The 144179-nt window shown below is 45.1% G+C and overlaps 2 protein-coding genes and 1 long non-coding RNA gene across 3 annotated transcripts; 2 read left to right on the forward strand and 1 right to left on the reverse strand.

Annotated features, from left to right (window-relative positions):
• Positions 1-7287: 7287 nt before the first annotated feature.
• On the forward strand, positions 7288-85281 carry RFX8 (regulatory factor X8). Its single transcript, XM_063788965.1, is given in 16 exon segments — positions 7288-7886; positions 15515-15638; positions 29960-30021; positions 31724-31810; positions 53338-53401; positions 59888-59924; positions 59927-59997; positions 60580-60657; positions 63436-63549; positions 64716-64866; positions 67493-67551; positions 69342-69498; positions 71702-71796; positions 76347-76461; positions 79823-80139; positions 84833-85281. Coding segments are annotated over 16 exon segments (2151 nt in total). The 5' UTR covers positions 7288-7443; the 3' UTR covers positions 85010-85281.
• On the reverse strand, positions 61295-67186 carry LOC129143174 (uncharacterized). Its single transcript, XR_008546320.2, has 4 exons — positions 67047-67186; positions 65054-65171; positions 63431-63822; positions 61295-62995 (listed from the first exon to the last, which is right to left on the reverse strand). It is a non-coding gene; the product is annotated as an uncharacterized LOC129143174 (long non-coding RNA).
• Positions 85282-94903: 9622 nt separating the features above from the next.
• CREG2 (cellular repressor of E1A stimulated genes 2) lies at positions 94904-136593 on the forward strand. The gene is made up of 4 exons (XM_515663.8): positions 94904-95415; positions 98728-98897; positions 126786-126899; positions 131079-136593. Exons 1-4 carry the CDS (start codon positions 94975-94977, stop codon positions 131224-131226), a joined length of 873 nt encoding a protein of 290 aa, XP_515663.4. The 5' UTR covers positions 94904-94974; the 3' UTR covers positions 131227-136593.
• Positions 136594-144179: the final 7586 nt, after the last annotated feature.

Below are 144179 nucleotides of genomic sequence, written 5' to 3' on the forward strand. Positions count from 1 at the left end.
TAACAATGCCGTACTGATTTTAAAAAACAAAACAAAACCTAGTGCTAATTATACTGTTAATCACATACTGTGTTTGAGTGCTCTGCATGTTGAAAAAGGCTTTTAGGCAAGTCTGAAACTACGGTGTGTGAGTATAAATGTCTTATGTGCATCCTCCCCCAGGACACAGCTTAAAATGTACACATAAAAACTTTTTCTTATGGACTATTTCAAACACACACAAAAGTGGAGAGCAGAGTGCGATGAGCTCCGTGTCTCGGCAGACGTTGGACCTGCCAACTTTGGCTCACCTGCTCCCCCAATCCCCCACTCCTGCCAGCTGTGTTATTTTGAAGAAAATCTCAGACATCATTTTATTTCATCTATAAATATTTGAAGGTGTATCTCTAAAAGGGATACAAATTCTCTTTAAATATATAACCATAATACTATTACTACACCAACAATTTTGAAATAACTGAAATCATTTTAAGTATTTCTCTGCAAGGGAAACTGTCAAATAGGCAACAGTCAAAAGTTTATTGAGCACTTACGACGTGCCAGGATAAAAGCTTTATCAGCATGCTTTCTTTTATTTACTTATTATTTATTTATTTATTTATTTATTTGAGACGGAGTTTCGCTCTTGTTACCCAGGCTGGAGTGCAATGGCGCAATCTCGGCTAACTGCAACCTCCACCTCCCGGGTTCAAGTGATTCTCCTGCCTCAGCCTCCCTAGTAGCTGGGATTACAGGTGCCCGCCACCACGCCCAGCTAATTTTTTGTGTTTTTAGTAGAGATGGGGCTTCACTATGTTGGCCAGGCTAGTCTCGAGCTCCTGACCTCAGGCGGTCCACCCGCCTCAGCCTCCCAAAGTGCTGGGATTACAGGCGTGAACCGCCATGCCCAGCTCAGCTTGCTTTCTTTTAGTTCTCACAGCTACACTCTGCAGGAGGCACTTTACAATCCAGGAAATGGCCCCTCAGAGGTCCCCCAGGCGGAGCGGTTAAATCCGTGGCCCTATGTGCTCTGTCACTCATTGGCTACACAACCTTGTGCAAACTCACTTCAAGTGTCTTCAATTCCCTGCAAGTCTCCTTTTCCTCCCTGTGAAATGAGTCCACTCTACTGGATTCACGAACTCACGCATAAGATCTTAAGCAGGTACTGATTGGTTCTTCTGCATATGCTGGGTACTAGGGCTGGGGGGGTGTAAGTTTTGGTCCGATCTTAGACTTAGCCCACTGTCACGGACTCAGTCAGGCCTCTGAGATCATGCCTAGTCTCCTCAGGTAAACATGACTTATCTCTCAGTTTATTTTCTTCTCTGGCTTTCTCCAAGATGGCCCCAGGGCCTATGGGGAAGAGGGGTGGCTCACCTGGTGGGAGGATGCTGTAACTCATGGCTCAAGCCAGAGCATTCTTCACAGTGGGAAAGAGAGCTAGCAGCAGCAGCTAAAAGTGGCAGGCAGGCCCCACCCATACGGGTCCCTCCTCATCGCAGGACCATGGACTCTAAGGCAGTGCCCTTGTCCTCTGGGTGCTAGTCACACTGACGGCAGCCACGGCCAATGTGTGGCTGCACCTGAGTCACTCTCCCTGAGGGACTTGTTTCTGCTTCCTCCCGTGGGCTCTGTGGGCCCCGTGGTCTGGCTGTGACTCCTGTGATCCCTGCCAAGGGGCCCATGCGGTGGTCCTCAGCTGCATGACCGTGTTAACAAGGTCCCCAGCCAGACCTCCAACTACTGTCTAATGGGTTCTGCTGGATAGAAGTTTTGGGGGTAGCCCTACTTTCACTCTTGTGTCTTTGTTAGAGATGGTGATTACCGTGGATACCCCGAGGGCAGGGACCACTGCAACGTATCCTTCCTGAGGTCTCCCCAGCCCCTAGCACACAAGAGGCTCATGTGGGTTCTCCCTAAATATCTGTCCAGTGAATGACTCAACTCCAACTCCCCCTTAGCTTAGCCATGGGGCACCAAGTGTCCTTCAAAATGGTCACCTCCGGAAGGGTGTGGGAACCACCTCCTTCTCCCAGATCCTTACCGAGAAGACAAATGACAGGTATTAGAAACTCATGAACTTGGTGGGGCACAGTGGCTCACACCTGTAATGCCAGCATTTTGAGAGGCTGAGGCAAGTGGGTCATCTGAGGTCCGGAGTTCAAGACCAGCCTGGCCAACAGGGTGAAACCGTGTCTCTACTAAAAATGCAAAATTAGCCAGGCAGGGTGTCAGGCGCCTGTAATCCCAGCTACTTGGGAGGCTGAGGCAGGAAAATTGCTCGAACCCAGGAAGCAGAGGTTGCAGTGAGCCAAGATTGTGCCACTGCACTCCAGCCTGAGTGACAGAATGAGACTCCGTCCCAAAAAAACAAAACACAAACAAAAAAACCCTCATGAACTTGTGATAAGAAAAAGAAACCTGCTCTAAATGGCTCAAGGGAAAAGGTAATTTGTCGGAGGACAGAGAGGAGCTCCTGGACCACATGAGAGGCAGGAAATTCTCATGGGTCTGCCCCCTCCAGCTCTTCCGACTCGGGTGCCTGTGGCCTCTCTCTTCAGCGTCTCTCGCCTTGCCTGCTTCCTGCGCAAGGTTCTAAGACATTATTAAATGGAGTGGCCTGGTTGAGGAACAAGCAGAGGCAGGTGGGAGAGGTCCCTGCCTCTCAGATGCGCTGAGAGGCACTGGGTAAGTGTTTACGGTTCCGGCACAGCGATAACGTGAAAATAATATTTGAAAAAGACCATCTTGACAACTATTTGCATCTTAGACTGGCTTTGCAGGGTCTTAAGATTAGTGGTTTTTAAAGCCAAGCTTTGTTTCATAAAGTGAGCTTTAACAATCTTTACACATCTATTGGGATGTGTTTACCTTTGTTCTCCAGCAAAGCTCACAGGCAGATGCTCTTTGTAAAGCATCTTTCCTGCTTCTCTCTGCTGGGGAATTCCAATGGGTAATTAGCAGAAGGAGGGTCACATGACCAATTGAAAGGCAGTCTGCTGTCCTTTAGAAAGATGTGTCAAACACGTACTTTGTCTGGAGATGCTGTAGTGAAATTCATTTCACGGTGGGGATAGTACCAGGAAATAATTCCATGCAGAACAGCAGGGAGCAGGCAGCTGTTCCAGTACATTTCTACCAAAGAATAATATGAACCATGAGGACAGATGAAGGTTTATCACACCCAAAATCAGCTAATGCTATCATTTAAAACTGCTTTTCAAAAATAATTATTTCATGCTTGTAAAAAGCTTTAAAATAGTATTTACACAAATCCAAAGTAATTGACTTAGTGTGCCTTTTCTCATTCTTTTGGAAAATTATTTAATAAATTGGGGTAAGATTTATGATTTTGCTCATAATTATGATTTGGAAAAGTGTCTGCCTTGCTTCCATGATGGCTTTAATAAGATGACTTATTAAATTCCTACTAATCATCTGCAGAAAAGGAAACCACTTTTCATTTTGTTTTTGCTTGGTTTTCTATGAGACTTCCAGAAAAGTCCCACTTTTAATGTAACAAAAGAATTCAAATGCATTACTTTGCAAATTACAATTTACAAGCACTCTGTGACGAATGAAGGCTGTTTCTTTTCATTCCACACATTCTCAGAGTTCCTCTGCAGATATTGTTATTTGTTATACCTTATGTGGCCAGCACCTCTCTGCAAAAAGGGAAACAGGAACACTGCATTGGGGAAAAAACATCTATAGCAATGGGATATCGTCATGGTCCTCTGAATCATGGATTTTAGATAAAGAAATGGCAGAGAAGTGTTTTATATTTGGAGTTAGGTTTTCTCATGCATTCTCCTGAATGCAATGTTCCCATTGATTTCAACTGGGGTAAAAGCCAGATATTCAAAAGGTGAGTGTAGACCAAGGAAAATTGCAACATATGATAGTGATTTGGAATCTCTCCAATGAGACCGTTTTGCTCTAGTATAGTTTGAAAGTCTCCATAGCTTGCTGGTTTAGAGCCCGGGGATCTTAAGGAGTCTCTTCCAGGCTAAATGGAACATGCAGTTGTCTGTTCTCTGTAATGCTCTGTCTGTGCAGATGCAGCTACATTGTGCATTCTGGACCAAATCCACTATGCTCATTAGCTTTATTTAAAAATACATCTATTGCCTGAAGACACCTGGGTACATCCACAGAAAGTGAATAATTGCAAGAACTGAATGAAATTAAGCACCCTAGATCAGAGATGGTTTTGTGCAAGGAGAAGACACAGCTGGTGCCCTTTTAGAAGGTGAAATGAGACTAATTAGATAAGCTAGAAACCAATTAGATGGAAGTAGGTAAAATAAGTTACTGTTTAGATAGAAGAGATGTGGTTCTCCAGCTTTGTGTACATAAAATGTGACATAAGAAACTGGAATTCTACTTGATATAAACCTTAGAATTTATTTTCCTTGTCACGGTTTAGATATTAGAGCAAAGATACTCAACCTGGAGTTAGAGAGAGACTAGATTTTCAGGTACAAGACAGCACATGCATGGGTCTAGCAGTCTCCTCAGTGAACGCCACAGAATGAAGTTTTTTGTGATGTCACTTCCAGTTAAACATTCTTTGAAAAGAAAATGGATTTTATACCTAATTTCTACTGAGCAAATTATGTGGCTATGTGGTCAACTCAACTGAAAGCCTTAATTATGCTGCTAGTAATGGAGTTGTGTGCAGAGGTAAATGTCCTTTGCATATTTAGCACATTAGAAAGGCATACACTGGGAATAAATCTTCGGAGAGTGTCGCTGTATTAGCACAAAACTACTCAGAGTCTGATCTATAAGATGGCTGGTCAAACTAGGGACACCAGCTGTCACCTGTAATAGATGAAATTAATAGGCCCTCTGGGTGGAGGGTGTAAAATTGATCACATGGCCTCATTTCTAGAGTCTTCTGATCAACAAGCCTCAAGAGCTCTGAGCCAAGATAAGATGATGTTTACTTTTCATAGCATCTAACATTCAATGCAATAGCTAGCAAAGAGACCACTGGTCAACCAGATGGTCATGGTGTTACCATCTTATTTCCAAGGTCTGTTCCAGTGCCTGGTACTGGTTGACGCTCAGTAAATGTGCAAATATTATGGCACCAGCAGTGACATAATAAGGCCCTAAATAACAGCAGGCTCTTCCCTTGGTTATTTCCAGTCTCTGTGGACATAAGCAGGCATCTTGGGAAGTTTCCTGGGTGGAAGGAGCTGCTGTAGGACCAGTATGAGAAGGGGAAGGAACCATGTTTCCCCCAGCCATTGACAAGGACCTGCCTGTCCCACTGCAGGAGTACAGGACTTAGCACTCAGGGCAAAGCAAATCAGATGAAGGAACCTCACGGGGCTCCCCCTCCGAGTCCAAAGGGATGTGTTACCTCTCCTAGAGACAGGCTGACCTGCAGAGTGAGGCCTTGGAGAGCTCTGCCATATCGCCTCACCTCATTGCTTCATCTTCTTTTTTCCTGTGGGTTCTTCATCGTGGTTGCCATTCAGCAGTCTCCTGACTCTGTTTGTTACTCATATACTTGGCCTCCCATCCTGATATGGATGCTCTTAAGACATGAGGTGAGGTTGAGAGAGGATGATGTGGAGTGAACTGTCCTCTACTGGGTGGCGTTTTACCGCAGCCGGCCCTGAGCAAGGAAACTCAGCTGAGAAGATAAATAGGACTAACAGTGGCCCCATTCACTTATTGATTACGTCATTCCCACTCCCTTGCCTATCCTACCCCTACACTCCAAATGCCCCAGGCTTCAGGACCAGGCTGATTCATGGGGCAGTGCCCCAAAGGAGAGTCAGATGCCATCCCGGGTCAGCTCCAGTGACCTGGTTGAACTTCAGGGTCCAGGTTCTGAATGTCTTGCTATCTCTCTGGAACTGACCTTGGAGCTTCACCCTGGTGATGGTGTCCCTGTGGAAGGGAGGATGCTGGCCATGGAGATCTCTGGTGGGCCCCAGCAACTACCTTCCAGGGCTGGCACGTGGGAGGCAGTCGGCAGTTGTTTCCTTTGTTGAATCGATCTCTTTCCTGCTTCCAGAAGTGATTCTCAAATGTGTGTGTGTGTGTGCACATGTTTTGGGGGCAGACTTTTTTTAAAACTGTGTTAAAATATATATAACATAAAATTTACCATTTTAACAATTTATAAGTACACAATTCAGTGGTGTGGTATTAAGTACATTGGTATTGTTTTGCAACCATCAGCATCTATTTCCAGAACTTTTCATCTTCCCCAACTGAAACTCAGTCCCTATTAAAACACTAATCCCCCAACCCCCAGCCCCTGGCAACCCCCATTCTACTTTCTGTCGCTATGAATTTGACTTCTCTAGGGACCTCATGTAAGTGGAATCATGCTTTTCTGTGTGCTAATGTTTTCAGTGTATCTGTGTTGTAGCATGTATCAGAATTTCATTCCTTTTTAAGGGTAAATAATGTTCTAGTGTATGTATATGTACCACATTTTGTTTATCCATTCATCTGTCCACAGACACTTGGGTTACTTCTACCTTCTGGCTATTGTGAATAATGCTGCTATGAACATTGCTGTACATATTTGTTTTTGTTCCTGCTTTCAATTCTTTTTGGATACACACTCAGAAGTGGGACTGCCGGATCATAAGGTAATTCTATGTTTAATTTTTGAGGAACGGCTGTACTGTTTTCCATAGCAGCTGCACCACTTTAATATTATACATATTTTTTGAGACAGAGTCTCACCCTGTCACCCAGACTGGAGTGCAGTGGCATGATCTTGGCTCACTGCAACCTCCACCTCCCAGGTTCAAGCGATTCTTGTGCCTCAGCCTCCCGAGTAGCTGGGATTACAGGCGCCTGCCACCACGTCCGGCTAATTTTTGTATTTTTAGTAGAGACGAGGGTTTCACCATGTTGGCCAGGCTGGTCTCGAACTCCAGACCTCAGGTTATCTGCCCGTCTCGACCTCCCAAAGTGCTGGGATTACAGGCGTGGGCCGCCGCCCCCGGCCAGCTGCACCACTTTAAATTCCCACCCTCAGTGAACAAGAGTTCCAATTCCTCACCAACACTCGTTAGTTTCTGTGTTTTAAATAATAGCCATCCTCTTGGGTATGGTTTTTATTTGCGTTTCCTAATGGTTAATGATGTCGAGCCTCTTTTCATGTGCTTAGTAGGCATTTATGTATCTTCTTTGGATAAATGTCTATTCAAGTCCTTTGCCCATTTTTAAACTGGGCGGTTTGGTTTTTGTTGTTGTTAAGTCGGCAAATGTGTTTTTGATGTAGATTGAGAAATCCTTACCCGGAGACTCTGAAGCAGTAAGCAGCCACAGTAACGGCTGCATGACTGAGCTCTGACTACAACACAGCCTTGCAAGTGAATGTCGCTTAATACTCACAACAACCCACACAGTTCCCCACAAAGGAAGTGAATTTGGAGATGGCCAGCAGCTCCACGTCACACAGCAATGACACTGACATAAATGGCTCTTGAGGGCAAGGACTGGCAGGGCCTGGCTACAGATATGGGGACTCACGTTGAGGTGGCACTGCTCACCTGGAGCAGCACACTGGAGTCACCTGGGACCAGCCTCCTAGAAGTCCAGATGCGCCCGCCTGCCAGAGAGCTCCGAGATTTTTCAAAACTCCTAGGTCCAGTGGTTTTCAGCAACGGCGGGCACATTAACATCACCCGGGACCCTGAAAAGGCCGGTTGGCCCAGGCTGCCCTCGCCCAGACCAATTCATCAGAACCTCTTGGGGTGGGGCGGGGCTGGGATGGGGAGCGGCAGCCGGGGTATCAATATGTTTGAAAACTGCCTGAATAACTCCAACGCTCAAGCAAGTCAAGGACCCCCACGGACTCAACACCGCGACCAGATTGGAAAAGGTGTAAGTTGGTGCTTGTTCGCGTCCCTGTTTGATTGGTTGGTACGCAGGTGGGAAGGGCGCTGGGTGCGAGCGGGAGGCGGCTCCAGCCCACACCGCAGGATGCAGGGCGGGGTCCGCGCATCCTCGGCGGGGCGCGGGGGTTGGGGAGCTGTGGCCTCCCGTACTCGCCGCGCGCCTTCCGCGCCCCCGGGCTCGGGCCTGGAGGACTGGGCTCCCGCCCCGCGCCCCGCGCGCCCCCCGCGCGCTCCTTTCTAAAGTAAACACCGAGGAGCGGCGGTGGCAGGACCGGTGCAACCCAGCGCCGCCCACGGCCGCCGCTCGCTGCCTGCCTCGGTGCTGCAGGCCCGGGGCCGAGCCATGGCCGAGGGGTTGCCGGCCTCGCCGTCGAGCGGCGAGGGTAGCCGGGGCCCGCACAGCGGCGTCATCCAGTGGTGAGCCGCCAGGCGCCTGGGACGCTGGGATGGAGGAGGTGGGGCCGGGGAGGGGAAGCGTGGTTCCCGCTACGGCTGCCCTGGGGACGCCGGGTCAAAGCCGGGTGTGAGGAGCGGGCCCAGGCCCAGCGCTTTCTGATGCTCGCCCGCCGCAGCGCGGAGGGACCTGCCATGCACGCACACGCGTAAAAGCCCCGGGCCCGAATCGGCCATGGGGCCGGGCTTCCCATCTGTGGCTTCCCCGTTGTCACCCTTCCCGCGGAAAGCCATCCGGTCTGCCCCGCGGGGACCCGTTGGTTGGACCCTGCTTCCATGTACATCCAAAAGCTCCTGGGCCTTGCCAGGGGAGGAAAAGCTTTCTCTCCCTAGATCCAGGATGGGATGTTTCCTAATTTAAAGCTTAGGAGTTTTTAGCTTTAGCAATGCATTCCGCATTGTGAAATTCACTACCAGCTATTTAAGTCGAAGCAGGAAAAAAGGGAAAGAAAAATATCCTCAGCCCTTGGGACTGAAACTCATGGGGTTGCAGATCTTCTTAAATAGAAAAAGAATTGAAACCAGTTCTAGGACCTTTAGTTTTACAAGGTGAATAACTGTTATATAACAGAGTACATTTTTCTCTTTTTAAGTTTCAAAGCATATTTCTCAGGGAAGACTTTTGAAAAAGTCATGTGAGTGAAACAAAAATGAAGGGCGTGTTTGTGATTATAACCCTGGCAGGCCTAAACAGTTACCACTTTCCTCCAAAAGAACATTTTTGACATGTCTTATCTTCAATGAGAGAAAAAAAAAATCAAATGAATAAATACTGAAGCACACAGCGTTTTTCAGTGTTACACAGCCGGGCTAGGTTTCTGCTACACTCACCGACCCAGGCCCCTCGTGCATCGTTCTTAGAAGAAAGGACTCAGGATGCCTTTCAATGACTTCAGTTTGCCATTTAGTAAATTAGAGTTTCCGGGGTTTAAATTATGCTCCAGAGACTTGAAAGAATGATGAGACTGATTAAAAGATACCTGAACATCCTCCTAAGACCGTTTGTGAACTCACTTCAAATGGTAACCAGGGGGCCTATGATGGTCTAGACCAAGCTTGTCCAACCCTTGGCCTAAGGGCTGCATGAGGCTCAGGACAGCTTTGCATGAGGCCCAATACAGATTTGTAAACTTTCTTTTCCTTTCTTTCTTTTTTTTTTTTTTTTTTTGTGACAGAGTCTTGTTCTGTTGCCCAGTCTGGAGTGCAGTGGCACGATCTTGGTTCACTGTGACCTCCGCCTCCTGAGTTCAAGTGATTCTCCTGCCTTATCCTTCCGTAGTAGCTGGGATTACAAGCCTGCACCACCATGCCCTGCTAATTTTTGTATTTTTATTAGAGACAAGGTTTCACCATGTTAGCCAGGCTGGTCTGGAAGTCCTGACCTCAAGTGATCCACCTCCCTCGGCCTCCCAAAGTGCTGGGATTACAGGTGTGAGCCACCACGCTGGGCCTTCATAAACTTTGTTAAAACATTATGAGATTTTTTTTGTTTGTTTTGGCTCATCAGCTATCATTAGTGTTAGTGTATTTTATATGTGACCCAAGACAATTCTTCTTACAGTGTAGCCCAGGGAAGAAAAGATTGGACACCCCTGGTGTAGACCATTTTAGCAGACAGTCTGACTTATTCGAGTCCCATATTACAAGTTCCTATCCCTATAGGCCACTCTTCAAGGTTGGGGGGTGGAGGCAATGGAAATAAGGGAGGGGTCACCGTTTCATTGGGGAGGACTTTTCTTTAGAAATCATCCAGTTGATGAGGTGGTATGTTTAACAGATCGTTGAGGCCGGGTGCGGTGGCTCAGGCCTGTAATCCCAGCACTTTGGGAGGCCGAGGCAGGTGGATCACTTGAGCTCAGGAGTTTGAGACCAGCCTGGCTAACATGGTGAAACCCCATCTCTACTAAAAATACAAAAATTAGCTGGGTGTGGTGGCGGGCGCCTGTAAATCCCAGCTACTCTGAAGGCTGAGGCAGGAGAATCGCTTGAAACTGGGAGGTGGAGGTTGTAGTGAACCAAGATTGCGCCACTCTGCTTCAGCGTGGGCGACAAGAGTGAAACTCCCTCTCAAAACAAAATAACCCAAAACAGATCGTTGGTACTAGTGGTTTTAACATCAACATCAAGAACAGCCTCTGGTATTCCAAAGCCTGGAAGGTGTTACCAATGCTGGAGGAGCAGTGGTGGGTAGTGCAGGGCGAGGGGTCTGAACGCCTGGAGACATCTCCATTAGCCAGTGTCTGAGTGAAAGACCAGGGAGGGGTCCAACTGTTGTCCTGTGGAGGAAACCTGCCATTTTCCACATTACTTCATTGTTCTGTCTTCTAATCAGTCGCTTGTTAGGACCCCAACATGTCTTAACATGGAGACATCAGTGCCACTGTCATCCATATTGGATAAATTCTCCCAGGAGAAAGGCCCCAAGAGAGCTTGGCCAAGTCTCAGGGACCAGAGATAATAGAAGGTTTCTGTCTCATGGACAGGAAAGACTGCAGAAACGGGGAGAGGTGGGGTTAAAGCTCTGGGGAGCACAAAGGAATGAAGAACAGTGATCTGACTTCATTGCTGGGATGCAGACCTAGCAGGTCTGACCCCTGGTTTCAGACCAGGCAAAACCTAAGCATTATCTAATCCCAATGCATGCTGAGCCCTGGCTGTAGACTACATAACTATCTCCCACATAGACTTTTACAAATTTCTGCAGACTCTGTTGAAATTTTTAAAATACAAATTTATTTGGAAAGGTGCAGAATTCATGGTAGCTTTTGATCAGCCATATCGAAAAGGTACTATAGTTCCTAGTGTGGGGGGCTCATGACATTTTTCTTTGTTTTTTTGTTTGTTTGTTTGTTTGTTCTGAAATGGAGTCTCGCTTTGTCTCCCAGGCTGCAGTGCAGTGGCACAATCTCGGCTCACTGCAACCTCTGCCTCCCAGGTTCAAGTGATTCTCCTACCTCAGCCTCCTGAGTAGCTGGGATTACAGGCACGCACCACTGCGCCCAGCTAATTTTTGTATTTTTCGTAGAGACGGGTTTTCGCCGTGTTAGCCAGGCTGGCCTTGAACTCCTGACCTCAGGTGATCTGCCCATCTCAGCCTCCCAAGGTGCTGGGATTACAGGCGTGAGCCACCGCGCCCAGTTGCTCATGACATTTTTCTTTAAAGAGTACTCAGAGGCCGGGCGCGGTGGCTCACGCCTATAATCCCAGCACTTTGGGAGGCCAAGGCAGGTGGGTCACGAGGTCAGGAGATCGAGACCATCCTGGCTAACACGGTGAAACCCCGTCTCTACTAAATATACAAAAAATTAGCCGGGCGAGGTGGCAGGCGCCTGTAGTCCCAGCTACTTGGGAGGCTGAGGCAGGAGAATGACATGAACCTGGGAGGCGGAGCTTGCAGTGGGCCGAGATCGCGCCACTGCACTCCAGCCTGGGTGACAGAGTGAGACTCCATCTCAAAAAAAAGAAAAAAAAAAAAAAGAGTACTCAGAAAACGTGTGAAGCACTGGCTAAGTATTTGTGCTCTGAGGTCAGTAATCATCAGATTGTTCATCACTCAAAGCGAGGAGAACATCATGAACGGTCTCAAGATCTTAATAATCCACCTTGTCTGATGGCAAGACCAGGAAAATAGTGTTATTACGAAGCTAAGCAAGGAATCTAGTGATCTGATTCACTTCAAATGTAGACAGGCTTTATTCCCAGGTGTATCACCAAAGGACATTTTGGTGGCAGAGTATAAAACCCTTAACCAATGTCACCTGCCAGCAGTTCTGCCAGCCCCCAATCGGTCTCTCCTTGGAGCCCCAGGTGGTTGGAAGTCAGGCTCACCTACAGCAGGTGCTCTGTGTAGCCACTCTGCCAACATCAGCATCTTTCTTGCTTCCATTCCAGATTTTGATGGTAGACATAAAAATGATAATAAGAGCTTCTGTGTGCAAGCCACGGTAGTAGGCAGGTCATGTGCTTGTTTTCTGATCACAAAAATTCTCAGGTGTCTCAGAGTCAGAATGGAAACTTAGGTCTTTGAGGTTCAAAGCCCGGGGTATGTGTGTGGACACTGAAGGCTGAGGCAACTACTGGGTGACACTGAAGGCTGAGGCAACTACTGGGTGACAAAGTCCACTTTCAAACCTTCTGCTTGTCCGGTTACTGTATGCTGACTGGCTGCCACTGGTCAGTCTCTGCGATTTGGCTTAGAATGTTGGGCAAATGACCACAGACACATGGTCAGAAACAGAATGAATCTCTTGGAACTGCCAGGATCAAGGCAGCCACACAGGGCTCACATTCCAAAGGCAGCCCTTTCTTTACATGTGTGGCATAGAAAGGACTCTTGGCCACAGACCTTTACGATTATTCTTATTAAGAGTATTATTTGGCCTTCCTATTCCACTTAGGTAACAGGCAGGCTCGGTAGTATCATTTTGAAATTGGGAGGACAGCAATTCATAGAGACTGAGAACAAATGAGCGTCTGTCACAGGAAAGAACAATCAGCAAACATGGAAAACTAGAGTTCATTTTAAGGAGTTTGTATTTTTTACACTTCTTTTTTAAGGAGATAATTCCCTAACTAAATCTGGAGTAACTATGAATAAACAGAAGTGAGTTTGAATTGAATGCACATCACATTTTGCCACAGTTTCCCGGATTTAGCCAACATTTTTCTGTGATAACTTCCAATAGTGAGTTTTTCATATATCAACAAGCAGTGTCTTAACAAAAGAAATATAAGCCAGGTGCAGTGGTTTGTGCCTGTAATCCCAGCACTTTGGAAGGCCAAGGTGGGAGGATTGCTCGACAACAGGAGGTCAGCACTAGCTTGGGCAACATAGTGAGACCCTGTCTCTACAAAAATTTTTTTTTAAGTATCTGGACATGGTCACACGCCTGTAGTCGCAGCTATTCAGGAGGCTAAGGCAGGAGGATCCCTTGAGCCCAGGAGTTTGAGGATGCAATGAGCTATGATTGCACCACTGCATTCCAGAGGGAGTCTCTCTCTCTCTCTCTACATATATATATGTGTGTGTGTGTGTGTGTGTGTGTGTGTATATATACACATATATATACTTATATATATACATATATATACTTCTATATATATACATATATATACTTCTATATATATACTTACATATATATATATGCTGACTATATATATGAATCTCCCACTCCCCCATCCCACCATCCCATCGATAGGTATCACCCTGTGCTCAGCCTTGAGCCAAATAATTGATGCAGTAGCAGCTGCATTTAAGCCATTGTGAAGTATCTGAAGTGTCAGGCTCCCACAATGATTTTGGGAAGCATCCCAGAAAAATCTACTTCCTTGATGCCTGTACTGGGTTGAATAGCATCCCCCCAAAAAAAACTCATGTCCACCCAGAACCTCAGAATGTAACCTTATTTGGAAATAGGATCTTTGTAGATGTAATTAGTTAAATTGAAGTCATCCTGAATTAGGATGGGCTCTAAATCCAGTCACTGGTATGTTGATAAGAAAATTCACAGAGATACTAGCCATGCACGGTGACTCATGCCTGTAATCCCAGCACTTTGGGAGGCTGAGGTGGGTGGAGCGCTCAAGCCCAGGAGTTCAAGACCAGCCTGGCCAACATGGCAAAACCCCGTCTCTACTAAAAAAATACAAAAAAGAAAAACAATAAAATTCTCAGAGATACGGACACACAGGGAGAAGGCTGTGTAAGACACAGGCAGGGACTGGAGTGAAGCCGAGGAACACCGAGGATTTCCAGCAATCACCAGAAACAAGGAGAAAAGTATCGAGCAGGGTCTCCCTCAGAGCCTCTGGAAGGAACCGACCTTGCTGGCACTTGGATTTTTAAGCTACCAGCTTCCAGAACTGTGAGAATACATTTCTGTTGTTTGAGGCCACTGGGCCTGTGGTAATTTGTTACCCCAAGGAAGCATTGCAGGGCCAGAGATTCCCCTATTCCTTATGTCCATGTGTCTTTTTTTCTGGGAAGCCAGTGGGGTTAACAATTGTGACTATGTCCTTTAGTTCCCAAGGAAAGTAAATTTGGGCCTCAGTGTGCCTCATTCCAGAAGATAAGCTGTATACTACCCATATACCCATCTAGAGCAAAATACCCATATTTTTCTCTAGAAAAACAAATGCCAAGGAGACGTATTGTCTGTAAAGTCTCTGCTAAATAAATATTCCTCTTTGTTTAAGAATTATACTGGCTTGCTTTGTATTTTTTTTTTAAAGAACGATGGTCTATCCCACCGGGAAAGGAAGGTGGTGGCTGGATGTCACTACGGACACTTTCTGACCCAGGCCACCTTCACCACTCACCTCCACGCTCACATACTGCTGCTGGAATAGGCGCCTGGCTGTCCCCAGGGGCCGGGGGTGGTCTGTGAACCTCAGCCAGAGCCCCTCATTGGTAAGGAATACACTCTGCCCCCAGACCAGGAGCATTTGAGTAGTTGAAGGTCCCACTCTGAGCAGAGGTCACAGGCACTGCAGGTGCGTTCACAGGCACTGCTGCATTCGCTCTGTGCTGCTCTGGCTCTGTACCAATAGGGAAGAAAGCAGAGCAAAAGCACTCTGCCTCTCTTGGTGTCTCTTGATGTCTTGCATTTTACACCTCATTGCAATTCAAAGAATCCAAACATAATGGCCTGCCCTAAACCACAGGGGTTTAAGAACCATGCAAGCAACTGCTTCAGAGGAACAGGGATCAGAGAGGGAAGGATGTGAAAACGGGCCCTGGGAAGCCAGGCTGGCCCCTGCAGTCACCTGCAGGGGTGATAGGACTTACCTGGGTATTGTTTTGTGTCTTATTCATAAAGTGGAATAAATAATTCTCCACTTTGTAGTTATGTAGCTCTTGGCTGTAACCTTTGTAAAGGTCTATGAAACAGCGTCTGCTGAAGTCCTAATTTGAACTTCTTTTTAGCATGCCAACCTGCCAGGAAACAAACAAAAACAGAAACACGTTATGGGCTTCTGATCTTCTAAAAGCCACAGTCAATATACTTAACACTGGCCTAAGGACAAACGGGTACATAGTGATGCCAGTTGTGAGCCTTCGCAGGGATTCATCCAATCAATTAGACATGTTTCATTTATTGGAACCTCATACACATCTTGACCATTGATTTTGTCAAAATATTTTGCTCTAGAAAAACAAATGCCAATTTCCTCCTCCTTGTCCTCCTCTCCTCCAGGTTGGTCGACAACTTCTGCATTTGCGAAGAGTGCGGCGTCCCTCGCTGTCTCATGTATGAGATTTACGTGGAGACCTGTGGGCAAAACACTGAGAACCAAGTCAACCCGGCCACCTTTGGGAAGGTAAGTTGTTGAAGATTAAGAACGCTCTATTCACTGAGTGCAAAAAAGGGAAGCAAGTTATTGGAGGAAATGTTGCAATGTATTTGAGTCTAATGGATTTTCAGTGGGTATCTTTGGCTTCCTTCCCACCAGCTGGTCAACATCCTTCAGCTAATTGAAGAGCCGTCCTGTTAGCCACTTCCCTTTGTCCACACTTCATAGTGAGGGGCCAGGAAGGATGAGGAATGGGTAGCACCTAAGGGAATGTAATTATGGCAGCTCCAAGCACTCCTCAGGGAGCCAGGTTTGCTGGCATGGTATTCCCTGCATAGAAGTGCCAAGCTCTGAGAGCCGCTTTGGCACCACACAAGCTGAGAGCCACTTTGTGATGTCAGACAACTGATGTTTCTCACAATTTGGTTGTGCTGAGAGAACTCATTGGCTCTTAAAAGATCTCCTCTGGAGGTTAAGATCTTTTTTTTTTTTTTTTTCCGAGATCGAATTTCCCTCTTGTTGCCCAGGCTGCAGCAATGGCGTGATCTTGGCTCACTGCAACCTCCACCTCCCAGGTTCAAATGAGCCTCCTGCCTCTTGCATCTGTATGTCCAGGAGTGAACTTGCAGTGTCAGGGGGTGCATGGCTGAGTGACATCAAGGGATGAGGCCAAACCATTACCCTCCCCACAGCAATCGTGCGGATTTCAATTTTACTTACAAAACATTGAAATGATTAGATCCGTTCTTCCAAACACAGTCTTCATCTTTGAAACTTCTGTTCATTTGTGGAAGTTCTACACTTTTGATAATCACAGAATCTTCTAATATGGAGGCTGCTCACATATTTGAAACAACTGTTCACCTCTCCCTGTCTTCCCTTTGCCTCCCTGCCCACCTGTTTTGTTATGACTTCAATTATTGACGTTTCTCTTAAAGGTGGCCCCAAGGGTGCAACCCAGTCCCTCAGATGTGCTCAAAGGTCAAGAGCGCTTACCTTTTTTTGGCTACTGTTGGCTTTTATTTTTCTGTATCTGTTCAGTTTAAGCTTGTAGTCAACAGAAACAACCTTAAGTATTTTTTTCTAAAGAGTTGAAATTAAGGTAAGCCTCCCAAAACAGTCTTGTAAACTGTAAAATATTAATACTCTATATAAATACAAAATGTTGTTGTTATCATACTGTTATCATCATGTAATTAACTATTTGAACCCAAGAGTAGTTATTCTCTTATTCCTATTGTATTTTACCTCAGTTTTGTGTGTTTTTTTGTTTGTTTTTGTTTTTTGTTTTTTTGAGACAGAGTCTTGCTCTGTCGCCAGGCTGAAGTGCAGTGGCACGATCTTGGCTCACTGCAACCTCCGCCTCCCGAGTTCAAGCGATTCCCGTGCCTCAGTCTCCCAAGTATGTGGGACTACAGGCGTGCACCACCACGCCCAGCTAATTTTTTGTATTTTATTTTAGTAGAGACTGGGTTTCACTATGTTGGCCAGGATGGTCTCGATCTCCCGACCTCGTGATCTGCCCGCCTCCCTAAGTGCTGGGATTATAGGGGTAAACCAGTGTGCCCGGCCACCTATTCAGTTTTGACCTGCAGTTCTATTTCTCACCATATTCTTGAATCACAGGTGGTTCATCCAGTCTTCCCAACCTGCTGAAGTGGCTATGTTTGAAAAGTATGTCTTTTATCAAGTCATCTTGCTAGGTGACTCTAAGCTTTTCCCAGTAGCTGGGAATTCCCCCAGCTGCTATCATCCAGGTCATATTTTGCCATTTCATCACTCCAAATATTGGCAAACATCATCCAAGGCTGAGCTGAGTGCTGGGTATCCTGGCCCTGCAGCCTTTTCCCATCCAGCCATCTACCACCCTTATCAGAGGGAAGTGGGTGACTTTGGCTTGACATGTTTTAGCTCCATGGGATGCCTACCTCCTTTTCTAACATAGCAAAAACTCTTTTCCACGAACTTTTAAAGATCTTTTTATAAGGCTGTTTCACCTTCATGGTAATTCTACTGCAAAGCATTAGAAAATAAAGTTAAAGAGACTCCAGTGTGTGACTACATGCAGCTAGGAGGCATTTTTTATCTCAATACTCTCGGATTCCATTAGAATTCCTCAAGGTGCCAAGGTACTAACTTTCAGCTCTCATTGGAAATTTGCCTGAAAAATGGGCCACATCAGTTGAGCTGGTATTGGGAAAGGTCTCTGTGCTGCTGAATTTGTGACTAAATGGAGAAGGGAGGGGAAGGGAAAAGGATATGATCCCAACGTATGTTTACAAGAGAAACAACAAAATCCGCAATTCTCACTTCCTCCCTCCTCCCCTGGGAATAGAGTTGGTTTCTCACCAAGTTCCTGTGCAGATGTTGGAATGTTTCTTGCTCTTTGTGGCGGTACTGGGCATGTGATGGGTAAGACTCATTCCTGGTACAAGTGATATTTTACATGGATTAGGGAATTTCCGGAAGGCTGACTTCCTCTTTTGAAATAACATTTGCTGATGTTTTTCTGATTATAAAAGGACTACATCCCCTTTGTAGGAAATGTGGAAATTAGAGGAGAATGTGTAAAAAGAAGAAAATGAATGCCGGCTATCACTTCCCTGTCCAGAGATATAGGCCCGTGTGTGTAGTTCATTTGCAGACGCGCACACTCACTCATGCACACATATGGGACCGGCAGGAGCTGGAGAAGTAACCACATGGCGACTTCATCTTCCTGTTATGTGTCTGAAGGTGTCCAGTGGCTGGTTCTTCCTCAGCTCCTGAGTGAGCATTTGAGCAATCAGCATGACCTTGCTGGAAACTCTTGGATGACACCAAGTCTTGTTGTCACTGTAACTACCCAACATTGTCATCAGTCTGATGCTTAGAGTATCCAGTCCCAGATAATATCAACACTCTGAACTTGATTTAAAGTAGAGCTGTTTCCCCATCCCCTCCAGCTTGGTATCTTGCCACAGAGAACTAGGCCTGGGCTTCTTCCCTCCCTCTGCCTCCTCCCACAGCTCACCAGGTGTGGCCTGACCCCTCTGGGAGGGAGAGAAGGAGGTAAGTGGCTGTATAGTTCTTATTTCATGGCTGCAGGCTCTGGGGGCAGGTGGACCCTGTCTCCCGGTGGTGGTGTTCAGGGCCCCCTTGGGACTGTCCCAGTGTGCATCCTCAGGCTTGGTGAAACACCCTTTTCAGCGGTCACGTGCTGCCTGCCCGGCAGGTTATCTCTCAGGGCTGCTGTGGCTGACCGCCTGTCCCAGGGGCCTCGCAAGGCAGAGTCTGGGCTCTCCCACATGCCAGCTCTTTCATGGAGAGGACGCAGCCATTCTCAGCCTGCACAGAGGGTGGATGAGCCGGCTGAACCCACAGCTGCACCCATCTCTTCCACTCTCCTGCCAGAGCCCTGCCCTCACTGCCCACCAGGAGTCTGAGGCCTCTCTTTGAGTGACTCAGGCCTGAGGGGGCCCTCACCTCTCCCACACCAGGGAAGAGGGTGGTCTTGAAGCCGGAAAGCCCCTTATGTGTCCTCTCCTCTCTACCTCGTTGTGGGGGATTAGTGTTAAGGGCTTCTGTAGCATTCTATAACCACATTTCAGCTAAATGCCTGAAGACACAAGTCCCCTAGGGTATATATCTCACAATTCACTTTATAGCATGTTATCTGCTGTCTTTTTGCCTCATCCTGTCATACAGAGGCTGCAAGGCTGGATGGATTGAAAGATCGATGTGTGGATGGGTGATGGACGGACAGATAATAATTAGACAAGAGGACCCTTCAGAAGACTTTCTTCTTCCTGATTTGATTTTTGTCTCCTCTTTGGGCCTTGAGTACTGCATGGCCTCTTATTGCTTCCTTACCTCCTGGCCACATCTATTATAAAGAATCCTTTTGAGAAACTCTTCTTCGGTTATTTTCACTTGAGTGTGCTGTTTCCTATTGGGACCCTAACTGATAAAGATAAATAGGTAGATAGACAGACCCACAGGCAGACAGACAGATAGCCATCAGGTAACATGGTAAAATTTTTAACAGCATCAAGCCTGGAATGGAACTTCTTAGATTGTAACCCTGGGTAAGATAACCATCTTGTTTCCACTTCATCATATATAAAGTGAGGATATTAATAATAGTAATATTAATAATAGTACCTATTTCATGAGGTTCTTTTAAGAAATGAATGAGAAAACACATGTAAAGAGAATAAAACGGTCCTGGGATGTGGAAAGCACCCAAGAAATACTAACTTTTATCATTCTTTTTGCCTCAAATATCATACACATTTTTACATTAAGATATTTTCAAGTGCATCTTGTATAATAGCTGTGAAATATTTTGGGAGTTGTACCATAATTTATTTAACCATATCCCCCCTTTTTTTGAGGCAGAGTGTTGCTCTGTCACTTAGGCTGGAATACAGCGACATGATCTCGACTCACTGCAACCTCTGCCTCCTGGGCTCCAGCAAGCCTCCCACTTCAGTCTCCCAAGTAGCTGGGACTACACGTGTGCCACCACACCTGGCTAATTTTGTTTTGTTTTGTTTGCAGAGACAGGGTTTTGCCAAGTTGCCCAGGCTGGTCTTGGACCCCTGGGCTTAAGCAATGCACCTGCGTCTCGGCCTCCCAAAGTGCTGGGATTACAGGTGTGAGCCACCATGCCCAGCCTAACCATATCCCTTATTGGAAATGTAGGTTGTTTGTAATTTTCCTTCATTTTAAACACCATAAGTCCCCATCCATATCTGGTCATTTTTTTAGGATAGATCCCCATATGTGGCCTGCCGAATTGCTTTTTGCAACCAACTGTAAACAATTGCAGTCAGTTCCCATCCCTGATGATAATTCATGGTATTCTTAGACAAATTCATAACATTCCTACCCCAGAAAACTTGCTGGGTAAAAATTAGAATGAGCTGTTTCTACTTGCATTTATTGGATTATAAGGTGAGGACTTTTGCGTGCGCTTTGGTCATGTGTATGTTGTGTGTGTACATATTACCACCAGACCATTTTCTATTGTGGCATATTTCGTATTGATTTGTTTCAGTTCTCTCTATATTCAGGGTATAATTTTTAACTTAATTATATTTTCTGCAAGTTATCCCAGTTGATTTTTTCATTTTAACTGTGTTGTATTTGCTCTCTATATTAAAATGAAATCACAGGATAGTCTGGGGTTGGGGTGACTCAGTATTATCAAATGTACAGAGTATTATGTTGCCGGACAATCAGGCACTTTACTTCTGCTTTTCTTTCCCAAACACCAGATTATTTCTCAGGGCTAGAATCTGAGCCTGCTGCATACTTTCTCATAATTTCTATAGGTACTTAAGACGTGCATCTGGATTTTGCTTTGCAACTAAACACATAGGAAGGCTTTTCAATGATTTTCTTAAGTTAGAGGAGATGAAGTTGTCAGAATCTCTTGTTGACAATAGGAATTTCTAGCCTCTAATACTGCATTTAGATTTGGCTGACTTTTCCTTTTGTCTCCTGTCATTTTTCTTTTCTTTTTCTTTTTTCTTTTTTTTTTTTGAGATGGAGTCTCACTCTGTCGCCCAGGCTGGGGTGCAGTGGCGTGATCTCGGCTCACTGCAACCTCCACCTCCTGGGTTCTCGCCATTCTCCAGCCTCCGGAGTAGCTGGGACTACAGGTGCCCGCTACCATGCCCGGCAATTTTTTTTTTGTATTTTAGTAGAGATGGGGTTTCACCATGTTAGCCAGGATGGTCTCGATCTCCTGACCTCGTGATCTGCCCACCTCAGCCTCCCAAAGTGCTGGGATTACAGGCGTGAGCCACCGTGCCTGTCGTCTCCTGTCATTTTTCTCCCGTACATTTTGATTCTCCTTCCCTGAAAGACCCTCTGCATTTGGAGGCATGATCAAGGTGTTAATTGTGTCAAACTTGCCCTGCTCTTTTGTCTTGCCTCCCCCTCATCCCAGCTTGTGTGGACTTCCTGCAGGAAGAGGTAGAACCTGGAGCCAGAAAAGAGGAAAAATGGTTCACATTTCCATCAAATTCCACTGCTTGGGAGCTAATTTAAAAAAAAAAGAAAGAAAGAGGGACGCAACATGAAACCAAGCAGAAGCGAGGACTGAATGATTATGGACAGGGTGTAGAAAAACAACAGAAGTAATTACTTGACAGCTCCAAATATCGTGGCTTCCCTGCTCTGTGTTTTGTAACTTCATGATGATCCAGGATTTCCACTCTCAACACGCATGTCATGGATGCCACGCTTGTCATGAACCTCGCTGATTCGGAAACTAGACCAGACTTCTATTGGTCATAAGTGTAATGTCATGGCTCTCTAACAAAGTGCTGATAAACAAGATAGCATTTCACTAACAAACCCAGAAAGTGAAAACAAATTAGGCAAACAAATGGATAATAAAAAGTGAAAATGGGGTCTGGCTTCCAAGATGGCCAAATAGGAACAGCTCCTATCTGCAGTTCTCAGTGAGATCAACGCAGAAGACAGGTGATTTCTGCATATCCAACTGAGGTTCCTGGTTCATCTTGTTGGGACTGGTTGGACAGTGGGTGCAGCCCACAGAGGGCAAGCTGAAGCAGGGTGGGGTGTCGCCTCACCCAGGAAGCTCAAGATGTCAGGGGATATCCCTTTCCTAGCCAAGGGAAGCCATGACAGACTGTACCTGGAAAAACAGTTCACTCCTGCCCAAATACTGCACTTCTCCCAAGGTCTTAGCAACTGGCAGACCAGGAGATTCCCTCCTGTGCCTGGCTCAGTGGGTCCCATGCCCATGGAGCCTTGCTCCCTGCTAGTGCAGCAGCAGTCTGAGATCGACCTGCGAGGATGCAGCCAGGTGGGGGGTGGGGCAGGGCATCGGCCATTGCTGAGGCTTGAGTACGTAAACAAAGCAGCTGGGAAGCTCGAACTGGATGGAGCCCACTGCAGCGCAACAAGCCCTACTGCCTCTATGGACTCCACCTCTGTGGGCAGGGCATAGCTGAACAAAAGGCAGCAGACAACTTCTGCAGACTTAAACGTCCCTGTCTGACAGCTCTGAAGAAAGCCGTGGTTCTCCCAGCACAGCATTCAAGCTCTGAGAACGGACAGACTGCCTCCTTAAGTGGGTCCCTGACCCCCATGTAGCCTGACTGGGAGACACCTCCCAGTTGCATCCAACAGACACCTCATATGGTGGGTGCCCCTCTGGGACAAAGCTTTCAGAGGAAGGATCAGGCAGCAATATTTGCTATTCTGCAATATTTGCTGTTCTGCAGCCTCTGCTGGTGATACCCTGGCAAACAGGGTCTGGAGTGGACCTCCAGCAAACTCCAACAGACCTGCAGCTGAGGGGCCTGACTGTTAGAAGGAAAACTAACAAACAGAAAGGAATAACATGAACATCAACAAAAAGGACACCCACACCAAAACCCCATCTGTAGGTCACCAACATCAAAGACCAAAGGTAGATTAAAACCACAAAGATGGGGAGAAACCAGAGCAGAAAAGCTGAAAATTCTGAAAACCAGAGTGCCTCTTCTCCTCCAAAGGATCGCAGCTCCTCACCAGCAACGGAACAAAACTGGACGGAGAACGACTTTGACAATTTGACAGAAATAGGCTTCAGAAGGTCGGTAATAACAAACTTCTCCAAGCTAAAGAAGGATGTTTGAACCCATTGCTAGGAAGCTAAAAACCTTGAAAAAAAGTTAGACGAAAGGCTAACTAGAATAAACAGTGTAGAGAAGGCCATAAGGGACCTGATGGAGCTGAAAACCGTGGCACAAGAACTTTGTGATGCATACACAAGCTTCAATAGCCAATTCGATCAAGTGGAAGAAAGGATATCAATGATTGAAGATCAAATTAATGAAATAAAGTGAAAAGACAAGATTAGAGAAAAAAGAGTAACAAGAAATGAACAAAGCCTCCAAGAAATATGGGACTATGTGAAAAGACAAAATCTGTGTTGATTGATGTACCTGAAAGTGATGGAGAGAATGGGGAACCAAGTTAGAAAACACTCTTCAGGATATTATCCAGGAGAACTTCTCCAACCCAGCAAGGCAGGCCAACATTCAAATTCAGGAAATACAGAGAACACCACAAAGATACTTCTCAAAAAGAGCAACCCAAGACACTTAATTGTCAGATTCACCAAGATTGAAATGAAGGAAAAAGTGTTAAGGGCAGCCAGAGAGAAAGGTCGGGTTACCCACAAAGGGAAGCCCATCAGACTAACAGCGGATCTCTCGGCAGAAACCCTACAAGCCAGAAGAGAGCAGGGCCAATATTCAACATTCTTAAAGGAAAGAATTTTCAACCCAGAATTTCATATCCAGCCAAACTCAGCTTCATAAGTGAAGGAGAAATAAAATCCTTTACAGACAAGCAAATGCTGAGAGATTTTGTCACCACGAGGCCTGTCTTACAAGAGCTCCTGAAGGAAGCACTAAACTTGGAAACAAACAGCCGGTACCAGTCACTGCAAAAACTTGCCAAATTGTAAAGACCATCAATGCTATGTAGAAACTGCATCAATTAATGGGCAAAATAACCAGCTAACGTCATAATGACAGGATCAAATTCATACATAACAATATTAACCTTAAATGTAAATGGACTAAATGCCCCCATTAAAAGACACAGACTGGCAAATTGGATAAAGAATCATGGCCCATCAGTGTGCTATATTCAGGAGACCCATCTCATGTGCAGAGACACAGGTAGGCTCAAAATAAGGGGATGGAGGAAGATCTACCAAGCAAATGCAAAGCGAAAAAAAAGCAGGGGTTGCAATCCTTGTCTCTGAGAAAACAGACTTTAAACCAACAAAGATCAAAAGAGACAAAGAAGGCCATTACATAATGGTAAAGGGATCAATTCAACAAGAAGAGCTAACTGTCTTAAACATATATGCACCCAATACAGGAGCACCCAGATTCATAAAGCAAGTCCTCAGAGACCTACAAAGAGACTTAGACTCCCACACACTAATAATGGGAGACTTTTAACACCCCACTGTCAACTTTAGACAGATCAATGAGCTAGAAGGTTAACAAGGATATCTGGGACCTAAACTCAGCTCTGCACCAAGCAGACCTAATAGACATCTACAGAACTCTCCAGCCCAAATCAACAGAATATACATTCTTCTCAGCACCACATCACACTTATTCTAAAATTGACCACATAATTGGAAGTAAAGCACTCCTCAGCAAATGTAAAAGAACAGAAATCATAACAAACTGTCTCTCAGACCACAGTGCAATCAAATTAGAACTCAGGAATAAGAAACTCACTCAAAATTGCACAGCTACATGGAAACTGAACAACCTGCTCCCGAATGACTACTGGGTAAATAATGAAATGAAGGCAGAAATAGAGATGTTCTTTTTGAAACCAATGAGAACAAAGACACAATGTACCAGAATCTCTGGGACACATTTAAAGTGTGTGTAGAGGGAAATTTATAGCACTAAATGCCCACAAGAGAAAGCAGGAAAGATCTAAAATCGACCCCCTAACATCACAATTAAAAGAACTAGAGAAGCAAGAGTAAACACATTCAAAAGCTAGCAAAAGGCAAGAAATATCTAAGATCAGAGCAGAACTGAAGGAGATAGAGACACAAAAAACCCTTCAAAAAAATCAATGAATCCAAGAACTGGTTTTTTGAAAAGATCAACAAAATTGATAGACCGCTAGCAAGACTAATAAAGAAGAAAAGAGAGAAGAATCAAATAGATGCAATAAATAATGATAAAGGGGATATCATCACCAATCCCACAGAAATACAGACTACCGTCAGAGAATAGTATAAACACCTCTATGCAAATAAACTAGAAAATCTAGAAGAAATGGATAAATTCCTGGACACATACCCCCTCCCAAGACTAAACCAGGAAGAAGTTGAATCTCTGAATAATAGGTTCTGAAATTGAGGCAATAATTATTGGCCTACCAACCAAAAAATGTCCAGAACCAGATGGATTCTACAGCCAAATTCTACCAGAGGTATAAAAAGGAGCTGGTACCATTCCTTCTGAAACTATTCCAATCAATAGAAAAAGGGAATCTTCCCTAACTCATTTTATGAGGCCATCACCATCCTGATACCAAAGCCTGGCAGAGACATAACCAAAAAAAAGAGAATTTTAGACCAATATCCCTGATGAACATCGATACGAAAATCCTCAATAAAATACTGGCAAACCGAATCCAGTAGCACATCAAAAAGCTTATCCACTGTGATCAAGTCGGCTTCATCCCTGGGCTGCAAGGCTGGTTCAACATATGCAAATCAATAAATGTAACCCATCACATAAACAGAACCAACGACAAAACCACATGATTATCTCAATAGATGCAGAAAAGGCCTTTGGCAAAATTCAACAGCCATTCATGCTAAAAACTCTCAATAAACTAGGTATTGATGGAACGTATCTCAAAATAAGAAGAGCTATTTATGACAAATCCACAGCCAATATCATACTGAATGGGCAAAAAGTGGAAGCATTCCCTTTGAAAAGCAGCACAAGACAAGGATGCCCTCTCTCACCACTCCTATTCAACATAGTGTTGGAAGTTCTGGCTAGGACAATCAGGCAAGAGAAAGAAATAAAGGGTATTCAATTAGGAAAAGAGGAAGTCAAATTATCCCTGTTTGCAGATGACATGATTGTATATTTAGAAAACCCCATCTTCTCAGCCCAAAATCTCCTTAAGCTGATAAGCAACTTCAGCAAAGTCTCAGGATACAAAATCAATGTGCAAAAATTACAAGCATTCCTATACACCAATTACAGACAGAGAGCCAAATCATGAGTGAACTCCCATTCACAATTGCTACAAAGAGAATAAAATACCTAGGAATACAACTTATAAGGGATGTGAAGGACCTCTTCAAAGAGAACTACAAACCACTGCTCTAGGAAATAAAAGAGGACACAAACAAATGGAAGAACGTTGTATGCTCATAGATAGGAAGAATCAATATCGTGAAAATGGCCATACTGCCCAAGGTAATTTATAGATTCAATGCCATCCCCATCAAGCTACCAAAGACTTTCTTCACAGAATTGGAAAAAACTACTTTAAAGTTCATATGGAACCATAAAGGAGCCTGCATAGCCAAGATAATCCTAGGCCGAAAGAACAAAGCTGGAGGCATCACACTACCTGACTTCAAACTATACTACAAGGCTACAGTAACCAAAACAGCATGGTACTGGTACCAAAACAGAGATATAGACCAATGGACCAGAACAGAGGCCTCAGAAATAACACCACACATCTACAACCATCTGATCTTTGACAAACCTGACAAAAACAAGCAATGGGGAAAGCATTCCCTATTTAATAAATGTTGCTATGAAAACTGGCTAACCATATGTAGAAAGCTGAAGCTGGATCCCTTCCTTACACCTTATACAAAAATTAACTCAAGATGGATTAAAGACTTATATGTAAGACCTAAAACGATAAAAACTGTAGAAGAAAACCTAGGCAAGCCAGGCATGGTGGCTCACACCTGTAATCCCAGCACTTTAGGAGGCTGAGGTGGGTGGATCATCTGAGGTCAGGAGTTCGAGAACAGCCTGGCCAACATAGTGAAACCCCATCTCTACTAAAAAATACAAAAAATTAGCTGAGTGTGGTGGTGGGTGCCTATAATCCCAGCTACTCAGGAAGCTGAGGCAGCAGAATCGCTTGAACCTGGGAGGCGGAGGTAGCAATGAGCTGAGATTGCGCCATTGCACTCCACGGCAACAAGAGTGAAACTCTGTCTCAAAAAAAAAAAAAAAAAAGAAAAAAGAAAAAGAAAACCTAGGCAATACCACTCAGGACATAGGCATGGGCAAAGACTTCATGACTAAAGCACCAAAAGCAATGGCAACAAAAGCCAAAATTGACAAATGGGATCTAATTAAACTAAAGAGCTTCTACACAGCAAAAGAAACTATCATCAGAGTGAACAAGCAATCTACAGAATGGGAGAAAATTTTTACAATCTACACATCTGACAAAGGGCTAATATCCAGAATCTACAAATAACTTAAACAAATTTACAAGAAAAAAACAAACAACCCCATCAAAAAGTGGGTAAAGGGTATGAACAGACTCTTCTCAAAAGAAGACATTTATGCAGCCAACAGACATATGAAAAAATGCTCATCATCACTGGTTATCAGAGAAATGCAAATCAAAACCACAATGAGATATCATCTTACGCTGGTTAGAATAACGATCATTAAAAAGTCAGGAAACAACAGATGCTGGAGAGGATGTGGAGAAATAGGAATGCTTTTACACTGTTGGTGGGAGTGTCTTCAACCATTGTGGAAGACAGTGTGGTGCTTCCTCAAGGGTCTAGAACTAGAAATACCCTTTGACCCAGCGATCCCATTACTGGGTATATACCCAAAGGATTATAAATCATTCTACTATAAAGACACATGCACACATATGTTTATTATAGCACTATTCACAATAGCAAAGACTTGAAACCAACCCATATGACCATCAATGATAGACTGGATTAGGAAAATGTGGCACATATACACCATGGAATACTATGCAGCCATAAAAAAGATGAGTTCATGTCCTTTGCAGGGACATGGATGACGCTGGAAACCATCCTTCTCAGCAAACTATCACAAGGACAGAAAACCAAACACTGCATGTTCTCACTCATAGGTGGGAATTGAACAATGAGAGCACATGAACACAGGGAGGGGAACATCACACACAGGGGCCTGTCGGGGGTGGGGGGCTGGGGCAGTGATAGCATTAGGAGAAATACCTAATGTAAATGACAAGTTGATGGGTGCAGCAAACCAACATGGCACATGTATACATATGTAACAAACCTGCACGTTGTGCACATGTACCCTAGAACTTAAAGTACAATAATAATTAAAAAAGTGAAAATGACTATCACATTAGAAAAAGAGGAAAATGGTAAAATTATAGCATTCTCACAGGTTGGACTATGATGCCAACCTGTGAGCCCAATTATAACTATGGTTCATAATTCCCTGCTTCCAGAGAATTTTTTATGACAAGGGGAAATATCCATGGCATAATGTTGAGGGAAGAAAGTAGAATGCAAAACTGTAGACATGCTAATTGTGTGATGCCAGGTATTAAATATGAAACACAGAGAACACTTACACATATTGGGGCTTTGAAAAAAAGACTGGAAGAAATTACATTGAGGGTTTTTTGTTTTGTTTTGTTTTGTTTTTGAGACCGAGTTTCACCCTTGTCACCTAGGCTAGAGTGCGATGCACTCTCAGCTCACTGCATCCTCTGCCTCCTGGGTTCATGCCCGGCTAATTTTTGTATTTTTAGTAGAGACCGGTTTTCACCATGTTGACCACACTGATCTCAAACTCCTGACCTCAGGTGATCTGTCCATCGTGGCCTCCCAAAGTGCTGGGATTACAGGCATGAGTCACCATGCCTGGCCAACATCGAGATTTAAATGGCATTTTCTCCAAGTGATATGTTTTCTTTTTTTCTCTCTTTTTTTTTTTTTTATTTTTTGAGACAGAGTCTTGCTCTGTCACCCAGGCTGGAGTGCAGTGGCATGATCTTGGCTCACTGCAAACTCCGCCTCCTTGGTTCCAGTGATTCTCCTGCCTCAGCCTCCAGAGTAGCTGGGACTACAGGTGTGTGCCACCACGCCTGGCTAAGTTTGTTTGTTTGTTTTGAGATGGAGTCTCGCTCTGTCACCAGGATGGAGTGCAGTGGTGCAATCTCGGCTCACTGCAACCTCCACCTCCCAGGTTCAGCCTCCCTAGTAGCTCCCTGCCTCAGCCTCCTGAGTAGCTGGGACTACAGGCACATGTTACCACGCCCAGCTAATTTTTGTATTTTTAGCAGAGACGGGGTTTCACCATGTTGGCCAGGATGGTCTCAATCTCTTGACCTCATGATTCGCCTGCCTCAGCCTCCCAAAGTGCTGGGATTACAGGCGTGAGCCACCATGCCCAGCCTTTGTATTTGTAGTAGAGACCAGGTTGTAGAGACAGGGTTCCACCATGTTGGCCAGGCTAGTTTTGAACTCCTGACCTCAAGTGATTGGCCTGCCTCAGCCTCCCAAAGTGTTGGCATTACAGGCAGGAGCCACCGTGCCTGGCCTCCAAGTGGTATGTTTTCTTTTTGACACTTGTCTAATTTTTTTCCCCCAAAATTTCATTTACATTTATTTTCTTTATTGTTACCTTATTACTTTATTATTATATTTATTTTCTTTGTTGTTTGCTTATTAGAAAAGAGGAAAAGGAATATCATTTAAATATTGTGAGATAAAAAATTGGAAGTTTGTTTCTAAGTTTTCAAGTTGCAACTTTAAATCTGGCTTATTCTTTTAGCTTGTGAGATTGGTTTTTCCGGACCTTGGCACCTGGAGGCTGGGCACTAGAGGAAGTGCCAGGTAGGTTTAGAATTCTTGTTTTATTTCAAATGTTAAAAACAAGGATTTGGAAAATCACAAAATGAATGATAAAAAATGCAAAACAAAACAAACTATAAATAACAACTCTTACCAAAGAGTGTCCACAATTCACATTAATTCCCAGTGCCTGAAATCATTGAGTTGGTGCTAGAACCAAACACTGGCCTCTATTTTCTTCGGAATTTTGTTAAAATATGAAGGTTACAATATATTTTTATTGTTCTACAGTTAGGTAAATGTCTCATTCTTGAAATATTTAAATAATTAACACACATCAAATAATGCAACTGTCGCCCAGGCTGGAGTGCAATGCTGCAATTGTTGCTCACTGCAGCCTCAAGCCCCTGGGCTCAAGCAGTCCTTCCACTTCAGCCTCCTGAGTAGCTAGGACTGCAGGTGTGTCCCACCAGGCCTGGCTAGTTTTTAATGTTTTTTAGAGACGAGGTTTTCCTAAATTGCCCAGGTGGGTCTCAAACTCCTGGGCTCAAATGATCCTCCCACTTTGGCCTCCCAAAGCACTGGGATTACAGGTGTGAGCCACCATGTCTGGCCTTGGAACTGTTTTAATTACCCTTTGAACTAAAGTTTCTGTGTTCACCAAATTAGCATATTTGAATTATATTCCGGAGGTGCGGTCCCGAGGCTATATTACTTTTCTTTTTTTTTTTTTTTGAGACGGAGTTTCACCCTTGTTGCCCAGGCTGGAGTGCAATGGCATGATCATGGCTCACTGCAACCTCCGCCTCCCAGATTCAAGCGATTCTCCTGCCTCAGCCTCCCGAGTAGCTGGGATTACAGGCACCTGCCACCACGCCCAGCTTATTTTTTGTATTTTTAGTAGATACAGGATTTTATCATGTTGGCCAGGCTGGTCTCAAACTCCTGACCTCAGGTGATCCACCCATCTCAGCCTCCCAAAGTGCTGAGATTACAGGCGTGAGCCACCGCGCCCAGCCCCAAGGTTGTATTTCTAACGTGAAAAGAAATTCCAGTATTATCGAGTGCCTTGTGTCATAATTGTCACTCAATTATTATTGCTATTTGTTGCTTGTTTTAAATTGCGAGGGGAAATCAGTGAGAAGACATTGAAGCCAAATTAGGAAAGGGGGCTGCCACTCACCAAGAAATTGAAGACCGTGGAAGTGTTTGCCAAACCTAATATTGGGCAATAATTAACTAGAAAAAATTTTGTCTGAAGCCGGGACAAGCTGCTATAGTCCCCTGGGCTTAGCGGAGGAAGATCTGGGCTGCAGAGAAGGCTCTTGGCTTCCCTCCCGGGTTTCTGACAACTTCAGTGGAGGGAACCTTGGTGTCATTTTCCCTTCACCTGAAAAAGGTTAATGGGTGCTGGGGGGTCGGGGGGCAGTGGTTGAGGGGACAGGGCAGGGAACAGGAGGCTTTCCCTATCACATCTCTCTAAGATTAGCGTGTCCTGCATCAGGCAAGCAGAGGAGAGCCTCCACAAGCCTATTTCAAGGCTGATGTGTGTGAAAGTGTATGAAGTTGCCTGTCTACATAACAGAGCTTGGTCAGACTGAAGGATTAGCTTTTCCAGAGAAATGCAGCCAATGCTAAAACCTGGAGAAGAACTCCAAGTCTTCATTAGTTCGCCTATTCTCTGCCTTCCATAAAGCATGTCAGTAGTTAGACATAAATTTAAAGACAACCTTTATTTTTCCAGGTATCATTATGATGGAATCTGTATCAAGAAAAGCTCTTTCTTCTATGCCCAGTATTGCTACCTGATAGGTGAAAAAAGGTATCACAGGTTAGTAGCTATCATTTTGGTACTTTGGTCTTGGGTCACAAGCCTGGTGAATGTTAGAACCGTTCAGGCCAAGTGTGGTGGCTCATGCCTGTAATCCCAACACTTTGGGAGGCTGGGGCACAAGAACCGCTTGAGTTGAGTTCAGTAGTTCAAGACCAGCCTGGGCAATGTGGCAAAACTCCATCTCTACTAAAAAATACAAAAGTTAGCCAGGCATGGTGTTGTGCACCGGTAGTGTCAGCTACTCGAGAGGCTGAGGTGGGAGGATCACCTGAGCCTGACAAGGTCCAGGCTGCAGTGAGCCGTGATTGCGTCACTGCATTCCAGCCTGGGTGACAGAGTGAGACCCTGTCTCAAAATAGTAATAATAATAATAAATTAATAAATAAAAGAACCATTCATATTTTAGTTGTATCTAACTGACTTTTTGGTTGTTCTGTCTTTAAGTCCTCCTTAAGGAAACACACATATCACATCAACATTTAACCAATGTCCCTTTGTCAGCCTCTGGCAATGTCATTGGCCAGAGAAATCCATTTCTGGTTCATTTCCTTAGACATTTCTCATTTTGAGTGTCATCCAGTTGCCAAAGCCATTTTTCGCTGAGTCTATCCTTCTCAACCTTTCTGCAAAATTTGACACAATTGGGCACCTCTCTCAAAGCTTCCTTTAGCCCTCAGGACTGTGTCATCCAACCCCCACCAGCCCTGAATCCTTGGTCTCCTGCTCTTTCCCTTCTCCATTAAGCTTAGGCTCTCCCCGAGATCTCATCTTGATAATCGCCATTACTCTTCCTACTGTTTGGCCCCAGACATCTCATCCTCTTTTGTCTTTCACCTATGGCCTCCTGCAGGTGGATGACTCCTGAATCCTTCTCACTGGTCCTGACCTTGCCCACCTCCTAGGCATTCCTCCCTGGCTCTCTACTGGACATTTCCACTTCGATGACCCACTGGTACCTCACACTCAACATATGGAAATCTAAATTTAGCCTCTTCCTCCAAATTGTCTCTGCCCCTTGATTTTCTTAGTTCAATCTTGATACCAACAGATAGAACCTATACAAAGTGTCACCCCAAAGCCACCCCGACCCCCGTGGGTCACAAAGCCTTGTTAACTTTTCTCTTTAAGTTCTCCTGAACTCACTCTTTTTGGTAACCCATATCTCCTTTAATCCTTTGTCATCTTACACTGAAATTATTTCCAGTGATCCCATATGGCCTCCCCCTCCTCAGCCTCTCCCTGCTCTAAACACAGCTACCAGATGAATCCTCCTAAAATTCTACATTTGCTTTGTCTCTTTCCTGCTCAGAAACACGTGAGTGCTTGTTCTTACCTCCTGGATAAAGGCCAACCCTAGGCTGGTGTTAGCCAAGTTTCTTCTGACTCCACTTTCCAACCGTGTTGCCTATTTCTCCCCAATATCAACCATAATTTAAGCCACACTCACTTTTCCCTGAACATATCAAATGCAGTCCACCTTTGCTCCCACCATCCAACCTTCCATAGTGCCATTTCTTCTTGTCTCTGTCTAATGGGACCTTCCTGAATCCCATCCATACCTTCTGGACATACCTCAGAGACCACCTGCCCCATGGGACCATCCCCAACAATGCCAGCTACAGGAAAGTTCTTTCTTCCACTTCTTCATGCTGACCACTGTCCATCCATACAACCAGCATTCCTGCTCTTTGAGCCTTCTTTGGCATAAAAAGATGACCATATGTCCAAGTAGCCAAGGACAATATCAATTTCACTTGGAGTCCTGCATAATTATTAATTGTGCTCCTTTCACTCTCAAAGGTGTTCTAGTTTGAACAATAAATTAAAATGAATCATATGGTCACCTCTGATATAAAGCATCCTATGTATGAGGCAGCTGCTGTGGTAGAGAGATGAGGAGCCTCCAGTATGGGTAAGACAGGGACCCTTTTCTCTGATAGCTGAAGAGGGAGGCTAAGATGACCATTTACTTTGATCCTCAAATATAACACGACGAGTGTCAGAAGTGTACAAAAGGCACCATAAGAACTCAAAGATGTGGAGCACACATTTTGGGTAGGGGATCATGAAGGGCCTACAAGGGCGTTGGGCTTTGAGTGAAGCAATGAAGAACAGATTAGAATTTTGACAGGTGGTGTCGGAGAAGGAGGCAGGAGTGCAGAGGACATCCAGGCTTAGAGGAGCAAAGATAAAGGTACATGAAGGCATGGGCTTCGTCCTGTACAGGCATGCATGGAGCTCTAGTAGAAGAAGATGAATGTGGAGGGAAAGTTCAGGGGGCCTAGATTACCAGGCTGGGCAGTGGGGGGTGTCCACAAGTCCTTTGGAGGCTTCCTTTGAGAAATAAGGTGGAATATCCACAAGGGCAGAAACCATGGAGCTTTGTTTGTTTCTGTCCTGCCATAGTTTGAATGTTTGTGTCCTTCCAAAATTCACATTGAACCTGATCCCCAATGCAACAATCTTAAGAGGTGGGGCCTTTCCAAGATGATTAGGCCATGAAGGCTCCACCCTCATGAATGGGATTAATAACCTTGTAAAAGAAGCTTCAGAGAGCTAGCTGGCCCTTTCGTCTCTTCTGCCATGTGAGGGCACAGTGTTCATCTCTGTCATCCTTCTGCCTTCTGCCATGTGACGATGTAGCAACAAGGTACCATCTTAGAAGCCAAGAGCAAGAACTGGAGGTTGTTATGTTAAGTTAAATAAGCCAGACACGAAAGACAAATATTGCATGTTCTCACTTATAGGAGAGAGCTAAAATAAGTTTATCTTGTGGAGGCAAAGAGTAGAATAATGGTTACCAGAGGCTGGAGAGAATAGGGAGGAATGAAAGATGGGTTAATGATTAATGGATATCAACATATGGTTAGACAGAAGGAATAAGTTCTAGTATTTGATAGCCCAGTAGGGTGACTATAGTTAATGATATATTATGTATTTCAAAATATCTAGAAGATTTGAAATGTTCCCAACACAAAGAAATAATAAGTGTTTAAGGTAATGGATATGCTAAACACCCTGATGCATGTATCACAATATCACATGTACCCCATAAATGTATACAATTAGTATGTTAAAAAAGAAGAAGAAGAAGCAAAGAGCAAACTTTTACCAGACACCAAATCTGCCCGCACCATGATCTTGGACTTCCCAGCCTCCAGAACTGTGAGAAATAAACTTCTTTTGTTTATAAAGTACCCAGTCTAAGGTATTTTGTTACAGCTGCAGGAACAAGGACATATTCCCAGAGTGGGCACTGAAATAGCTATTGGAGAACTGAAAATTCAGCATTGCGGTTTAAGAAGAATAGTTGGGAAAGGAGAGGGTGACGAGCCTGGAGATGGCCCCAGGGCTGCTGCTGTTGTTCGGATTTGCACTGGAATCAGACAGGAGGCAGGTCTGAGAGACCTCTTAGAGGCAGGGTCTTCAGGATCTGGCAGTTGGTTGAGTCAGTGTAGTAGAAGGGAGCAGAGATGATTCAGTCAAGCCTGTCCCACCTAAACCTCAAACTCAACCTCAAATAAAGTCACTGTGCTCTGCGCCAAACCAGCTCTTCCTCTTACATCTCTTATTCATCTCTTAGTCACGGGGATGGAAAAGTTACATTGGCAAAAATAGAGAAGCTAGGAAAAGGAATAGCTATAATGAGAGATTTATTTTAGTGACTGTTAGAATGTCCCTGGTGAGAATTTGTTCTCTCACTTGCTGATCTGTAGGCTCCTGAAAGGCTGCGTGTAGATCTTGCATTCCATTGTGTGCCCCCCCACCCCCACCCCCTGGCACCTAGCAGTCAGTTAACTAACAGACAATTTGGAGAGCCCTGCATGCTCCAGGAAAACAAGTAACTAGGCAGGCACTCGGCACTCAGAGGGGAGAGACCATTAGCGTCCCGGGGACTCTGTTTGTTTCCAATGTCGCAGAGAGAGGGCCTAGGAGTGGCCTTTGTAGGGGAAGGAAGATAGGCTTCATCATCGGTGAGGAAGAGGAGGACTGCTAGAGGACAAAGATAAAGGCAAGAGTGACATCGGCTGGTCATGAGATAAGGCCAGCAACAGGTGCTTTTCATGTACTCTATGCTCAGCATATACTTAATAATTGATCAACTTGGCTGGGAGCGGTGGCTCAGGCCTGTAATCCCAGCACTTTGGGAGACTAAGGCGAGTGGATCACGAGGTCAGGAGATCGAGACCAGCCTGGCCAACATACTGAAGCCCCGTCTCTACCACAAATACAAAAATTAGCCAGGTGTGGTGGCATGTGCCTGTAGTCCCAGCTACTTGGGAGGCTGAGGCAGCAGAATCGCTTGAACCTGGGAGGTGGAGGCTGCAATGAGCCGAGATCGCGCCACTGCACTCCAGCCTGGGTGACAGAGTGAGACACCATCTCAAAAAGAATAACAAAAAACAAAAACAAACAAAAGTAATAGATCAACTTTAAAGTCTTGGCCAACTAAGAGATTTTTTTTTTTAAAGCATTAAGATTTAAGGATAACTTCACTGCCAATGCCACATTCAGAACATACTAAAAGTGTATTTTAGAAAGCACAAGTGTAAGAAATGGTACACTGTTGTTAATGAGCTGTACTGATGAAAAGTGTCTATTTTATTATATAAGGACCTGTGTGAAAAATTCCTCTTAAAAATTAGGTCTCAAAATAAATAAGTTTATCTCTCTGGTTTTCAGGTAATGAAAACTCTATAACTCATCTGCCATTTGAGTTCCTACAATAAGTCAGGCCTGTTCTAGCTACTGGTGATATAGCAGTGAATAAGATAAACAAGGTCTCTCGTTTTATTAGCTTAGGAAAAAAGAATAAAAAAGGACAATAGACCAGGCATAGTGGCTCCTGCCTGTAATCCCAGCACTTTGGGAGGCCAACATGGGCAGATTGTTTGAGTTCAGGAGTTCGAGACCAGCCTGGGCAATAAAGCAAGACCCTCATCTCTTCAAAAAATATATAATTAAAAATTTTATATTTAATATTTATTTATATATAACTATTAGCTGGGCATGGTGGTGCACTTGTGGTCCCAGCTATTCAGGAAGCTGAGGTGGGAGAGTAACCTGAGCCCGGGAGGTCAAGACTGCAGTGAGCTATGATCACGCCACTGCACTCCAGCCTGGGCTACAGAGCAAGACCCTGTCTCAAAAAAAAAAAGGAACAATCGCGAGATGTGGCCTGAAGACAATACAATGGAGTCATGGAGAGGCCTCCCCGAGACAACACCATTTGAACAGAGTGCCAGTCAAGGAGCCAAGTGAAGATCTGAAACAAGCATTCCAGGCAGAGGAAAGAAAGGGCTGTGCAAAAGGCCTGAGGCAGAGATTAGTTCAAGGAGCAAGAAAGTCTGAGGGTGGACTTCAGTGGGTGAGCAGGAGGGTGGGAGGAGAGGAACCTGAACACAGAGGTGAGGTAGAGGTTAGAGAGACTAGGGAGAGGCTTTTGTGGCAGCCCTGGAAGAAACAGCCCATTGAGATGAATGACTTAAATAATTTTAATTCTCCCAAGAAGCAGCAGCACACTATGCAATACTACATGTGGATAAGAGCAGATACTGGAACAGACTGCCTGGCTCTACCACTAGTAAGCTGTGTGATCTTAGGCAGGTCACTCAATCTCTCTGTGTCTCAGTTTCCTCATCCATTAATTAAGGATAACAGTATCTACTTCATGGGACTGTTGTGAGATTACATTAATTAATACAGGGAAAATGCTTAGTGCAGCATCTGGCACAGAGTAAACATTCAGTAGGGCTCCTAAGCATATTGATCTGCACTTTGATGTATTTATTTTATCAAGTCTGCATGATTTTTTCATGGTATTCATATATTATTTTTACTCTAGTTATTGTATTTTTCAGTTGCATAATTTCCACTTGATTCTTTTGTATGACTTATATGACTTTGCTGAGGTTTTCAATTTTTTCATTTGTTTCAAGAGAATTCACAATTATTTGTTGGAGCATTTTTATAATGACTGCTTGAAAATCCTTGTCAGATAATTCAACATTTGATTTGCCTCAGTCTTGGCATCAGTTGATTGTCTTTTCTCATTCAAATGGTGACTTACCTGGTCTTTGGGATTATGGGTGAGTTTCCATTGTATCCTGGGAATTTTTGGTTATGTTAGGAGACTCTTGATCCTATTTAAATCTTCTGTTTTAGACAGAAGGCAGTTGCCCTGTTTAGGTTTAGTGTGTAGGTTCTGGCCTACTTTTATGGGCTGTGGGTCCAATGCCAGCTCAGTTTCCTGAGCCTTTGCATGCTATTCTTGTCTGCTTCATTCTTCTGGCACTGCTGAGACTTCTGATTAATCCCTACTGGTGCCACCTGCAGGGGCTCAACCCACTTCCATGGACCACTTTCTGTGGAGAGTGGGGAGAGCCAGAGTGTCTGGGCCTGGGTCTCCTTATGCCCCTTGGTGTAAGGAGGGAGGCATCAGGCTCTGCCAATGTTGTCATGTGGGGAGCATGACCTGCCATTTCAGTGCTCCACACGTGGAATGGGCATTGAATTGACCCACGGCTTCACTACTGTGCATGCAGGTGGACAGTAGTGACGCTACATACACATACCCAGAGCACTGGCAGGCAGGCTGATCCTGATCCGGACTGCCAGTGCTCTGGGTGTGGGTGTATGGAGCGTGGAGGTCAGTCTACCAGAACTCTGAAGCTGCTACTGTGGGCAGATGGGTCACCAGTGCATGCCCTGGTTGTGGAAAGAGTGTTGCAGCCCCCTACTAGGTCTCCACTGGACTTCCCTTCCCTTTCCTAGTCCTTTGGCCAGAGTGCAGGCTTTTCTTTGGATTTTATGCCTACGCCTATTGACGTAACAGACTGTGTTGCACATTTCTCCAGTGCTCAGTCCAGGGGTGTGTGGAAGACAAAAAGAAAACCCAGGGAACCCACCACATTGTCATTTCTCTACTCCTGTCGTCTCTACCCAGTCTACCTTCTTCTTTCCCGCTTTCAGAGCTCTTCTATCCTTGTCTGTAGAATAATTTCCAAATATGCAGTTGTATTAGAGGCAGGAAAGGAAGGTGAATCTACACCACCTTGTTCCCTGTACATGATTTGTAATACAAGCTACCACAGATACTTTTTGAAAACAAACCATATATACATTAGGAACCAATATTACTAGTGAGTGGAATGCCTGATTATATGATTGTGCCTGATACTTCAAAATATGATCAGTCAAAATACGATGGTGGAGACTTCTGGTTGGGACAAGAGGAACCTATTTCTCCATGCCCCTCCACACTAAGCACAACTGTAAGCCCTGGAAGTAATGCAAGAGGCAACCAAAGGAAAACTCCGAAAGGTGGTGACAAGAGAGTGAGCTGGTTTGGGACCCAGGACTGTACAATCAGCACCGCAGCAGAGCATCTTGCATCCCCCGCCCTGCACCCTGAAACCCAGACTCAATGTTTCCCAAGCCTGACGTAGGAAGAGAAGGCAACCCAGGTAGATTCATTCTTCCTTCCTTGAGTTGCTCTAATAATATCAGGCAAAATAATTTTGGGGGTGGTTAATAGAGAAAATACTCTCCTTCCTTCCTGGGTCTGAGACGCCCCTTTTCTACCAAGAGATACTGAGGGTGTGAGCCGATCTGCCTAGAGACACCCAGCTTCAACAAGCCTCTTGGTCCAGGAAGCCTCTTTGTTCTGCAGCCTGACTGACACTCTTCCGCTCCCCAGAGGCCGCCAGGAGCATCAGTAGCAGGAGCACCTCCCTCATGGAGAGAAGTCCCAAGGTCTAGCCTGGGGGAACCCTTCTCCCTCCTCAGGTAGCACCAGCAGGAACCAGTGGGAGGCCCAGAGGCACCAGAAAAACCAAGCAGGCTGAAACAACACCACAAAGGCTCTGAAAATTAAGCTTTTGAAAACAAAAAACAAAGGAAAAATAAAACCCTGGAAGCAGGCAGAAAAATAACACATTACCTATAACAGTGATTTGAATGGCAACACATTTATCATTGAAACCACCAAGAAAGCCAGAAGGAAGTGGCACAAAAGGTTTCAAGGGCTGAGATAAGAACTGTCAACCACAATTTCTACATCCAGCAAATTTACTTTCAGGAATGAAAGGGAAATAAAAATATTCCCAGGCAAAGAAAAACCAAAAAAATTTGCCACTAGCTGACTCACCCTTAGAGATCAGCTAAAGAAAGTTTTTCAAAGAGAAAGGAAATGATAATAGAAGGAATGTTGGAGTATCAGAAGAGAAAAAACAATGGGAAGAGCAGAAATATGGGATACATACAATACACTGTCCTTTGCATCACAAGTTCTATGAATCATGTTTGATGAAACAAAAATCAGGCCTCCATCTGGTACTTGAGACAATGATATTTAAAAGTGGGGAAGGTAAAGAGGCCTAAATGGAAAAAAGATTTCCACACCTCACTCAAAGTGGTGAAACATCACCACCAACAGACTGTGGTAAGTCACGTGTGTCTATTGTAATACTCATGTGACCACTATGAGAACTATACCAAGAGATGTACTCAAAAATACTACAATTAAATGAAGATAGAGTCCTCAACGCTGTTTAATCCTCAGAATGGCAAGAAAAGAGAAATAGAAGAATAAGAACCAAAGGAAACAAATAGAAAACAAGTAATAAAATGGCAGACTTAAGTGCTAACATACCAAGAATTCCCTTAAATGTAAATTATCTTACATAATCAGCCAAAAGACAAGACTGGCAGAGTGAATTTAAAAAGAAGAAAATGACTCAAGTATGTACTGTTGCCAAGAAACTCACTTCAAATTCAGTGACATAGGCAGGTTGAAAGTAAATGGATGGAAAAGATGTAACATGCAAACATTAATCCACAGATAGCAGGAGTGGCTATGTTCATATCTAATAAAGCAGACTTCAGAGCAAAGAAAATTACTAGGGACAAAAAGGGACTGACTTAGTCCATTTTCTGTTGCTTATAACAGGATACCTGAAACTAGGTAATTTATGAGGAAAATGAATTTATTTCTTACAGTTATGAAGGCTGAGAAGTCTAAGTTCAAGGGGCCACATCCGGTGAGGGCCTTCTTGCTGACAGGGACCCTCTACAGAGTCCCGAGGTGGCCCAGGACATCACATGGCAAGGGGGCTGAGTGTGCTGGCTCAGGTCTCTTCCTCTTTTACAAAGCCACCAGTCTCATTCCCATGATAACCCATTAATCCATGAATCCATGAATTCTTAAGGGCAGGGCCCTCAAGACCAAATCACCTACCTCTTAAAGGCCTCACCTCTCAATACTGCCACATTGAGGATTAAATTTCAACACAAGGGCTGGGCGCGGTGGTTCACGCCTGTAATCCCAGCACTTTGGGAGGCCGAGGCAGGCGGATCATGAGGTCAGAAGATCAAGACCATCCTGGCTAACACGGTGAAACCCCGTCTGTACTAAAAATACAAAAACAAAATTAGCCGGCCGTGGTGGCGGGCGCCTGTAGTCCCAGCTACTTGGAAGGCTGAGGCAGGAGAATGGCATGAACCTGGGAGGCAGAGCTTGCAGTGAGCCAAGATCATGCCACTGCACTCCAGCCTGGGCGACAGAGCAAGACTCTGTCTCAAAAAAAAAAAAAAAAAAAAAAAAAAAAATTTCAACATGGGTTTCAGAGGGGACAAATATTCAAACCATAACAAGGACCTTATATAAGGATAAAAGGATCAATCCCCCAGGAAGACATAACCATCCTAAATGTGTGCACACTGAACAATCAAACTGCCCTTTCTTTTTCTCGAGTAACGCTGGAGCCATACTTCAGTGAATTCAGGTTATTCTAGCAAATCTCACCACTGCGCTAGGGATCTCCAAGACCACCTCCACTTGCAGAGATCCAGTAGAAAGACTCACAGGACTTAGCATTTAATTGTACATATGGCTAAGATTTATGACAGTGACACAGTAAAGATACCCAGGATCATGATGGAAAAAGAGGCAGAGTCTGGTGGAACCCTTGTGAGGCTTCCTGTGTGCTCTCCCCTCCCCCATGAGGGATCATACAAAGTTCACTCCTCCCCCAGCAATGAAATGCAGCAACATGTGTTTGAGGTTTCTTCCCAGGGAAGCCCGTTAGCGACTCGGCACCTAAAGTTTTTATTGAAAGCTGGTCACATAAGCACCCTATGTCTAGCACATGCCAACATTATAGACTCCTAAAAGGAAAGCAGGTGTTCAGCATAAACCATATTGTTTGTACAGTCTAGGCACAGGGAGCCACTCTTATCAGCTAACGGTTGACTGGGAACACTCCAAGAGCCAAGTTCCCAGACCCTAGCCGAGCGCCAAACTTGGCAGCAGAGCTTTCTACGAGAGCAGTCTCAGGCCTGCAGTGTTATCTCTTTTCTGCACAGCTGCATAACCCTGTGGATATGCTTTAAAAAAAACATTCACTTGGACTCTTTAAACGGGTGAATTGTATGGTATATGAATTATCTCTCAATGAGTTTTTTTTTTTAAATCCCAGCAAGATTTTCTTGTAGACATAGACAAGCGTCTTCTAAAAAGTTATATGGAAAAGCAAATTGCTCAAACAAACTTGATGAAAAGGAATAAAATGGGAGGAGAACACTCTCCCTTATATTAAGGCTCACCGTGTAGCCACAGCAATCAGGATGGTGTGGTACTGGTGACGGCATGGACACACCGATCACTGGAACTGAGTGGAGGATACAGAAATAGATCCGCTCGGCTATGCGCGGTGGCTCACACCTGTCATTCTAGCATGTCGGGAGGCCGACAGGAGAATCGCTTGAACCCGGGAGGTGGAGGTTGCAGTAAGCCAAGATTGTGCCATTGAACTCCAGCCTGGGTGACAAAAGTGAAACTCCATCTCAAAAAAAAAAAAAATCTACTCAAATATGTTCCACTGATTTTTGACAAAGGTACAAAATTAATTCCATGAAAGGGGCTGCTTTTCAACAAATGGTGCTGGAACAATTAGAAACCCACAGGCAAAAAAAAAAAAAAAAATGAACCTCAATCTAATCTTCATAATGTATATGAAAATTAACTCAAAATGGATCGTAGACTTAAATTTAAAACATAATATTAAACTTTAAAAACCTTGGACAAAATCACTGGGACTTGCACACAAAAGGTCTCAGACCAGACACCAGAAGTATGATCCATAAAAAGAAAATGTAAAGTCGGACCACATCAAAATCAAAACTTTTGCTCTTAGAAAGCCCATGTGAAGAGGAGGGAAAGACAAGCTACAAATGGGAAGAAAACATTTGCAAACCACGTAACTGACCAAGGACTAGTATCTAGAATATAGAAAGAAGGCTCAAAAGTCAACAGTAAAAGAAACAAACAATCCAATTAGAAAATGGGCAAAAGACATAAACATACGATAAAGCAATTGTAAATAAGCACATGAAGGGACACTCAGTCCATTAGTCACTGTGGAAATACAAATTAAAACCACAATGAGGCCGGGCGTGGTGGCTCACACCTGTAATCCCAGCACTTTGGGAGACTGAGGCAGGCGGATCACCTGAGGTCAGGAGTTCAAGACCAGCCTGACCAACATAGTGAAACCCTGTCTCTACTAAAAATATGAAAAATTAGCCTGGCATGGTGGCGGGCGCCTGTAATCCCAGCTACTCTGGAGGCTGAGCCAGGAGAATTGCTTGAACCCAGGAGGCGGAAGTTGCAGTGAGCCAAGATTACGCCATTGCACTCCAGCCTGGGCAACAAGAGTGAAACTCCGTCTCAAAAAGAAAGAAAGAAATAAAACATAAAACCACAATGAGATGTCACTACACACTTACCAGATTGACTAAAATAAAAAGTAGTGACAGCACCCAATGCCAGCAAGGATGTAGAGAAGCTAGGTCACTCACACAATGGGAAGGTAAAATGGTCTAGCCACTCTGAAATACAGTTTTGCAGTTTCTTATTAAACCAAACATACAATTTACCACCCAAACCAGCAACTGCACCTTGGGCATTTATTCCAGAGGCATGAGAACTTATATCCACACAGAAACTTGCATACAAACATTCATAGCAAGTTTATGTGTAATAGCCCAAAACTGGAATCAGCCTAGATGTCCTTCATTAGGTGACTGTAAATAAACTATGATCCATCCATACTGTGGAACACTACTCAACAATAAAGAGGTATAAACTATTATTTGGAAGCAATCTAAGTGTCCATCAGCTGATGAATGGATAAAGAAAATGTGGTACATATACACAGTGGAGTACTATTCAGCTGTAAAATAGAATGAGATCCTGTCATTTGCAACAACATACATAATGAATAAGATCTAATATTCACTAGCACAACGGCTGATGATAGTCAATAATAATTTAATTGTGTATTAAAAAAATAAAAGTATAATGGTATTGTTTGTAACACAAATGATAAATGCTTGAAGTGACCGATACCCCATTTATCCCAATGTGATTATTACCCATTGCCTATATCAAAATATCTTATGAACTCCATAAATATATACACCTACTATGTACCCACAAAAATTAAAATTAAAAAAAAAGAGGAACAAACTATTGACACACAACTTGAATGAATCTCCAGGGAATTTTGCTGAGTGGAAAAAACTCCAATCCCAAAAAGTTATATAGCATATGAGTCCATTTATAAAATATTTTGAAATGACGTAGGGGTGGGGGAAGCAAGAGATGAATGTGGTTGTTTGTGGTGGTGGATACATGAACCTGCACAGGTGATATGATTGTGTAGAAATAAATATACACACAAATGAATTTAAGTAAAACTTGGGGAATTTAAGTAAAACTTGGGAAATTTAAGATCAGCAGAGTGTATCAACGTCAGTATCTGGGTTGTGATATTATACCACAGTTTTTGTAAAATGTAACCATCGGGGGAAACTAAACAGGGTGTAAAAGAGATCTCTCTGAATTATTTCTTTCCTTCCTTCCTTCTTTCTTTTCTTTTCTCTTCCTTTCTTTTTCCTTTTTTTCTTTTCTTTTTTTTGAAACACCTGTTGCCCAGGCTGGAGTGTGGTCACGTGGCATGATCATGGCTCACTGCAGCCTTGACCGCCTAGGCTCAAATGATCCTCCCACCTCAGCCTCCTGAGTAGCTGAGATCACAGGCAGGCACCATCATACCTGGCTATTTTTTTGTTTTTTTTTTTTTTTGTAGAGACAGGGTCTTGTTGTGTTATCCACACTGGTCTTGAACTCCTGGCCTCAAGGGATCCTCCTGCCTCAGTCTCCCAAGTAGCTGGCGACAGTTGGGAGTCACTGCACTTGGCTAATTATTTTTATTTTTTTTTGTAAGAGACAGGTCTTATTGTGTTGCCCAGGCTGGGCAACTCCTGGGCTTAAGTGATGCTCCTGCCTCAACCTCCCAAAGTGCTGAGATTACAGGCGTGAGCCACTGCACCCAGCCTGAATTATTTCTTACAACTGCATGTAAATCTACAATTATCTTCATAAGAATTTCAATTAAAAATAATAAATCAAGGAGAATCCTGTAATTCAGGAAAAGACATCATGACAGGCCCCATGAAGTATCCCACAGCCCTTTCCTGCCCATTTCTTGGAGGGTCCGAGGTCTCAGGGTTTCTTCCGCTGACACCCATTCTCTCTTCTCATGGTTGGAGTGCGACTCCTTCCTTTCTTTCAAAGCACTCTCCTGGCATTTTCATCTGTGCACACAGTTGCTTTTCCTCTGGAAGCACAGGCATCGTTGCCTTTAACACAACCAGAGCAGGGCTCCTTAGCAGAAGGAGGTCAGCGGCCAACAGAGGACCAGAGCGCTGCCCCCCTGGAGGTGGTCAGTCCCCATGGTGTGCAGCTGTGTGTGCTCAGGGTGCGTTCTCACACACGACTTTTATGAATGCGATCTCTATTGTGTTTAAAACCCAGAAGCGAGCTCTCTAGCAAACCTACGATGAGTATGTTGGTCTTTCCCCAATGTTTTATGCCTGGGTGAAGCAGCCATTTCTCTATGTGTGCAGCAATTGAGGAGTGATTTACAAAAACTCTCCTACTAGTATTTGCCTAAGGGAGGAACTGGAATTTCATTTTGGTTGGGGGTGAGGGTGGTTAAAAAGAGCACGCCTTGCTAGGACCATCTTAGAGTAGAACATACAAGCTCTCCCAAATCAGTTCTCAGAGTCACTGAGCTGTGCACAGGCTGTTCAAGGTCATCTCAATTGTCTTTATCTCTTCTTTCTGGACCTCGTGTTAAGGAAAGGAATGGAAACACCAATAAGAGCATTGTCGCAGAGAGATTTGGCCATGAACCAGGACTGTAGCAAAGGGGCGACATCTCTCACTACCACCAAGTACTCCAAAGAAGCATAGAATCTAATTAAAATAAATGTAGTCTCAAGATAAGCCCTTATCTCCTCCCTATTGCTTCTATATTGCCCCCTAAGCCCTGTAAATTTAGAAATTCTGATTCCCAGGTCCCTGAACCTGCACATCCCGCTCCTCCCTCCACACCCGTCTGCTGGGGAGGGGAGAAGAGGGTGCCCACAGATGCAGCAGGGGAGTCGTGACAGAGCCGGGAGCCAGGGCGCTGGTGGTCCACTTAACTGGACACCTGGAGAGATGGCTGAGCAGCGGGTGGGGGCGTTCGTTTTCACTGGGGTGGGATGGGAATTGTGGTGAATCGTACTGAAAAATGCAGAGGCAGCATCCGTCCTCACCAAGGAGAGACCAAGGTTTGATTTTTAAAACAAATGAACAGCTTGAGGCTATTTTTTTAAATGAAAATGACCATAAATGTGCAATGTGTGCCATATGAACAAGACCACCTCACAAAGTCCAGCACATTCCCCCTCCCTTCCTGCTCCCCTATCAGGGCAGAATGGCCTCCCCAGATTCCAATCCCGTTTAGTTGGCAACCAGATTGAGGCTTGGACCTGGGTATAATTGCTGACTCAGAAATTCATGGAAGAATCCAAGCCAAAGTATAAAATATTTTATTATTGTCTAGGGGAACAGGGGAGTGGAGAATGTGTGTGTGTATGTGTAAGTACGTGTGTATATGTGCGTGCATTATATCACATCTGGAGAAACAGCTCTTTGTAGTTAACCTTTATTCTCTACCTCTTAGGCAAAATCCCTGGGTTTTGTTTCAAGGATAAATTTGTTGTCATTTTCCAAACATGAATCCCCATTCTATGTCATGTAAAGTCTGTAATCAGCCATTGGGAGGCTCAGGTTTCCCTTGGGGATATGTGGAAACTAAGCCTCGCCCTCATCCCTCCCGAAACACACACACTTTCCTCTCTCACCGTGTCAGCTTTTTCAACTCGGCTTATTAAAGGCCTTTAAAACGCCTCTAAAACTGTGCCTTCAACACGCCGTGCCTTTGTTCTTCCACGCCTTTGTTCTTTTGCCAGCCATGAGCTCAGGGGGCTGCCTGGCGGGCCTGAGCCTGGGGAATGCAGGGCCTCGGGTCCACAGCGGCTGTGCAGACGGCGGAGCAGAAGAGGGAGAGGTTCGTCTTCCAGGCTGCACCGCGCTGGCGGCGAGCGGGTTCACAGGGAGCCGGCGGCGATGGTACCACAGCCTGGTGATGTCAGACACCAGGGGTTCTTTCAGAGGGGTCTCTCCAGCCCCAAGCAGGAAGCTGTTTTCCTTCTGTGTGTGCAGCCAAGGCCCCTGGAGGGGCTGAGAGTCGGGGCTGAGTCTTCCTGGGGCCAGGGCCCCCCACAAGGCCTCCGAGGAGCCCCAGAGGACCTCCCTCTCAGGTACTAATAAGGTGTCCAAGTTGCAACCCGCTTTTTGGCCTTGTCCACCCTATGGTTTTCAAGGCTGGTTAGAACTTGCTAATGCTAAAAAATATGTATTACCTGGTTGCTGTCTGGCAGCTCAAAATACATGTGTGGAGAATAACAGCCTGGACTGCACCCTTCCTTGCTTGGGAAAGGTTTTAAAAGGAGGTACCTCTCAGAATACCTCTCACATCGGGAACTGTTATCATTTTATCGCTCACTTGCCCATCTCCAACAGACAGACGCCCGTGCAATGCAACGTGCTATTTGCTGTCTGCCAGTGAAGCTTGACCCCCAGTGGCTGAGTTTTGCCTCAAGAAGGTGATCGTGGATGTCTTATACTTCCCACACTTCCACAGGTCTCCCCCTCGGTCATCATTTTGCAGTTAAACTGTTCATAAAATCGAATGGGTCAGGATACAGTTAAGTAATATGACAGTAATGGCCCCAATGCAGAAAACAACTAAACCACAACACACAGAAGACCAGATTTTAAAGAAAGATTGTTCTTGTTAATTTTCAGTTTCAAAAAATTGATATCTTACTTTTTGCTTCTTGTGTACATTTTTTTTTGTCACACACGTGATTCCATCTTAAAAGACAGAATCATAGAATAGGTAATATTCTACTCTGAAGTCAGAGCGAGGTCTCCAGCTCTGTGAATTCTGTTTGTCCTTCTTCATCTGCAAGTTGGGGATAATTCTTATCTACCTTACTAACAGGTGTTCATGAGAACTAGGGTAAAACAAGTAACACATTTAGGATGAGTAAGTGCTGAGTGTATTTTAATGATTAATATTATTAGTATAATCAAAATTATATTAGTTTTTCAAAATTATAATGACATATGTCTCAATGTGAATATATATATTTACTATTTTAACATATGTAAAAATATTCATCAAGTCAAAGATATCTTCTCTTAATCAAAACCAAAATAATTACTTCATGTGCTTTGAGGAAGAGTTACGATGAGAACCTTTAATGATTGGAAGATGAAGTGCCTTTGCTCTGAAATCTGACACGGAACAAGTATGGTACATGAATTAGGTTTTATTACATTTTTATCCTCTTACCTTTGTAATTGCTTCAAGTTGTTTCACCACTGGTTAGAGTGATTTGCGAGGGCAATTTATGATGCCAAAATGATGTCAATGAAAGTCTGGAGTAATGACAAATGATGTCAAAACCTGAGAATGTAAATGCAAATTGTAGTTAGACTAAAAAAAGTTAATGCCAAAAAGCATATTAAGCTAACACTACATTTGAAAGATTTTATGGGAAAAATTAAAGAAACAAGATGAGTTATGTGCTATATAATTGTGTCTCAGTCCTCTCTATGCCTGACTTTTTTTAGACAAATTGATCATAAAAATTAAAGTAAATCATGGTTCTCAGTCTGTGTCTTCACTGTACTGAGTGAAGTGGGCAATTTGCCAGTGCCCAGAAGAAACCAGGCCCTCCTCCATTGTCCCTGCATGAAGCCCAGAAGGAACCCTCAGACCATTGTGTAAGACCTGGGGGACCTCTGAGTCCCCGTGTTCCAGTGAGAGCTGGAAAAGGTCTTGGGGGGCGGTCACCAAATCCCAATCCTTCCCTTTACAGGGTGCAAAATTGAGGCCCTGTCGCTTCATGTGACTTGCTTAAAGCAATATAGCCAGCTAGCTGCAGAGCTGAACAAGGAGGCCCGTTCCATTGTGCTGCAGGAATTCTCAGCCCTCCTCCCTCCCCGGTCTTCCCCATCTGGGCTCTTCTCCCTCCATCCCCAGCTGACCCCGCCCTTCCCTCCAGTGGTTATTAAATCCTAACATCCTAGGTGAGGGTTGGCTTGGGCCCTGAGGAGCAGTCACTAAAGGGGGCAGCTCCCAAGGAATGCAAATGACCTGAGGATGGACTCGCCTGGGAGTCACTCCTGTGTCACAATCTGCCTTGTGCTCTGTTGTTTTTCTCTAACTCGGTGATTTGGCATTGCTAAAGCATCACAGGCCTCGGAGAGCAAGTGGAGAAGATGCCTTTTGGACTGGAAGCCCTTCCTTCACAACAAGGCCAGCTCTGGATGTTGTGTGTGGTTTCCTTGGCGCTGTATTTTAGCAATGACTGTGCTTTTGATCACAGCCTGATAAATGTCCCAAAGGCCTGACTCAGAGCCACACTCTGGAAATGACGCAGGGGGCAGTGAGCCCAAAGACACAAAGCTGTCCCGGTGGGCACTCAGGGCTTCTGTCTGAAACGGCCACCTCCAGGCCTGCTCCGGCCTCACGCTCCCTGCACCTGCTCTTGGGTGGTGGCCCCATATTGGGAACTGCACCCTGGTGGAGCGCTGGTCTACCACAACCTTCCTCTCTAGCCTAGTCCAGCCTTGCCTGCCCGATGAAAGCCCGGCAATGCCTGCGGTGTTCACTCCTCTGAATCTGCCAGACCCTCAGGGTGCTGGTGACCTGAACGTGGACCCTCATGAATCCCCACTTGCTGGTCTCCAGCAACTCTGCTCACCTGCCTTGTAGCCCAACTATGTTATTGCCTCCTAATCCCCTGTCGCTTGAATATTTTTGTGGTTCTTTGTTTGCAGAGGCCTCAGAAACTAGGTGATTTTAGAAAATAAATATGATGTCATTAAACCTACATGTTGACCCGTGTTGTAAGCCAGTCTCTTAAATTAGGGCATTCCAGAGGTGGAAAGAGACAGCCTTGCCATTCATTTGAACAGATGAATGTCTTTGTCCGGCCAGGTAGAGATGGGGACTTTTTCATAGATGACCCCATCTCTCCATAAGGTTGAAATATTTTCTCTTTCTCGCCATTAGGTTAATACATAAAGTCTCCCAATTAAATGCTAAAAGGTAACATAGCTCTCCCAGTGAGGATTCCTGCTATACACGGGCCCCTACACGGCAGGCACGTCCCTTCAGGCTTCCCTATAAAGATGAGGAGGGTGATGGCAGGCACGTCCCTTCAGGCTTCCCTATAAAGATGAGGAGGGTGATGCCACCTTCTTTTCGATTGCTGTTGAATTAAGCCCATATTCTGCATTGAACAGAGGCAGAAACTTGGGAGTATCATTTAGGAACTCAAAATGATTGAGAACATTACTCAGTCGTAATGAGCATTACTCATTAGTCCAAAGCTCCCAGAGTCAGGGTGGAGGGAGAGGGATGAGTGATAAAGTTGAGAGTTTTCCTTGTCATTCCTTTAAGTCTGAAACCAGACATTCTAGCTTTGAAATATCTGTTTCTGAGTATCTATAGGAATGCCCCATGAGGATCAATGTCACCATTCAAAATTGTTTAATAAGTTATCCTTATATGGTGATGTGATGAACACCAACCAGATCAGGCTAACTGATCACAAATGCAGCTCTCCTGAGCTCATCAAGCTGCCAGTTGACAGAGATGTGCACTGTTGGACTAACAAGAGAATAGGATGGCCCCCTGATGTACGTTTTCCTAGCACCCAACACTTCAGCTGTCATAACCCTCACTCAACATCTTTGTGATTAGTGATTATTTGTGTGACATTTTTCCTCCCCAGTAGGCTATAACCTCTGTGAAAACAGACCTTGTCTCCCTGGATCACAGCTATATCCACCAAGGCCTGGCACAATGCCTGACATTCAGTAGGCACTGATGAATGAATGAGAGATGGATCGATGATGGATGGATGGATGGATGGTTGGTTGGATGGATGGATGGATGAATGAATGGATGGATGGAGCTCAGTGTATTCATATTGTGGTCTTGCATTCATTTTCCAAAGAAAACGTATTAGCAGTAGCATGCTGACACAATGTGGAATTGGGGAGAAATTGCCCTTCCTCCAATTTAGTTGAAGAAAGTCTCACAACTAATTTTTAGACATCTCTAAAGAGTGATGACCATATTTTGCTGATTAAATTTCTTTTCTATGAGCCCTTTATTTAGTGAAATTTCACTTCTGATATTTTCTTCTGTCTTATTTCATTCTAGTCTTTATTCTAAGTTTGATTTATTATTTGTTGTTTTTGTTGCTGTAATGTCCCAGAATCTGTGGCAATGGGCTGTTTATAAATTTTACCTGAAGAAACTGCATAATTGTCACATCTACCCAAGATATCATTGAGATATGATGCATTCTCTTGGGCTGTCATAACAAAATACCACCGACTGGGTGGCTTAAGCAACAGAAATTTATTTTCTCACAGTTCTGGAAGCTGGAAGTCCAAGATCAAGGTACCCCAAAATTTGGTTTCTGGTGAGGGCTGTCTTCCTGGCTTGCAGTCAGCCGCCTTCTCGCTGTGTCTTCACATGTTCTTTTCTTTGTTCACATGGAGAGAGAGAGAAAGAGAGCAAGTTCTCTGGTCTTCTTATAAGGACACCAGTCCTGGATTGGATTAAGGCCCTATTCTTATGACCTCATTTAACCTTAATTATCTCCTTAAGGATCTTATTTACAAATACAGTCACATAGAGGGCTAGGGCTTCAACGTAGGAATTTGAGGAGAAGGCAACTCAGTCCATAACACATGACAAATGGAATTCCTAAGACACTCCAAATTATTTGCCTTTGGCTCCTCTAGCATTGCCCATCACCCTATGTGCATGTGCAGGGCTTATCCATATACCCTTTCAGGTTGAACAGATGCTGTGTCCTGCAGCCACTGGAAAGTCTGAGGTAAAATTTCTATTTTGATAACGACTCTTATTAAAAGATGAAGAGTGCCTTTCTAGTGGGTTCGTGTCCAGACCCTGAATCTATGTGCCCTGTTTTGAAATAGAACATTATGTGGAAACATTTATCAGATGGGTATCAAGCATTCTGCCCAGTTTTCTATGACTTGGTTTGGAGAATGGACTGACCCAAACCTTCAGAAGAGAGCCCCTGGGGCTTTCAAGAGGCTGGGGAGGACGTAGAACCATCCTATTTGGAAGGAAAGCCATTTTCCTCTACCTCCCCTCTGACTCCCACCTCCTCCCAGGTCCTCCTTACCTGGACGACAATTGCCCGGTGTCCAGAAGCACAGCAAGAGGCTGCTGGCTTCCTCTTCTCTTTTTTATGTTCAGGTAGAGCTGAAACCATCAGGCATGAGGATGTGTGCTGACTTGGAGTGGACGGACCCATCAAAGTCATGTCTGCCCTTGGCTCAGCCATAACTCTGGAGCTGAGTGACGGGGAAGTGGGAGGAGACACCACCACCTCTGGCATCTTGAGAATGGACATTCCCTGGTGCAAGTGAACTGGGCTCACAGCTTCTCGAATGCCCATGATTAAAGAAAAAATGCACCGTACTGCATAGATAGGACCCAGTCTGTTCTCCATTATGTATAAACTTCTCCATTATCTTATATGAATCCAAGAGGCATGGTGAAATGAAATTTACATCTCTATTAGTAATTACCAGTTTCTTTGCTCTGTAAAGGTGTTCTTCTACATCCATCAATTCAGAGGATATTATCATTTCTGTATCGATCATTTAAAATGCACCAAAATAAAAAAGTAATAAGAATTCACGTTCATGATGATTTTTCTTTTCCCACAGGAGCGAATTCTACCCATGACGATATCATATTCTTGCTTCTGAAAGAAAGAAACCTTTAAAAATAAATGCGTGGTTGTCCCAGTTACAGAGATGAATTTTTTAAAGCCCAAGCTTGTGATAATTACCATTCGTGGATAGAAACATGGCAGAGGGTTTTTCAATAAAAGTTATACCCCTAAACAAATAACCTTGCTGCAAAAGAAACTTCGTGCTTCTGCTCAGAGACAGGTGTCTTGCTAAAATTACTTCTGTGTTTTCTGTTCCTTCACAGTGGAGATGCCATTGCCTTTGAAAAATCTACTAATTATAACAGCATTATCCAACAAGAAGCAACAGTGAGTGTTAATCAAATAGATTTACTATAATAGACCCAGACCTAGCAATACCAGTGATTGCTTAATTCGATCCAGCTGTTTTTCTGTGTGTACTGTTCTTACTCTAGGTAGCCCCTAACCATTCACCCATCTGACCATGAATGTTCAGTGCCACCACTTTCCACATGCTGTGCCAAGACAGACATAGTCTCTGTCCTTAAGGAACCTACTGTTTGGCTGCACATTCCCTGCTTAACTGTGTTTCTTCAGCTAAAATTAAAAAGGATATATAGGCTGTTGGCAATAAATGTGTCTGAAGTGTCTCCCTATTACAGTTACAGCTCTTTGAATTAGGACACCAGAACTATGAATAACTAATGTATGACATCATGAGTTGATTTTATTTTAGTGGGCCAAAACGATATGATAGTACTTGGATACTGTCTTAGTGCGAGCTGCAAATTACCATTGACAGGATGGCTTCAACAACAAACATTTATTTCTCACAGTTCCAGAGGCTGGAAGTCCCAGGTGCCAGCGTGGCCAGGTTACCGGAGGGACCTCTTTCAGGTTGCAGACGACTCCTCATCGTGTCTCACGTGGTGGAAAGAGAGGGAGCAAGCACTAATCTCATTCATGAGAGCTCCACTTTCGTGACCTAACTACTCCCAGAGGCCCCACCTCCAAATACCATCACATTGGGATTAGAGGTTTTTTGTTGTTGTTGTTTTGAGATGGAATCTCGTTTTGTTGCCCAGGCTGGTTCAAGCGATTCTCCTGCCTCAGCCTCCCAAGTAGTTGGGATTACAGGTGCCTGCAACCACGCCGGCTAATTTTTGTATTTTTCGTAGAGACAGGGTTTCATCAAGTTGGCCAGGCTGGTCTCGAACTCCTGACCCCAAGAGATCTGCCCCCCTTGGCCTCCCAAAATGCTAGGATTACAGGAGTGAGCCCCCACGCTCAGCCGGGATTAGGGTTTTAACACATGACCCTGCGGGGGGCGGGGGGGATACCAACATTCTGTCCATAACAGATACTGTCTTGTTGACAAGTGTCATTGAACAGATAACCTTTTATAAACGTGTTTAGTGACCAGCCTTCTTGAGGCCTGAATGGGTTGTGAAAGAACTGCTAAAAACAAACAAAGTCCCTCTACTTAAGTAGGACACAGTTTTGTAGTCGGGAAGCTAAGATAGACGTGGAACAATGGGTACCATGTCGAGTGGGCAGTGCAGGCCATGGGTGGTTTGGGAACTCCAAATTGGGGGTCGGGGAGAGGGGCTGTGGGAGGCAAGAGTGATTAGAGAGGGCTGCACTGAAGAGTGCGGTTCCCACTGTTGTTGTGACAAATTAGCACAAAGTCAGTGACTTAAAACAACACAAATTTGTTATCACACAGCCCTGGAAGTCATAATTTCAACACCATTCTTACCAGACTAAGATCAACATGTTCGCAGAGCCGTGTTCCTCCTGGACATTCTAGGGAAGAATCCATTCCTTCCCTTTTCCAGCTTCTAGAGGTCACTCCCATTCCTTGGCTCACGGCCTCCACCCCATCTTCAAAGCCAGCAAAGGCAGGCTGGATCCTTCTCACGCTGCAGTCTCTCTGGCTCCCTGCAGCTGGGAAAGGTGGCCCTTTCTAAAGCACCTTTGTGATGACATGAGGCCACTTGGATAAGGCAGGAAAACCTCCCATCTCAAGGTCTTTAATCTTAATCACATCTGCAAGGTCCCTTTGCCATGCAAGGGAAGATATTCATAGGTTCCAGGGATTAGGACGTGGACATTTTTGGGGTGGAGGGGCCTGGTTCTGCCTGTCATATTATCCTTGAGCTAGTCCTGGAGGGGGTCACTGGCTCCTCTCTTAGGAGGGTGTTCATTTTGAGGGTGTAGCCTGCACTGGAGCCGGGAGGTGATGACAAACGTGTGTGGAACCCAGCGTGCATATGCTGGGGAGCAGCACACTGGGTGAGGTGGGTGGAGAGGACCAGAGGGCACAGAGCTTGTCGATGCTAGGCAGAGAACTTGGATTTGACCCAGGAGACCGTGGGGCACCATCAAGGCATCTTCAGAAGGAGAGTAACAGGATACATTTGCTTTGGGGGGTGATAATTCTGGGAACAGTGTCTTCAAGGATGCAGGAAGGATCAAAGGCATTCAGGAGAATTGATGGAGTAACCCAGGGGAGGCAGATGATGCCTGATGGAGCAGGTGATGGTGGAAAGGTGTCACACATCAGACTCCCAGGGGCTGACACCTAGCGCGTGCTCACTAAAGAATGAGTAGACGAATGGTAGCATGTAACTCCAGTGACATTTCCTGGGTCTGTCGAAAATCTCAAACTGCATTTAATACACCTAAAGAATCCACATAGAATTTCTCAATGGTCATTTTTTAGATATAGCTTTTGTTTATACATATTTGTCATTATGCAGTATTTATTTATTTGTTTTATTTTTTAGAGACGAGGTCTTGCTCTTTTGCCCAGGCTGGAGAGCAGTGGCACGATCACAGCTCACTGGAGTCTCCAACTTCTAGGCTCAAGCCAACTTCTCACCTCAGCCTCCTGAGTATTTAGGACTACAGGCGTATGTCACCATGCCCAGAAATGTTTTTTGTGTGTTTTTTTTTTTTTAATTTTTTGTAGAGACAGGCTCTTACTATGTTGCCCATGCTGGTCATGAACTCCTGGCCCGAGGCAATCGTCCTGCCTCAGCCTCCAAAAGTTCTGGGATTACAAGCATGAGCCACCACACTCAACACAGTTATTATTTAAAAGTTGGTGGATTTTTAAAGACTGATGTATAATAGATGTATATATTTTCTGGATACGCGTGATATTTTGATACATTTCTATGCTGTGTAAAGATCAAATCAGTATAATTGGGATACTTATTGCCTTAAACAGGTATCTTTTCTTTTTCTGGAGGCAGCCAAATGATTCTTATCTGGGTATTTGAAAATATCAACTAGATTTTTGTGAACTATAGTCACTCTACTAGATTGATCAAAGCCTAGGTCTCATTTCTTCTGTCTGTTTGTACCCATTGATCAACTTCTCTCCATCCCCTTCTTTGCTTTGCTGAATTATTGTTTCCACACTGGAATTCCTCAGCATGCTTCCCGAATGCCTTCTGCTGTAGCGAATCTCCTGCAGGGGTCCACACTTTAGTGGCTCTGTACGCTACTTTTACTTTAAATTTCTGGTTGTTTATGTTGTAAAGGAAATATTTCCATTTATGATTTTAAAAATGTTGTTTGTGAAAGAACAGTTCTTTTCACAGTTTTTAATGAAAGGATTATGCCTATAAGTAATGTCTATGGAGGAAGAGACCTCAGGGAATTGACTTCAGGAAATCATGAATGTGCTCTTTATTATGTTGTGTAATAAAACACTTTTATATTCTCCTTGTAATTGTTTCTTGAATATCTTAACAGTACATTGTCAGATGTTTTCTTCTGAACAGGCGAAACTGTGTTGTATGTGCCATGGTGAAATGTAGAGATTTCTGTAGCATTCAATAAAGAACTGTCTGCCTAAAGCTGCAGTTCTCAACATGGGCATGCAGAAGGCTCAGTAGGGAAGCTGGTTATACATCTAGAGTTCTTGTCTCATCAGATTCACTAGAGGCCTAGGAACATGGATCTCAAGGGCCCCAAGGGATTCTGATGTGTTTGAGAATGCTGCTTTGGGAATATCAGCAGTAACACCCAGAGAACATTGACATAACCAGGGTGTGAGTGCTCTGGAAAATATGGATGTAGTTGGGGTTTTTCATTATGAGAGATTAGCCCAGAGTTGAAATTGAGGATTCCTCAGTTCTCTAACAGAGCGCCTATGATCAGGCCAATGAGCTTCATGGAATAGCTCCATCCTTTAGTATGATCAACTTGAGCATCACCCATACCCACATACAAGAAAACCCATCTTCTTTTTTTTTTTCTGTTTCAAATTATTATTTTTTAAATTATACTTTAAGTTATAGGGTACATGTGCACAACGTGTAGGTTTGTTACATAGGTATACATGTGCCATGTTGGTTTGCTGCACCCATCAACTCGTCATTTACATTAGGTATTTCTCCTAACGCTATCCCTCCCCCAGCCCCCGACCCCCTGACAGGCCCCGGTGTGTGATGTTCCCCGCCCTGTGTCCAAGTGTTCTCATTGTTCAATTCTCACCTATGAGTGAGAACATGCGGTGTTTGGTTTTCTGTCCTTGCAATAGTTTGCTCAGAATGATGGTTTCCAGCTTCATCCATGTCACTACAAAGGACATTAACTCATCCTTTTTATGGCTGCTTAGTATTCCGTGGTGTATATGTGCCACATTTTCTTTATCCAGTCTGTCATTGATGGACATTTAGGTTGGTTCCAAGTCTTTGCTATTGTGAATAGTGCCGCAATAAACATACGTGTGCATGTGTCTTTATAGCAGCATGATTTATAATCCTTTGGGTATATACCCAGTAATGGGATCAGTGGGTCAAATGGTATTTCTAGTTCTAGATCCTTGAGGAATTGCCACACTGTCTTCCACAATGGTTGAACTAGTTTACACTCCACCAACAGTGTAAAAGCATTCCTATTTCTCCACATCCTCTCCAGCACCTGTTGTTTCCTGACTTTTTAATGATCACCATTCTAACTGGTGTGAGATGATATCTCATTGTGGTTGTCATTTGTATTTCTTTGATGACCAGTGATGATGAGCATTTTTTCATGTGTCTGTTGGCTGCATAAATGTCAAGAAGACCCATCTTCTGATGACTCTGAATAAAGCCAGTATTCTAAAGTGTGGTGTGAATGAGGCTTAGACAGCACGCAATAGAGAGACCCCTTTGAGCTGTCCCCTCTGTGTTCCTGCTTTATGTATTTATTTAGACATCTATACCCCTACATCATTCCAACAGTATTAATGGGGGAAGTTTTAACGTGGCATCTTCATAATATTGTGTGTGTAGTATGCATTTTCTCCAGGGAGAGAGTCAGTTGCTTTCATCAGATTCTCAAAGAGGTTCAGAATCACAACAGAGTTATGAAGTACAGATTTTAGGGCACTGAGAGGACAGTTAAACATGCTCTCTAAACTTCCGTGATCCTCAATGCAGTACTGGTTGATACTGGGGCATCGGAGAGGAGGAAAACACAGTGGTGCCTGTTTCCGGTGTGTGCAGCACTGTGTGGGATGGTGGCTGAGCTCACTCCTCCACTAAAGGGTGGGCACAGGTGGTTAGAGAAGCTGCCCTGCCCTCAGATGTCTTATAGACAGGAACATACCAAAACCCACAGAAGCAATTCTATAAGTGAGTAGCTTAGTGAGGCTTAGGGTGCGTAAAGACTGGGCAGGCTAAGGATGGAATGCTGACCTTGGAACTATAGGGTCAGAGAGCAGGTCATGAGGTTTGAGAGAAAATGAAAAGTCACAGTCTGGCGTAGCAGGGTTGGCTGCTCAATTTTCAACTTGGAGGAATTCTTTCATCCTACTTTATTGTAAGGGAAATTACTCAAAAGCAGTCTATGACAACGCTGAAGAAATCATTTCAAATAAAATTGATACCCTTTATTCAGACCAGGAGGAGCCCTCATGCCTCCCCGTGCCCAGAGGGGACAGCAGCATGAGTGACACAGGGAGGCAGGGAGGAATATTGCACTTGCTTTCTGCCATGCCACCTTTCTTCCTCCTTCCCATCCTGTAATTGGTTCTTTTCTCTTTTTTTGAGATGGAGTTTTGCTCTTTGTCGCCAAGGCTAGAGTGCAGTGGCGTGATCTTGGCTCACTGCAACCTCCATTTCCCGGGCTCAAGCAATTCTCCCACTTTAGCCTCCCAGATAGCTGGGATTACGGGTGTCTGCCACCACACCCGGCTAATTTTTGTATTTTTAGTAGAGACAGGGTTTCACCATGTTGGCTAGGCTGGTCTTGAACTACTGACTTCAAGTGATCCACCCGCCTCGCCCTCCCAAAGTGCTGGGATTATAGGCATGAGCCACCATGCCCGGGCCTGTAATTGGTTCTTCTAAAGGAAAGTCCATGCTCCTCATTTTCCTTGTTGGCAATGGCCCTGAGATTTCTGATACAACCAACCGTTGTTATGATATAGGCAGAATGACCCAAACAGGGATGATTTTATTTCAAGGAGGAACAATTACATGGACAAGGGTTGTAGAAGTGTATTTGTGATATTAAATAATTCATAGATAATAGTCTTATTGTACATTGCTATAGAGGATTTGTAAATAGATGATCCCAAGAGAGATACATTTGGTAATATATTAAATCCTATCCCTTCCCTGATGGCCATCGTTCATAGAATTATAGACAAAAATTAGCAGCATTTGGAATACAATATGAGAGGAAAGCTGCTAGAATCAGTAATGTGTGCAGAGGTGTGGCTAAAAGGTTATACACAATATTAACTTATAGTAGTGTGATCATAAGAAGATTTATATGCCAAAAAAAGTATTGTATTTTAAAGACATAATCCATTGCACAAATGATTTTTAGTGTGAAGATCATTCACCGATGAAGACAGACCCAGTTGGATCCCCTTGTCTGAATTCAGGAGATGTCCATTTCTGGAGCAAGAACTGGCAAAGAAATACTCCTGTAATATGGTAGGTTTGCACTCATGGGGAGATTAGCCTTTCACGCTGTATGATGCTTAGGGCAGTAAATAGCTTCCTTTTGTGCCTGTGGTCATGGTTGTGTCACATGGAATAATGTTTGCCTTTGCTGGACCCGTGAGGACCAGCAACCTTCCCTGGCTTGATGGTGCTCAGCAAGTTCAGGGTTCCCTATCACATCCTATGGCAAGGCTCCCGCTGGGACTGCCTCTTCCCCAAGACAAAGAAAGAAACAGATATATGGATTTTCTAGAAATTAGGGCTGGGGATTATGGAGGGGGAAAATTGAAGTTTAGAAAAAAAGATGTCAAAGTTTGGTGGCCTTTGTAGTGGTAGAATAAATCTGCAAATATGAGTTATGACATTGAAATGAAAGCTACATGAACTATCAGCCTACAAGGTCTGCATTAGTTTATAGAAACAAAAAATGCTGTGGCCCAAGTGAAGAGCGCAGCTATTGTCATTTGAGAATTGCAACAAGAGCGGCCTCTGAGAGCTTCAGAAAAGTCTGTGAAGATCAGTTCATTATTGAAAAGGCCCACAAGCTGAAATAATTTTCCATATTCTTCCTAGATGGCCTTCCTTGCTGACGAATACTGCAACTATTGTCGAGACATTTTACGAAATGTGAGGAACCGAGAACTTGAGAGGGTAGGGTTTTATCTATAAAATACAAGCATTTATGACTCCTTATTAATCATTTTTATTTGAAGAGACCCCGTCAACAGATGTCCAGTGGTAACCCACTGCACTGAAGTGCTTACATGCTATGTACCTATGTTGTAGTCATTGAGTTCTGGAAGGTGAGATCGATATTCAGTGTAATCAGTTGGAAATTCTCCAAGGTGCTAATACAGATAACTTTAGGCTCTAAATACAAATTCAGCTATTTTTTAGATCCTAATTCTGCTCATTTTGAATAAAGTGTTGGTAATAAAATTCACCCTGGAATTTTCAGTGGTGCCGAAGAGCCATTTGATTGATATGCGCTAACTGAAGATGGAGCAGGACTTCGCAGCTGAGTGATCTGGCATGGGTATTGTCACGATTGGATTTAATCCTAGAATTGGCTGTGGAAAACATGAATAAATCTTTCAGCTATTCTGAGTTTCATCTTCTGCAGTGTGAGATGAAAATCCAAGGAAACAAGTGCACATTCAAATGAGATTTTTTTCCTGATGCTTTAGTATATTCTAAGCACTTCAACTTTGGGTGATAACGCTCATTCAGCACGAGCGCATTTACTACCTACTCGGCGTAAAGCATTGTAGTGAGGGAGAGACCAAGATGTCTTCAGGATGGCCCCTGTCCTGTTGATGCAATGTTACAAATATCCATCCACACTGGATGTCTGACATTATTCCTTTCCTTCTTCACTTATTCATCAAATACGTATTTAATTCCTACCCTGTGACCGACACCATTACCAGGACTAGGAAAGTATTCTCCATAAGGCTTGAGAAGTTAGTAGTTGGTAATGAAAGGAGCAATATTACCCAATAGAGATGATGCAATGTGGAAAGTTCTAGAATAGCTGCATGATTAGACTACTCTGGGTGCCTAGAGAAGGGTAACAGAGAAGGCCAGGGAGTGCTTCCAAAGCAGGCCACGTTGCTGCTGACTCTAGTAGGAAAGGCAGAGGTGCAATAGACAGAAAATGGGGTAGGAGAGGGATTCCAGGTAGGACCCATGGTGCAGGTAAAGGCAGCATGATGTTCACGGGCATGATGTGACAAAAAGGTCACTGTGACTATATTTTATTATTTCTTTTTTTCTTTTCTTTTGTTTTCTTTTTCTTTCTTTTTTTTTTTTTTTTTTTTTTTTTTTTTTTTTTTTTTTTTTTTGTGAAACGCAGTCTTGCTCTGTCACCGAGGCTAGAGTTCAGTGGTGCGATCTCGGCTCACTGTACCTCCACCTCCTGAGTTCAAGCGATTCTCCTGCCTCAGCCTACCGAGTAGCTGGGACCACAGGCGCCCACCACCATGCCCGGCTAATTTTTTGTATTTTTAGTAGAGACGGGGTTTTTACCATGCTGGCCAGGCTGTTCTCAAACTCCTGACCTCAGGTGATCTGCCCACCTCGGCCTCCCAAAGTGCTGGGATTACAGCCGTGAACCACCGCGCCCAGCCTAGATTTTATTATTTCTAAAGAAGAGAAGCCAGAGGGGAGGTGGGAAAGTAGGCTGATGCCAGAAGGGGCCTCGGATGCCCCAGAAGAACTCTGACTTGTTGAGAAGACAGTGGGGGAGCAGTGACAATAGGGCTTGGCCGTCGTGGAACAGAGAGGCAGTGAGGAGGTTTTGTCACAGTTGAGGTGAGAAGCGACAAGGGTGGATTCTGGGGCAGTGACAGTGATATCAGAGATAAACAGTGGCAGGTTAGAGAAATATTTCAGAGGCAAGCGCAACAGGGTTTGGTGACTTGGACGCGGGTGGTGAGGGGTGAGCAGAGACGGGTCTGTGGTGGTGGCTCCACCCAGACCCCCCTTCCCCAAAGCTCCTTGCTCCAAGGTTCCCAGCCTGAGAGAAAAGGGATTGCTACACCCTGTGTTGTATTTTTCAGAGTCTCTTTGGAGAAGTCCTCTCTAGAATGAATGCCCTGATAACGGGATTTTAAACCAGCGCCTGTGGCCATGTAATTCAGGAGTTGACCCTAACTTCCATGATGACCTAGGCATGGGGCCAGCGCCTTGTCTGGTGTCACTGGCAGGTCCTAGCACCAGGACCAGGGGAGATACGACAAGGTTGTGATGCCTCACAGTATCTGAGCCTGTGGAAATCCCAAACAGGCAAGAGTCTTTATTGGCGGCGAAGCAGATCGGTCACCTGGTTAAAGCACGGAAACTGAAAAGTCAACGTGGGAAAAAACAGAAAAGAGGAGCCGCCATTTTGATCCTCCACGAAGTAGTCCACATAAGTCTTTAGAGAAGGCTCCTGTGTAGAACCACACCAGTCTCCTTTTCCTTCCACAGTCGTTAGGCGACTTCTAACCTGATGGCAAGGAGGGGGTCTCTTAGATTAAGTACTATCACACCTTTCTCTGAGCTGAAAAATGATTGAGGCAGTCAGTCAGTCAGTCAGTCAATGAACATTTATTCTCTCTGGGCTGTGCCCTGTGGCCCAGTCCTCATCCTAGTATAATCAACTGGAGCCTCCTTGTGGTCAGAAACAGCTTCCCTTCTAGAAACTGCCTCAAGAAAATATTAATAATGTTCTACATTATCCCATCCAACTGGCAGGTGCTCTCAGATGGGTTGTTGGAAAGAATTCTATCAAAATACAGCTTGGAAAAGCTGAGAGGCAAAGCTTTACAAGCACTGGAACAAAATTCATCCCATTGTCATCTGGGGCTAAGGAAGTATCTATGGCGGGGGGTTAGTCTTGCGAGGTGGAAAACGAGTTTTGGCGATATGCTCTGTTACTTACCCCAGGGGGAGGACTTGCTTACTTCCTTCTGGAAGTCTCTGCAGCAAGACACAGTCATGCTGATGTCATTGCCTGACGTGTGCCAGCTCTTTAAATGCTACGATGTCCAGCTGTACAAGGTAGGAGGACGCGTGAGTCTCTAGAGTATATCCTTTGCAGAAATTGGCAGCAAATGCTGGGTTTGGACCCACAGCTCCACCTCTCTGCAGTCTCCATGGTCCTCTGAGGAGTGAATAGTGGGGTGTATGGACCAGGAGCCCTCTGATCTCTGCCTAACACTCAGTTTTCCTTTGTGAATTACCTCATGGAAACCAAAAGCCAATGCACATAGTAACCTCTGGTTCCATATCAGTGAAGTCCGAATTGAGTCGAAGTTCTTTCTCTGGGAATTTCTGTAAAAGAAGACATTCTAAAATGAATAATTGGAATTGTAATATGCATAACTGCCAGGGCTTTTGTTTTGTTTTGTTTTGCTTTGCTTTGGTTGAAGCTCTATCTCTAAAGTGATTGTATTTGGAGGGTTGTATTTGGAGGGTCAGGTTTATATCTTCTCTGGATAAAAAAGGTGTTCTCCTTCAGCGTGTCACAAGCCTTACCTTTTATTTTATTATTTTTAAGGAAACCATCTAGTACTTCCAAGTTTTTAACACAAAGTTTGAAAACTAGAAGCTGGGTTCAGCCCTTAAATATATTTGGTTTGACCCACCTAATATTGGCCAGCATTGTGTGATTTTTTAAAAAAATACTTGAATCAGTTATCAATCTTTTAAAAATATTTGAGGCCGGGAGCAGTGGCTCATGCTTGTAATCCCAGCACTTTGGGAGGCTGAGGCGGGTGGATCACGAGGTCAGGAGTTCGAGACCAGCCTGGCCAAGATGGTTAAACCCCGTCTCTACTAAAAATACAAAAAAATGAGCCAGGTGTGGTGGCATGCACCTGTAATCCCAGCTACTTGGGAGGCTGAGGTAGGGAATCGCTTGAACCCGGGAGGCGGAGGTTGCAGTGAGCCGAGATCATGCCACTGCACTCCAGCCTGGGTGACAGAACAAGACTCCGTCTCAAATAAATAAACAAAAATATTGGAAAAAAATTCCAACTGTGGCTGCACCAGCCTGACATCCTGCATGGGAAGCAGTGGCCACGTTGCATGGTGCTGCCCCTTCAACCTGGGTGGGGACCCGCTCTCAGACTTCTTGAGACCCGCCCTGTCCCTGTGGCCTGCGTAAGCTTCAGTCACACCTGCACCATCAGCAGAATCATAGTGTCTTGTTACTTTTGTTGTAGGGAATTGAGGATGTTCTCCTTCATGACTTCTTGGAAGATGTTTCTATTCAGTACCTGAAATCTGTGCAGTTATTTAGTAAGAAATTTAAGCTGTGGCTCCTTAGTGCTTTGGAAGGTGTTCCAGCCCTCTTGCAGATCTCCAAACTCAAAGGTAGGTTTCAATGAAAAAAATAAATTCTGGGCTGGTGCAGTGGCTCATGCCTGTAATCCCAGCACTTTGGAAGGCCGAGGCAGGAGGATCGCTTGAGGCCAGGACTTTGAGACCAGCCTGGGCAACATAGTGAGATCCTGTCTCTACAAAAAAGTTTTAAAAATTAGCTGAGTGTGGTGGCACACACCTGTGGTCCTAGCTACTCAGAAGGCTGAGGCGGGAAGATCACTTGAGCCCAGGAGGTCAAGGCTACAGTGAGCCATGATCATGTCACTGCACTCCAGCCTGGGTGACGGAGCAAGACCCTGTTTTTAAAGCAAAGAAATACATAAATAAATAAATTCTGTAAGTGTAGATGAAGCATCTGACTTTCACCCTGGGTGGTAGCTTTCAGCTGCTGCCCCATGCGCTCAGCTATAGTCCGGAAGGCCCAGCCTGCTCAGGGTTTCTGGCTTTTAGTGCTGGTGATAGATTTTTGTGCTGATCCAGCCACACCCTTTTAAGCTATTTCTCTTTTGAATAATAACATGGACTTTTGGCAGGTCAAGGTGTTCTAGGTGTGGATATTCACCAGGGCATTCTCACACCTGAATTGCACCATCTCTTTGCTGAGTTTCTAGAATGCTTTCCCCTTCTGTCTGGCTGCCAGGCTGCAGTCTCTGAATGCTGCTTCCACCAGGCTATTTATCTGTTCAAGGCCTGCAGTGGCTTCCAAGCGCAAGCCTGAACTGCTCTGTCAGCTGGTCCAGTTCCCTATAAATCTGTCCTCTTTGTGTCCCTGCAGCTCCATGCTCCTTCAAAGGCCAGCCTGCACCTGCCATGCCCTGTCGGATCATCCTGGAAATACCCATTTTCTCCCTCTTGCCTTTGTGAAGTTTTGCTATCATTGCCTGCAGCTCTCGAACTCCCTACGGGGTCCCACCCTCCTTGCCAGGTCAGGGCCATTTTGTCACCAAGCTGGCACCAGTTATTTCCCCACATTTCTATGAGTCTTGCTTCCTTTGCAATTATTTCCTAGGTAGTGCAGATAGGGGACTTCTCAAAGTGCCTACAGCATAGGACCATGTCTAATCGCCACTCCTTCCAACCCCACGCCCCCAGCTGTGTTCACTACTAACGCTGGGTACCCTGATCCAGTTTGTCCCACTTGGAAATTTTAGGGACGTTGCAGAAGGTGAGACTGGGACTTGCTGCAAAGGGGGTCCAAGGAGTGGGGAGCAGAGCCTCGCTCCAGTTTTCCTGTGCTCCTTTAACATCTGCCCGAATTCAAGCCTCTGTCTCTTCATTCTGTAGGCTACTTCAGCGGTTTCCTAGTTGGTCATCCTGCTTCCACCCCCCTCCCCAGCCACACTCCCTCCACCCCCAGTGATCATTCTAAAACAGCAATTAATCAATTACCAACCTTCCCTGGCCTCCACTGCCCAGATGGCCCACTCTCCTCCACTGCTGTGCAGTCATTCACAGTTTGGCCTCTGGCCCCATCCCTGTCTCCATCTCCCAAGGGACTCCCATGACCCAACAGTGCTCTTCAGCAACACTAGACAGGCTGTCCCCAGAAAAGGCCCTTATTCCTGCCATTTTCTATGCTTGGACTGCCTCCTGCCCCATTACTCCTGGCTATCTCCTACCTATGCGTCAAAGCCCAGATTAAATGTCACCTTCTCAGTGAAGCTTTCCTCAATACCTTCTTCCAGACAGCCTCCCTTTCTTCCTTGTGCTCTCACATCGCATGGGAGCACTTAGCCTGCTTTTGGGATGTGTTTGCATATCTGGTGACCCACCCTCTGGAGCATGAGCCCTTTGTAGGGCAGGGCTGTCCTCTTCTGTCCATCAGCTCAGCAGCCATCCAGCAAATAGTTATTGAGCAAACACTGCACGAGTGTTCTCCCAAGTATTTATCAAATGAATGAATGCATTCAAGAGGAGAACACCTGTTTCTATGTGTTCCCTTTTCATCCTTTCCTTTCCTTTGATTATTTTCCAAGGAAAGCACTGTAGGATGAGAAAGTTGGGGGTGTTCCTTTGAGTACTGGTCTTAGTCCAATCTGGCTGCTGTAGTAAAATGCCACCAACTAGGTGGCAGTATATAAACAACTGAAATTTATTGCTTATAGTTCTGGAGGCTGGGAAGTCCAAGATCAAGGCACCAGCAGATGGGTGTCTGGGGAAGGTCTGCTTACTGGTTCACAGATGGCTGTCTTTTTGCTTTGTCTTCACATGGTGAAAGAGGCAAGGGGTCTCTCTGGGGCCTCTAATCCTCTTCATGGGAACTGTACACTCGGGGCCTCATCACCTCCCCAAGGCCCCACTTCCTAACACCATCACAATGGGGGTGAGGTTCAACATATGAAATTGGGGGTGTGGGACACAAACATTCAGGTCATAGTAGCACGCATGTCAGATGCTGGGGTTACTTAATTTTTCTGGCACATGAGGACATTTCAGCCAAGTGTCCCCTGCCAGGATCTTCTAGCCACTCAGAGAGGGCCAGCAGACACGGGGGTGGGGGAAGTTGCAGTTTAGCCAACTGTGCCTTCCTACCCCAAACATGCACCTTCTCTTCCCCACTGCCCACATGAGAACTTGAAGTTATTGTATTAATGGCCACGTGTGTTGTTCTTAACAGAAGTTACTCTATTTGTCAAAAGACTAAGAAGAAAGACGTACCTTTCCAACATGGCTAAGGTAGGTTTCAGCCAAGCAGATAGGAGGGAACAAAGCAGTTTCCTGAAAAGAGGTGAAAGCTCTAAGTCCCTGTTAAGAGTGAGTGGTTGCTCTGTCCATCTGGAGGGCAGAGGGCAGGCAGGGTGGCCTTGCCTGGCCACTGGCAGAAGAGTCCAGGTGGGCCCCCGTGACTCAAAGCTAGAAGCCTGCCCCCTTTCCACCCATCCTCAGGAAGGCTCCAATCTCCTGGCTCTCTCAGGGCAGGAGGGAAAGCAGGTCAACACTTAAAAGATGCCCGATGGCCAGGCGTGGGGGGCTCGTACCTGTAATTGCGGCACTTTGGAAGTCCGAGGCAGGCAGATTACTTGATGTCAGGAGTTCGAGACCAGCCTGGCCAACATGGCAAAACCCTGTCTCTATCAAAAAATATATATATATACAAAAACTAGCTGGGCATGGTGGTGTGTGCCTGGAGTCCCAGCTACTCAGGAGGCTGAGGCAGGAGAATCTCTTGAACCTGGGAAGTGGAGGTTGCAGTGAGCTAAGATTGTACCACTGTATTCCAGCCTGAACAACAAAACGAGATTCCATCTCAAAAAAATAAAAAAATAAAATAAAAAGATGCCAGAGGGAGGCCCCACACAGAGCTACCAGTGTCAGAGGTAACAGGGCATCATAGCAGAGCCTATGACAGACAGACAGACACACCCTTCACCCATGTGTGTGGCCCTGTGGACTCAGTGTGGCCAGGCCACCAATTACTTCAGCTCTGACCTTTTCAATCCTGGGGTGATTTAGAGAAAGGTTGAGAAGGGCTGAAGAAAAGATTCTATGATGCTGGCACCCGGCTCGTGGGCTACCAGGAGTCCTCTCTCAAGTCCTGCGAGCACCCTATTGGGATAGAGCCTGGGGACCATCACTGTGCTCCAAATCAGTCTCCACTGGGAGGATCCCAACTGTGGCTTCCATGACACCGAGCTGGGCCCCATCCTCCCAGTGCAGAGCCCTCCCCAGACTCTGAGCTCAGCGGGGTTGTGTCCCACTGCCAGTTACAGCCAGTCCTGTTCTCCAGGGCTCTCACAGTCCTGACTCGGTCAGTCTGGAAATGACCCGGCAGTGTGCTCTTCCTCTCAACACAACCAGAGCAGTAAGCATGGGTTCTGAAGCCTGCCCCTGCTCTGAGCCTTATCTTCCCACTTACTGCCCCTCAGGAAAGTTACTTCACGCCCCAAGAGCCCTCAGTGTCCTCCTCTGTAAAAGGGAGGGGTAACTCGTGCCTTCTCCCAGGACTGCTGTGAGGACCACCAGGTGCATCCCAGGCAGTCGGACAGTGTTGGGGACTAGATTGTCCCCATTTGACAGCTGAGGATATCACCTCCCAGAGGCCAAATTCCTCATGGCCAAGGCTCCCACGAGGAAGGGACAGCCAGCTTCCGAATCCCGCAGCCGCTCCCTCAGGATCGGTGCAGGCTCTACCTACACCTTCCTTGCAGAGGCTCAATCCCCGGGATCCCTCGCTAGAGTCATTTGGGCGTGGGGTGATTGTGGTGCAGAGAAGCAGCAGCAGCAGTGCCAGACAGCCCTGAACGCATCTTCCTAGAGATGGGTTCGTTCTTCTTCCAGAAGGGCAGTTCCAGAATGTGTGCAATTTTAACCTTTTCCTTCTTGTTTAAGATTCATTTTTAATGGGTAATATCCGCATCAATGTTTCTTTCTCCCCCACAACAAAAATCTTGGCAATTTGGGGGAGAGTTAGGCAAGAATAAAATGACCAGATTGAATTAAGTATTATGCCTCCCTATTATCTTTAGACTATGCGAATGGTATTGAAAAGTAAGAGGCGTGTCAGCGTTTTGAAGTCAGATCTACAGGCCATCATCAATCAAGGCACTTTGGCTACTTCTAAGAAAGCCCTGGCAAGTGACCGGAGTGGCGCAGATGAACTGGAGAACAACCCAGAGATGAAATGTAATCTTCCTTCTGCAGCTTGCTTTATTGGCGTGTTGGGCATAGATTTGGGGCTAGCATGGCCATCGTTAACTCATGAATTTCTTAATAGGGGTAGAACTTTATAACTCCGATGTTTTAAGTTGTCTGCTCACACTTCTCTTCCTGTAGTGGGGTGATGAACACCCCAGGGGACGCCCTGTCCCTGTGCTCCCAGGACCTACCCCAGGGCCAGACAGGGCAGCAGTGCTGATACCTGTTAGTTGAGTCAATAAACGATCAGATGAGTGTGCTTGCTGCTTGACAGTATTTATCTCCAGAATATCTCCTGTGGGGGAAAAGCTTAGTTTCTGCATCTGTGTTGTACACACACAGACTCCTGTGTCTCCTCAATCATGCTAAACTGCCTTGAGCTAGATGTCTGCGTCGACACATTCTCCCATCACTCTTGTTACTTGCAATGTGAAGTTTAACAATGGTGCTTTTACCATATTTCATTACTTTCCAAACAAGTGACAGGAAGCAAGTGGATATTCTTGCCATTTGCTATTGATCATTGTCATTGTTTTTCAAGAAAAAAATCCACCTTCCATAAAGAGCTTGCGTTGCTGGCTGGTGTGTGTTGTTGCGTCCTTGGGGAGCGAACATAGTGGCAGCAGGAGCTCTCCAGACTCAGGGAGGACCTGGGAGGCAGGAAGCTGCAGGATGGTTACCGATTATGAATTATGGGCATCTCTAGGCCCTCCTATGATGGCTACAGGGAGGGTGCCAGGCTCCCCTGTGTGTGTCCTTTCCAAACACTCGCTGCCACGATGCCCCAGGTAAGTCGAATGGCCTCTCCCTCTATGGGCATAACTCCTTGGTAGTACTCTCAGCTGTGTCTACAGCTGCCCACTCAGTTCCTATGAACCCCTTCAGGCTATCAACTGTGTCTTATTCACCCTGGGCCACCCAGCATTGCACTGGCCCACAGGAGCACTTCAGTGTTTCGTGACTTGACGGATACAGAATTCAGGAGTACACAAAAGCACCACCTGTAAATTAGCCCATCCTCTTTCTTTCACCCTGAAGTAGGGCTGGCCTTGGTAGGGTTGTTCCAGTTATTAAAATACTAAAATATATCCCTAGTTGTTGGTAAATGACCTCTGCTCCCCTCTACTGTCCTGTCCCTTGATAGTGTCCCTTGGCTGACCCCAATTCCAGATCCTCCCATAGGGCACTTTTTTTTTCCCACCAATCCAGCAACTAAAAGGTTAACACCTAATCCGGCAGGCTTCAGAACTATTAGTAGGATTACTAATTCTGATTAGTAATTCTGCAGTTCTGACTAGTAGGAACCCAAAAGGTCCCCTTCCCAACACTCTGGCTAACCAAAACCTCCTCTTGCCCCCAGCTGGATCACAGGGAGTCCCAGGAGGGCATGAGACACCCCCCTCCCCCGCCCGGTACCTTCCAGACTGCCCACTGGTCTGGCCAGGGCTCCTGTGCTCCTACTGGCATCTTCGTGAGTCCCAACAGGAAGATGTAGAGTTCTGCAGGGAGATAGCAGACTGCCAGCCACTGCTGATACCTGCAGGCAAATGATTCCAGTTCCAAGTCCAAGCGCACCTCCACCAAGCCTCAGGGGGGCCACTGCAACCGACTCAGTTTTCCAAACTCTGCTTGGTATGCAGAAGCACTCAAAAAGCTGGGAAGGCCAAAGGCTGTTCTTTCCCTGTCAGTGCTACCTGTGCAGGTGGAGGACCCAGAATCTGATGTCACACCAGGCTCCACCTAACTGAGTGCATAACCGCAGGCAAGGCGCTCACCCTCTCTCAGCAGCTTTGATGTGTGCCTGCCATCACTTCAATGACATTAATAAACCAGCCCTTTGATGAAGATGGCAAGGATAGGTGAGGTCATGTCTGTATCGTGCAATGAGCTCATCTGAAGACAAGGTCTGGATAATTGCAAGGTGTAGTTATGGTTTCAAAATATTTCTGTTTCAACAAGTGGCAGAGGTGGCTGACAACAGGTATGTCCATGTAATTCTGAATAGATGACCGCAGAAGTGACAAAGCCAGCCTCAGGACATCCTCTGTGTTCACAATGAGCGTGACGCCCTGGGGAGTCCCTTCGAGCTATTGTTCAGTGATGTTCCCAGGTTACCCAGTACACAAATACCTAAGAGAAATTCTGCTCTGCTGCATGCAATCTTTTGTTTGTTTATTTTGTGTCTTTGTAGGTTTAAGAAACTTAATTTCTTTGCTGGGAACATCAACAGATCTCAGGGTATTCCTCAGCTGTCTGTCTTCACATCTCCAAGCATTTGTGTTCCAGGTAGGAAGCTGTGACTTAAAAAAAAAAAAAGTGTGTTGACCATTCTAGATAAATGAGTGCCCATTGCCTAAGGGATGGGAAAGAGGCTTCTTAGGCTCTGGTCGGAAATGTGTCAAAGCTGGCCTGGGTGTGAGGGCAGGGGATGGCCTCGAACTCTGTAGCAGGTGGAGAATGGGGGTCTGGTGGAGCACATCACACAAGTGTGTGTGTGTGTGTGTGTGAGTGTGGGCATATGTTTGGGTGTGTGGGAGTGTGTGTGGAGGGGCGAGCCTGTGATGAGCATGTGTGTCAGGGTGTGTGTGAGCATGTGTGTATGTGGGTGTGGTGAGCGTGGTGTACAGATGAGTGGGTGTGCATGAGCGTGTGCAGTATGTGTGTATGGGTGAGCATGCATGGATGAGTGTGTGTACAGGTGAGCATGTGTGTGACAGTGTGTGTGAGCATGTGTGTAAGTGGGTGTGGGTGACTGTGTCTGCAGGTGTGTATTGCAGCAAAGGGAGTGTGGAAAAGGAGGAGGGGTTTTGTCTGTTTCAGGGGGAGAACAGCCCATGTTTTGCAGACATGTTCCAGTAAAATGTTTGGCTTCATTTCAAAAGCCCAAAGATGGTTTCGTTGTCAATATGGGCAGGTTTGATCCTTCCGACCAATGTGGCTCTTGGGAGTTGCTTCAGTGGGATCCTGCGCTTGATTTTCATCATCCTCCATGGGGGCAGTGGAGAGCTGAGAATGCCTTGAGAGAGGCCACGGCCCTTCACTCCATGGGCTCAGGGCAGGTGGGGAGAGCTAGGGGCTGCAGGTTAAAACCTACAGGGAGGCCAGGCACGGTGGCTCACGCCTGTAATTCCAGCACTTTGGGAGGCCCAGACGGGAGGATCACATGAGGTCAGGAGTTCAAGACCAGCCTGTCCAACATAGTGAAACCCTGTCTCTCCTAAAAATACAAAAATTAGCTGGGCATGGTGGCACGCACCTGTAATCCCAGCTACTCAGGAGGTTGAGGCAGGAGAATCGCTTGAACCCAGCAGGCGGAGGTTGCAGTGAGCTGAGAGCCACTGCACTCCAGCCTGGGCAACAAAAGACTCCGTCTGGCCGGGCATGGTGGCTCACCCCTGTAATCCCAGCACTTTGGGTGGCCGAGGCAGGCAGATCACGAGGTCAGGAGATGGAGACCATTCTGGCTAACACGGTGAAACTCCGTCTCTACTAAAAAAAATACAAAAAAATTAGCTGGGCGTGATGTCATGCGCCTGTAGTCCCAGCTACTCGGGAGGCTGAGGCACAAGAATCACTTGAACCTGGGAACTGGAGGTTGCAGTGAGCTGAGATCACACCACTGCACTCCAGCCTGGGCGGCAGAGCAAGACTCTGTCTCAAAAAACAAACAAACAAACAAACAAAAACATCTAGAGGGAAATGAGGCAGCCCGGGCCCCACCTCTTGAGACTTTGTGCTTGCCAAGGCGGAAGTGGTTGTGAAGGGCTTTGAAGAGAAGGTGGGACTTAAAACTGGGATATGAAGCATGTGCAGGATTAAAATAAGCTGAGAGAGGGGGATCGGGCATTCAAGAGCAGGAGTGAGTTTACCCAGGAAGGAAGGAGCAGTCCACACTGGTGGAGAGAACAAAGACTCCGAGGGCCTGGGGCTGGAAGCGTGGCTCTGGGCTTTCTCTTTAAGCTTCTGGCCGTGTTGTGGCCACTCCCTTGTGCCACCTGCCTGGCCTTGTCTGTATCCCTGAACTCTCAGTTGAGAAGAAAGAGGAGAAATAATCACTGAGACCAAGAAGACTGCAGGGGACTTTGGGATCTTCAACCTCCTAGACATGAACCAGAAAAATCCTCAGGAAGGAGCTGGAAAGCCAGTTCCAACCCTTGGCAGGTGCCTGGTCTCATTTGCTTCTTGAAAATAATTATCCCAGATTCTGTATGGTTTTTATTCCTCCTGTTGATCTTAGGCAAAGCTTATTTTTAACAGCAGTGACCATGTCCAGAGCTGGATGGCTACTGAGACATTTATTCATTTGCTAGCTGAAGGCTTATATTATACATCCTCACAGACAGGCGCTGTCCATTGTCTGTTAGTTAAGTGGAAACCAGAACTCAGCCTCCAGCGTTTTTTTTTTTTTTTTTTTTTTTGAGACGGAGTCTCGCTGTCGCCCAGGCTGGAGTGCAATGGCGCGATCTCGGCTCACTGCAGGCTCCGCCCCCGGGGTTCACGCCATTCTTCTGCCTCAGCCTCCCGAGTAGCTGGGACTACAGGTGCCCGCCACCTCGCCCAGCTAATTTTTTGTATTTTTAGTAGAGACGGGGTTTCACCGTGTTAGCCAGGATGGTCTCGATCTCCTGACCTCGTGATCCGCCCCCCTCAGCCTCCCAAAGTGCTGGGATTACAGGCGTGAGCCACCGCGCCCGGCCAGCCTCCAGCTGTAATCAGATGAACCCACTGAGATCATCACTACCAACCCTGTCGTCCTACATTGTAAACCACAGAGCGCTATGCGTTTCCCAAGTCTCCATCATTGTGCCTTCAGCCCTCACAAAGGAGGCAAATTAGAAAAATGGTGTTTTTGTAACTGCGTGCCTTTGAAGGACTTGTTTTTGTAAAATAGCTTGGCTGATCTTTACAAAACCAGATTATTGTCAATCAAGTGCTCAGACTATTAAGATGCACACCCTTGGGCTTGTCAGAGATGCCCCATGGCTTCAGTTAGCATCTGGCAGTCAGCGAGCAGAGGGCAGTTCGGGCCCTGGAGGAGCTTCTACGTTGGGGGACATGAAGTGCCACACTGTGGACGTGACGGGAAGAAAGCTCAATGGTGTTCATGGCTGACTTTCAAACATTTGTGCAGAGAAAGCCCTGGTCACTCAGAGCTGCATCCCTCGATGCTTTTAGGAAGTATCCCTGTGGGTTTTTTTTTTTTTTAATTGAGATGGAGTCTTGCTCTGTTACCCAGGCTGGAGTGCAGCGGCGCAATCTCAGCTCACTGCAACCTCCGCCTCCCAGGTTCAAGCGATTCTCCTGCCTCAGCCTCCGGAGTAGCTGGGATTACAGGCGTGTGCCACCCTGCCCAGCTAATTTTTGTATTTTTAGTAAAGACGGGGTTTTGCCATGTTGGCCAGGCTGGTCTCGAACTCCTGACCTCAAATGATCCACCTGCGTCTGCCTCTCAAAGTGCTGGGATTATAGGCGTGAGCCACCGCGCCCAGCAGGATCCCTGTGCTTTTGTACTCTCATTGTCCCTTCAACATAAAACCCTCTGCTGAACACGGATGGGAAGAGCTCCTCCCAAGAGTCCATCTCAGATGGTGAGGAGCACTGAGGAGGATGCTACTGAAAGGACCTCACGTCCCCTGAAGCTCAGGGCCACCTTCTGGTGTGCCAAGGATTTCACTGGGGCGGAAGGGAAAAGAAGCAATGACAAGAAAGGGCATTCTTTGTTTGTAGCCAGGTTCTCTATTTCTTCCTCAAAGACATGTGGTGGAGCTGTGGTGGTCCACAGGCGTGTGACTGAGGATGAGGAGAGGCTTGGAGCATGCATATCAACAGATGCATTTGAAATCCATGACTCATGGCTTACAGATGGCTTCAAGTGTGGCCCAAGGCTGCTCTCTGTCTGGGTAGAGGGAATCTCTTAGTCTGCATGCAGCAGCATCTTATTGGTACACAGTTTAGTGCCAATGAGGCTGTCAGATGACCTTGGTTCCACTGGGTTTAGGGGCTGGGACTTTGCAGTTTGGAGCTTGGTTACACAGCAAGCATGACGACCAGCTTTTCCAAATAGGCATCACTGCTTTTCATTATTATGGGATTCTGTGCCCCTTTTCCACAATCAGATTTGACATGCAGAAGTGCAGGAATAAAACAGCCCCTGCCCCTCTTGATGGCCATTCCAAAGTGGACTTCAATGAGGCTGTCCCTACGGTGTTTCTGTGTCACACATCACAAGTGACCTCGTTTTTAAAAACTGTGTGGTGCTGGGCATGGTGGCTTATGCCTCTAATCCCAGTGCCTTTGGGAGGCCGAGACAGGAGGATCACTTGAGCCTAGAAGTTAAGGCCAGCTTGAGCAACATAGTGAGACCCTTATCTCTACCCACCCTCCCCCCCAAAATTAAATTAGTCATGTGCAGTGGTGCATGCCTGTAGTCCCAGCTACTCAGGAGGCTGAGATGGGAAGATCGCTTAAGCCCAGGAGTTCAAGGCTGCAGTGGGCCAAGATCGTGCCACTGCACTCCAGCCTGGGGAACAGGAAGACCATGTCTCAAAAAAAAAAAAATTTGCTTTTTTTTAATTTTAAGAGAAAAAGTGAGCCAATTTCCTACCTCCCTCCTTCTCTCCACCAACTTTAAAGGGCTCTGCCCTGGAACCACCTCCATGGAAGACAAAGACTAGACATTGGCCCCGCTGCCTCAGTTCCCGCTCTGGTTATTTCATCTTCCTCTTCTTTGGCTCTTTAAAAATGCGTGTGCATGACAAATGTGTGCATTTGAAAACATACTGTGCTTCTTGATTTTATCACAAACTGCAGCCTTTTTTCTCACAAAAACTTAACAGCCAAGCAGAAGCAAAGAAGAGTTTACCAAATTGGCCGCCAGCTTCTAGCTGAGATGGAATCTTCTTCTCACTGCTGTAAGCAAAGCCATGACCCTCTGCCACAGAGACAGTTTTGGTAAGTCAGAGAATAAGAAAGTATTTTGTATTCTACCTTTTAAAAATGTCATTATGGCATAAGTATTTTGCGTATTGCTATGTAGAATCCAGCCGTCTTCTTTTAACCTTTCTATGTAAAATATAACATAGATACAGCAAACCATACAACACGATAGTAATTTTTATTTTTAGTGTCAGTGTGATAGTCTGGCAAACAGATGGACCATGCTTTTCCTTCCTGTTTCATCATCGTTAGACACACTCTCCTTGTTCTTGAATTATGAGCTTTGTGACATTTAGAGAAAAGCACCGAGAGAGACAACTGAGATGGAGAACAAAATGGGTTCTTTGAAGCACTCATACTTAACTCTCAGGAATAATGATTAAGTTGCCATTGTATGCGATGGTAGAGAGAGTGAAGTAATGTTCATTTTGCAAACTTCCTGGTCAAATCACTTCCTCTGTTGGGGAAGGTCACATCTTTGATGCAACTGCCTTATAAAAAGGGTCGTAGGGGTTGGGTGCTGTGGCTCACACCTGTAATCCCAGCACTTTGGGAGGTGGGGGCAGGTGGATCACCTGAGGTCAGGAGTTCGAGACCAGCCTGATCAACATGGTGAAACCCTGTCTCTACTAAAAATACAAAAATTAGCTGGGCGTGGTGGCGGACGCTTGTAATCCCAGCAACTCAGGAGCTTGAGGCAGGAGAATCACTTGAACCTGGGAGGCAGAAGTTGTGGTGAGCTGAGATTGCACCATCGCACTCCAGCCTGGGTGACAAGAACGAAACTCCACCTCAAAAAAAAAAAAAAAAAGGATTATAGGAAGGGAAGTTCACCACTCAGCCCACCAGCTTCATGGAATGGATCATTCCTTCAAAAGGTATTTCTTGTTTCCCAGGCACCTTCCTGGGCACTGGGCATACAGCAGTGGAAAGATAAAGTCTCCACTCCTGTGAGTTTGCACAGTAGTTATGGTGAGTGATCCCTGCACAGAGAGCTGCCAGATACTCTCACAGCAAGAAGGAAGAGAAAGCAAGCCCTATTCTAGACCAGCTTTGCAGACACCCTGGAGCTCCTGAGGGCTGCTGCTATCAGCTGCCATATAGGTGACATTCACTTATAGTGGGACTCTTCCCTTCACTGAAGTCCAAACTGACTCTGCTTTATGCTCCTGCTCTTCCAGAGCAGAGAGACAGCAGAGTTCACATGCATCATGGGAAGAAATCTAGCCCTGAGCCGGGTGTGGTGGCTCACACCTGTAATCCCAGCAGTTTGGGAGACTGAGGGGCACAGATCTCTTCAGCCTGGGAGTTTAAGGCCAGCCTGGGCAATATGGTGAAACCCTGTCACTACGAAAAAAAAAAAAAAATTAGCCAGGTGTGGTGGCCCAGTAGTTCCAGCTACTTGGGAGGCTGAGGTGGGAGGATTGCTTGAGCCAGGGAGGCAGAGGTTGCAGTGAGCTGAGATTGTGCCACTGCACTCCAGCCTGGGCAACAGAGCCAGACTCTGTCTCAAAAAAAAAGAAATCTAGTCTGTAGTTGTTACTTTTCCCAGTCTACCTTCTCTGTACCTCCATATGAAATCAATGTATTCACACCAGTAGTTTGAACAATGGTTTCAGGACTTGGACTATGATTTTTCAAGGTTAAATAGGAAAGACGATGTTGTCAGGCTCACTTCAGGCAAGGTCATGCCTTCCAGGGGGGCAATGATCTCTCACCCAGATCAGTGGAGGAATAGAACACTACTCAGGGAAAAAACTGTGAAGGGCTTTTGAAATGGATGAAAAGATTACTTGAAATGGACAAAAGACTTTGAAATGGACAAAAGGTTGGCACAGCCTTCTGGGTTATCTCTACCTTCCATTGTCTTTGAGTTATTTTTACAGCCCTGTAAGTTGCAGCAAACTGATAATGCAGATGACCCTCATCCACAGAAGTACAAGCTAGTTGTGTCAGGTGGTTGTGATTGATACTGCCCTGAGGACAGATCCCTTTTGCATCTATTTGTCACTGTCAGCATTCTTTTCTGTCTATAGTATATAGTTAGTACTTTGAATTCTCTTTTGAACCAGTGGCAACATCTTACTGATGTAGTAATAAGATGTAATACATCATTTAATTAATGAGTTAAATAAAACCTTTGATATGTCCTTTTTTCTTTTTTCTTCTTGAGATGGAGTCTCGCTCTGTCACCCAGACTGGAATGCAATGGTGCGATCTTGGCTCACTGCAACCTCCGCCTCCTGGGTTCAAGCAATTCTCCTGCCTCAGTCTCCCAAGTATCTGGGACTACAGGCACGTGCCACCCTGCCCGGCTAATTTTTTGTATTTTTTAGTGAAGACAAGGTTTCGCCTTGTTAGCTGGGATGGTCTCGATCTCCTGACTTCGTGATCTGCCCACCTCGGCCTCCAAAAGTGCTGGGATTACAGGCGTGAGCCGCTGTGCCCGGCCTGATGTGTCCATTTTATATCTGTATAAGAGTCATGGTTTTACCTTTATTTAAAACTTATCTTTTAACAATTGCAATAGGCCAGATTTCCCCTTCTGTTTCTCAAGCAAACATTAATGATTGTTTTCCTTTCTGGGAGCGCAAGGCCTTGGGATTTGGAGCATTCAGCTAAGTCACATACCCTCCTGTCTCTCTGATGACAGCACTTACAGGCCCACCTGAGAAGATGCCTCTCACAGGTGGAATGCCAGCTGGCCTCCTTACCCACTTCCCACACAAAGAGCTGCAGCCACAGGGTCTGCAAGAGGGGCAAGGCACTACGTTTCTGAATTCACTCTGGGAGGCTAAAGTGGGAGAATTGCTTGAGCCCGGGAAATGGAGGTTGCAGTGAGCCAAGATCACGCCACTGCACTCTAGCCTTGGCGACAAAGAGCAAAACTCCATCTCAAAAAAAAAGAAAAGAACCAATTACAGGATGGGAAGGAGGAAGAAAGGTGGCATGGCACAAAACAGCAGCAGGGTTCCCTCTGCACACTGCCCCCATTTCCTCCCACCCCTTCTGGACATTCCTGTGGATCATACATGGGGCACGATGAGGTTGAGGGGTACCCTCTTCAGCTCTGGGAGCAGCACCCAGTTCCCTGTAGGGTTTGCTTTTCTCCCATCTCACACCGGATGGATTTTAAGTTCCTTTTCATGGCTTAGGCTATTTAGCTCTTGGTCCTTTCTGTCCAAAAGCTGCCCTGCCAGGGATTTTCTACTGATGGATGCTACGTAAGACGCCCACCCAGGCCTCTTCTGGGTAAGCTATTGGAACGAGGCTCACGTACACAGGTGTTAGCCCCAGAAAAGTTGTTAGTTTCACAATGATTTGTTTATTGTCTGTCGATCAAATGTATTCATTTTTGGTTATTATCTAAATGTAGGCTCCTGGCATCTGTTTCACTTGTTGCTTTTGGAATATATGATTCATATACTTCAGTCATGCCTAGAGGAGGAAGAGGAGGAGGAGGACATGGGGAATGTCAAGGAAATGCTACCAGATGACCCGACTCGCGGCCAGCCAGACCAGGCACTTTTCCACTCTCTGAATTCCTCACTGTCGCAGGCGTGTGCCAGCCCCAGCATGGAGCCACTGGGGGTGATGCCCACACACATGGGCCAGGGCCGATATCCCGTGGGTGTGAGCAACATGGTCCTCAGGATCCTGGGCTTCCTGGTGGACACTGCCACGGGCAATAAGGTAGGGACACCAGGACCCCCTTCCACACAGCTGTTTCAAGGGGAATAAGAGCCACAGGTGATTAGTAAAACCCTCAAGATCACTTTGTCCAAACAATGATAAACGATTCTACAGTCATCTTTACCCTAGGTGATTTTGCCAGGGGTGAGTTTAATTCACTGTCTGTTGATTACTGGTCAGCTCAGGTTTGTGGGACATTGATAGATGCCTGGCATGATTAGAAGTGTGACCATCTGATGGCCTGGGTATTTCTTGCCTTCCCAGAGTGTGCCTGGCCTGGTTAGACTAACTCAGCAGTAGCACACCACTAACCTCTGAGTGGCATGCACTGAAAATTCCTAGTGTTCAAAGACGGAAACGTCGAATAGTCTGAACAGAGGATTTTGAAAAGATTACATTGGGATACCTGTTGAAAGATACAAAAATTAGAGTTACTATTTACCTAACACCTACTATATAGCCCTTATGTATGTTATCTCGAAGCCATGCCATCCTATAGAATATTTGTTCTTGTCATTGTCATTTGATGGATGAGGAAACTGAGGCTCACAGAAGCTGAGTGACTTGCACAAAGTCACACAGCAAGGAAATGCGAGGAAATAGTGGAACAGAGATTGGAGCCCCAGCCTGCCTGATCTCAAGTCCATTCTTCACCTACAACCCTAGACAGGAGGTTGTTTTATGCCCTGAGGAGTGCAGGACGCAGGTTGTAGAGGTCGGACATGGACCTCAGTACCATGAAGCAGAGCTGGACTGATGGAGGAACAACTGAAATGCCTCCATTGAGGAGTGGGGAGTGGGATGGTTAAAAAAAACTGACAGCAATTGTCTTAGGGCTAATTTCTCTGCACATGTTTGATGTTTAGCCGCTATCCGCCTTTTTCTTTTTGTGCCCACAAGTTCCCCCTCTCGCACAGATGAGTTGTGCTTAGTAGGAAACTGAAGCAGGTGCAATCATTCAACCTGAAGCAGGTTGTGGCAGTGAGTCACAGCCTAAAACTCTTCATGCCTTAGAGTCCGCAGAATAACACGAACCTTCCAGGGCCCTTTCCTTCTTGAGCAGACTCTCATTCCGAGTTCTCCGATTGCAGAGATCCTGCACACCTGTTACTGAGCAATGCTTGGACAAGACACCTCCCTAGACCAAAAAAACAAAACAAAACAAAACAGGAGCCGGGGAAATGCATCTCTCAGGTTTACCAGTTCTCTATCTGTATTTGGTCTTTGTTTCTCACTTTGAGATAGTAAGTCACGTATCCAGCTGCATTCAGTGCTCTCTGTGAGGTAGATTCCAACGTTTATCTGTAAATGAGAAACTCACCTCCTCCACAAGTGTCCATGTGAAAAAAGCAGACATGTCGATGAAGGATGCAGCAGCGAAACACTGACCCCAACTTGGGGGTGCTGATGAGAGCTGGGCCTCCTTAGCTGGCAGCAGCTAAGGCGCTTTCAGGAAGCAGGTGTTTCCAGACAGTTGGCAGAAAGAAGGCCCAGTTAGATCTGAAGAGGCGATGGCTTGGCTAGGCTATACCTAGGAGGATGGCTCTCCCTGCTGCTGTACCTGGCGGCAGAGCCCTCCAAGGGCCACCAGTGGAAAGCGCCTGAGTGTACTCTGGAGCATTCTGTAGAGCCCTAGCAGGGCCAGCATTCATGCTGGGCTGCAGTGTTCAGCTCCAAGTGAAAGCAAATTCTTTGCGCTCACCGGCTGGAGCAAGAGGTCAGAGTGTAGCATGACAACTTGTTAAAGGAAAAACAAAAACATCTTGCAGTGACACTTGTTAAAGCACCGTAAGGGAGGCTTTATCTGTAAGGAAGGCTTTATTCAGTACCATCTCCATAGGGCTTTTGCAACCGGGGAGGGAGATTGGGCTTAACTCTGAGTACAGAAGGGACAGGGTGGCGGGTGCGGAATTTATAGCCTAGGAGCCGGGTGGGGGTCAATGGATGGGAATTTACTAAGAAGAAATGTCACAGGTAAGGGGGATTCTGGCTAAACCCACCTAAGAGGATTCTTGTAGAAGTCCAGCCAGCTGGGGTGACCAGACATCACCTGGAGGCTGGCAGAGGATGAGGAAACTGATCACATATGGAGATGGGGCATTCTCGCTAAAGTGACTCAGCAGGGTTCTTGCTAAAACTGGATTTTATAAGGAAGTGGGCGAAGGAGAAGGTTCAGGAGCCAGACTAAAGTTCAGCCAAGCGGAGAATGTTAGTCAAATTATATACACATGCTTCTTAGTCAGCAAGGTAACCAGGAGTAAGCTTTTACCTCTTCAGCCACAGTTAGAAGGTGTGAAGAGCAGACGCTGACGGTTTCCCGGAGCTGAGCGTTTAAATGCATCTTTTCATCTCAATGAAATCGGTGTTATCATCAACCCCATTTTACAGCTGGCATAACTGAGGACCTTGAAGGGGTTGGGTAATTTTCCCAAGGTCACCTCACTAATCAGTGGGAGAACAGGAATTTACACCTCCACAGATCCTTCCAAGACTGTCCTTCTCAGCATTCTCTCTCTCCCCGACAGTGTTTTCCAGCATCTGCTTTAATTCCAAAATTGGTCTCTTGGGACTAATTACTAAAAATACCTTCAAATCTGATAAGGGCAATCCTGGTACATACATTTCTGGGTTCAAATTCTACTTCTTCCCCTTATTAGCTAGAACATTGGACAAATTGCTTAACTTATGGGGATACTCATGTCTAATTCTACAGGGACATTATGAGGTTTAAATGAGTTAATTGTTGTAAAATGCTTAGACTATTTCCTAGAATATAGAAAGTACTCAATAACCACTGGTCATCATTATTATTTCTCCACCACGGCCTCCTAAGCTGAGGACTTTCTCTTAACACTGTTGGCCCAATCCCTTAGCTCCTCTGAAGTTCCTTGCAAAGAGGTTTGACCTATATTTAATGGGTGGAAACAATAGAGAAGATATTAAATACTTAATTGAACTACAGAATAAAGCAATACAAGCAGACAAATGTCAGGTAATCCAAGGTGATACACATTAGAGATTAATTAAACCTGCTTCTGTTCATTCATGCCTGCTGAATTAGCTATAATGACTTAAACAATCACCAAAAAGTTACGCTCATCTGATTTTCATTGCATCCATTATTCAGCACTTGCACTCATCATCAACAAAAAAGCACACCCTGCATGTCCCATCTGCATTCATCTGCCACCGTTTAACACCCATTCAGCTGCACAGCTGTGGCAGCCTCATTCCCTGAACAATTTAGCGCTGGCCTGCACCTCCGGTAACAACTGAAGTCAGCATTCCGGATTGCCATACCCATCTGTCCCTCTTCTACATTCTAGCGGCGTTCAAAATAGTCAGATGCCAAGGCATGTTTAAGAACAAAGTGAAAAACTATACTGATATTAAATAACGAATTTAGGTCATGTACTCCAGGATTACAGCAGAGCAAAACAAAATTTTTTAAGTGTCTCTTCACCTCTAAGATAAAGGTGAAAACAATTTTTTGAAAAAGAAGAAAAACACCTTTTCATTGGGCGGTGATGGTTTTTGTCGAATTTAGAGAAAGAGTGAGACATGCTTTCATGAACCTTGCATTTGAAGTTATGGTGCACACATCTCTGTCAAAGTATACTAGCTTATAGGAGGTTTATTGATGAAATCAGACCAAGTGAATACATTTCTATTGGTTTTAAAGTAGTCATGACCAAGTTTCCTGGAGCTAAGGGAGGGATGGTACATTCGCCTTTCTCTGATAGGAAGACTTGCTCGTCAGGTGAAGTGGCTGAGGAGAGCTTCAGCTAACTTAGAACCTCCCCACCTCTCGAATCTGTTACTTCCCAATTGAGTCACCAATACCAGATTGCTGTTTTCATAGGTTTTTCCCCCATTTAGTGGTTTATTTGACGGATGGGGGAAGGAGAGCCTGTGTGGGAATTTGAACTGACTATGTCAGCTCCAGAGACTTGTTGAGAATGTGGGGATTAGTACCCGTCTGGAGACTCCCAAATTGATGGGGGGTCTCCAGCTACATGGAGACCGTGGGTGCCTTTCACAGGCTCCCTCCCGACTTTCACGACTCATCTTCTTTCTCCAGTGTCTGTTAAGGAAGAGTGTTGGTTTGCTCTCACATTTCTCACAAACTGCCTTTCCCTAAAGAGAGCCCATCAGCTCCCCGCCCCTGCACCATCCCTGCCTTGCAAAGCCTCCCACTGAGTCCTCACTGGACCCTGAGTGTTTTCCTGAGAAATCAGGAGTTCTCTTAGAATAAATGCATGGGCTGGGTGCTGTGGCTCACGCCTGTAATCCCAGCACTTTGGGAGGCTGAGGCAGGTGGATCACCTGAGGTCAGGAGTTCGAAACCAGCCTGGCCAACATAGTGAAACCCTGTCTCTACTAAAAATACAAAATTAGCTGGGCATGGTGGCACATGCCTGTAATCCCAGCAACTTGGGAGGCTGAGGCAGGAGAATCGCTTGAACCCAGGAGGCGGAGGTTGCAGTGAGCTGAGATGGCGCCATGGCACTCCAGCCTGGGCAACAAGAGTGGAACTCCATCTCAAAAAAAAAGGAATAAATGCATGAACTTCTCCTTTACATCCCAGGGTGGGAGCACGGGCTTGCTAGAAGAATTCAAATGGTAGTTCCTGCAACAAGGAATAGTATCTGTCTCTTTTTATCTTTTCCCTTTAAACATTTCCCTCTTGCAGCTCATCCAGGTGCTGTTGGAAGATGAAACCACTGAAAGCGCAGTTAAACTCAGCCTTCCTATGGGACAAGAAGCCCTCATAACCCTAAAAGATGGACAACAATTTGTGATTCAGATATCAGATGTACCCCAAAGCTCTGAAGATATTTATTTCAGAGAAAACAATGCTAATGTGTGAGATTACTTATTTGAATAGAGAATAAGAAAACTGATAGACTTGCATTCTTAAAAATATTAAATACTAAAGTTTTTCTATTGACGAAAGATGATGTTATGTATATAATAGATGTAGCATTGTCTATTTTATGTTTATATGTATTTCAAGGAGGTGGTTTCGATAAAATATGTAAACTGATTTGGAGAATAATTTTTGCCTCTGTTGCTTTTCTTTTGGGGCTGTCTGAGTATTTCTATTTTGAGACATGGCAGAAAAGAAATTTGAGAATGCTTTTTGGGAGTAAAGAAATGGTTAAGGCTCTAGAGAAAGAAAAAGTTCAAAGAATACCAACTGGTGCAAGCAGTAAAATGCCAGTGGTAATATTTTTCCTCCCCTTGGTGGTGCCTCAATCGAAATAGAATTTGTAGATAGATCCCCTCAGGCAGTGAGGAACAGAAAAAAAATCAATATTATATCACTGTTAAACTCATTCACTGGTCCATTAAACACCTTTGGTTCACTATCCCGATTTTCTTAATGAGAGAATTGTGGATGCAACAATGTCTGCAGCAGAGGCTAATGTCCTGCTTTGAATCACTCTTTAGTTCTCTTTTTGTAGCAAAATCCTAAAAACTGCTGAAACTAGGAATAGATCATTGTTACAGAAAATCCACTTTTATGTAACTAATATTTAAAAGGAATTTTAAAATTCGTGCTTCACATGATTTCCGGTATACATGGAAAAAATAGAGAATATTTTATTGATCTCATATTACATATGAAATGAACTAAATTTCCTGTATCTTTACATAGGGAATGAATTAAATTTACTTATGAAATAAATTACATTTCCCCAAATGCTTGGAAATTTTTTAAAAAACCACAGGAGCTATATGTCTGTAGATTCATTAAGAATTACTCATCTTTATGGATAAAAAAGTAATCATATTTAAGAGCCCTTTTCAACTACATTTAATATACTATCTCAAGCTATCTGGGAGGAGTTGTTCTTTGTCAAAGAATGAGTCAGAGAGACATTTATTCTTTTGCTCACTGCTCGGTGACTTTGCATGTCATGTGTTTGCTCATAAGTAAGTAGACAGTTGGTGGACTGAGTCACGGAACACAGGCAACAACAGGATCTGTAAGTCTGGGAATGGTGAATTTTGTTTGCATGTTTTGGGATAAACTGATTAGCTAAGAGCTAGCAGAAGTCATTCTGGGTATTCTGTCCTTGAATGCCCAAGTTTACCAAAGAAAACAATTTTCATTGTTTCTCTGTAGCATTAGACGTTAGGATAGGGGATGAGGATGGGTAGTAACAGAGAGGAGGAGGGACTTCTGGGACTGTTGCGATTTGTATTAGTATGGTTTCTTTCTTAGTTGATCTTGGGGCCTGTCTAGGAGAGCCCTGATTGGGTGGGTGGGGGAGAGAGTAAGGTTTGGGTGTGTTGGTGAAACTAAAATGCAAGAAGCAGAAGTTTATTGCTCACAGACCCAGAGAGGTTAGGGGCACCGAATCACTAGGAGGGCCAGGAGGAGTCTGGAGGCAGCAGGGAGCTCAACCAGCCTGTGGTTGAGCCTGCGGGACCTGCCTTTATTAAGGCCCAGGGTACTATTCCTTAGGCTTTCCCTTGGGACTTGTGGATCTGGGTCATTTGAAGAAAACATACCTAAAGGAGGGAACTCATTTACATGACTCCAGTGTTGACCATTAGATTTTTTCCACAGCCAGCAGCTGTGGCATGAGCTGGATTTGGCATCAGTGAGATGAGGAATAAGCAGGCTCTATTGCAAACACCACACAGAGAGGAGAAGTCTCACTGAGGACAAGGATGAGACAGGGTTCAACTGGATTTCAAACAGCTTATGTCAGGTCTAAAAATGGCTGTCAAAGCTGCCACTCCATGAAATCTATGCCAGGAACCCTCATGATGCTCCCTTTCTTGGGTTGGGGGCTGGCCATACAGTGTAGTATGCTCACCTTGCGAAAATGTGTCACGAAGTTTGTGATTTGACTTGATTACATTTCTGCATATGTTATATATGAAAGTGTATCTTAAAAAATACAAGGTGGCCAGGCACGGTAGCTCACGCCTATAATCCTAACACTTTGGGAGATCAAGGTGAGAGGATCGCTTGAGCATAGGAGTTCAAGACCAGCCTGGGCAACATAATGAGAGCCCGATCTCTATAAAAGAAAAAAATTAGCTGGATGTGGTGGCACGTAGCTGTAGTCTGAGCTACTCAGGAGGCTGAGGCAGGAGGATTGCTTGAGCCCAGTTCAAGACTGCAGTGAACTACTATCATGCCACTGCACTTCAGCCTGGAAGACAGAGCAAGACCCTGTCTTAAAAATAAATAAATAAATGGCATTGCCCACTTTATGGGAATTGGATTGGAGGTTCCTGGTGGAAGAAAGACTAAAAAGCACACAGGAGGATTTCAAGAGAAAGCAAGCTGGGCTTGAAAAGTCACCAGGTGCAGTGGCTCACACCTATAATTCCAGCACTTGGGAGGCCAAGGCAGCTGGATTGCTTGAGCTCAGGAGTTTGTCACCAGCCTGGGCAACATGGTGAAACCCTCATCTTAACAAAAAATATAAAAAATTAGGCAGGCATAGTGGTTAGTGCCTGTAGTCCCAGCTACTTGGGAGGCTGAGGCGGGAGGATAGCTTGAGTCCAGGAGGTTGAGCCTGCAGTGAGCTATGATTGTACTGCTGCACTCCAGCCTGGGCCACAGAGCGAGGCCCTGTCTGGAAAAAAAAAAAAAAAGAAGGAAAAAAGAAGAAGAAAGAAAGAGAGAGGAGAGAGAGAGAAAGAAAGAGAGAAAGAAGGAAAGAAAGAAAAAGAAAGAAAGAAAAGAAAGAAAGAAAGAAAACCAACAAGCTCTGGTGTGAGAACAGAGCTGCACCTGCCTCGTAGGCAAGTCTTTGTTTTTAACTCCCAATCCCCGTCCTTGATGAGCTGAGACACGAGGCCCAGCAAGGAGAAAAATGAAAAAGAATACAAACACATCTGCCTTGCCCACCTCAGCCCTCAAATCCTAAAGCAGCTAGCAGGAGAGAGGAGAAGATGTCAACCTTCATAAAGTTTGACATTTTGATTATTACACTGACGTTTTAATTACTGAACAGAGATGGTTCCTATGATTGAAAGTAACTGGTGGTCTATTACTTGAAAGTGAACATGGAAGTCCCCCTATCCCCTATCCCAAACTTAGATTTTTCTTCAAGAGCCATAAAGAATCCACATAGCAGGTTGCAAAGATTGTTTTCTGCTTGTACCATGGATCAGTTCACTATTACAGCATAACAAACTAATCCTTCATGGCGGCTTAAAACAACCACCGTCTATTTATTATTCCCCACCAGTCCGCAGTTTGCTTGGGTAGCTGGTTCTGCTGTTCTGGGCTGGACTCAACAAATCTCAGCTGGGATCACTCAGACCTCCAAGGTTCCTGACAGGTATGTAGGGGGCTGGCTAGTCTAGGATGGCCTCAGCTGTCCTCCATGTGGTTCCCACATTCCTTCAACAGGCCAGTTCATGCATGTTCTCATGACAGGAGGGAGTCCAAGAGAGCAGACGTGGAAACACACAAGCATGTTTTCACACCTCCTTTTGCATCAAGTGTGGTCTTGTACCATTGACCAAAGCAAGTCATGTTGCCAAACTCAGAGTTAGCAAGATAAGGTACACCTAATGGGTATGGATGCAGGGAGGTGTCAGACAACTGGAGTTGTCAACCACATCACTCACCACCTACCTTATCCAGTTCAACTCACTCAAAATAACATCTAAATCATTATCCCAATTGCTCCGTTCCCAGGTGGAAATGACCTGCTCAGGGTCCTCAAGCAGCAGTGAGACCCTGGCCATCTGCAGATTCCACAATCAATCACCCCCATCAATTGTGACATTATTACAGCACTGCCCTCCATGCAACTTAACTCGATAGGAAACAAACATTTGATCCGTTAGTATGCATAGAAGCAATATTATTTTCTGAAACAGTAATTTGAAATAGGAATAATAATGAGAAACTGTACAGACAGATATCCTCCAGGGCACATTACTGATTGTCAATATGGTGAGTACAGAAAGAGAGGCACATCACACTTCTCTTCACAGTAATAATAGCTGCACCCACATGTATCTTGGAACATAAATGTTCACTCATGATGATAAGTCGGAAGCCCACTAACATGCTGGCAGCAGACAGATTTTTCAGAAACACATATCTGATCAAAAATTTACAGTGATGTTTTCCAAAATTAAGTATTTGTCATGTATTTTTTCTTTTACCAGGTACTCTTTAAACACTTGGGATTGTAGGGGTGGAAAGCTGTGATACCTTTCCTCACCCACCATGAGGGTCATGGCCAACACTCCTGTAGCAAAGGAAAAAAGAGAAAAGCATAACAAATGTATTTAATATTTAATCCAATGTATTAGGCCATTCTCACACTGCTACAAAGAAATACCCGCAACTGGGTAATTTATAAAGAAAAGAGGTTTAATTGGCTCTTGGTTCCACAGGCTGTACAGGAAGCATGACTCATCTGCTTGGCTTCTGGGGAGGCCACAGGAAACTTACAATCATGGCAGAAGGTGAAGGGAAAGCAGACACATCTTACATGGCTGGAGCAGGATAGGTGCTATACACTTTTAAATGATGAGATCTCACGAGAACTCACTCACTATTAGTGAGTAGCACCAAAGGGGATATTCACCCCCATGATCCAATCACCTCCCAGCAGGCCCCACCTTCAACGCTGGGGATTACAGTTTGACATGAGATTTGGGCGGGGACACAGATCCAAACTGTACCATCAAAGTTTTATGTGACGTGAAAGCCTAAATAAATAACGACTCAAAGACTCAGGGAAAACTGTCCATTTTCATGCTTAGGTTTGGTGAAGAACGGACAACCATGAAAAAACGTGATTGGACAAAAAGTAAATGATCTAATGGTAATAGACTGAGTGGGGAAACCCAGCAAGGCCTGTCTGTTCAGGTTCTCCTTCCTCCTTCTGTGTGTCATTCCCTTCCCCCAGGTGTGGGGCAGGACCCCTTCTGGAATGAGGTCTCATGACCTACTCTCAGACAAGGTGAGTCCAAGAACCTCTTTATGGCCAGCTCCTATACAGAAAGGCAGAGGGAGTTACAGTCATATTTCTAGGCTTTATGGCTGCCTTTGAAGGAGAGGGGTCCTAATTTCTATGATCCATCTTGGGGAAGAGAAATTCTAGTTCCTATGGCCTGCCTTGTGGGAGAGATGAGAGCAGGAGAAAGAAGGGTAGGAAAAGGCCAGAAAGAGATTTTGCTTCTGAGGCTCTTCCGCTGTCCTTTACTTCAAAGTACTCAGCATGTCAAAGCGTTACACTCTGGGCATGATTTTCTCAACCATGAATAAAATAGACAAATCTCTGCTCTTATTGAGCTTGTGTTCCTCGTACAGGAAGACTGACACTGAGCAAATAAAAGCAAAATATCTTAAGTAGATATAAGTGTTATCGTGAAAATTCACTATGGGGATGGGGATGCTCTTTTTTTTTTTTGACAGAGTCTCTCTCTGTTGCCCAGGCTGGAGTACAATGGCGCGATCTCGGCTCACTGCAATCTCTGCCTCCCAGATTCAAGCAATTCTCCTGCCTCAGCTTCCCAAGTAGCTGGGATTACAGGTGTGTGCCACTATGCTCAACTAATTTTTGTATTATTTGATAGAGTCAGGGTTTTGCCATGTTGGCCAGGCTGGTCTTGAACTCCTGACCTCAGGTGATCTGCTCACCTCTGCCTCCCAAAGTATTGGGATTACAGGCGTGAGCCACCGCACCCAGCCTGATGCTTAGGGCATTCAAGCAAGACCTCTCTCACAGGGTGTAATCTGAAAAGAGACCTGAAGAAAGTAGGAGAAAGGAAAGGTGTGAGAGTCTCCTAAAAAGGGGAGGAGAATGAATCAGAGAAGTAGGAGAGTACTACCAGGCAGGGCTAATGCCCCCTTGAAGTTAATGGCCATAAATCTGAAGTGATTAAGGAACTTAAAATCATATATATTCTCTATATATACACTGTATATATATTTAAAATCGTATACACACTGTATATAAATCATATATATGATGTATATAAAATCATATATACTATACATATATATGATTTATATATATATACACTTCAAATTTATGGCCATTAACTAAATTATATATATATATGATTTTAAGTCCGTTAATCTCCTCAATATATATAGAATATATAATATATTGATAAAAGAAATTAAAGGCAACACAAATAAGTGCAAAGACATCCCATATTCATGAATCAGAAGACATAATTTTGTTAAACTGTTCATACTACCCAAAGGAATCTACAAATTCAATTCAATTCCTATCAAAATCCACTTAGTGGCTGGGTGCAGAGGCTCACACCTCGGAAGGCCAAGGTGGGAGGACCATGTGAGTCCGGGAGTTCAAGACCAGCCTGGACAACATAGCAAGACCCCATTTCTACAAAAAAAAATTAAAAATTAGCCAGGCATGATGGCATGTGCCTATCTATAGTCCTAGCTACTCCAGAGGCCAAGGAGAGAGGATCGCTTGAGCACAGGAGTTTGAGGTTACAGTGAGCTATGATCATTACCACTTCACTCCAGCTTGGGCAAAAGAGTAAGATTCTGTCTCTAAAATGAACAAACAAGAAATAATAATAATAATAATAATAATCCTGCCATGTTATCCCCTTACGCCAATTAGAATGGCCATTATAAAAAATAACAGGTGTTGGTGAGAAGGTGGATACATTAGAACTCTTGTGCACCATTGGTGGGAATATAAAATAGTGCAGCCATTTTGGGAAACAGTATGGAGGTTCATTAAAAGTAAACTATCTTATGATTCAGCAATCACACTTAGGGGTATTTACCCAAAAGAATTCAAGACAGGATCTCAAAGAGGTATTTACACTCAAATGTTTATTGCAGTAGTATTCACAATAACTGTAAGGCAGAAACAACCTAAATGTCCATCAATGATGAATGGATAAAGAAAATATGGGCCTGAGGCAGTGGCTCACGTCTGTAATCCCAGCACCTTGGGAGGCTGAAGTCAGAGAATTGCTTGAGCTCAGGGGTTCGAGATCAGCCTGGGCAACATAGTAAGACCTCATCTCTACAAAAAATAAAAAATAAAAGTGAGCCAGGCATGGTGGTGTGCCTGTAGTAACAGCTTCTCAGGAGGCTGAGCATGGGGGGACCACTTGAATCCAGGCAATCCAGGCTGCAGTGAGCCATGATCGTGCCACTGCACCCCAGCCTGGGCAACAGAGTGAGACCCTGACTCAAAAAAAAAAAAAAAAAAGGAAATGTGATATATACATATGTGAACCCAGAAGGCTAATCAGAAACTCAAAAGAATGCAACTGTTTGTGTCTCACCTATCTGTGACCTGGAAGCTCCCTCCCCGCTTCAAGTCTTCCTGCCTTTGCTTCAAGTTGTCCAGCCTTTCCAGACTGAACCAATGTACTTCTTACATGTATTGATTGATGTCTCATTTCTCCCTAAAATATATAAACCCCAGCTGTGCCCTGACCACCTTGGGCACATGTCATCAGGACTTCCTGAGGCTGTGTCATGGGAACATCTTCAACCTTGACAAAATAAACGTCCTAAATTAACTGAGACCTGTCTCAGATTTTGATTTTGGGGGCCCAAGATATTTTCCTTTCACACACGCAATGGAATATTATTCACTCTTTAAAAAGAATAACCTCCTGTCATATGCTATAACATGGATGAATTTTGAACATCATGCTAAGTAAGGTAAGCCAGTCATGGAAGGACAAATACTGTATAATTCCACTTATATAAGGTATCTAAAATAGTCAAACTCATAGAAACAGAGAGTAGAATGGTTGCTGCCAGGGGCTGGGGGGAGGGAAAATGGGGAGTTGCTGTTCAGTGGATAAAGAGTTCCAGTTATGCAAGGTACAATTCTAGAGATTTGCTATAGAACAATGTTCTTATAGTTAACAATGCTGTACTGTACACTTGTTGAGAGGATAGATCTCCTGTTACATTTTTTACCACATTTTTTTAAATGGGCAAAAGACATTAACAGGCATTTTATAAAAGATTTCGAACTGGGCCATAAACACATGAAAAATGATCAGCCATATTAGTCATTAGGTAAATGCAAATTAAAATAACAATGAGATACCATTGCTCATCCACCAGATTTGGTTGGCGTGAGAGGGGTGCGGGGGATGGGCAAAAAAAACTAACGCTAATCTGTGATGATGAGAATGTAGAGCTGTAACAGAAACTCTCACATTCTGACAGTAGCAATATAAACTGGTACAATCATTTTGAAAATAAGTTTGATTTTCATATTATATATATATTTTTCTATATATATATATATATATATATAAACATATTCCTACCCATATCTTTAGTACCTGGGATGCCTCTGCAAAATAGATCCCTAAATCTCTCCAGAAAGACACTATCTCTAGCTTTTCAAGCTTATTCAAACAGGTTTGGATTCTGCAGGAAACCAGGAAATCCATGAAGAATTATCTTCCAAAATTTGAGTTTGAGGGATCTGTTGAATATTCAGGGGTAAATGGCCAAAACAAACAACAATTGCTGTCATTAATGGAGCATTTACTATGTTCTGGCACAAGTTGTGTGATGGGGTTTGAGGAGTGATTATTGATCATCCTCTTAAATCCCCTTTGAGTGTGGAACTAATTTGGGAAATAAAACTCAAGAATCAGAAAGCTTAATAGAAGTAAAGCTAATGGGAAATTTTGACCAAATAGGATTCCTATTAGGTTCTGCAACTGAACTTACTCCCTTAGTCACAGACAGGGCAGGGCGACCTCTCATCTGCTGAAGGGGCAGGACAGCTCAGGCAAGACAGAAGAGAAGGGTGAACAGATCATTCAGAAAAGAATAGCTTTGCAGGGGCTGAGAAAAGCATGTTAAGCTTGCCTTTCGAAACTCATCCATCAGATGAGTCACTTCTCCCATGAGGAGGCAGGAGTAAGAAAACAGCCATGGCCGGGCGCGGTGGTTCACACCTGTAATCCCAGCACTTTGGGAGGCTGAGGCAGGAGGATCACCTGAGCCTGGGAAGTTGAGGCTGCAGTGAGCTGTGATTGTGCCACTGCACTCCAGCCTGGGAAGACAGAGCAAGACCCTTCATCAGAAAAATAAAAAATAAAAAAGGGTGATTGCATCTGTACTGAACATATATTGGCCTTTTTTCTTGTTCTATTCCCTAAACAATACAGTAAACAACAATTTACATAGTGTTTACATTGTATTAGGCATTTTATAAGCAATTTAGATATTAAAGGAAGATGTGCATGGGTTATATGCAAATGCTGCACTATTTTTTTATAAGGGACTTCAGCATCTCTGGATTTTGGTATCCACGGGGGTCCTGGAACCAATACCCCTCGGATACCAAGGGACTACTGTAGAACGTTTGCTCCATGCCACACACTGTTCTAAGCCTCTTCAAATATTAATCGTTCAACCGTCCCATCCATCATCCTTAAGAGGTAGATGTTATCTTTGTCAGCTAATGAAGGAAATGGGCACAGAGAGGTTAAGTGGCTTGGCAGGTCTCACAGCTGTTGAGCAGACGCGTGTATTAAGCCGGGATTTGGACGCCCACCCTCTGGCTGCGGAACCTGTGCCATCCTGCAGGAAACGAACCCATCCTGGGACCTGGCGCGCGAGGAGGACTCCGCAGGATGCGCGGCGTGTGCGTGGAACCTGGTCTTCTGCGAGCCTGGACTTCTGAGCTTCGCGCGCGGCTGCAGGGATTCGCCGGGACTCGCGCGGGGGACCGCGCCCGGGGATCCTGCAGGGGCGGGAAGGGGGCTCGGGCTCCTTGCTTCCGCCGCAGCGGGGCGCTGCCGGGCTCCCCGGCACTAGCGCTGCTGGCGGCCCCGGCGGCCGGGCGTGCTGCCTGCAAGATGTCCGTGCGCCGCGGCCGGCGGCCGGCGCGGCCGGGGACCCGCCTCTCCTGGCTGCTGTGCTGCAGTGCCCTGCTGTCCCCGGCCGCGGGCTACGTGATCGTGAGCTCCGTGTCTTGGGCCGTCACCAACGAGGTGGACGAGGAGCTGGACAGCGCCTCCACTGAGGAGGCTATGCCCGCGCTGCTGGAGGATTCGGGCAGCATCTGGCAGCAAAGCTTCCCCGCCTCTGCCCACAAGGAGGACGCGCACCTGCGGCCCCGGGCGGGCGCCGCCCGGGCCAGGCCGCCCCCCGCGCCACCCGGGATGTTCTCCTACCGGCGCGAGGGGGGCCAGGCGGCCGGTGCGCCCCCGGGCCCTAGACTGCGCGCCGCCACCGCCCGCTCCCTGGCCCATGCCAGCGTCTGGGGCTGCCTGGCCACCGTGTCCGCCCACGAGAAGGTAAGCGCCCGGCGGGGAGCGCGAGGGGGCCTGGCATTCAGGCGGCGGCCGGGGGACGGGGACAGGGACGTGCTCGCGACCGCTCGGGACTGAGATCCGGGTCCACCAGACGTGCCCGGTGCCCTGGATGGGACCCTCGACACTGTACATAATGGAAGGCGATGGTGCCTCCGTGAGCCTGGCGAAGTCGGGGGAGGGTCGGAGAGGGACATGGATAACCAGGTTTCCTGCCAGGTAGGGTTGGGTACCGAATCCCCACCTTGAGGTGGCCAGGCAGAGAGAGGGACACCTAACCAGCGTCCGACCGAGACCTAGACCAGAGCAGCCACAGACGCCTTTGGAATCGCAGAGTAGGCGGGGACAGCCCTTCCCAGCGCAGGGCACAAACCCATAGACCCGAACTCCCCATCACCTTCTGACCTGGAGCTGAAGCAGGGATGGGGAGAGAGAGAGCACCAGGGCTTCGATGGAAATCTGCATTTAAGAAAATGGAGTTCACGATTTTTTCTGGAAAGGAGACTTATTATGCAAAGTGTGTAAATGCTGGAATGAGCTATTCGCTGCACTTTTAATTGTTCAGTTCGCAAATGCTTTACTCACCTGTTAGACATGATTCCACCTAGAATGACACGGATAAGTAATGCAGATGTAACTTCCATGCCTCCAGAAGGCTTTTGGGGGTTTTAAGAGAGATGAAAGAGCTACAAGGCAGTAATGTGAACTCCTCTTTACTTCCTACAAAAAAGAGAAATAATATTTTATGGAAGGCATAGGACATTGGCCAGGTTCTTGCCCCAGCTCTGGGTCTCACCAAGACTGTGGCCAAGTCACTGGCTTCTCCACTTTGCTTTCCTCGTCTATAAAATTAGGTTTAGTTTTTAAGGTCCTTTTTTGCTTAAAAACTACCTAAATGGCAACTTTATTTCGAGTTTGGCAATGGTCTTAACCTCTTCAGTGTCAAATGCAGATCCAGTTGGATATTCTCAACACCTAGATGATTTTTCACAGCTGTATCTTGCACTCCTAAGACACATCTTAAAAAGACATAAAGGTTAAAGATGACGCTGATCTTAGTTGAAAACACAAATCTTTTCAAGAAATTAAATAGTCTCGTGCCAATGTATTAGAGATATTTTGACTTTCAATATCCCTTCTCTTAGCTTTGTTAGGAGTTCCTCTTTCTAATCCTTATTGACATTTGATTTAAACAATAAATTCAGACAGCATTTACACAATGTACTGCCATGTATGCAAAGCATGACTCTGGGCAGCTATGACAAGCTGAAAAATGGGATATATGAACAAAGTTATATCACCATTTTGGAAGATTCCTTAACGTTTCATGTTCCTGAAAAATTAAAGCCCTGCCTTTTATAATTCTACACACCATTATCATGCAACATTTCAAGGACAAAGACAACCCCTGAATTCTGAGCAAGTAACAACAAGGTGCACTTTGTTAGGGATAAAATCATGGAAAATTGGGGTGCTTGACTGGAAGGATTTGGGAAAACCTCAGCACTAAATATTTTTGTTGGCTGGGCGTCGTGGCTCACACCTGTAATCCCAGCACTTTGGGAGGCCGAGGCGGGCAGATCACTTGAGGTCAGGAGTTCAAGACCAGCTTGGCCAACATGGTGAAACCCTGTCTGTACTAAAAATACAAAAATAGCCAGGCATGGTGGCATGCACCTATAATCCCAGCAACTTGGGAGGCTAAGGCACAAGAATCGCTTAACCCAGGAGACGGAGGCTGCAGTGAGCCAAAATCGTGCCACTGAATGCCAGCCTGGGCAACAAACAGAGTGAGACTCTGTCTCAAAAAAAAATAATACTAATAAAATAAATAAATAAATATTTTTGTTTATATCTGCAGTCACAGAAACATGATATACCACCTGTCTTAGTCCATCTGTGTTACCGTAAACAAATACCTGAGGCTGGGTAATTTATAAAGAAAAGAGGTGTATTTGGCTCACAGTTCTGCATGCTGTTCAGAAAGCATGGTGCAGCAACTGCTTCTGGGGAGGCCTCAGACGCTTCCACTCATGGTGGAAGGTGTAGAGCCAGTGTGTGCGGTGATCACATGGCAAGAAAGAAAGCAAGAGAGAGGGGAAGGTGCCAGGCTCTTTTTATTTTTATTTATTTATTTCATAGATGGGGTCTGGCTCTGTCACCCAGGCTGGAATGCAGTGGTGTGATCATAACTCACTGCTGCCTCAAACTCCTGGGCTCAAGCAACCCTGCTGCCTCAGTCTTTCGAGTAACTGGGACTATAGATGTGTGCCACCATGCCAAGCTAATTTTTTAAAAAACTTTTTGTAGGGATGGGGGTCTCGCTATCTTGCCCAGGCTGATCCTGAACTGTTGGGCTCCCGAAGTGCTAGGATTACAGGGTGAGTCCCCATGCCCAGTTGGCACCAGGCTTTTTTAAACCTTCTCTCAGGGGAACTCTCAAGGAAACTAACAGAAGGACAATTCACTCAGTACCTCGAGGAGGGCACCAAGCCATTCATGAGGGATCCAGCCCCATGACCCAAACCCTTCCCACTTGGCCTCCCCTCCAACACCGGGGATCAGAATTTAACATGAGATTTGGAGGGATGGATATCCAAACTATGGCACCACCCTTCTCCCACCCTAGTGGGTGATCATGAAGAAAAATTGGCATATCATGTTTCTATGACTTCCTTTATGCAAAAAGGGTAACAAATCAATTTCTCATAACTTGCTGAGTCGTACAATGAAATATTATTGATTACAATAAAAAATGCAGCTAATAAATGAGAAAGTGATGTAGCCCTAAAAGAAACAATAATAGAAAGTTCCTGAAGTCCAGAGAGCAGGCAAGACGTTAAAGACTTAAACATCCTCCCTAAAGTTGCTCAAAACTTGGGACAGGCAGTTAACCTTGGGAGTTAAAGCAGTGGGGCTGTAACAGACAGCTTGTGGAAAAGGCTTAGCGCCACCCCCCATAAATGTCATTGTCCCTCCCCAAAAGAACATGAAATTTAACAAAGTGAGTATATTTGCCATGCACAGGCAGCTTCAAGAAGAATCCTTTCACCACTCCTTCCAAACAGGATGCCACTGCTGAGTATCTCCTGTGGAGAAATTCTAGAGCCACCACGGAGTGAATTGGGCAGACTGGGGACCACCTCACCTTGATTTACTACCTGTCAGAGCCACTGTGATGCCATGATCCCCCCTCATCCCTGGTGTTGTATTTCCTAGCCAGAGGCACAAGCTAAGCTCCCAGATCAAGTCGAGCCACTGCTCTGCACTGAAAAAGCCTTTTTTGGTGTTTGTTAGATCCAAGGACTGCCATTTGGGAACTGCCTGCCCGTCAGTGATGGCCCCTTCAACAATAGCACTGGGATTCCTTTCTTCTACATGACAGCCAAGGACCCCGTGGTGGCTGATCTGATGAAGAACCCCATGGCCTCGCTGATGCTGCCAGAATCAGAAGGGGAGTTCTGCAGGTAAACGATGGTTTGCCCTCACTCACACGGGTCCTGGGAAGTTTTTGACGGAGAGTTGGGGGTGGGTTTCTCTCTGGGTCACATGACTTTAACAGAACTCTGAGATGCACATTGATGTTCACCCTTGAAATCAGATAAATTAGAATTCCACCACTCACCAAGCAGTGTGCTTTGTAGCAAGTTAGTTGATCTTTGGGAGCCTCAGTTTCTTCATCTGTAAAATGGGAATAATAATCTTTGCCTCTGAGGGTTATTGCAAGTATTGGAAATAGGTGCAAAATGCTTTGTGCAACACTGGCAGGAGTCCAGACAGCTCCTGTTGTTATGGAAAACAGCGAGGGTGGGAGTGAGGGTTGGTAAAGGAAGAGCCAGTAGTTGATCTCCCCAGCACAGAGTCATGCAACACAGAGTCTATATATTGTCTTTCCAATTTATTTCTATCCTGTCCCCAGAGATATGTGCAATAAGGAGCCAGCATTTTTTAATTCACTTTTTCAAAAGCTCTCTGAAAGAAAACACTTTTAAAGACATTTAAGCACTAACAGAATTTTGATGCAGGCCCCTTTATCTGAATTCAAAATGCAAAGCCTGAACTCGCATCCTCCCCGGGAAATATCTGCATGGAGCTGGTGTGGGAGCTGCATGTGAGATCCCCTTATCCTTCCCAGAGGAGCAGCAAATGCCCAGGATGGCCTGGGGTGAGCCCTTTAACCTCCAGGACCTTAGTCACTCCACCTAAATGTAGTGATGCTTTAGAAAATCAACAGGCCTCATCCCATCTGTGAAATTCTATTATTCTTTATGCACAGCACGGAAAACATAGTAACCAAACAATGTATTAGTTCTTACAGAGGCTAATCAAAGCAACTATACAATGCAAGATGCATCCTGGATAAGCCATTGTTTCCCCTCAGCCACGACAGACCACATGGAGACACTTCAGCTGACCCTGTTCCCCACCAGGTTACAGCAAGAAGCCAGGAAAAGAAACATTTCCTTTCTCATGGAATATTCTCCCTGTTCTTGGTCAGTCAAGCTTACTGTTACTAGAAGTACATTTCCAGGATACCTTTCTTTTCTTTTCTTATTCTTTTTTTTTTTTTTTTTTTTTTTTTTTTTTTTTTTTTTTTGAGACAGAGTTTCGCTCTTGTTTCCCAGACTGGAGTGCAGTGGTGCAATCTCGGTTCACTGCAAACGTGAACCTCTGCCTCCCAGGTTCAAGCAATTCTCCCTGCCTCAGCCTCCCAAGTATCTGGGATTATAGGTGTCCACCACCATGCCTGGCTAATTTTTGTATTTTCAGTAGAGACAGGGTTTTGCCATGTTGGCCAGGCTGGTCTCAAACTCCTGACCTCGGGTGATCCACCTGCCTCGGCCTTCCAATCCAGGATACCTTTCTAAGCTTCCCAGGCTTTCCTCATTCAGGTATCCTGAAAGCAGTCGTGCTGGAGCGTGTGGCTCCCAGAACCCAGAGCACAGCCGCTCTGGGGACAGGCAACAGAATATATACTTGGGACAAAGCTGCGGCAGCCCTCCAGCTGGGGGAGGATTTGTCAACTGGCAACCCCCAGGCAGATGGCAGCAGGAGCTGGAGCGAGGAGCAGTGAGAAATCTGACTTAGGAGAGGTCCTCATGGGGAGAGGATTTCAGGGTGACTTCCTTCAGTCCCTTGGGAAGACTTGCCTGCACAGCCTAGAGCCACATATTCGGACCTTCTTCATGGCAGGCCACATGTAGGATGCGCAAACACCTGTGCAGCCTTCTGGCTAACTGGGTGAGGCAGCTCAAGGCCAGAGGTGAGCACCCCGGGGCCAAGGGCAACAGCATCTCAGCATACCTGTTACTCTGGCCTGGGAGAGGAAGGATGAGACGCACTCATGGGTACCCCTTAGTTTATGTCTTGTAAAACTGTTTCTCAGAACTGCTATACTCCTGACACTGTTTAAGCTTCTGAAGTATTGAAATATGATGTAAAGAAATGCCTACAAAACCAAGTTTGGCCTTAGTAAGCATCACACTTCGATGCAAAGCTTACCAAGCAATGGGGCTTTTGTCACCCTAGGGTCTACGACTTCCCATAATCGGCGTAAGCCCAGATGTGACTCGCCTGTGTGAGGTTCACATTCCAAGTGGAGCTTTACATTTTAGGTTTCACCTTCAGAATCTTGGCAATACTGAACACAGGGACTTAACAAGTCAAAGCCATGTGGCTGGCATTGAAAAAGAGCCCCGAATAAACAAGCCAAGCAAGGGGTTCCTAGGGCCACTGGAGTATAGCGAGGCATCTGGTAGAAGTGTCCGCAGCTACCCAAACACCTGGGTAGAGCTTCGAAGGACAGCCCGGCAAGGTACCAGCAAGGGGCCCCTCCTGCCTGACACCGGGCCTGAAGAGGTCGCCAGCAAAGGCAGAGTTCGTCGTCACGTGCTTCAGAGCTTCACAGCATCTCCCACAGGAGCGGGGAGATTCAAGAAAGCGCCCATGTCTTACGATGATAACGACAGGTCAAGGCCACCTGCTCCTCTCAGCTTCAGAAGGCAGCTCATACTCAGAACAATGAAAACTGCCTTCCAGCCTGTGCACTGGAAAACTTGCAACAGCATTTTTTTTTTTTTGAGATGGAGTCTCACTCTGTCATCAGGCTGGAGTGCAGTGGCTCAATCTCAGCTCACTGCAACCTCCAGTTCCCTGGTTCAAGTGATTCTCTTGCCTCAGCCTCCCGAGTAGCTGGGATTACAGGCACATGAAACATGCCCAGCTAATTTTTGTATTTTTTTTAGTAGGGATGGGATTTCACCAGGTTGGTCAGGCTGGTCTTGAACTCATGACCTCAGGTGATCCACCTGCCTCAGCCTCCCATGCTTGGGATTACAGGCATGAGCCACGGCGCCCGGCCTGCAACAGCATTTTTAACCATCCCACGTGGTGTCTTCTGGGCGCTCCTATTCCTCTGTTAGTCTGTGCAGCTGGGGAGGGCGTGAGTCATCCCTGTTTCATCCCAAGGGGGAAGACAAAGCCAGAACTGGGCTTTACTGGACCATAAAGCAAGTCCTGACAGGGAGGAAGTTGGGAGGCCACTGACTTCTGAGGAAGGAAAAGGGGTGCCTTTGCGGCCGTTTCCTACAGCCTACTGGGCATCCCTGGGAGAGGGGGCATTTCAGCTGCAAGCCTGCCTCTGCGTTCATCAGGTTAGCCCCGGTTACTGCAGACTCTGCACCAGCATGGGCTAGTGAGCGCCATCTCCACCAAGGATACAGCCCGGGAGCAAGAAGCCTCCAACAACTGGGGCAAGAACAGCTCAGGCTTAGGGAGGGAGGAATGCAAGTCTGAGACTATTCCGAGGACAGGCTACTTTCAGAGCTCCCTTTGGTGCCAAACAATTGTATCTATAATGTGTACGTGTTTAATAAGCAGATACATAAATGGAAAAATAGATTATACATAGATAATAGATGATTGATGATAGATGGATGAATAGATAGATGAATGATGGATGGATGGATGGATGAATAGATGATAGATGAATGGATGGATAGATGATAGATAGATAGATATAGATAGATAGATAGATAGATAGATAGATAGATAGATAGATAGATGCTTTCACACATTCAACTCTTCTCTATTCAAAAGAGCGAATATTACAGTTGCCCCTGCTTGGTCTCCCCAATCCACTCTTCATCACGTTGAATTCATCCCCAATCCAGCAGCTGGGATACTCTCTTAAAATCCAAATCAGATCCTGAGGAAAAGCAACAGAATCCTTAATATGGCCTAGGAGGCCCTTCATGGCCAGGGACCTGCCTCCCTCTCAGAATAAATAGCGGTGTCTGCCTCTTTACTGATTGACTTAATATTTGATTTATACCTAGTTTTATCAAATTAAAAGCATCAACCTGATAGCTTGTTGTAGTCAAAGCTGATGTATGTTCTTTGGCATGGAGTTAAGAAAGTGCTTTTCCATTAGCAATCCCTGCATGTAGGTTGACAAGTCATGTCACTCAAAAATGATATTTAGATCCATTAACAGGCCTGTGTCTTAAAGATAAAGTTAGATCCAAGTTGAAATAGGTGAAGGACATTGAGTATCCATGGCTCCAGGAGTCTCAGGAAATTTAATGAAGAAAATGCTCAGCAGATGTAATTTCCTTAACCACAGCCGTGAGAAGCCAATATCTTGAGAATGATGAAAGGAATGAACAGCTCTTCATATTTTACAGCTTTCTAGGGACCTTAAAGAGTTTTTAAATGAATCTGTCAAGTCCAGCCTGGGCTAGTTCATCCCACCTAGTTAGGGATTTTTTCCAGATATTTTCATTGCCCTGATCCACAGTTCCCTGAACTTTCCCTAAAATGTCACAATAAAGTTCCTAGATTTAAAGGGACGCAGTTGTCCTGACTCCCACCCCAGGGCATAATAATTGGGCATTATTGGCCTGCCCTTCTTTTTGGAGGAGATAATTTGGAAAGTGAATCTGACTGGATGATAAGTAGAATGTGACTTTCAGCTGGAAAAGTACTAGGTTGGTAATCTCTCCTTTTTCTTTTTTCTTTTTTTTTTTTTTTTGAGATGGAGTCTCACTCTGTCGCCCAGGCTAGAGTGCAGTGGTGCAATCTCGGCTCACTGCAACCTCTGCTGCCCAGGTTCAAGCGATTCTCCTGCCTCAGCCTCCTGAATAGCTGGGATTACAGACACCCACCACCGTGCCCAGCTAATTTTTGTATTTTTAGTAGAGATGGGTTTCACCACCTTGGCCAGGCTGGTCTTGAACTCCTGACCTCGTGATCCCCCCGCCTCAGCCTCCCAAAGTGCTGCGCCCAGCTAGGTTGGCGATTTCTGTGGAACAAAGTTGCTGGGCTAGAATGAAATACCCGGACGGTTCAGGGTGTCACTTTTCCCACTGGTATGACGAAGAGGGGAGAGGAGGATATCTGAGGGCCCTCTGGCTCCATGGTTGACTGGAGGTAGGATACTCCAAGAATGGTGAAGAAGGAATAGGTGAGCGCAGCCATCACGGCTGATATAGATTTGATATATAGATTTCTACATAGACTGTTATAAAGTGCGAACTCCTGCAAATTTAGAGTAGAAGAGTGACTTCTAACTGCTTGAAGGGCAAGGATGAGAGGGACGTATTATTGGCCTGGACAGCTTTGCCCCTCCCCTAGGACCTCTTAGGGGAAGGAGCACCCAAGTGATGCTAACGCTGCTTTAGGATAATGAGGACATTTAAGCCGGTCTTATACGCATTTCCTGGGTTTCCAGTAAAGGCTACTAAGAACTGTGATTTAGGCCCAGGATGGCTTAAGTCATTTGTAAAATGAAGTCAAGATTAGAGTCTGACAGAAAGACAAATCCTGCATGATCTCACTTATATGTGGAATCTAAATAAGTCGACCCATAGAAGCAGACAACAGAATGGTGGTTCCCAGGGACCAGGCGAGAGAGGGGAATGGGGAAATGTTGATTACAGGGTGCTGACTTTCAGTTAGAAGACAAACACGTTCTGGGGATCTAACGTACAGCATGGGTTGGATGTGTGAATTCATTTGATTGTGGCCATGCTCACACAATATATATGAACATCAAATCATCACATTGCATATGTTGAATATATTCAATCTTTATTTGACAATTAAATATTTTTAAAATACTAAAAGATTAGGCTAAAAAGCCATGAAAGGAAGGTGGCTTTTCCACTTGTCAGGCATCATACCCATACAAGCCAGAGCCTACCAACATGTCTTGCCTAATAATTGTTAGTTTATTTAAAGTCTGTTTTATCCAATTATTCTGTTTACTCCTGGGTGCTGTGATGCCTTCATTTAATTAATGAGATGAATTAGGGGTGGGAATCTATTTCCCAGCTCAGGTTAAAATGGCAAATGGAGAATAACTGTCTAGTTTAAAAGAGTCACTGGCAATCAGCAACACCCTCTCCTTTTTATGTCCCTCTCCCTCCATGGCATAAGCATGGACGCATGCCCCTTGACCAAATGAATTTATGCTCAGCCAAGAAATCTACTTTGTGAAAATTCAATCAATATTGATTGACAAAGAAAGGCCACCCAAAAATGTCTCTTTCCCTGCAATATCTTCCCTTACAGAGCATGCAGCCTTGAATAGCACGAGTTTTAGGTTCTCACCTTCTTGGTGAATCAGGGCAGCAAGCCCTTGGGACGGGGGAGGACTCGTCTGTGGGGTGATATTCTCCCTGATCATATTGGATCAATTTTCATTTTGAAGATCAGGATGTAAATGAAACCCAAAGAGGTTTTATCAGATGCTTTTCCTGAAATAAAAACATTTCTTTTTTTTTTTAAGAGTAGAATACATTTTTGTTATACAACAGTTTGTGTGGTTTAAAAAATTTTCTTTTCATAGAGTATATTTTCACATTAGAGATTCCCACAGTGGGAAAAAAATAACAATTTATCACTTAGAGTTTTATATTTGTGGACAGATTGTTTTAGTACAAGTAAAACATCTTTGGGAATTAAGTCTCAGTTTAGAATTTATAATATTTTGATACATCTCCAAGGGGGGGCCTAATCTTTAAATGGAACTTCTCTATATTCAGAAGCTCTCCAAGCTTTTCTTCCTAGGATTTAGAAATTCATGATGCGAGAGGAAATCAGCATTTCCTAATTTTACAGTTTCCCTAGTCTAGCTGGTGTCTACTGATGAGAGGGAAGTTTTCTAAAATTAAACACTGTCTAATTTTCTGCAAGGTTTTTCTTCATGAATTAACAGTATTTCCCTCTGTCCATTATTCCCAGGGCAAATAAAGGAGAAATTTGATCATGTGATAGTAACAAAGCTGGATTCTCTTTAAGAGATTATTAAATTAAAAGGCAAAAGCTCGTATCATGTTGTTATACTGTGAGTCTTGTGAGAAGCTGGGAGGCAACCCTACCAGAATACAGATCTCGGTCTCACAGTTTTTGGGTAAGGTTCTTCTCAAATCTTTTTCCTCAAAGATTAAATTCTGGGCCAGGTGAGGTGGCTCATGCCTGTAATCCCAGCAATTTGGGAGGCGGAGGCAGGCAAATTACTTGATGTCAGGAGTTCAAGACCCACCTGGCCAACATGGTGAAACCCTGTCTCTACTAAAAATACAATAAAATTAGCCATGCTTGGTGGTGGGGGCCGGTAGTCCCAGCTACTTGGGAGGCTGAGGCATAAGAATCACTTGAACCCGGGAGGTGGATGTTGCAGTGAGCTGAGATCAGGCCACTGCACTCCGGCTTGGGCAACAGAGTGACACTCTGTCTTTAAAAAAAAAAAGAAAAGAAAAAAATTAAATTCGGAAAATAACCACGTGATTAAGAGAAGATGTCTGTTCCACGGACTTCTCTGTTATTTCCTTCCTGTTGTAAGTTGAATGGCACAAGAAAGCAGAGGCAAAGAGGCAGACACCAGTTTCCCTTTCCTTCAATAACATAAGCATGGACAGGTGTCTCCCGACTACATAAATGTATGCATGGTTTAAAGTATTCCATCAAAAAGATCAGCGCTTCCACAGCATGACAGCAGCTTTGCAGATGCCCATGTCGCGACAGTTGAAACAGCACAGCCCAGCAAAGCTGAAAGCTGAAACTGCCGACAGGCCTGCCTTGACAGCTTTCTGAGATGCACCCCCTTGAACACAGTCAGTAACGACTTGTCCAAGGCCCCAGTGACTGTGGAGAGGAAGGGCTGCAGCCGCAGCATAGGCCCTTGCAGAGCAATGGTTCAAATAAGCAGCTGGGAGCAGGTCCAGGAGTAAAACACTGTCAGCCCTTTCACTAGTTCAGGGGAGATACACAGCCTTGGAGCCAGAATGGTGGCTCGGTGTCAGGTGAATGTGCTGCACCCCACCCCGTCCTGGGGTAGGGTGGTCCCGAGGAAATGCCTAGACGTGAGCAGGTCTGACCGCTGGAGTTCAGAGAAGCAGAGCTCGGCCTCCTGGGGTGCCACAGAGGGCACTCAGCCACCTCACTCCTGAGGGCTCCTGAAAACATTCCTATTGATAGTTTTGGACACATGCTAGTTTCCTAGGTAGACTGGTTTGATTATCAAGAAAGGAGGATCCAGGAGTATTCTTCCTCTTCCTCCAAAGGCTCTTAATGAAAGATGGCCATGGGTCACACCCCTTCTTATTCCCCCAGGATGAAGGCGTCCCTGCCTCACCATGACCAGTGGCTCTTGGCAGAGCCCTTTGATTGACAGGCCTCGGTGTGGTTTTGCAAACTGAATAGATTCCAGTTTGCAAAGGAATCTAGTTTCTGAGGGGAGGTGCCAGACCATGGAATGGATTGAAGCCCAGTGGGCCTCAATGAGACCTAGAATAGAAGCCTCTCAGAAACGAGGATCCCTCGGAACAACTTGCTTGTAGGGGCGCATATTGAAGATGCAAATTAGCACTGAGGAATCACACACCAGAGAGGGACTGCTCACACCAGAGCAACTGGGATAGTGTGCGGGGACGTAGATGTAATCCCTGCCCTATCTCCTAGGCAGTCCCTTATACTGCAGACACATCGACAGGAAGAGGAACTGCTTCTGTGAAGCAGAGTAACTGAGGTGAGGGTGTCAGCAGGCGGGTCAGTTTGCCTTTATGTTGTGGGTTCAAGAAAAACCCTTAGTGCAAACAACTAAATGAGGGTGCACCAAGTTTAATTGTTTCTTCTGTGTGAAAAGTAAAAAGAGATTCTGGAAATGAAAATGGCCTGTGGCCACTCCTCCCCCAGCCTCCATCTTTTTAACTATACTGGTAGGAAGAAAATGTGGAATGATAGATGAAAACCTCAAACCAATCTAATTCCAAAGGCAGGCCTGGGATTTGTTCCCCTAGAACTGGATTTAGCACTCTATTCATTCAGTCATTTTTAGATGAGCTGGATCAAGCGAACACACAGTGAGCACCTGCTTGCAGCAGCTGGCTTGCTAAGAGCCAAGACATATCTCTGTCTGGAGTCTATATCCACCTGAGACAGAATGTGCATTTCAAAGCCCAGGGCCCAGACCTAATCGGATATAGAAACTGAATCCAGTTTCTCTTCACTGAATCTTGTTCATTCCTTTTGAAAGGAACATATAAGTTTAAATAAATTGCTCTGTGTTCTGATTCATGTTACCTCTTCTTTGCTGCACCTTCCTGTATTCCTAGAGCTAACATTAACCTGAGTCATTTTTGTTGTTGTTGTTGTTTGAGACAGTCTTGCTCTGTCACCCACACTGGAGTGCAATGGTGCGATCTCAGCTCACTGCAACCTCCACCTCCCAGATTCAAGCAATTCTCCTGCCTCAGCCTCCCGTTGGATGGGACTACAGGCAGGCACCACCATGCCTGGCTAATTTTTGTATTTTTAGTTGAGATGGGGTTTCACCATGTTGGCCAAGCTTGTCTAGAACTACTGGGCCTCAAGTGATCCACCCACCTCGGCCTCCCACATTGTGTCACCACACCTGGCGGATAGCTCTTTTAAAAACGACTCAGGGCAGGCCGTTGAGTCGATGGGGTGAAACCCCATCTCTACAAAAAATAAAAAAATTAGCCAGGTGTAGTGGTGCACGCCTATAGTCCTAGCTACTCAGGAGCTGAGGTGGGAGGCTCCATTGAGCCCAGGCGGTTGAGGCTGCAGTGAGCAGCGATCGTGCCACTGCCCTCCAGCCTGGGTGACAGAGTGTACACCCTGTTCTCAAAAAATAAAAATAAATAAAACAGCTGTCTAGGAAGAGTCAGAGAACTTTGTAAAGAGAAAGCTTGATGAGCCAGTGTTCAAGTATTCTCTTTCACCTTCCTCTGGTTTCCGAGGTCATATCTCATAGTAACCTGCAGTCACTTCTTTCTCCCTAATTTTATTTCAACTCTGTTGAGCTTTGTCACTGTGGTTCCTGTCTATTTCATGAATTCACTAATGATTGTAGTTCCTCTGCCATTGCACTATCCTTTTCCTCCATCTTCTGACCACCTGTCCCCATCCAGCTTATCAATGTTTTATTTTTCTGTTAGACATGACTCCATCTTAAGCAGAAATGACACAAATAAGTGATGAGGATGTGACACCCATAAATATACATCCACCAAAAAGCTTTCAGGGCTGTTAAGATGGACATAAGGGTTTCATTTCAGGACTTTTAGCCCCTGGCAATCATTAAGCTTCTTTCTGTCTCTATGGATTTTCCTATTCTGGACATTATATATGGGTTTCTATGAATGACTTCTTCCACTTTAGCATAATGTTTTCAAGGTTCATCATGTTGTAGCATGTGTCTATAATTCATTCCTTTTTATGGCTGAGTAATATTCCATTGCATGAATATACCACATTTTATTTGTCCATTTTTATTTATCCATTTGTCATGAGTTGATGAACATTTGTTTCCATGTTTTGGCTCTCATAAGTGATGCTGCTATGAGCATTCATGGACAAGTTTTTGTGCAGGTATATGATTTCATTTCACTTTGGTATATACCTAGGAATGGAATTGCTTGGTCTTATGGTAACTGTGTTTAACTTTTTGGAGAACTGCCCAACTGTTTTCCTAAATGTATGAGGGTTCTGATTGCCCTTTGTCCTCACCAACACTTGTTATTGTCTGTCTTTTTTATCATACCTGTCCTTGTGGGTGTGAAGTAATATCTTGATGTGGTTTTTGATTTGCATTTCCCTCATGACTAATGATGCTGAGCATCCTTTTGTGTGCTTATTGGCCATTTGTATGTCTCCTTTGGGGAACTGTCTATTTAAACCCTTTACCCATTTTTGAATTTGGTAATCTTTTTATTGTTGAGTTGTAAGAGTCTTTATATATTCTAGATATGAACCTTTTTAGATATATGACTTGCAAATATTGTGCTTATGTGTCTTTGTCTAATTTTCTCTTCTTTTGTCTTGGAAGAAGCAGGAAAACTGCTGAGGATTCAATATGGCCATTCCAGTTGCACATGTTCTCTGTCAATGTCCTTTTGTGCTTATAGGCTGGGCTTTCCCCACCAGATAAGCAAATAATTAAAGTAACATTCCTGAGATGACAAAGAAGAGTACCTAAGTTCTATAGTGTGTAGAAATGGTAAGAAAATGTCTAAACATGAGAAAAGATTTCAATTAATTGAAAGGAATTTGAGAGGGAAAGCTGTTACTCCAAACGTATGAAGACAAGGTAGGGAGATACTAATGATAAACTCAATTCAATTAAGCATACTGAGTACAAGACAACGTATTAAATATTGTGATGAAAATAAGACTTTTTTCCTTCAAATGAGATTTACTGAGCACTTACTATAAGCCAGGCATGCGTAGGCATGAACACTTAAAGGCACAGGCTCTTCTTGCCTCCTTGCTTACTTGTCACGATCATTTGAATCAAGACAACAAGGTGTAACACGTGACCACATATACAAAGTCCCCTAATAGTTAACACCAAGGCTGTCCACAATAGGGGAGCTGAGTAGGGTTCCACAGCATGGCTGCAATTTCCCCCACCTTGACATCCTCATTCCCCATCTGTAAGTCTGTCCATCCATCTACCCATCATCTTCAGCTCCTGCCCAACCTGACCTGGCCTTCAAAAATAAGACACTAAGCTCCTCCTTGGTGTTCCCTCCCTTCTTTACCTCTTTCTTCTCATCTTAAGACTATATCTCAGTTTTCTAGTCCTACGGACTAGAGTTCCCTCACCGATTTATTCCCCAGGATTTCATTTTCTTCCTCTCTTGTGACTCAGCCTCCTGGGACTTCCCAGTCCAAGGCTCCTCCCTCTGAAAAGCCCATACCCTTCCCTGGTCTTCTAGGACAGCCTTGCTGATCTTGGTTTGTGCAGCCACTTCCATCCTGCTTGTTTGTCCTTGAGGTCTCTGCAGCACGGGGAGAGCTAAGGCCAGCTGGGGCTGCTGGCCAGTGTGACCCTCGAAGCAGCAAAGCTTCCCCTGTAAAATAAGATGAGACTCCAGTGTGCTTAGAAGTATTTATGGCCTGGAAGGGCCCTGGCCATCCACTCCTGCCTTTCATCATTCAGACTAGGAGGCTGAGGGGCTGAGAATAGCAAGACAGAAAAATGGACAGTGCAGTAGTTAGTCTTCATGACCGTATCCTGCTCTCTGCTGCGTGGTCTCTACAGACAGTTCCAATCCTGGCTCAGCCTCCCTTTCCCTTTGGCCTCTGCTCTCCCTGTAGCCACCTTCTTCCCTTTAAATGAATCACGCATTCAAATGGCAGGCAGGTCCCTTTTTAAATGCACTGTTTGTGGTGCATCTCTAACGAGATGAATAGCAGGCTTTTGGAAAGGACAGTTGAACATGCACTGCAGGGAGGGCATCATTCCATAGCATATGTCGCATATTAGACTAGGGGGCACCTCCTGAATCCTCCGTGATGCAGAAAAAGAAAAAAGGCAGAGCACCCCCTGAGGCTTCCTTTGGTCCATGGAGGCCTCTACGGGGAGGGGGCAGGGGTCATGGGTCTATTCTTGACATCTGCCATCCAGGCTGAGGCACAGGGACCCAGGGCTGAGTAGCAAGAGATCTGCCTGCCTAGGACAGGTCCTGGCAGTGTCTGCAGAAATGGCAGAGGGAACTCAGAAGGAATCTGAGACGTGGTTTCAGAGTGGCCTCCAGTCAGAGGTCAGCACTGCAGCAAGACCCTCAGCAGGCGGGGAGCTGCCAGGGTGCCCCGTTTCAGTCCCAGAGGATCACCTGATCCTGAAGATGAGCCAAGAGGGCCCTGGCGTGACCCTGACGCCTACTTTCTCAGCCTGGCTGCTAGCTCAGGGCCTGGGAGCAGGTCTGAGGCCAGCCTGACCCTGTTGGGCTTGATTCTGGAACCATTTGGTGGGCTTCAGCATGACTAAACCCTGCTCAGGAGCAGCCTGAGCCCAGGAGAGCCACCTGATTCTGTTGAAAATGCCAATTCTGGGCTCCAGCAGTCTCTGAAAATAAGGGCCTTCGGATCTGCACTTTCGAGGAACAGCCAGAGTACTCCTGATCCACAGTTAAATAAGAGGATCACGACATTAGAGAAAAGGGCTTCTAATTTGAGGATCATCAATTTGAGTCCTAAGCCCTCCCATTAATATCTGCCTGGCTTTGAGAAACTTAATTTGTCTGATTCTCAATCTCCTTCACCCTAAAATGGGAATAATAGTACCCTAGGTCCACTGTGGGGATGAAACGTTTCAATTTGTGTAAAGTTTTGAGCACACTCTCAGCACCAATAAATGGTAGCTATGGTCAGTAACAGGTGTTTCTTCTGCACAGGACTGGGATGGCAGAAACCGGAAAAAAAGATGGAAATCAATAGTGCCCTATTTACACTCTAACCCTCCTATGTATAAAGGGAGGAACAGTATATGGTATACATGAAGAGTTATAGAAATAACTCACGTGATTCTTATAAGAGTCCCAAGACAGAGGTACACTTGTTAGCACCTTTTTAAAGATGAGGAAACTGAGGCACAGAGGGTGTGAAGTACTTGCTTAAGGATCCACAGGCCAAATCCTCATAGGGCTGGGATTCACTCCTAGGCAACCTGGCTCCCGAGCCGGACTGTTACCCACTGTATTCCCTGCCTCTGTAGAAATCAGCTGCATCCCAGAGGCAGTGAGAACCCCCACCACGTTTCAGAAAGCACTGATTCAGAAGCTGCAGAATCAACAAAAACACAGAAGTATTTTTTAAGTTGATTTGAATTGTTCGAATATCATGTCCATCATAGGCTTGCACTGCAATAGAGGCAAGACATGAAACTTGCTCTAAATACGTGCACGCAGGTCCATGCAGGCCACCTATTCCAATAAAGCATTCGCGTGGACAAATACTCACTGAGCATCTGCTGGGTAACGAGCCATGCTAAACACCGTCACGGATAAATGTGAAAAAAAGAGAGCATCTGCCTTTGAGGGGAGGGAGAAGGTATAAGACGCACATGGAAATATGCATCATTCAAGCTGCTTGTGTTAAATCCCCTACAAGTTATCGGCCTGTAGAAGATTGGTGGGAGAGAGAAGCTCTTTTGAGCCAGTGGTGTCTTCTCAGTCTACACCTCTTCCTGCTCTATCCAGTCTACCCTCAAACCTCCATTCATATGTGCCAGTGACTCCCAAATGTATAGTCCCAGCTGAGACCACTCATCTGAGCTCTAGACCCAAGTCCACCTGCTTCCTGGGCACCTCGAACCCCGCTTCTTCTCCTCCCCAGAGGCCTCCTCTACCTGGGCTCCCTGTCTGCATGGCAGACTCAGCTGCCAGCTGTGGCACCTTCTCCCTCTCACACCCCCACCCAGTCCGCAAGGCTCACCTGCTCTACCTCCCAGGCCTCTCCCGGCTCACTGCTTCTCTCCACCCCCTGGCCCAAGCCCTTGGCATCACTCACTGTATTCTAAATTCTCCCAACTAGGTCTCCCTGGATCAACCCATTCTCCATTCTAAAGCCAGAGGGATATTTTCAAAACACCCATCTCATCATTCTACTGTCCAGCTTAAAATTCTTCAATCCTTCCCATTGCTCTTTGGAGAAAGTTCTAAAATCTTAACATATCCTGCGAAGCCTAAATGGCCCACCCCGGCACAGTTCCAACCTCGGACATCACTCTCTTGCCTTGTCTTTATCCTGGTCCCATTGGCCTTTTGGCTCTCAGTCTGTGCAAATAACAGTAACAAAATACCACAGACTGGGTGGCTTAGAAACAACAGAAACTTATTTCCCACAGTTCTGGAGGGTGGAAGGCCAAGGCTGAGGCAGATTTAGTGTCTGGTGAGCACCTGCTCTCTGGTTCAGAGGTGGGATCTTCTCACTGTGCCCTCACTTGGGGCAAGGGGCCAGAGAACTCTCTGGGGCCTCTTTTATTATAAGACACTAATCCCATTCGGGAGGGTTGGAAGCACTTTTGTCTAGCGTGCTTTCCCTGCCCACCACCTTATCTGATTCCTACTCATTTTCTAGGGTTCAGCCTTCATTGACCCTCAGAACTTCATTGACTCTCAGGATTCCATGTTGTAATAGCAGGTGATGAAATCACTAATTGCGTGGCAAGCTGTCTGGTGTCTGTGTCTCCTGCTGGAGTGCAGCTCCCCAGAGGCCAGGACCACGTCTTTCTTGCTGTCTGCAGCCCTCAACAAGTGCAGAGCCTTGAGCACAGTGTGGGGCCATTTATTGGTTGCATATGAGGAATATTCATGGGGGCATTAAGGAAGAGCGTTTTCATTTCCCATTGCTGCTGTAAGAAATTGCCACAGACTTCGTGCTTTAGAACAGCACAGATGTATTCTTTTTTTTTTTCTTTTTTCTTTTCCCTCTTTTTTTTTTTTTGAGACGGAGTCTCACACTGTTGCCCAGGCTGGAGTGCAATGGTGCAATCTCGGCTCACTGCAAGCTCCGCCTCCCGGATTCAAGCAATTCTACTGCCTCAGTCTCCCAAGTAGCTGGGACTACAGGTGCGTGCCACCATGCCTAGCTAATTTTTTGTATTTTTAATAGAGACGGGGTTTCACTATGTTGGCCAGGCTGGTCTCGAACTCCTGACCTCGTGATCTGCTCACCTCAGCCTCCCAAAGTGCTGGGATTATAGGCCTGAGCCACCGTGCCCGGCCACAGATGTATTCTTTTACAGGTCTAGAGGGCAGAAGTCTGAAATGAGTCTCACAAAGCTAAAACCAAGGTGTGGGCTGAGCTGCTTCCTTCTGGAGGCTACAGAGGAGAAGCCGTTTCCTTGCCTTTTCAGCTCCTAGAGGCCGCGTGCATTCCTTGGCGCATGGCCCCTTGTTTACCTCAATCTCAGGGCTTGCTTCTGTCATCCCACCTCCTACTGCTCACTTGAAACTTCTGCCTCCCTCTAGGAGGATCTTCTGTTTATATTGGGCCCACTGGATAATCCAGGATAATCTTTCTCTCTCAGGATCCCTAACTTAATCACATGTGCAAAGTCCCTGTTACCATATGAAGTCACATTCACACATTCCGGGGATTAGGACTTCTTCGGCATCTGGGGATTAGGACATCTTTGGGGGAGCTGTTATTCCATCTACCTCAGGATGGAAGTAACAGTTTAAATGGATGTGCAAATGGAGATAGAAACATGGTGATTTATTCTAATGCATGCTACAGCCCTCTTTGGTATGTTAGAGGTGTCATGATTGCACTTATTTATAATATAAATGTTTTAAATATAGAAATTAAAATGGCTCAAACACATGTGAGATTCAATTGATGAAGATAAATTTTAATGTAATCTCTGCATATCAAAGTTATACATAAATGTGAAAACTCAGAGGAAAGGGGTCATCATACATTGAACCGTCTTGCTAGACAGTTCCTTGACTCTCAAGAGTGGACTGTTCGAACACGCCTGTTGCTCTCCTGTCCAGGAAGTGGGTCCACATCCCCCCTTTTCTGGTGCCGTCTGTTGTGTGTGGCTGGCCAGTGTCTATTGAATCACAACATTTGACACTGGATAAGAGAAAATTCTAACCCAAGATGAGTAAGGAAATGTAATGGACCACTCTTCCAGTTAAACACATACATTTATCCCTTGGTATCCATGGGCAATTGGTTCCAGGAACCCTCCTCCAGCCCCCCACCAAAAGACGCCAAAATCCGTGGATGCTCAAGTCCCTGATACAAAATGGGATATTATGCATATAACCTACGCACATCCTCCTGCGTACTTCAAGTCATCTCTAGATTACTTATAATACCTAGTACAATTTAAGTGCTCTGTAAATAGTTGTTATACTATATTGGTTTTGTATTTGTATTATTATTATTATTATTATTATTATTGAGACAGAGTCTCACTCTGTCGCCCAGGCTGGAATGCAGTCGCGCGATCTCGGCTCACTGCAACTTCCATCTCCTGGGTTCAAGCAATTCTCCTGCCTCATCCTCCCAAGTTGCTGGGATTTCAGGTGCATGCCACCACACCTGGCTAATTTTTGTATTTTTAGTAGAGATGGGGTTTTGTCATTTGACCAGGCTGGTCTTGAACTCCTGACCTCAGGTGATCCGTCTGCCTCAGCCCCCCAAAGTGCTGGGATTACAGGCATGAGCCACTGCACCCGGCCTATTTGTATTATTTTTTTATTTTGTACTGTAGCTTTTTTTTTCCTAAATATTTTCAGTCTGTGGTTGGTTGGATCCACAGATGCAAAAATCCATGGATGCGGAAGGCCAACTGTATGTCCAAGGCTTCTGAACAGTACACATTTCATTCAGAGAAATCAGGGAAGTCATGGATGGGAACATTGAATTGAGGAGTAAAAGAGACATCTACAGCCTGAAAATGGGCAAGCGTCATTCAGAGTCTCAAAAATCAGAGGTTGGGAGGATCTGTGTGGGTAAACACAAATAACTTACATAGTGATTCTGGAACAGCTGTTGAAGAGATGGTTTCTGTGCCCTAAGAGTAGGAAGAAGTGGCCACCTACAGGCAATATTGGTTGGGAAGGATGTCATGTCAAAAGACCATCCTTTTCTTTTATGGTTTTCCTAAGATGATGAATTAGGAAACTATTGTGGATTTCCCTGAAGCATTCGAAGAAACTTGCATGGTCATATTCTCACAGACAAGATGGAATAACGTAAACTGGGGAATAATAACTTGGGCAGATTTATATTTGTTTATTTCTCTTATATCTAATTTCACAATGGATGTGAAACTGTGGATGAATGAACAATTGGGTGAATGACCAAAAGGGTCTACTGGTAGGGCGGGGTTTTATCTGAACTCTATGTAGGAGGTTGCTGCTTCCTTGACCTTTCACAATACCCTGAAAAGTAGGGGGAAGGGTTCTGGAAGCCAGAGGAAGGATTCTGGGGTTGAACTAACTGGAAGCTTGATACAGTGAGAGACACTGAAAAATACATATTTGGGAGACATAGAAATTTGTCAAGAGAAGCCAATGTCATAACCAGGAAAATGGTGCCAAGAAGGATGAACAAAACTGGGAAAAAAAATTAACTAGGACAGTATGAGGCATTATACTGGTATGCTGTAAAATAAAATAAAAACTAAAAGCAAGATATTAATAAAATAGATAAGCTTTTTCTGTGCCCTAAGAATAGGAAGAAGTGACCACCTACAGACAATATTGGTTGGGAAGGATGTCATACCAAAGACCATTCTTTTCTTTGATAGGTTTCCTATGATGATGAATCAGGGAACTATTGTGGATAGCATCCCTAGGAGGATGGAGTAGAGGGTGGTGGAGGTGAGACGCCTCCCCAACCTTGCTCACCTCCTGCTGGAGTTTCACGGGCAGTTCTGGATCCCATAGTTTAACAGGGACATTGACAAGCTGGGATGTCTGAAAGCAGCCAGCCTGGAAAGGAGCAGTCTCAGGAACGACACAGTGCTTTCTGCAGATGCCGGAAAGGCTAGCACCGAATCCTATTTGTTCTAGGGTTACCCTAGGGAACAGGAATAAAACTGGCAGTGGAAGCCACAGGCCTCACCATTTTCCTCTCTGCTGCCATCCTCTTGTTCTTGCCTTCAGCACTGTGTGGAAGGCGTATCCTACACTCCAGCTTCTCCAGCCAGGTTCTCACCACCCACACTCCAGATTTGCTAGCAAAAGCACCACATCCAGAATTTCCATTCCACGCCTCCTACGCTTCTTGCTTGTGCAACCCTCCTGCAACGTGCTTGGACCACATGGAGCTGCCAACCCTTTGCCCCCATCACGATCCTCCCACCCGTCAGCATGTTCTGGCTCCCCTTTCTCTTTGCCCAGGTTAGACTCCATGGTCTATCTTTACGATTGCCCTGAGACCACCTACACCTCCTCTGACCCTCTCGCCTCCTGCCTGGCCATACCCAGCCCCTTTAAGCCCTGCTTCCACCTCCTCTGTTCCTGCACCAAGGTGGCCCAGGTCTGCCCAGGGAAACCATGTGGCCAAACTGAGGCTGCCCCTTTCAATTCATGAAAAGAATCCTCCCATGCATTCTCAGCACGCCTAGAAAAATCCCATTTCATTTCCCCAGTAAGAGCCCTTTTTTAAAGAACAAACCTAAACGTTCCCCTTCATTCTCTCTCAGTTGCAGATGACACCCATACTTATTTGACACAGTACGAAATCACACAAGGCAACTCACTCCTCTCCCTCCACTAAGTCGAAAAATTTACCTGCATTTCCACCAGTGGATCTCAAACAGGGAGCTGAGAGACTCCTCCCCAGGGACACTTGGCAATGTCTGGAGACCTTTTTGGTTGTTACAACTTGGGTTGGGGTGGGGGGTACTGCTGGCATCTAGCAGGTAGAGCCCAGGAATGCTGCTAAATGCTCTATTATGTGAAGGACAGCCCTCCACCTCAAAAAATCATCCAGCCCAAAATGTCAACCGTGCCAAGGTTGAGAAAGCCTGGTCTACACCTACCTTCCTTCTGTTACTATCTGGCTGGATACATCAGGGAGAGACAAAGCCTTGTGACATATCTCAATGGGTTCTATTGGCATTTGGGGTAGGACAGTTCCTTGTGTAAGATCGTCCCATGCATTGCGGGACATTTAGAATTCCTGACCCCTGCCCACCAAGTGCAAGGAGATAGAGCCCCTCAACCCGGTTTCTGTGACAACCAAGATGCTCCCCAGATTTCCAGTTGCCTTTTATGGAGAGGAAACTTCTCCCACTTGAGAACCATTGTACAATGATGGTGATTTTATCATTTGCAGGATTGGGTGGTCCAATCCACTTCCTTTTTTCTTTGTGTGTGTGTGTGTGTGTGTGTGTGTGTGTGTGTGTGTGTGTTTGAGACAGGGTCTCACTCTGTCACCGAGGCTGGAGTGCAGTGGCATGATCATAGCTCACTGCAGCCTCAATCTGCTGGGCTCAAGTGATCCTCCTGCCTCAGCCTCCTGAGTAGCTAGGACTACAGGTGTGCACCACAACGCCCGGCCAATTTTCTCTATATTATAAAAAAATCAAAGGTTAAACAAATATTTTAATGTCATTTGTTCAGTATGTTTATATATAGGTATAATTTCTGAAATCCTCAAAAAACATAATACATCCTTTCCTCCAATATTTTTCTTTACCACTGAACACGAACACATAAAAATAAAACAGACTTCTAAATATGCTATCAAGACATAAAGTGTTTGGGAAGGTTACGTGTATTTTTAGAAAAACGCATCCCTTGTGAAGCTCTTACAAAATTGTAGCCCATAAAAATATGAGTGTAAAAGAAATTGTTGTAGCAAGAGAAGGACTACTTATCTCCGAGAAGGTTAACTATCCAGAAGGCAAGCTTCACGTTTAATTGGAGATCATTTGAGTACAAGAGCACTGCCTTATTGTGTCTTTTATGACTCCTCAGGTGCATGTAATCCACTCCGCTGCATACAAAGTGCTGTGACTGATCATTCTCCCAATTCAGAAGCATTCTGGAATCCCCAATACAATGGCGTCCATGCCTTGGGCATGAAACCCACCCCCTAAGAACAGATATTTGATCCCTTGACTCCCTAGATTGAACTTCACATACCATTTTAGGCCCTGTTATAGGAAAAATAAAAATAAAAAGGTTAAAAGAAGCTCCTGGCTGGATATGCAAGCATTTCACCCAGCAGAGGCCACCTGTTGAGTGCTGGGTGGGGACCAGGCCAGCCTCGATGAGTGAGCACAGTCAGGGTCCGGAGGGCAGACGTCACAGTCCAGGACAGCTCCTGCCACTCTCCACCAGGGTCCTCAGGCAGGAAGGACATACCTCTGGGCTCCCCAGATGGCCACTTTGAGAGCCTGGATCAGGCTTTTCTGGTCCTACCCTTGAGACCTGAATCCTCTTGGTTTACAAGCTGCCCATCCTCACAGGGCATGGGTAGCTGACTCTGAAGTCAGGTGAAAAGGGGAGAAATACCCAAAAGAATGTCCACTGGCCTGAAGGAGAGATGCAATCAGCACAGCCCATGTCCTTCAGCTCCCAGGGTCACCCACACCAGTGAAACACAAATAAAATAAGTAAGCTCGCTCAAGTTGCAGGAGGTAGAGAGCCCAAAGGGACACCCCAGGGTGCTTCTTTATTGCCTTTATGAAAAATAGCTCATTGATCGCTATTAACACATCTAACAGTAGGTGGGCACGCCTCCGCCACAACTAAGAACAGAGACAAACAGAGCTCCAGAAACTCGAAGCCCTGTAATTAGTGAGCAACCTTTCAGTTGAAAGAAATAGAAAAGTAAGCTCATATGGACTTAAAGAATTGCGAAATTTAACAGTTCACTTAACTGAAAAATTCAGAGGAAGGATTTTCTTAGGGGCTAAACAATGTCAACCAAATGAGATTTTTTTTCTCTCTCCCTCTCTCCTGTGGTGTCTGTTTCATTTTAAGGGTGGCTCCTTTGTAACCCAGTGTGGCTGCCCCCCAGGTACGGATCCTCCCCCGTTTATGTCCAACAAAAGTGAGCATCTCTCCAGGTAGACTCCAAAGAAGAGTTAGGGGGGTTTCCACTCTGGAAGTCCTCAGCAAGCAGCTCCTTGAGCTTTCGTGACCAAATTTGCTGTTGTGCCCGTCCCTGAATCCATCACTATAGCCAGGGACTGGAATATGCTGGTTGGCTTAGGCAATCCAGGTTCTCGGGACCTGGGGATGGACTAGGGTTCCTGAAGCTGCGTGTGAGAGGGAAGTGGATGCCTCAACAATAGATGAGATCTGTTACCCAGAGGAGGGGCAACACCTCCTACAGCCCTTGTTTACCAAAGTAGCCTCTCACCAATTGACAGCGTGCATCAGGGTCCCCAGGGTGCTCAGGGCCCTCTTGCCTAGCTGGTGCTGCATTTGCTGGCCATTTCAGGGGTGCAGCTGCCAGTAACCACAGTTGTGTTGCACTCCTGTGACTAAGGGTGGGGCTGCCATCCAACTTCCTTTAGATGCTGTATTAGTTTCGTATTGCTGCTGTAAAAAATTACCACACCTTACTGGCTTAAAGTAACCCAGATTTATCATGTTATTGTCCTGGAGGTCAGAAGTCCAAAAGAGGACTCACCAGATTAACACCAAGGCGTTGGCAGAACTATGTTCCTTTTTGGAAGCCCTGGGGCAGAGTCTGTTTCCTGACCTTTCTCAGCTTCGAGAGGCTGCCTGCAACCCAAGGCTCGTGCCCCTTCTGTATTCAAAGCCAGCCATGGCCAGGCAGGTCTTTCTCAGTCAAATCACTTCAACTCTTTCCACTTAATGATCCTTGTGATTGCCTTGGGCTCAGCCAAATCATCCAGGATGATCTTCCCATCCAAAATCAGCTGATTAGCAACCGACTTCCTCTTTGCCATGTAAGGGAACATATTCACATGTTCCAGAGATTCAGATGTGGACATCTTTGGGGGGCCATTAGCCTGTCTACCACATGTAGAAGGAAGTGATACCAAGTTTAGCTGGGTTTTCCACTGTGTAAACGCAAAGTTTTCTATTTGCCTTTTAAAATATATAATCTCCTTTTTATTTCTATGTAATTACCCACAGTAGAGAAGCAAAAATTCTCCCTATGTAAATGTACTGTGTTATTATTCTATAATGACTTACATCTGAAGGTTAATTTCATTGCTTTCATCACAGAACAATTTAATGAAGAAATTAGCTTTAATAGTGAACAAATAAATTGGGTGCAACTAATGACAGTATCATTCAGACACAAATTCTAAATATTTTTCATATATGTGAATTCAGTTTCTTCTTACAATTTTTACTTCTTTTCTCCTATGCATCTCAGTTATTTTTACAAAGATATAGATTTGGCTTTTGTTACATAGATTACATTCCATCATTCTTTCATCTTAGAAGAAAAATTTACAACTTAACAACCACATTTTTCCAGTATCAAAACTACCACAGATTATAATTTTCCTTCTTTCTTTTTTTTTTCTGAGACTGAGTCTTGCTCTGTCGCCCAGGCTGGAGTGCAGTGGTACAATCTTGGCTCGCTGCAACTTCCGTCTCCCAGGTTCAAGCTATGCTCATGTCTCAGCCTCCTGAGTAGCTGGAATTACAGCTGCCCACCACCACGCCCGGCTAATTTTTGTATTTTTTAGTAGAGACAGGGTTTCACCCATGTTGGCTAGGCTGGTCTCGAATTCCTGATGTCAGGTGATCTGCCGGCCTCGGCCTCCCAAAGTGCTGGGATTACAGGTGTGAGTCACCGCGCCCAGCCCTTTCTTTCTTCTTTTAATGGAGCCACACAGCACGTATTTTTCTTGATAACCAAAATGAATCACTGAAGCAAGTGTCTCAATCAGTTGAGATTTATTAAGGCAACCTCAGTGCATGTCCAGGAACACGCAAGCCACAGGCCGATCTGTGGCTATTTTCCTGAAGAGGTTTTCAGGAGGTTTAGTATTTGTACATTTTCTTAAAGGGGAGAAAGGCATGTAGGAAGAGAGGCAGGTAGGTGGTAAGGCAATGGTTATATCTTTGTGAGACTTTAGTTAGTGCCCAGTAAATCAACATTTTACATAAGATAAGGTGAATGTTTGAAAGAAAAAAAGGGAGTAAAGGAAGAATTTATTATGCAGATGTCTCTGGGTAAGCAGAGGAATGATTGATCTAGTCTTGTCTTTATTCTGCACCTGGGAAGATAAGCTTGCAATTGAATGTCAATTCCATTATCAGCATGGAATCAAACAGACTTTAGTTTCAGGAGCCAGACTTAGATTGCAGACCTAAAGTTGCAGTTGGCATGTCCTTGTTTATGGGAGGCCAGCAAAAAATTCTTATGAATGGTCTCTACTGGCAGTCATTTGGAGACCCCTGAAGACTTTCATCTTTTCCCAGGGAGTCTGGTTGATGCATAATGCTGGTAACAGCGATTTATTTGGAAGAGGGAGTTGCATAACTCAACCTCTAGGCTTAACCTTCCCTTTGGCATAAGGAGTTTGAAGGTCCAGAGATTTTTAAAATTTCTTCAACTGTTTTTGTTACTGTAGGTAGCTAGTCAGACATGAGCAGGCCAGGAGAGGGCCCAATCCCACCCCCACCAGGAATGTCGGGTGACTATCAGGTGGTGGTCAGGTGGTTGTTAACTGTCTCTCTAAAAAAATAATTGGTCACACCCAGTGCCACGGAAAGGTAGTCTCCCAATAGATAGAAAAAACCTGAAGTTGGTGATCAGCGACTTCCTACTAATATCTCTGGAGCTGGGTAAGTGAGCTCACACGTGTGCACCAAGACGCAAAATGGCAGAGTTTAACTGGTATGTGACCTTATACGAAGACTTGACTGGTAAAGGAAGAACGTCTCAAGTGAGCGTGTGTACAAGTCCCATAAATGCACTGTGCATGCTCACCTCCAAGAGCTGGCAGGCCACTGCACATGCAGACAGCCCACCCCAAGGGAAGAATCAGAGAGAAGGGATGCAAGGCCCCAGAAGTGTGCCAACATATAAAACCCTAGGTCAAAGGTCAGTGTGCCAATATATAAAACCCTAGGTCAAAGGTCAAACCATGCACTTGATCTCTCAAGTTGCCCGCTTGGCCCCCTCTTCCAAGTGTACTTTACTTCCTTTCATTCCTGCCCTAAAACTTTTTAATAAACTCTCACTCCTGCTCTAAAACTTGCCTCAGTTCTCACTCTGCCTTATGCCCCCCTCAGCTGAATTCTTTCTTCTGAGGAGGCAAGAATTGAGGTTGCTACAGATCCGTACAGATTCACTGCCTGTAACAGTTTTACTTATATCTTTGTCATGGACACCTATAGCTCTATCTCATCTATTTCAAAGGCTGTATGTTATAGTATTGATAAAACTTAATTTATTTGTATTTCCCCACTGCTAAGCTTTTTGGTTACTTCCAATTTTTGCCATCATAAACAATTCTATGCAACAGGCTCTTTTTTTTCCCATGTGGTAGTATTTTTTTACCCCCAAGGCAAGCTTTTGAGAAAATGTCCCAGCATGATATTTAAAAGTTTATAATCAGATATTGGGATAAAGAATCCATAAACCTTGGGGACTGATTGGATCTGGGAGATAGAGGAGAGGTGGAGTCTGGGATATACCCAGATATAAGGGACCAGATGGGGCTGGGCACGGTGGCTCACACCTGTAATCCCAGCACTTTGGGAGGCCAAGGCAGGTGGATCACTTGAAGTCAGAAGTTTGAGACCAGCCTGGCCAACATGGTGAAACCACACCTCCATTAAAAATACAAAACTTAGCCGGGCATGGTGGTGTGCGCCTATAATCCCAGCTATTTGGGAAACAGGCAGGAGAATCGCTTGAACCCGGGAGGCAGAAGTTGCAGTGAGCTGAGATCGCACCACTGCACTCCAGCCTGGGAGACAGAGTGAGACTCTGACCAGATGACAGGTAGCCTAGCTTTTTTTTTTTTTTTTTTTGAGACGGAGTCTTGCTCTGTCGCCCAGGCTGGAGTGCAGTGGTGCAATCTTGGCTCACTGCAAGCTCCGCCTCCCAGGATCACGCCATTCTCCCGCCTCAGCCTCCCAAGTAGCTGGGAGGTAGCCTAGCTTTCTACTTGAGACCAGAGGACCTCAGGTAGGGTGCTACAGGCCTGGCTGCACCCCTGTGAGCTCCATGGCCCTGGACAACTTAACCCCTCTGAGTTTCACTTTTCTTACTTCTCAACAGGGGTTAATAATAAAACCTCCTAGGGTTGTCATGAAGATCAAACAAAATGAGGTGATATACAAATGTCCTTGGTATAAAAATTGCAGCAGATGATGGAATACACATCAAAACCATTTAGAAATACTGAAAACACTATGTGAATGTAAGTGACTAATATTATCATTGTGCTGCCTCATCCTTGAACCATCTTCCCAAACACTTATGGACACAGCTTGCAACAGCATAAGGCACAAGCTGTGGCCAAGAAGAGCTTTCTCTTGTGGATTTACATGAAGCCAGTCTCTGAACGACATTTGGAGAATCAGATTCTCTTGTTTATGCTTCTTCCAGAAATAGGCACCCTGACATGATTAGTAGGAGGTGAGAGCTTTAAGTTCCCTTCCCCACAGGCCAGGCACGGTGGCTCACGCCTGTCATCCCAGCACTTTGGGAGGCTGAGGCGGGTGGGTTACCTGAGGTCAGGAGTTCAAGACCAGCCTGACCAACACAGTGAAACCCCATCTCTATTAAAAATACAAAAATTGGGCTGAGCACAGTGGCTCACGCCTGTAATCCCAGCACTTTGGGAGGCTGAGGTGGGCGAATCACAGGGTCAGGAGTTTGAGACCAGCTTGGCCAATATGGTGAAACCCCGTCTCTACTAAAAATACAAAAATTAGCCGGGCGTGTGGTGCATGCCTGTAGTCCCCACTACTCAGGAGATTGGGGCAGGAGAATTGCTTGAACCCGGGAGGCGGAGGTTGCAGTGAGCCAAGATTACGCCATTGCACTCCAGCCTGGGTGACAGAGTGAGACTCCATCTCAAAAAAAAAAGAAGAAAAAGTTCCCTTCCCCACATCGTCACTGCCAGGTGACCTTTACAGTGGAAACAAGTCTTAGGATAATTCTGTCACCACAGAAACATTTCTTAGCAAGCAGTCACAAATATGATCACACTACTGTTCTTATTATTTCTAATGTGCTTTTTGCTGATTAAGGAACCCTCCAGTGCAGGTTCTGACGGCAATATTTGAAAGCCCTTATTCCAGTCACTGCTGGATCCAGACAGAAGCGTTGTACTACTCCAGGGATGCCATTCGTATTACACACACATCCAACACCTGCCAAAATTTTCTTGTGTCCATTTGATGTGTTTTGTTTCTGCAGTTAAAAAAAAGAAAGAAAACCCACCTAACATGAGATCTACCCTGTTAGTAAATTTTTATGTGCACAATATTATTTTGTGAACTCTTATGTTGTATAGCAGATCTCTAGAACATATTCACAACAGAACTGAAACATTGTTCCCTCTGAATAATAACTCCCCATTTTGATAGGAATGGGAGGCAGGAGGGCAGGGTCCCTGGCAAGGGCTCCACCCTCAAGCCTGGACCGGCAGCCCTAAATGAGAACAGGCATTCCTGTTTTTGAGCCAGAATGTTGATTTTTGGCGTGCCCTGCCCCCACATCCTGGGCCCATATAAACCCCAGACCGCAGCTGGCAGAGGGAAAAGCAGCTGGACTTCGAGAGGCGAAGAAGCAACTGAGAGTCGGAGAGGATGGATAGATGCAGCTTAACTTCAGACGGCATGACTTTGGAGAGGAGCCTGGCTGGAGATGGCCAGGCCTCAGGGAAAGATCACCTTCCTGCACCAGCCCCTTTCCAGCTCTTCTGCTGAGAGCCACTCCCACTGCTTCATAAAACCTCTGCACTCACCAGCCTTTAAGTCTGTATGACCTGATTCTTCCTGGATGCCAGACAAGAACCTGCGTACCAAGAGGGCAGGGTGTACATCACCCTGACTCGCCACTGAGCTGATTAACACTTAGCCATCACTGACGGCAACCACTAAAAGAGCATTGTTTGTAATACATGCCCTCTGGGACTCCAGAGTTTGTGGGCAACTTGGTACAGGGTTCATTCCTGCCTAAAAAGGCACTCACCCCAGCTCCTGAACGTGCTCACCTGTGTACTCCCCCTCCTGCAAGCAAAACAAGCACTCCCACCCCCCGAACCCCACCCTACCCCACTGTCACAAGTCCCTCGAGGGGGTCAGGGAACTTTCCCGTCTCAATTTCCTCCACCCTCAAATGTGCACTTTTGCCTAGGGTGCTTCAGATGTTATCTCACTGCCCCAGAATGCAGACTGATATCTAACCTACACAAGCACACCTATTGCAAGGCCTGAGTATTTTAAAGTAACTATCCGTAACATAACCTGAATGATATAACCAGGAATATCCATAACCTGAATGATATAACCAGGAATGTGACTACTATTTTTAAGTTTATAAAATCGTTAGAATTGCCGGCTGATGTTCTGTCCTTGTTCTGATATACGAAAAATGTTTTTCACATGCAGAAAAAACATCGTTGATCCGGAAGATCCCCGATGTGTCCGGTTAACACTCACTGGCCAGATGATCGCAGTGTCTCCAGAAGAAGTAGAATTTGCCAAGCAAGCCATGTTTTCAAGGTGTGTAAATGCTTTAAAATTTATATGCCCAGAAATACACAATACTAATAAGCAGAGGTCAGGCTGTGCCATTTGATGCCTCTGATGCAATAAGTGATTGGTCTCCACTGCCCTTCGGTGGGAATAGGGCCAAGCTCAGCCTGGCTATGGAGATCACTAGCAGTGGCAGCAGAAGCCGGGTGAATGCCTCTGGAGAGCACTGCACTGAGCTACTCCAGGTACAATTCCTACCTACTCCCAACCTTTGACAATGCCCTGCCTTGCCGTGAAAATAGCTGAGCCTTCCTCGTCAACACAACATTTTCAAGCATCCACTTGAAACAAAGCCCACTGCCGGCTGGGGATGCCAGCGCAGCGTTTCTCGGTGTGGTGCTCTCGCTCTTACATCAGTAGGCTGCGGACTTAGACGCAGCTTTATGGGCCCAACCCCAACCTACTTACTGAATCAAACTCTCCGGAAATGAGGCTCAGGAATCTGTATTGTAAAAGGCATGCTCCAGGAAATTGATGTGCATGCTAAAGTTTGAGAACTACTGCTGTAGGGGTCCACACAAGTGACAGGGGGGCCCAGCCTGGAGTCAGAGCTTGTGCAAGCAGAGGACCGCGCATGCACGCGGGGGTGGCCTTTCCACAGGTGTCCATGCAGGGACCGCCGGAAGTGCAGGCTCGGAGCTGGGGTGCGGGCTGGTGCAGCAATGGAAACAGGCTAGAAGGCATTGGTCTGCAGTAGAGGGAGAGTAACACGAAGGCAAGTGTTGAGCTGGAGGGGCGATCCACAACCCCATGGGAAGAAGATCCTGCACGCAGTGATGCAGTGAATAAGCAAGCCTTGTAAGGACACAGAAAAGGGCTAAAGGCACAATCGGAGAAAACTAGAATGATTGGGATTGGATATGTTCACATGAGCTCATGGCTTTCAATACCTAAAGAAACAGATGTCAGTGTGCGTGTGTGTGTGCGCACAAACGTTTTTATTTTTTATTTTTATTTTTTATTGCTAGCTTTTAAACTCAACTCTAGTTCTTAAGTTCTTCTCCTCTCACATGTTATTATAAGCAATGAGAAGAGGCCAAAATCTTCCCTAGATCAGTGGGTTCATTAGGTTCATTTCCTATTTTCTTTTTTTATTTTTATTTTAAGTTCTGGGATACGTGTGCAGAACATGCAGGTTTGTTACATAGGTATACATGTGCCATGGTGGTTTGCTGCACCCATCATCTAGGTTTTAAGGTCCCCCATACATTAGGTATTTGTCCTAATGCTTTCCATCCTCTTGCCTCCACCCCCCGACAGGCCCCGGGTGTGTGATGTTCCCCTCCCTGTGTCCATGTGTTCTCATTGTTCAACTCCCACTTATGAGTGAGAACATGCAGTGTTTGGTTTTTTTGCTCTGGTGTTAGTTTGCTGAGGATGATGGCTTCCAGCTTCATCCATGTTCCTGCAAAGGACATGAACTCATCCTTTTCTATGGCTGCATAGTATTCCATGGTGTATATGTGCCACATTTTCTTTATCCAGTCTATTATTGATGGGCATTTGGATTGGTTCTAAGTCTTTGCTATTGTAAATAGTGCTGCAATAAACATACGTGTGCATGTATCTTTATAACAGAATGATTTATAATCCTTTGGGTATATGCCCAGTAATGGGATGGCTGGGTCAAATGATATTTCTGGTTCTAGATCCTTGAGGAATCGCCACATTGTCTTCCACAATGGTTGAAGTAATTTACATTCCCACCAACTGTGTAAAAGCATTCTATTTCTCCACAGCCTCGCCAGCATCTGTTGCTTCCTGACTTTTTAATGATTGCCATTCTAACTGCCATGAGATGGTATCCATTGTGGTTTTGATTTGCATTTCTCTAATGACCAGTGATGATGAGCTTTGTTTCATATATTTGTTGGCCGCATAAATGTCTTCTTTTGCTTCATGACTAAAACACCAAAAGCAATTGCAACAAAAGCCAAAATTGATAAATGGGATCTAATTAAACTAAAGAGCTTCTGCACAGCAAAAGAAGCTATCATCAGAGAGCAAACGGGCAACCTACAGAACGGGTGAAAATTTTTTCAATCGACCCATCTGACAAAGGTCTAATATCCAAAATCTACAAGGAACTTAAACAAATTTACAAGAAAAAAACGAACAACCCCATCAAAAAGTGGGTGAAAGATGTGAACATTTCCTATTTTCTGCCTAACTACAGACAACAGCATTGCCAAGTTTGCCTACCACTACATAATGTAGATCCCTTTACCTCCAGCTTTCAGTAGCTTTTTCTGCTTTTATTTTTAATTTTAGAGACAAGGATTTTTTCTTTTGTGCAGGCTGGAGTGCAGTGGCGTAATCATATTTCACTGCAGCCTTCAACTCCTGGGCTCAAGGGATCTTCTTGCCTCAGCCTCCTGAGTAGCTAGGACTACCCACAGGCACCACCTTTTTTGGAGACAGTCCAGGTCTGTTGCCCAGGCTGGAGTGCAGTGGCATGATCTCGGCTCACTGCAACCTCTGCCTCCTGGGTTCAAGTGAGTCTTGTGCCTCAGACTTCCGAGTAGCTGGGATTACAGGTGTGCACCACCACGCCTGGCTAATTTTTGTATTTTTAGTAGAGACAGGGTTTTGCCATGTTGTCCAGGCTGGTCTCGAACTCGTGGCCTCATGTGATCCTCCCGCCTCAGTCTCTCAAAGTGCTGGGATGACAGGCGTGAACCACTACGCCCAGCCAGGCACTACCTTTTTATAAGCCCTCACTGTCAGTCTCCTCGGGGTCCTCCCAGCTTCCACCCAGTGCCTGGGCTCAGAGCCAGTGCCCCATGGATTAGGGTTTGTTGCACCAGCACCGCTTCCAGGTATCAAACTTTGTTCCAGTTATCAGTACAAAAGTAGGTTTCTTAAAACAACAATCATGTTATTATCTTGGCTGCATAATATTTGGGGTGTTATGGCATCAGATCAGCAACTTTTGTTCAAATGGATTAAGAAAATAAAATAGTTTTGGATACTGTACTTGCAATTTTCCTGTATGTTTATTATTGTTTCAAAATAAATTATTCTTTAAAAAGATGATTGACTGAGTGTGGTAGCACACACCTATAATTCCAGCACTTTGGAAGGCTGAGGCAGAAGGATTGCTTGAGGCCAGGAGTTCAAGACTAGCCCGGGCAACATAGTGAGACTGCATCTCTACAAAAAAAAAAAAATGTTTTTTAATTAGCCAGGCATGGTGGCACGCTACTCATGAGGCTGAGGCAGGAGGATCGCTTGAGCCCAGGAGATCGAGGCTGCAGTGAGCTATGATCCCGCCATGGCACTCCAGCCAGGGCAACAGAGCAAGATTCCATCTCTAAAAAAAAAAGTTTTAATAAATAAACATCATCAACCTATTATTGCATTTGCTTTGTAAGAAATGTTTTTCCCAGTTTGGACTTGGTCTTTGAATTATGTTTATGACATTTTTTAGATATAAAGGAAATTTTTATGAAGTTAAAAAAAAGAAGTAAGCCACAGCCCCTGCCCTCAATGATACTGCAGCGTGTTTAGGGGTATGTGTCGGGGAGAGGCAAGTCAGTCAACAGCACAAGACTGGATGTGACGTTGCCTGTCAACTCTAGCTGGCTCTCACCTGCCTCAGTAGCTCTCAGCCTGCTGCACGACTGGAAATCTTCCCATGAACGAACTGGTTTCACAAGCTCACCATTTTGTTAACATTTCATATAGAGATGCATAAAGCCTTTCTTTATGTTTCCAAAGAATGGTAACCAGCCTCCACTGAGCACTTACTCTCTGCAGGTGTTTTCTGTGTGGTTCATTGCCTGCTTCCCCACACAGCCCTATGAAGAGCCACATCAGCATCACTCCACGTGACAGGTAATGAGACAGAGGCTTGTGAGTGCCAACAGCCCACTGGCGTCACAGCTCATCAGCAGTTGAACTGAGATTCACACCAAGGAGCCTGGCCCACGTCTTGAGCCTCTAGCCACATGGGGTAAGGTCTACAGTCCCTGGCTTCCTACGGTGGTCCCAGGCACTGACACTCAGCTCCCTGGTTCTGCCTCTGGCTGATGTGAGCAGCTGTCAGCCCAAATGAGGCCTGGACTCTGGAGGTCCTATGACTTGGCCCAGGGTGCACCTCTCTGATAAGAGCAGCTTTACTGTGGTCTCTCTTTATTCCTGCAGGCACCCAGGGATGAGGAAGTGGCCTCGTCAATATGAATGGTTCTTTATGAAGATGAGGATAGAACATATCTGGCTTCAGAAATGGTATGGAGGCGCATCCAATATTTCAAGGGAGGAATATTTCAAAGCAGTTCCCAGAAAGGCCTGATGGAGTGAGAAGAAAGTCCTTGGTGTTTGCACTTAAATGAAAACCTTTTCAGTGATGCAGACAGCTATTGACCACTGTCTCTTTGTTGAAGGGTTCATAGCAGCCCTGCCATCCCTGCAGCAGAATGAGAGAGGGTGAACAGGGAACTCTATGCTAGATTTGAGATTAAAGTGGTCATTTGCAGATCTCCAACTCACACAGATACTTCACGTAGATAGTCTTTATTCCATTGTATTCAATCCAGACTCACCGATTCAGAAATCATATAATAGCTGGTGGTCAAAATGACATGTTGAGATCATTGTTGTTTCATTGTTTAAGAAAAAAAAATGCCTGTACCTACAATGTGATTGCTTTGTATTGTGAGAGTATCTTTGTTGCTTGCTCTGCCAAATGCAGTCTTGGTTCTAAGCTCACTGTGACCACGAAGCAGCTGACTGTGCATCATGCAGCCACAATATTGTTTTTAGGGTGAGGGTGGAGGACTGTGTGTCCGTGGATTACTCCTCCTGCTGGTGGGTTGCAGATGCACTATTAGGTCATACTGGCTAGAATGCAGCTTTTCTCCCACCATAACATGAAAACAGTGTAAGAACATAGGGTGCTTTGTGCATAGCCCTTCTCTATGTAAGCAGCCATGGCAGTCATTAAAGAGAAAGGAGTAGCTTTGACATTAAGCTCCCCAGATCCCTGCTGCTCATACTTCTGGCAAGGGTTCCCCTCTCTCATGCATGAACAGGGGCATCCAAAATAAGAAGCTCTCCATTCTGTGGTGGGGAAAGCGGAGAGGGGAGTGGGTGAAGCTGGGAAAGTAAAGGCAGCACGTTACAGAAGGAAGAAAGGAAGCCAGTAACTGAGGGCCCACTGCCTGCCTGGCCCTGGGCCAGGCCCTCAACAGAAGCCATCTCATTTAAGCCCTGCAACCAATGAGATGCACGTCATCATTGGCTCTTACAGACAAGAAAACTAGACTCAGAGGGGCTGAGTCCACATCCCCGACAGCTCACTGCAGACACAGGTGGAGTGGTTCCTACAAGACATCCAGTTTTAACAACAAAAGAGTTATTGAAATGCATGGGTAGAAATTGAACCAGGAAAATCAGTAAAGTGATTGTAAAAAAGAAGGACTAGCTTGCCTGGAGATGATGTTTCTTGCTTTTGGAAAAAAAAAAAAAAGTCTCTGAAATTTGATTCTTACTACAGATTTAAAACTTTCTACATATTATATGTAGGAGCTCCTAGTGTTTTTGAGAAATTAGACTGTACCTGTGTACACTTCTAAGGTCTACATGGACCTATGTATATATATCTAAGACCTCTGATCATTAAAACCTGTAAAGGGTTGAGCTGTCCCAAGTTTTCTGTCTTTCTGTAATGGCTACAAACTTTCTTTGGTAGGTTAGGGAGGTTGTATAACATAAAAAACACATCACTATATGTAGGAAATATACATTTTTCAAGTAAATAAAAGTGTTATTAATGATTATGAACTTTTGCTTAACAAAATAACATACGATGAGAGCTTGAGTTGTCAAAATATATTTTAATTATCTATTGCTAAAAACATAGTAAGATGCAGAGAATTCTTTATTTGTCATAAGCCAGTCCTCAAAAGAGTTCCTAACAGTGGTGATTTCTAATATATAAGAATAAGGTACTTCTGAGGGAATTTTATATTTTCAGAGTTTAAAATTATTGCTACTCCCAATTTAGAAAAATGGGGAGAAAGCTGGAAGAACAAATGACATGCTCAAATGTATTGCATAAGTCAACCTCACACCTTAATACTGGGAGCTTCTCTGCCTCCTGATCCTGTCTTGCAGATAAGGTCCCCTGGCTAGGTTTGCGTTTATAGTCAGGTTCCATTTAGCTCATTAAAGGTCACTGCTGCTTCAAAGGACTTTGCCCAGTGGATGCCATTTATAACCACTGATGAATGTTATCAGCTATTTATCCAAATTACAGGAAATGAAACCTGAAAAGGTTGGGTAAGAATAGTGTTGAAAATTCATAGTTTTAAGTTTGATGGTCTCCATTCAGGCAAGTGTGTTTCAGCAAATCTCTAGAAATTTACATTGATTAAAATGTTAGAGGCTGTTCTGGAAGTTCTAGACATGGCAATAAGCCAAGAAAAAGAGATTAAATGCATACAGATCGAAAGAAAAAAAAAGTACCCCTATTTAGAGATGAGAGGATTGCCTACATAGAAATTCCAAATAATCTATTTTTTTAAAAAAAAACTCTGGAACTAGTAAGTGAGTGCAGCAAGGTCTCAGGACAAAAGATCAGCATACAAAAGTCAATTGCATTTCTCTATGCTAACGATGAACATGTGGGGAAAAATACTAAAAACACAATACCATTTGCAATCACTCCAAAGTGAAATACTTCCGTATAAACAAAACTTACACAGGACCTATGTAGTGAAAATTTTTAAATGCTAAGAAAAGAAATTAATGACCTAAACAAAGAGAGAGAGATACCATCTTCTTGGATTGGAAGATACAAACAGTAAAGATATCAGTTCTCCCCATCTCCATCTCTAGGTTTAATGCAATTCCTATCAAAATCTCAACAAGGATTTTGTAGACCTAGACAAGCTTATTTTAAAAGTTACATGGAAAGGCACAGGCATTGAAATAGCTAAAACAATCTTGTAAAAGCAGAATAAGGTAGGAGAAATCATTCTATTTAATATAGAGTTATGATGTAGCTACAGTATTCAAGAAGTGTGGTATTTGGTGGAGGCATAGAAATACATTGATGGAACAGAATAGGGAATCTAGAAATAGGCCCACACAAATATGCTCAACTGATTTTCTTTTACAAAAGTACAAAACTAATTCAACAGAGGATAGCCTTTTCAATAAGTGTGGAGTAAGTGGATATCCACAGGAAAATAAAATGAACCTTGGACTAAACTATACCTTATGCAAAAATTAACTCAGATCATATCTGTAAACATAAAATGTAAAACTATAAAACTATAGGATATAGAAAATCTTTTGGAACTAGGGCTAAGCAAAGGGTTGTTAGACTTGATACCAAAAGCACAATTCATAAAAGAAAATTTGATAAATTAAACTTCATCAGAATTTAAAACATTTGTTCTGCAAAATACCATGTTAAAAGGCCGAGAAGACAGGCCACATACTGAGAGAAAATATTTCCACACCACATATCCAACAAAGGATTAGTATCTAGAATATATAAAGAACTGTCAAAACTCAACAGTTAAAAAATTCTAATTAGAAAATTGAGCACATGAACAGACATTTCACTGCAGAGGATATAAAAATGGCAAATAAGCGCATGAAAAGGCATGAAAAGACAGTCAACAGCACTAGTCACTAGGGGAACTGCAAACTAATACTACAATGAGATATCACTACATAGCTACCAAAATTGCTAAAATAAAAAATAATGATAACACCAAACGCTGACAAGGATGCAGATAAACCGGGTCAGTCATACACTAGTGGTGGGAATATAAAATGGAACAGCCACTCCGCAAAACCATTTGCCAGTTTCTCATAAAACTAAACATACAACTGCCATACTGACCCTCAATTGCTCCTGGGCATTTATACCAGAGAAATGAAAAGAGGTTCACACAAAAACTTGTGCATGAATGTTCATATCAGTTTTATCCATAATGTTCAAAAACTTGGAGAAATCAGATGGCCTTTAATGGGTGGCTGGTGAAACAGTGGGTGGTGCCTCTATGCCTGGAATACTACTCAGCAATAAAAAAGAACTAATTACTGACATGGGCGACTACTGGGATGAATTCCAGAGAATTGTGCTGAGTGAGCAAAGCCAATCATTAAAGTTTGCACACTGTATGATTCCATTTACATAACATTTTGAAATGCAAAATTATAGGAATGGAGAATAGATTAGGGGTTGCCAGGGAGGAGTGGGGAGAACAAGAGAGTTGGGCGTAACTGTAAAAGGATAGCACAAGAGATCCTTGTGGTGATGGACATATTCAGTATCTTGACCAAATCAATGTGAAAATCCTGGTTGGGATATTGTACTATAGTTTAGCAAGATGTGCCATTGGGGAAAACTGGGTAAAAAGAACACAGGATCTCTGTATTATTTCTTACAACTGCATGTGAATCTACAGTTATCTACAACTATCTCAGAATCTACAATTATCTCTGAGTAAAAAGCTTAACATAAACAAGATTTAGGGCTTAGCTTAATAAAGCATTTATACTCTCTCTCTCTTATTAGTCCCTAATAAAATGAGGAACTGAGCTATAAGCCAAAACCTAGTACAAAGAGACAGCATTTCATTTGTTAACCGTTAATATATCCATTTGCAGAAGAGGTGTAAAATTCTTTAAAATTTTCCTAAATATGTTCAATTTAATGTTAAATACAAATTAATAAGAATTCAACAAATCTGCTGTATAGATTTTAAGTGGGTCACTTAGGAGGAGAGGACATCTTCAAATTTCTGATATAAACACGTTGAGTAAGCTATAGGTGTATATAAGTATCCAAGTGTGTATATAATGATTCTCCACTGATTTTATAGAGAAGAACTATATTTCCAGCAATCTTCCCCTAAATATTGTGGGAAATAATTCTGTTTTAGTGAATAAGCTAATTAAAGTCTATCCAGACCACCATGTTTTTATTTACAGTGACTATATATATCCATGATTTTGACATAGAGTATAATTCTGATGTTACTTATTTCAATATGCCTTGTATATATTAGCTGTTTATAAGAGAGTCGCTTTTTGGTTGAAAAGTATTTCTAGGCTGAGCAAGGTAGCTCATGCCTGTAATCCAAACATTTTGGGAGGCCAAGGCAGGAGGATCACTTGAGGTCAGGAGTTCAAGACCAGCCTGGGCAACATAGTGAGACCTCATCTCTACAAAAAATGGTTATTAAAAAAAAAAAGCCCAGCATGGTGGTGCACACCTGTAGTTCTAGCTACTCAAGAGGCTGAGGTGGGAGGATTGCTTTGAGGCCAGGAGTTTGACACTGCAGTGAGCTGTGATCATGCCACCACACTTGAGTGATAGAGTGAGACTTTGTCTCTTAAAAAAAAAAAAAAGGTATTTCTACAATTTTTCCAAAAAGTCTGTATTTATTTAAATAATTGAACTATCAAATACTGTTCTGAAAATAAAACCTCTCTAGGATAATTTATTGATGCTTATTTGATTGCTATAACAGAAAGTTAATTATTGTACAATTTGAATTGTAATGATGTGATTATTTGTCTGTGCCATGTAATGCATGTAAAATGTGAAATCTGTTTTCAAAACTAGATCTATTTAACCAAAGACTATTTCATTCCTGATATGATTTGTGTGCTTGATTAAATGAATTTATGATATTGATATATAGTCCTTTCATGTCATACTACAAATTACCATTACTAGAAGTTCTAAGAAAATAGACACGACTGCAGAGAATCAGCAGTTAATTTTCCAATAGAAAAGAAAGAATTAGGCCAGGTGCGGTAGCTCACGCCTGTAATCCCAGCACTTTGGGAGGCTGAGGCAGGTGGATCACCTGAGATCTGGAGTTGGAGACCAGCCTGGCCAACATGGTGAAACCCCGTCTCTACTAAAAATACAAAAATTAGCTGGGGCTGGTGGTGGGTACCTGTAATCCCAGCTACTCAGAAGGCTGAGGCAGGAGAATCGGTTCAACTTGGGAGGCAGAGGTTGCAGTGAGCCGAGACTGTGCCATTGCACTCCAGCCTGGGTGACAAGAGCGAAACTCAGTCTCAAAAAAAGAAAAAAAAGAAAAAGAAAAGAAAGAATTAGCCAGGTTACTTTTGTTGATTTCTTAAGGCTCTGAGTAAAATGCACCTAATTTGCAGACTCAAAAATGCCAATGTAGCCACACTTTGGTATTCCCACTCTTGAAAATATTTGCCATTTTCAACATAGTTGTTATTCCTGGAGTTCAGGGCTAGGAAAAAGCCCCATCCCACAGATGAACAAACATGCACAAGGGGTCACACATACAAAGTGTGACAAAAAATGATGTGTGCCCACGAGGTCAACCCTGTGTGACTGTAGCTTCCACAGACCACCTGCCAACACCCTGGCTTCTCCAGGATATTCTTGTCCTCCACTTAGGGTGACAAACTGGCCTGGTTCACCTAGGAATGGGGAGGTTCCTGGAACGTGGGGCTCTCAGTGGTAAAGTCAGGAAAATACTAGCATACTGAAAGAGGTTGGTACCCCTCCCTTGACGCCACCTCTCAGTCTCCCACATCCTGGGCCACCCCCTGGAGCAGGCCATCTCCAGGGTGACCCACTTCTGACCATGCACTCAGACATCTCCACCCATACTTCTGTCCTTCCAGCCTTTCTCCCCTGCCGCCAGAGCACTTGCTCAGGAAGGTGACCGACAACAGGATGGGATTGCAGTGGAGAACACAGTCATGCCCTGCACTCAAGATACGAATGGTTTCTAAACAGTAAGTAAACAAGCACGCTTGGACCTCGGGTCATCATTATGTAGATTCAGTGCCCCATCCCTTCAGCCAGCAGTCTCAGCATCCCCACTGTTTTCATCAGAACCACGTGGCAAACTCCAGCCTGGATAAATTAAGCATTCATCTCTGCAGCTGAATAACATTCACAAGGATTGCTTTGGCCTTAAATCCAAGGGCTGCCATCCCTGACTAGGCCCTCCCTGTAGCAGGGCTTTCCCTGCAGCTGTCTCCCACCCTCTCCTATATGCTCCCGGGGAAATGGGCTCTCTCCAGTGAGCACTCCCTCAACTCCCTGGAGAATTCCTCCACGGGCTGCAGCCCCTTCCTCCTCCTGCCTGCCCTGCTGGATGGTTTCCCAGGGCAGGGTTCCCCGGCCTGGATGTGGGCAGGAGCGGGTCCAGACTCATCCCAGGTAGAGACAGTTGTGATGGAAGAAGGGGAAACAAGGGGGGCATTTAAGGTGTTTTCTTTTCCTTTTTTTTTTTTTTTTTTTTTTTTTGAGACAGAGTCTTGCTCTGTCGCCCAGGCTGGAGTGCAGTGGTGCGATCTCAGCTCACTGCAAGCTCCGCCTCCCGGGTTCACGCCATTTTCCTGCCTCAGCCTCCCGAGTAGCTGGGACTACAGGTGCCCGCCACCACGCTCGGCTAATTTTTTGTATTTTTAGTAGAAACAGGGTTTCACCGTGTTAGCCATGATGGTCTCAATCTCCTGACCTCGTGATCCACCCGCCTCGGCCTCCCAAAGTGCTGGGATTACAGGCGTGAGCCACCGCGCCCGGCCTTTTGAGACAGAGTCTTGCTCTGTCACCCAGGCTGGAGTGCAATGGCGTCATCTTGGCTCACTGCAACCTCTGCCTCCCGGGTTCTAAGCAATTCTGCCTTAGCCTCCGAGTAGCTGGGATAACAGTTGCGCACAACCACACCCGGCTAATTTTATATTCTTAGTAGAGACGGGGTTTCACCATGTTGGCCAGGCTGGTCTCGAACTCCTGACCTCAGGTGATACACCCGCCTCGGCCTCCCAAAGTGCGGGGGTTACAGGCGTGAGCCACTGTGCCCAGCCGTTTAGGGTGTTTTCTAAGAGCGGATAGAGTGGGAAGGAAGGTAGTGCAGGCAGCAGGCGGCTGTGACAGCTGCAGCGGGGGACCTGAGACCACGATCTGGAAGGCCCACCATTGTCCACAGTGAGACATGTGAACGCCCAGTTCCAGAGAGATGACAGCGATGACAAGGCCAGGCTGAAGCTGTGGCAATGGACGGTGGAGGTGACCGGGAACATGGTGGCTGGGGTGAGCCAGATGCCGCAGTCACAGTGAAGGTGAGCAGGAGGGGCGAGACGAGCAGAGAGGAGGGAAGAGGCTGACTGGGGGCCATGCGGGTAGGGGAGGGTGCCGCCATCCTGCTTGTCGGCTACTGCTGAGGGCTACTGATGCGAACTTTCAAGGAGCAGGGTTGTTTCGTGCTGCTTTACCGGAGGAGGAATGATCTGCAAAGCGTGAACATAGCTTTATAATAGACTAACGTAACTTGAATCCACTGTTTCTTAGCTTTGTGAATTTCGGGAATGAGTGAATCCTTCGAATCTCAGTTTCGTCCCGTGTAAAATGGGATAATTATTATGCAATGCCTGGCATGCCGTAAAGGTTACAGACATGGTGGCATTATAGGACTTCTCATTTGCATATCGTATAGATGACATTTGTCCACGTGTCAGTCGCCTTAGCAAGACTGGGAGCCAGTAGAGGGGCTGATTTTGCACACGGCCATTTATGGCTCCTGGTAGGTGCTCAGCAAATGACTAGAAAGAACGGATGAGTTCGTTTTCTGAGGGCTTTGGGCCGGAGCCCCTGCCCAGGTCTCAGTGGGTAGCCTCACGGACACGCTTGATTTTTTCCTGCTCCCCCGCGACTCCCTCCCTCGCCTTCTTACCCCGCCTCACTGAGGTCTCCCACCCTTCTAACCACTTCCAGATTAGCCCCTGAGCCTCCCGGAGTTTCTGATCAACTCCCGGGTTTGCAAGCCTGGCAATTTTTCACTGCAGCCAAGGAAAAGAACCACTGCGCCCCCTGGTGGCTCCATCTTAGAAACCTCGCCTTTCCCAGAGCCCAGCATCCTGCCAGGAGCTAGGGGCAGACATTAACCTCATCTGGTGTTCACATCCACCCTGCAAGAAAGAAATGCTTCAGTTTTTCACATGCGAAACCTGAGGTTCAGCAAACTCACAGACCTGCGCTCCTGGGCTTCCAGGGCCAGGGAGGAGGCTGAGCAGGTGTTAAACCCATGACTGACTCCAACTTCCTTTCTCTCCTCTCAATGCTTTGGGGGTTTCCAGAATGCAATCAGACCTATTTTCCTCTCCTTGAGTTTTCCCTCTCTTCCTTCCGTTCTCAGCACCCCACCCTCTCCCTGCTCCCGACAGTGGCTGTCCCTGGCAATGGCCCCAGGCTCAGGGAGGAGCAGCTCCGGAGGAGCAGCTCCAGCGGACCGAGACCAGGCTCCATCTGCATCCTTCACAAGCAGTGTCTTCCCTGGTCCTCACGGTGACCCTGTGAGGCAAGTCCTCCTATTCTCGCTAATTGCCAACTCAGAAGCTGCCCAGAATCACACAGGTAATAATTGGTCCATTGTGAGCCCAGGTTCATGCTCTCAACTACCACCCAATAGTCTTACCCTGACGTATTTATGTATATTTTGGTATTCTATTGCGATTGAAAATTTGATTTTAATTCAATGATACTTAGAAGAACCATAACTTCAGTGTGGACTCATGATGGCCTCTAGCCAGGCTGGGGAGCTTTGGCCCTGCCCCGGCTCCGCCCCTTCCTTTCTTGGGTCTTTTGCTTTGTCGTCCCTACCAACCTCTCTATAGTGAATCCCCTGGATTAAACCTCTCTCTGTTTGAAATAGTGTGTTTGGTTTCCTGATTGGACGCTGACTGACATGCCTCCTAACAGACATTTTCAGGGCACTGATCTCTTAGTTTCTCATGGAATGAAGGCATTTGTTCTATCATAACCACATTTCACATTTCCTGTGTCATCTTATTATATTTTAATTACTTCTGAAACCAGGCTCTGGATCTGTCTTAGCATGAAAGCCATTCATTTTTAATAGATCCTTTTTTTTTTTTTTTTTTTTTTTTTTTTTTTTTTGAGACAAAATCTGGCTCTGTCGCCCAGGCTGGAGTGCAGTGGTGCGATCTCGGCTCACTGCAACTTCCGCCTCCCAGGTTCAAGCGATTCTCGTGCCTCAGCCTCTGGAGTAGCTGGGATTACAGGCACCCACCACCATGCCCGGCTAATTTTTGTATTTTTAGTAGAGACGGGGTTTCGCTATGTTGGCCAGGCTGGTCTGAAGCTCCTGACCTCCAGTGATCCGTCAGCCTCGGGCTGGGATTACCGGCGTGAGCCACCGCAGCTGGCCAAGATACTTTTGAAAGAATCATGTAGTTGACCTAAAAGTGTTTGGGTACAAAAAAAAAAAAAAGTATGAATGTTTTGGGTTTTTTGTTTGGTTTTTAACAGAAAATTTTTTTATTGTATTCATCAGTGGTGTACTATATTCTGCAAAAGCAGCTGGTGATATTTTTATAAAGACCCAAGCAATTCTCCTTCCAGACATTTTATTGAGAAAGTAAAAATCAAGTCAGATTGAGAAAGGAAAAATCTTCCCTGCTATGAATCAGGCTAGCCTGACACAGACAAAGGCTGCTGCAAAGTTAACTGGAAACAATGTTTGTCCCAGGGTCATGCTACATCTGTAAAATGTCACCAACCCAGTTTTGAGTGATTTCTGCTTTCTGCCTCAGTGAGAAACCTTGTTCTGAAGTCTTAAACGCAGTCAGAAACTTAGCTGCTTGAAATCAAATCAGTAAAAATGAAATGATCCACTTTTGCCTGGAGGATCCAAGTCTTTTAACATAGAGAAGCAGCCTCAATCTCCCACTCAGATGCAGGCTGCAGACAAGGGCTTCTAGACACAACACAGCAAAGCTATCTTAACTTCCTAATTTCCAAGAAACAGAGAACTTTGCAGTTTAGGCCCAATGCTGAACCCTAACCCACAGCCTGTTTGCCTGGACTCCATCAAAACATTGCTTCATTTAAATTTTACCTAAGGGCCTCCCTTCCCCCAAATCACATAACCTTATCTCTTCTTTCTTTGGTGAAATGCCCAGTAGTTCCACTGACATGCAGTCTCCCTCATTTCCAAGAGCCAATAAGCCTGATTTCATTGGACTTCTGTCCTGTCCATCAGATCTGTCCTGATGGCCTTTGGCTAGGACAGTATCCACAGACCTAAATGCTCACACTTCATAACCAGGGCACCCCACACACCTTCCTAGCCACCAGGAAAGCCAAGTGATTATTCAGAGTTGTTCGATGAGCATGCAAACAGAAGGTATTATTCACCTAAATTCAGAAACAGGCAAGTAAGTTCATCTTTATTTTCCAACAGACAATGCAGACAAGTTGCTCTCATAATCCAGACGTAGTGCCTCTCTCCCGCTAGGAGACAGGGATGGGGAAATGCTTAATATCACTGATGAAGCTGTATTTCAAGACATTGTACTATAAGCCATAAGATACTCTATCTCCAACAATGTATTATATATTGATTTAATTATAACTACTCATTAAGTCCCGGGATGTCCTGCCATGGCAACCAACAATTTCCAAATACTCTGCTTAAGTAATCTAGATTATATCTAACTGTTTTCATTATCTATTGCTGTGTAACAAATTACCCCCCAAAATGTAACAGCTTAAAACAACAAACATGTATTACGTCATATAGTTTCTAAGGGCAGCAATGCATATTATGCACATCGCTAGAATTTTTAGGGAGTTCAAATCCAGGTAAAAATAAATATGATACTGTAATGCCTAACCTTGTTTTTTTACGAACCCTATTTTCAAATTTCCCTTTTTGTCTCCTTAATTACCTAGCCTTGTTTCTCATATGAGTAAGACTCTCCCTTAGCTGGGAAAGCCAGACAAACTACATTTGGCCCCTTGATTTACAAGACATTAAGGGCTACTTACCCAACCCCCTTCCTCAAGGAGTTAACCTGTGTAAGCAGATCCTCAGCATTTCAAAGGAGCCCAATTAACTGATAAGGTACTGGAATGAACAACATGTATGAAGTTCCCAGGATTTTGCTCAAAAGATAACAACATAAAGCCTTGAGTCTGTGTCCGGCATAGCATCCATATCTAACTCTAATAAAGGATTTAGAGCCCCGCAACTGGTTCCGTTGCTTTTTTTGTAACCATTTGTCTTTTAAATTGTTAATCTCTCTGTAACCATTTGTTTTTTGATTCTTGCATGTTTTTACTTCTGTAGAATTATTGCATTTGAGCTCCCCTCCCCTACCTAAACCAAGGTATAAAAGTTAATCAAGCCCCTTCCTCAGGGCCGAGGGAATTTTGAGTGTTAGCCGTCTCTTTGGCCACCGGCTTAAATAAAGGACTCTTAATTCGTCTCAAAGTGTGGCGTTTTCTCTAACTTGCTTGGGTATAACAATACTATTCCTTATTTAATGAAGATATTATCTACTTCAGTAAGTTCATATGAATGCAAACTTGTGGAAGATTTTGTTGTTGTGTGTTTTAGTGTAACAGCATATTCATGTTCCTCAGGTTAGTAATACAAATAGAATTTATGTTAGGCTCCAATGAAACAGGAGAATTCCCTGATTCCCCTCATAGGACGTGTGACAGGGGTGTCACCTGCTTGGTTGCCCTGCAGCTCAAACCCCTAAAGGCAGCATGCAGATGGGCAGGTGCAGAGGCCCACCCAAGCCCTTTTGGGCTCTGGCCCCACAGCAGCATCTAAGGATGGATGTCTTCGACTCCCAACGCCCAGGTGGGCGTGTGTTACCAAGCTCTTTTAGATTTGCCGTCTGCAGATGGCTTGTGTGTTCATCAGCTCAACGGACCCCCTGCCTTATCGCAAGGGGGATATCCACTTCCATGATCCGATCACCTCCCGCTAGGCCCCTCCTCCAGCACTAAAGATCAGAATTCAACATGAGATTTGGGTGGGGACACACAGCCAAACCATATCAGGAGTCTTGTTATTTTGCCCAGGCTGGTCTCAAACTCCTGGGCTCAAGCAATCTTCCTGCCTCAGCCTCCCACATAGCTGGGATTACAGGTGTGCACCACCACTCCAGGCTCTTATTTTCATAACATTTATTATAGTCAGCTTCTCTATACAGTATTTAGGTTGCTAGTTGGAACTAATATAATCTAGTGTTTAGCATGCACATTGATATCTTAGTTCAAAGAATTGCTCTTTTCTGATTCCAAAAGCTAACTATCTGGGTAGTTATAGGATCTGAGTACTAATTTTATGACTCACAGGAATGGCAGGAAGAAATGAAAAAATGCCTAGTGAATGGGCTTGCCAGGGGAAGGGGAAACTAAACCAGAAATATCGACTCTGAGATATAGCCCAAGAAAATGATTAG

Source organism: Pan troglodytes, chromosome 12 (genome assembly GCF_028858775.2).
Source record: "Pan troglodytes isolate AG18354 chromosome 12, NHGRI_mPanTro3-v2.0_pri, whole genome shotgun sequence".
NCBI lineage: Eukaryota > Metazoa > Chordata > Mammalia > Primates > Hominidae > Pan > Pan troglodytes.

What these genes read in the sequence shown, in the direction of transcription:
- CREG2 (XM_515663.8), top strand. Translation starts at nt 94,975, where the DNA reads ATGTCCGTGCGCCGCGGCCGGCGGCCGGCGCGGCCGGGGACCCGCCTC. An exon ending in CCGTGTCCGCCCACGAGAAG is followed by an intron (nt 95,416 to 98,727) that starts GTAAGCGCCCGG and finishes GGTGTTTGTTAG; the next exon opens with ATCCAAGGACTGCCATTTGG. An exon ending in AAGCAAGCCATGTTTTCAAG is followed by an intron (nt 126,900 to 131,078) that starts GTGTGTAAATGC and finishes TTATTCCTGCAG; the next exon opens with GCACCCAGGGATGAGGAAGT.